General features: G+C 37.8%; 2 protein-coding genes across 5 annotated transcripts in view; both read left to right on the top strand.

Moving 5' to 3' along the window:
• pald1a (phosphatase domain containing paladin 1a) overlaps positions 1-22493 on the top strand; it is a 129623-nt gene extending 107130 nt beyond the window's left edge. For 2 of the 4 annotated variants that reach the window (XM_051673591.1, XM_051673590.1), the window contains exons 19-20: positions 7233-7388; positions 21475-22492. In XM_051673591.1, coding sequence (XP_051529551.1) covers positions 7233-7388; positions 21475-21624 — 306 coding nt within the window. In that variant the 3' untranslated portion in view covers positions 21625-22492. Of the gene's footprint in view, positions 1-7232; positions 7389-21474 lie in introns of all 4 variants that reach the window. The other 2 variants (XM_051673592.1, XM_051673594.1) reach the window with 1 other exon arrangement.
• Positions 22494-38610: 16117 nt separating this feature from the next.
• On the top strand, positions 38611-121693 carry LOC127426644 (A disintegrin and metalloproteinase with thrombospondin motifs 14). Its single transcript, XM_051673582.1, has 22 exons — positions 38611-38698; positions 39151-39527; positions 53499-53655; positions 58614-58810; positions 73684-73767; positions 79840-79996; positions 93138-93243; positions 100220-100363; positions 102496-102628; positions 102718-102831; positions 106998-107146; positions 107289-107461; positions 110736-110869; positions 112805-112928; positions 113240-113320; positions 113786-113949; positions 114039-114204; positions 116271-116403; positions 116517-116724; positions 119046-119175; positions 119557-119652; positions 120614-121693. The coding sequence occupies exons 1-22, from the start codon at positions 38620-38622 to the stop codon at positions 121162-121164; spliced, it is 3657 nt and encodes a 1218-aa protein (XP_051529542.1). The 5' UTR covers positions 38611-38619; the 3' UTR covers positions 121165-121693.
• The last annotated feature ends 15211 nt before the right edge of the window (positions 121694-136904 follow it).

The following is a 136904-nucleotide window of genomic DNA, read 5'->3' on the forward strand; positions in this document are numbered from 1 at the left end:
GTTTATTTTAGGAGACTATCGGTTAGGTTTAGCTGTTGGTTTAGTGCCAGGATGTCTGTTTTGTTCACCTCTCAGTTTATTTTAGCACACTATCGGTTAGGTTTAGCTGTTGGTTTAGGGTCAGGATGTCTGTTTTGTTCACCTCTCAGTTTATTTTTGGACACAGTTGGTTAGGTTTAGCTTTTGGTTTAGGGTCAGGATGTCTGTTTTGTTCACCTCTCAGTTTATTTTAGGAGACTATTGGTTAGGTTTAGCTGTTGGTTTAGGGTAAGGATGTCTGTTTTGTTCACCTTTCAGTTTATTTTAGGAGACTATCGGTTAGGTTTAGCTGTTGGTTTAGGGCCAGGATGTCTGTTTTGTTCACCTCTCAGTTTATTTTAGGACACTGTCGTTAGGTTTAGCTGTTGGTTTAGGGTCAGGATGTCTGTTTTGTTCCTCTCAGTTTATTTTAGGAGACTATCGGTTAGGTTTAGCTGTTGGTTTAGGGTCAGGATGTCTGTTTTGTTCACCTTTCAGTTTATTTTAGGAGACTATCGGTTAGGTTTAGCTGTTGGTTTAGGGTAAGGATGTCTGTTTTGTTCACCTTTCAGTTTATTTTAGGACACTATCGGTTAGGTTTAGCTGTTGGTTTAGGGTCAGGATGTCTGTTTTGTTCACCTTTCAGTTTATTTTAGGAGACTATCGGTTAGGTTTAGCTGTTGGTTTAGGGTAAGGATGTCTGTTTTGTTCACTTTTCAGTTTATTTTAGGAGACTATCGGTTAGGTTTAGCTGTTGGTTTAGGGCCAGGATGTCTGTTTTGTTCACCTCTCAGTTTATTTTAGGACACTGTCGTTAGGTTTAGCTGTTGGTTTAGGGTCAGGATGTCTGTTTTGTTTTTCACAGTTTATTTTAGGACACATCGGTTAGGTTTAGCTGTTGGTTTAGCATCAGGATGTCTGTTTTGTTCCTCTCAGTTTATTTTTGGACACAATTGGTTAGGTTTAGGTGTTGGTTTAGGGTCAGGATGTCTGTTTTGTTCCTCTCAGTTTATTTTAGGACACTGTCGTTAGGTTTAGCTGTTGGTTTAGGGTCAGGATGTCTGTTTTGTTTTTCTCAGTTTATTTTAGGACACATCGGTTAGGTTTAGCTGTTGGTTTAGCATCAGGATGTCTGTTTTGTTCCTCTCAGTTTATTTTTGGACACAATTGGTTAGGTTTAGGTGTTGGTTTAGGGTCAGGATGTCTGTTTTGTTCCTCTCAGTTTATTTTAGGAGACTATCGGTTAGGTTTAGCTGTTGGTTTAGGGCCAGGATGTCTGTTTTGTTCACCTCTCAGTTTATTTTTGGACACTATCGGTTAGGTTTAGCTGTTGGTTTAGGGTCAGGATGTCTGTTTTGTTCACCTCTCAGTTTTTTTTTAGGACACTATCGGTTAGGTTTAGCTGTTGGTTTAGGGTCAGGATGTCTGTTTTGTTCACCTTTCAGTTTATTTTAGGACACTATCGGTTAGGTTTAGCTGTTGGTTTAGGGTCAGGATGTCTGTTTTGTTCACCTTTCAGTTCATTTTAGGACACTATCGGTTAGGTTTAGCTGTTGGTTTAGGGTCAGGATGTCTGTTTTGTTCCTCTCAGTTTATTTTAGAAAACTATCGGTTAGGTTTAGCTGTTGGTTTAGGGTCAGGATGTCTGTTTTGTTCCTCTCAGTTTATTTTAGAACACTATCGGTTAGGTTTAGGTGTTGGTTTAGCATCAGGATATCTGTTTTGTTCCTCTCAGTTTATTTTAGGACACAGTTGGTTAGGTTTAGGTGTTGGTTTAGGGTCAGGATGTCTGTTTTGTTCCTCTCAGTTTATTTTAGGACACTATCGGTTAGGTTTAGCTGTTGGTTTATGGTCAGGATGTCTGTTTTGTTCCTCTCAGTTTATTTTAGGACACTATCGGTTAGGTTTAGCTGTTGGTTTAGGGCCAGGATGTCTGTTTTGTTCACCTCTCAGTTTATTTTTGGACACTATCGGTTAGGTTTAGCTGTTGGTTTAGGGTCAGGATGTCTGTTTTGTTCCTCTCAGTTTATTTTAGAACACTATCGGTTAGGTTTAGGTGTTGGTTTAGCATCAGGATGTCTGTTTTGTTCCTCTCAGTTTATTTTAGGACACAGTTGGTTAGGTTTAGGTGTTGGTTTAGTGCCAGGATGTCTGTTTTGTTCCTCTGTTTATTTTAGGACACTATCGGTTAGGTTTAGCTGTTGGTTTATGGTCAGGATGTCTGTTTTGTTCCTCTCAGTTTATTTTAGGACACTATCGGTTAGGTTTAGCTGTTGGTTTAGGGCCAGGATGTCTGTTTTGTTCACCTCTCAGTTTATTTTTGGACACTATCGGTTAGGTTTAGCTGTTGTTTTAGGGTCAGGATGTCTGTTTTGTTCACCTCTCAGTTTATTTTAGGACACTATCGGTTAGGTTTAGCTGTTGGTTTAGGGCCAGGATGTCTGTTTTGTTCACCTCTCAGTTTATTTTAGGACACTATCGGTTAGGTTTAGCTGTTGGTTTAGGGCCAGGATGTCTGTTTTGTTAACCTCTCAGTTTATTTTTGGACACTATCGGTTAGGTTTAGCTGTTGGTTTAGGGTCAGGATGTCTGTTTTGTTCACCTTTCAGTTTATTTTAGGACACTATCGGTTAGGTTTAGCTGTTGGTTTAGGGTCAGGATGTCTGTTTTGTTCACATCTCAGTTTATTTTAAGACACTATCGGTTAGGTTTAGCTGTTGGTTTAGGGTTAGGATGTCTGTTTTGTTCCTCTCAGTTTATTTTAGGACACTATCGGTTAGGTTTAGCTGTTGGTTTATGTTCAAGATGTCTGTTTTGTTCCTCTCAGTTTATTTTAGGAGACTATCGGTTAGGTTTAGCTGTTGGTTTAGGGCCAGGATGTCTGTTTTGTTCACCTCTCAGTTTATTTTTGGACACTATCGGTTAGGTTTAGCTGTTGGTTTAGGGTCAGGGTGTCTGTTTTGTTCCTCTCAGTTTATTTTAGATCACTCTCGGTTAGGTTTAGGTTAAAGTTTTAGGTTAAGGAGGTAGGTTTTACTCATTAAAACCTTTAATAATGTAATATTCACTTTAAAAACCTTGTCTGATTATGACAGCATTTCACTCCCTTTTGGCGGCTCCCGCTGGACATTTTACTAGGAAACTGCAGCTAAACGTGTAATAAGGCACCCAGTTTTATTTTGCAAAAATATTGCCACGGTCATGTAATGTTCATGGGATCAGGCTGAATATTTCATTATGCCATATTCATTCAGTTTAACTTAATTTTACTCTGACAAAAAGGTATTTAACTTTATTCAATGAAAATAACATATTTTAGTTGACGATAATGTGCAAAACTGAAAACTCCTGAAATAATAGCAGAAAATGAATATACTGAAGTCTGAGCTACTTTTAGAAGTGACTCTGTTGTGAATTCCTCATTTAGACAGTTTATTGCGTTAAGTGTAGCACTCTTAAAGAAACAGCGAATTCACAATGCAACTTACGAGATTTTGACTAGCGCATCACTTCAAGCTCAAGTTCATCTGTTCATTGGCTTCATTGTTTGTGCAGATGTAAATTGTAATATGAAGTTTATGTTGTGGAAATAGTGAGTAATGTCACATATATACGATGCATTTGAATAAGGCGATTAACTCGAAGTCTGCGTGAAGCATCATTTATTACACAGTTCCATTTGGTTCTGCAAGTAGTTCAGAAATGACACACTTCATCTTTAATTTACTCTCATATTGATGAAGAATACGTTGACAGGAAAGGTCAAACCTGACTCTGAACTGTCAATGTTCAACACTCTGTCAGGCCGCGGTTCTACAGAATCTAAATGAGTCCACGCAAGCTGTAGTGTGAATAATTCACAGAAGAACAGTGGTATTTACTGTATCCTGAGCTTCACAGATTAGATGGAACAGACCTTCAAGTTAAAAATCATCTATTTCAGAAAATTACATCAGTAGCACCGTTGCAGGGATTAAACTGCAGGGTGGATTTTCCCATCATAAAACCACTAGACAAACGTCTGTCTTTGATTAGTTTGATCTTTTGAGAAAATTCCCAAATCAGTTTGATGGTAGGAGACCACTCTGGTTTGGCCTGACTGATATTTTTCCACTGCCAGAACTTTTACCATGTTGAAAATTACAAAGCATTCAGTGTTTCTGTCTTGAGTTTAGTTATCGATTTTAGGGAAGCTTGTTTGATGCCATATTAAACATATGAAACCACGTACAGAAGTACGTGAACGCTAGCGCTCTTTGCAAATGTTTCAAACTGCAATTTATAATGCAACACAAGTGCATGTTTCATTATAAGCGTTGTTTCTGGGGTGTTATAGTGGACATTACCATAAACGGCCGGCTTTTATCGCAAGCCCTATCAGCATTTAGCCCCATGCAGGAGGTTAATTATAGGTATTAACAATTTAATTTTCACTAGTAAAGATGCAAATTCTTTATCAGAAATGGAATTACTAATAGCGAAAGTGCTATTTTTTTTATATCAGTAAATAAATTTGCACTAGTAAAGACGTTACTTGTTGATATCGAATGACGTTATTACTCTCAGAAATACACGTTCAAGATAAAAAAAACTGAATTTGTACTAGTAAAGACGTTACTTGTTGATATCGAATGACGTTATTACTCTCAGAAATACACGTTCAAGATAAAAAAATTGAATTTGTACTAGTAAAGACGTTACTTGTTGATATCGAATGACGTTATTACTCTCAGAAATACACGTTCAAGATAAAAAAATTGAATTTGTACTAGTAAAGACGTTACTTGTTGATATCGAATGACGTTATTACTCTCAGAAACACACGTTGAAGATAAATTGAATTTGTACTAGTAAAGACGTTACTTGTTGATATCGAATGACGTTATTACTCAGAAATACACGTTCAAGATAAAAAAATTGAATTTGTACTAGTTTTTTTTGTGTGTGTTTTCTATTTTCACTGTTTCACAATGATCTTTCATTCACACCTGTTCAAAACACGATTACATATATTGATAATTACTTTCTAGTTGAAATTCCAATTTTACATATGAGCAATATAAATGACTAATTACTAGTAAAAAATATTTTTGATATCAGTAATTCGGTTTTCATACTCCAAAAAATATTTTTGCCTATTTTTAAAATGAATGCATTTCAATTTCATAACAAAATTCCATTGACTTGAATTTTGTAATGTTTAACAAAATGTAAATAATAAAACGTAAAATGTTTATTTTTTTTATTTTAATTTATTAAATATTATTAAATTCAATTTGATGGAATTTTGTTATGAAATTTAAATACTTCCATTTTTAAAAAAAATTTGTGCGCACAAAAATATTTTTGCATTTTTCTTAAGAATTACGCATTTAAATTTCATAATAAAATTTCATAAAATAGAACTGTATAATGTTTAACTAAATTAAATGAATAAAACTAATGATTTAGTTTATTATTTTATTAAAGATTACTCAATTCAATTTGATAGAATTTTGTTATGAAATTGGAATGTGTAAAACTTAAAGTATTTTTTGAGTGTATAATTGATATCAAAATTATAATTTTTATTAGGAAGAACAACATAACTGATATATGAAATTGACAATTTATTATATATATATATATATATATATATATATATATATATATATATATATAATTGCCTTTAAAACATGAGTGAACGACAGATCATTGTGAAATTCCAGATATCAATAATTGTTTGTTTACTAGTTGAAATTACATTTTTGATATCAAGAACGTGTTTCTGCGAGTAATGACATAATTCTTTATATCAAGAATTAACGTTTTTACTAGTGCAATTACGGAAATCAAAAATTAGCATTTTAAGTGAATTGTAGATATCTATAATTCATATCCTGCACATGAATAAATGTCAAAAGGACTTAAGACAGCCTTCTACAATCAGTTTTCTCTTTCAGGTCAGCTACTGTCATGGCACAGCAACAGTCTGAGGAAAATTAAAGTTAAAGTGTTCACATGTTTATAGCTAGCTACAGTATGTAACTAATAACACATCTGCTTTAATGGTACAGAAGGTAACTCTAGCACCCCCTTGAGTACTGAGGTTTGTCACGCCACAGTAACGAGAAGTTCTACGTGACTGTATGTTCGCTATACTGTACGTTGACCGAGCTTTCACGTCTGTATTTGCAAACAGTATGCTTCTGCTGTAAAGATCAGACCACTTTTCTAACTGAGAGCGTGAATAACGTTGAAAGCTAAATTACCATAAAACACTCTTAATCATTTTCCTTCTACCAGGAATTAGAGAACAAGGTTTATAAGGCACAGAAAGTCTCAAGAGCTACCAAAATTGAATTAATTAACAGCTACTTGTTTTGTCTCTGACTGTGCATGTAATTGGCTTGTTTTATGCTCTGCGGTTTCTTTTGTTAGAACAAAATAGCTGAATTTTAGTCACATAAATTACTCACCTGATATCATTTTTAAAAAATGCAGAATTAGTAACTCTGTAATTAATTTTTGTTTTTTTTAAACGGCTTAAATTGCTGCCCTTTTTTGGCTGTAGCAGTTTTGTAGTTTAAACATAATTTAAAAGCATTATATGAGGCAGATCAGCGTAACTTTCTAAGGTACACGGTTTAAGAGGTTTGTTTTCCAACCGTAATTTATAAAGTGTGAATAAAGTCCATAAACACCCCTGGATTTGAGAATGAACACTGTATCTCAGATCTTTAATGTACCTGGAGGACTGTCAGTTCCAAACAGCCTACATGCCGCTTAAATGCGTAACGATAACTTTCATGCAGCGTACCAGATGTCAATTAGGGGATTTAAATACTGCAAACTTCTGGTGTACCTTCAGCTCTGTTTGCAGATCATCTGCGGGCTTCTGCATTCAGAAGAGGAATAATATTATCCGTCCTTCTTTTAGATTATTTCACAGTGACTGGACAGACAGAGTGTCTGAACGCAGTCATTATTGACGTGTAAATGTGGCGTCCGTGCATTTAAATGTGTGACATCAAAGAGATGTAGAGCGTAATGTCTCTTAGTTTCAAAACATGATTTTTTTCGGACTGGAGAGGAAGTTTTGAGTTCTGAAACATGCAGTTTGTTTTTATTGTAAATGACCTCATATGTCAAAATATCAAGGGCAATTTGATTCCTTTGATTGGTGTTGACATGAGTGTTGCTCATTAATCGTATGTGTCTGATTTGTTTAACAGATTAAAAGCTGTAAGTGTGATGTGGAGACTAAGGCTTTGAGACTGAAGAGTTTGCTGTATCTGGAGCGTTACATCTACCTAATCCTCTTCAACACTTACCTGCACCTGGAGAAGAGAGACTCGTGGCAGCGCTCGTTCACTGACTGGATGCTACAGGTAAGATGACGACACGTGTCCCTTACATTCAAAAACACTTCCTGCTTCGGCCACTGGGGGCAGTGATTCGAATTTCGGTTCGCACAGACCGAGTTCAGCTCCAGAAAAGTCAACCAACTCTTTTAGAATTCACAGTGAGAGTAATCTGCATCCTGATTTGTGAAGTGAACCATCCAAATCTCTTGAATTGTGAAACCAAAGGCATTAGTCTAACGTGTGAATTTACAAAGGTAAGAATTGGTTTGACCTGTTCTCTTCTGCCGCATGAATTTGTGCTCATTGAAGCATAGCCGTCGCTTCATTTGGATGCATCCCCTGGAATTTACACGCTTATACAGGCATTACTGCGACTGCTGCTTCAGACGTTTGGTTTCATGAGGCCTGAGTGCTGTGCATTGCTGTTGAGGCCAGCTGTGGCTGACGATAAATGTTGGAATTTACTGGCATACCAAACAAAAGAGTGTCGCCCCCCTGCACTGAATACTGTGGTCACCGTTCTCTTGCTGTCCTGCAGTTCAACATGCAATGCAACACTTACTGCACACTGCTGTAATCAAGAGTTGTGCGCCATTCAGAAGTGTATTGAGAATCCTGAATTTGTATAAACACATATGGGATATTTCCAGAAACTTTGAATGAGATTAATAATCAGTGTTTGGGGCGGGACTATCTGTTAGTGTTTGCAAAAGCTGTCAGAAGTAACAGATAAACACGTTCGTTTGAACTAGAATGAACTGAACTAGACTCTATCTCTGAATTGATCTTCTCTTGACATTGTTTTGTCATGTGACGACCAAACATCTGGCCTCATTTTTACTCATGTGTAATCAATATTTGCAACGTGTTATGGGTTTCTGGCCTCAATCGCTGACCATATCATTGATGTAGCTATGACTGAAAAACCCAGCAAGCATTAAAGAAATAATCCAGGTTAAATGAAACTTAACCCCCCTATACTGTTCGGTCAAAATCAATTTTTCCGATGTAATAAAATGGGTTCTTTTATCTGAGCAGTAAAAGACTTTGTGACTTTTCCTACATTTGCCGTCTGAACACACAAACATTGTTTTGACTTGATTCGATAAGTCTAATTTGTCCTTTAACGTTCGCGGGCAAAATTGACCGACCATAGGAAATTAATGCAAAATGTAAATAAACAGCATTTTTTATTTATTTGTCAAATACAGTATATAAATCAGCCTCAAGGCGGAATAAACAGAAATGTCGGAGTGAGACTATAAAACATGAAGAGTGCAAACCCCCCAAACACACAAACACACAAACACAAACTTACACACACAAATATATATATGAACTGGTGACACTATAACACAGATTTGTTTTTCTTTTTTTTTTTATAAAATCTAAAAATTGGGCACAACGCAGCACACACACATAAATAAGGGGGTAAGACCATAATACACCCACAATGCAACACACACGCATACGCATACACACAAACACACACTCGCACAGAATTAAATGGGTGAGTCTTACACAGCCAGATGACAGAACACAACACAACACACACACACACACACACACACACACACACACAAACAAAGTCTGAGTCTTCTGTTTTATACACAACAGCATAGAACACTGCAGTCATCTACTGGCTATTATTGTCATAACATGATTTTCAAATCAGGTTTTGTTTTTTGTTTTTTCACCAGATGGTAGCAATCTGCCCCCTATACATGACAATATTTTTTTCATGTTTCAACTTACAGAAGTGTAGGCTTTTATTGTTGAGTTACATAAATTTGCTTATTTGTATATGCAAATTTGAATAAGATCTAAAAAAACATAAAATCCAAAAAGAAGTGGGAAACAGAAATGTTTCTAATATCTTAGAAACAAAAGTTACAACTGTACAGTTTCTGGTCAAAAATGACCGAGATCAGTAAAGTGAGCAGCCATTCTTTAATAGAATAGGAGGGTTAAGCTCATTGGCAGCATCTGTGACCATTTTGATTAATATAGAAAATAATTTCGACTCGTCCCTCAGTTTATACCCAGATTGCGCGCGTACATCAAGATGCCTGGTTTAAGAGCATTTTATCTTATTCTAATTAGCATCTGATAAACATCTTAGGATACGTTTATCCCTCTTATCCACACTGGAATGGCATATTTCTTCACCAAATACGCAGACTTTTGAAAAAGATCTTCATACTTTGGAAAACAGTGGCATTAGGAAACTGAACATTTTTAAGCTTAAATGGATTAGCATGGACATGGTCTTAAAAAGAGCATATTTACATGCATTCTAAATCATAAATGTCTCAAAGACATCTGCTGACATGTCTTTTTGACATCTGAGAGTAAATATTCACCAAATTAAGCTTTTTGTAGCCAATATGTTGACCAGATGATGGATTTTGGCCACCGAGGAACATGGAAGATTAAAAAATAAATTAATAAATCTGCTTTTTTTTTTTGGCCGATAACCGATAGTTTTCAAAAGCGACAATCGGCTTCCGATTAATCGGTTAAACCAATATATCTGTTGACCTCTTGTCAAAAGCAAGTGGGACATTATCATTGTAGAGAGCATTTGACTGAACAAAAATGTATAGTATAAAATGTACCCATCAATATTTTTTTTACCCAGAAGATATGATTTTAAATGCATATATCTGCTTATAAAGTTACATTTGTCTACTTTTAATTGTACACTAGCATCATGATTAACAAACATGGACTTAAAGCCACAAAACATAATTTTCCCTGATTAAAAGACTAGGTAAAACCAACCTAGTATGCTAGAATTGACATAAATAGACATAGTATGTTGTGGATTTCTCAGCTGAACAGCTGTTCAGTGAACTTTACTAACAGGTTAATTACCTCACTCAAACCCATCATATATATGTGACAATAATCACTATATCCACAACATAAACGTCATATTACAACTCCCATCTGCACTAGAGGTCGACAGATAACTAAGGTAGTGGAAAAGGCAGATAACTAATCCCAATAGTTTTTAAAATTGACGTAATGTAAAATAAAAGCAATTCTTAGTCTTTCTTTACTCTGATGGGCACAGATATGGAGGCTACAAGAGTCCAAAATGAATGAAATTCCAGATGTAGTTAATTGTGCAACAAAAAAAGAACATTTGGAGCATAACACAGGGCTATGAACAAGCCCGAAATACACTTATTTATTCCGGGAATATTACGTTTCTATATAGTCACGAGGAATAAAAAACGAAACAAAAAAAGCAACAATTGGCACCGATTAATCGGTAAAACCGATATATCGGTTTACCACTTACCTGCACAGACAATGAAGCCAATGAACAGGTGAACTTGAACGAAGGTACGTGCTAGTCAGAATGCGTAACTTGTGTTGTGAATGCGCAGTAACCTTCAAAACGCGCTACGCATAACGCAATATCCTAAACTACAGTATGTAAACGTGAGCCACTTCTGAAAGTAGCTCATATTTCATTATATTCATTATATGCTATTATTTCAGGAGCTCAGCTTTTCTGGACAGTTTACTTATTAATCTTTACTATGTTTGATACATAATACATCTTTCAGAATATTTCATGAAGTTTGGTCTGTTACAGTTTGATGCATGTTTTTGCCATTTTGCACTAACATTTGCCATTTCGGTCTCTCAGCCTGACCAGCTGGCTAGTGCCCAAAACCCCTCTAAAACCATCAAACCAGACCAGCCTGAACCATCTTCAGAGTTGGCTGAGACTAGCAAACCACCTTGAGCTTTTTTCACCCAGGTTTGATTTCATTGGGGTCTTTACAATCTAATATTTACCAAGACAGATAAACCATAAGAATATCATAAATTTCATTCAGAAAGAGACTCATTCAGAAGAGTTGAGAAGCTGCTCAACCTCTCTCTCAGTTCTTCAGATAAGAGGCAATGTGCTCTGGCACGATAAGGACTAATAAAGTGTCGTGTGGCGGATCAGTGCTCTGCTTTCCTGTATGAGTGCTGCTTGGACCTCTGAACCAGAAACAGATAACACACACTTCTAACATGCACATTTCCAGCTGGAGCCACAATTCAGACTCAAGTGGGTCACGATGATTTCCTCGAAGACATCAGAGCGTGTAGATACTTCTAATGTTTCTCTCTCATTATGATGAATCACTGGTGTTGTATGGTTGATCATTTGTATGTTTCTTTGGATAAAAGTGTCCTCTAAATATATAAACCTACAGTAAATGAAGTGAAATTAAGCAGTTAAGAAGTTTAAGGCCAAAATCATACTCTGCACAAGTGCACAAATGCGGAAGTGAATGCTTGACACATTGCAAGCGCGCGCTCACGTTGGACATACGTAACGTGCGCTGTTGCGTTATTGTTGCGGTAGCCAGCCTCAGTACTCAAGGGGGCGCTAGAGTTACCTTCAAATGTCTCTGCTGTTAAACGAGATGTGTTATTATTTAGATGGCTCGCTATAAACATGTCAACAGTTTAACTAACTTTAACTTACTTGCTCGGCATGAATCTCTTCAGAATCAGCTTTATTGCCAAGTATGCTTACACATACAAGGAATTTGTCTTGGAGACAGGAGTTTCCAGTGTACAAACAATACAAAAACAGCAGCAAGACATAGATAATAATAATAAAAAATAAAAAATACAACTAATTATACACATACGTACAGACACACACATACATACATACACATAAACACATGGGTAATGCAAATCTAATACAATCTGTTATGTATAGTGCAATTTTTTTAGAGGAATGAAATGGCAGAAGAGGTTGGATGTGTTGGATAAATATAAGAAGGACTACTCTGTGTATTGCACATAGTTATTGCTCAATGGGGCAATTTAACTGTTCATGAGATGGATAGCCTGAGGGGAAAAAACTGTTCCTGTGCCTGACGGTTCTGGTGCTCAGAGCTCTGAAGCGTCGGCCAGAAGGCAACAGTTCAAAAAGTTAGTGGGCAGGGTGAGTGGGGTCCAGAGTGATTTTTCCAGCCCTTTTCCTCACTCTGGAAATGTATAGTTCTTGAAGGGAGGGCAGGGAGCAACCAATAATCCTCTCAGCAGTCCGAACTGTCCTTTGTAGTCTTCCGATGTCTGATTTCGTAGCTGAACCAAACCAGACAGTTATAGAAGTGCAGAGGACAGACTCAATGACTGCTGAGTAGAACTGTATCAGCAGCGCCTGTGGCAGGTTGAACTTCCTCAGCTGGCGAAGGAAGTACAACCTCTGTTGCGCCTTTTTCACAATGGAGTCAATGTGGGTCTCCCACTTCAGGTCCTGTGAGATGGTAGTTCCAGGAACCTGAATGACTCCACTGCTGCCACAGTGCTGTTTAGAATGGTGAGGGGGTCAGTGTTGGGGTGTTCCTCCTAAAGTCCACAATCATCTCCACCGTTTTGAGCATGTTCAGCTCAAGGTTGTTTTGACTGCACCAGACAGCCAGCTGTTTAACCTCCCTTCTGTATGCAGACTCATCGTCATCTCAGATGAGGCCGATGACAGTGGTGTCATCTGCAAACTTCAGGAGCTTGACAGAGGGGTCCTTGGCGATGCAGTCATTGGTGTAGAGGGAGAAGAGTAGTGGGGAGAGCACACATCCCTGGGGGGCACCAGTGCTGATTGTACAGGTGCTAGAAGTGAGTTTCCCCTGTCTCACAAGCTGCTGCCTGTCTATCAGGAAACTGGAAATCCACTGACAGATAGACAAGGGAACAGAGAGTTGGTGTAATTTATTCTGGAGTATAGCTGGGATGATGGTTTTGAAAGCCGAACTGAAGTCCACAAAAAGGATCCTTGCATATGTCCCTGGTCTGTCCAGATGTTGCAGGATATGATGCAATGCCATGTTGACTGCATCATCCACAGACCTGTTTGCTAGATAAGCAAATTGAAGGGGATCTAGAAAGGGTCCAGTGATGTCCTTCAGGTGGGCCAACACCAGTCTCTCAAATGACTTCATGACCACAGACATGCGACAGGTCTGTAGTCATTAAGTCCTGTGATTTTGGGTTTCTTTGGGACAGGAATAATGATTGAGGGTTTGAAGCAGCATGGGACTTCACACTGCTCCAGTGATCTATTGAAGATCTGTGTGAAGATGGGGGCCAGCTGGTTAGCACAGGATTTAAGACATGCAGGTGAAACGCCATCTGGGCCCTGTGCTTTCCTTATCCTTTGTTGTTGAAAGACGTGGCTCACATCATCTTCACAGATCTTAAGTGCAGGTTGAGTAGCAGGAGGGGGGAGCAGGGGGGTTACAGGAGGTGTTGGTGTTTGTGTGAAGTGTATGTCAGAGTGGGTGTGGGGTGTGAGATTGGGCCTTTCAAATCTACAGTAGAACACATTCAGGTCGTCAGCCAGTTGTTGGTTCCCTACAGGGTTGGGGGGTAGGAGTCCTGTAATTTGTGAGTTGTTTCATGCCACTCCACACTGATGCAGGGTCGTTAGCTGAAAACTTGTTTCTCAGCTTCTCAGAGTATCTTCTTTTAGCAACTCTGATTTCCCTGTGTAGTGTGTTCCTGGCCTGATTGTACAAGACTTTATCCCCACCCCTGTAAACATCCTCTTTGGCCTGACGAAGCTGCCTGAGCTCTGCTGTAAACCACAGTTTGTATAAGTCCTATTAGGAATGCACATATCCTCACAGAAACTGATATATGATGTCACAGTATCTGTGAGCTTGTCCAGGTCTGTGGCTGCAGCCTCAAAAACACTCCAGTCCGTGCAATCGAAACAGGCTTGTAGTTCCCGCTATGCTTCACTGGTCCATCTCTTTACAGTCCTTACTACTGGCTTGGTTGATTTTAATTTCTGCCTCTAGGTTGGAAGATGATGAACCAGACAGTGATCAGAGAGTCCCAAAGCTGTTCTAGGGACAGAGCGATATGCATCCTTTATTGTTGTGTAACAATGATCCAGTATGTTCCTGTCTCTGGTGGGGCATGTGATGTGCTGTTTGTATTTGGGCAGTTCACATGTGAGATTTGCCTTGTTAAAATCCCCAAGAATTCTTGAAACTATTGCACCATCAGGAAAGAGAAAACTCACCGTAGAAGAAAGCAGTTTACACTAATGCAGGCTATAGCGCCCCTTGTTTATACTGAGAATGCAATATGTACTCGCGTTGCTTTATGAAGTGTGTTCTGACATGTTTCAAAACGCAGCAACATGCTAAATGGAACATGTCGCTAAAAGTTAACAGTCGTACATTTGCATTGTTTAACCCGATAAAGGAACAGCGATTAAAGGAATATTCCGGGTTCAATGCAAGTTAAGCTCAATTGACAGCATTCGTGGCATAATGTTGATTACCACAAAAATTAATTTAGACGCGTCCCTCCATATCTGTGTTCCAGTGAGACACTTACAATGGAAGTCAATGGGGCCAATTTTTGAAGGGTTTAAAGGCAGAAATGTGAAGCTTATAATTTTATAAAAGCACTTGCATTAATTCTTCTGTTAAAACTTGTGTATTATTTGAGCTGTAAAGTTGTTTAAATCGTCATCTTGATGGTCGTTTTAGAGTTTACAGCATTATGTCGTACAAACAAAGTTGTAACTTCACACAGGATTTAACACACAGGATTTAACTTCACACAGATGTGGTTAGTAAGTGATTTTATCACAGTAAAATCATGTTAACACACATGTTGTTTACATCTTGTTGCTGTACTTTTGAAACAGTGAGTATTTTAACGTTTACAGATTGACCCCATTGACTTCCATTGTAAGTGACTCACTGGAACCGTGTTTTTGCTTTTTTATAAGAAAAGGATGGACAACCGGAAAATTCCTTTTAGGCATTTATATGACCACGCATGTTTTCAACTTAAAGGGATAGTGCACCCAAAAATGAAAATTCTTTCATCATTTACTCACCCTCATGATATCCCAGATGTGTTTGACTTACTTTCTTCTGCTGAACACAAATGAACATTTTTAGAAGAATATTTCAGCTCTGTAGGTCCATACAATGCAAGTGAATGGGTGCCAACATTTTGAAGCTCCAAAATCAACATAAGGGAAACATAAAAGTACTCCAGACGACTCTGGTGGTTTAATCCATGTCTTCAGAAGCAATATGATAGGTGTGGGTGAGAAACTGATCAATATATCTTCTTTTTTTCTTTCTTTTTTTTTTTTTTTACTATAAATTTTGCTCCCTGCTCAGTAAATATCCACTTCAGTTTCACTTTCACATTCTTCTTCTGTTTTTGGTAATTCACAGTTTTAATGCATATAGCCCCCTACTGGGCAGAGAGAAGAATTTATGAAAAAAATGACTTAAATATTGTTATGTTTTTCACCCACACCTATCATATGACTTCTGAACACATGGATTTAATCACTGTAGTTGTATGGATTACTTCTATGCTCCCTTTATGTGGATTTTGGAGCTTACAAATGTTGGCACCCATTCACTTGCATTATATAAACCTACAGAGCTGAAATATTCTTCTAAAAATCTTCATTTGTGTTCTGCAGATGAAAGAATGTCATACACATCTGGGATGGTATGAGGGTGAGTAAATGATGAGAGAATTTTCAATTTTGGGTGAACTGTCACTTTAAGCATTATCGTTGAAAAATTGTGCATCTACGTGCGCTCATTGACATTTGATAAGATGATTTTTAGCTAAAGTCTCAGTGAAAATTGAATGGTGTTTCAAAAAAGCTTTCCTCCAGTAAGAATAATACTGCTGTCATGAGTGCTTTCACTCAGTTCATTCTGCTGTGGATCTTTTGAGGTGGAATAAATGGCATTGAAGACATTCCTGAATTACAACAAAACAAAAGCACTGGAACAATCCCTGTGAAAACACTGCGCCTCAGGAAAACGCCTCTGTGAGTTTAGCGTGCACTCTGGCCAGAGGAATCTGGGCATAGTGGATTAAAGGGATCATTTGGCAGGTGAGCAGATAGCAAATGCATTGAGTAAATTTGATCTAATTAATCAATTAGAAGCTTGTTTCATGGACATGATGGAAATTCTGAAATGCTCACATTAAACAAACTATTGCATTTGCAGTTTCTAATAGGAGCATTTTGGTTTATTGGGTCATTTGTACATTTGTCATTTAATTATTTACCAAGGATGCATTCAACTGATCAAGAATTACAGCCAGCCAAGACTCATGTTAAAAACAACTATTTCTATTGAAATAAAACATTCCTCCGCTTGCAGCAGTGACTCCTCAGGCATTCTAGCAGTCAGTTTATTGTAGATTTTCAGGTAAAGTTTCGTCCGATGCTTTCTGCAGCACTTCCCAAAGATGTCAATAGTTTGCACTTCTCATTGATTTTCCAACCATGCTTTTCTAACAACAGCTCATCCATCCATAAAACTCATTCCTAATCATTTACTACTCAATCTGTGAAGTTCTTTTGTACATTGTACCCTTTTTCTTCTTATGTGCTTTTTTCTATTCAGTCTGCCTAAAATGCCAACATCCCAGAGTTTTCTCTTCACGGGTCCAGATGAAACTGGTGTTTGGCATGTACGGGTCATTGTTAGGACCCGTGAGGAGTCAGTTTCTCAAACTTGAGACTCTGATGTTCTTGTCTTCTTGTTGCCATCCACTTTCCTCAGTTTGATTTCTTCTGTCAAGACAGTAGTGCATGGAATATTCTTCATCTCTCAAAAGAACAAAAGCCTGATGAATTTCTAGAGAGATTTTATTTATTTTATATTTGGAATGCCCAATTCCCGATGTGCTTTTAAGTCCTCGTGGTCATGTAGATATTCGAATCTCAGTTGCCTCCGCATCTGAGACGTCAATCCGTGCATCTTATCACGTGGCTTGTTGAGCGCGTTACCACGGAGACCTAGCACGTGTGGAGGCTTCACGCTATTCTCTGCGGCATCCACGCACAACTCACCACGCACCCCACCGTGAATGAACCACATTATAGTGACCACGAGGAGGTTACCCCATGTGACTCTACCCTCCCTAGCAACCGGGCCAATTTGGTTGCTTAGGAAGTCTGGCTGGAGTCACTTAGCACGCTCTGGGATTCGAACTAGCGAACTAGCGAACTCCAGGGGTGGTAGCCAGCGTCTTTTACCACTGAGCTACCCAGGCCTCCAATCTCTTTTCCCATTTTTATAAGCAAAATTTGACATGCAAGGAAAAAGTGATGCGTAAGAAACACTTCAATACTTTAGCAACTGGAAAAAGATGTCCATACTACATTTACTAGCGCAACCGTTTTCAGCTGTTTTGATTACAAGAAATGTTTCTTGAGTACCAAATGAACATTAGAATAATTTCTTAAGGATTACGTGGCACATTATTTTCAAGGACGAGGAAAAAAATTGAATCTTTACATGAATAAAAATGTTAAACACTTTTTTAAAACAGTAATGATAACTTGCAGCATAACTAATAATTAAGATGGTGTTTTTGATCAATTTAATGCATCCGAGATGAAGAGAACAACAAGTGTTTTCATACCTTAAATGGTAGTGTATATCGAGTCCTCTCTATTAATTATACAACATTACATTATACAACTGTTTGAGGACTCAGAACTCAGTGTACCATTGTACAGATCCATCAGCATCGGGGTTAAACGTATCAGTACTCAACGCTGGATCTGACGACCCTATACGACACCTTTCACATCCAGTATATTTACTGTGCAGAGGAAATTGCAATCAGACTTTTTGTCTCCCACTGAAATTAAAATAAATGTTTTTGAGACGGTCCAAGGCACTGGTGATATATTTACTGCCAAACTCCTTAAAGAACAAAAATTGTCATATGACACGCTTTAAATGCCATCTTTTTTTTTTTCTCCCCTTTTCTCCCCAATTTGGAATGCCCAATTCCCAATGCGCTCTGAGTCCTCGTGGTGGCGTAGTGACTCACCTCAGTCTGGGTGGCGGAGGACGAATCTCAGTTGCCTCCGCGTCTGAGACCGTCAATCTGCGCATCTTATCACGTGGCTTGTTGAGCGCGTTTCCGTGGAGTCTTCACGCTATTCTCCGCGGCATCCACGCGCAACTCACCACGTGCCCCACCGAGGGTGAGAACCACATTATAGTGACCACGAGGAGCAGCCCGTCTGGCCTCAACAATCATGCCACGGTCCAAATCACTGAGATCACATTTTTTTACCTCATTCTGATGGTTGATGTGAACATTAACTGAAGCTCCTGACCTGTATCTGCATGATTTTATGCACTCCACTGCTGCCACACAATTGGCCGTTTAGATAATCGCATGGATGATTGTTGGTGCCAGACGGGCTGGTTTGAGTATTTCTGGGATTTTCACACACAACAGTCTCTAGAATTTACTCCGGATGGTGCCAAAAACAAAAAACATCCAGTGAGCGGCAGTTCTGCGGACGGAAACACTTGTTGATGGGAGAGGTCAACAGAGAATGGCCAGACGGGTTTGAACTGACAAAGTCTACGGTAACTCAGATAACCACTCTGTACAATTGTGGTGAGACGAATATAATATCTGAATGCTATTCTGAGATGCGGGTTGGCACTGTTTTGGCAGCACGAGGGGGACCCACACAATATTAGGCAGGTGTATGAGATGTATGAGACCATGAGTGAAGTTTGAGTGGTACGGCCAAGGGCAAGGCTTTTAGTGAACTATAACGTAAATTTTAGTCTCACACAAAGCTATCATTTGACTTGAGAAGACTTTAATATAGCGCACGAGGTGCTTAGTGCATAACAGCGACTAGAACAGTTTTTAAAATACCATTTGTATTCAACAAAAGAAAGGAAATAAGATAGGTTTGAACAACATGAGTGGGAGTAAATGACAGAATTTTTATTTTTGGGGAAACTATTTCTTAAAGTCATGTGATCAAGCTTTTGATGAGATATTCAAAGTCGGCGCTGGATCACAGACTGACTCTCGCTCTCTCTCTCTCTCTCTCTCTCTCTCTCTCTCTCACTGCAGACAGTGTGTTTGTCAGTAGATTTACGGCAGCTAATATCGTCTGTTTGTCAGGATTTCTCTTCCTAAGGCGGAGCAGAGAATGATAAATGGTTTTCTGCTCACTGCTCACACAACATCTGTGTTCTCTTTCTGCCACTGTGTTTGTCCGCTCTCTTTCCTCATTGTGTTCAGTGTTTGTTATTTTTATAGTCATGCTGAGAGCGTGTGATTCAGATCTCATTGACACCCGACTCCGGGAATCGTGTCTTTCTCCAGTCAGAGCGGTGTTGAGTGTTTCACACGTCAATCCAGAGGCAGTTTGCAACATAAACACCACTCACTTATTGTTAATTCTAGGGCTGGGTAAAAATAAAGGTATTTTCTTCAGTAATCAGCATTATACCACAAAGGAAGACAAGTCCTCTGTCTGGGACGTGAACTCTGGAACGGCGGTACATGGTGTCCTTAAATTTTGTGGCCTTGACTTTTTTCAGCTGGTTTAACAAGCTCAGGGTCTGTTGACCCACCGGAGCAGCGAAACCAAAGTAAACCTGTCCGGCTGTGCCGCCGCTTTTATATTGTGTGTTTTTGCATGTGCCGCTGGCTCTTTTACCCCGTCATGACCAGATGTCACCAGTTCTCCAGCGAATTGTCCTGAACGTGCTCTCATGTTCCAAGATTTGAGCTCAATTCTGAATTTAAGAATCTGCTTTCAATTCGTAAGTGTGAAGGTTTTTTTGTTTTTTGTTTTTTAGGATTTATGCATTTCAGTTTCATTACAAAATTAAATCAAATTGAACTGAATAATCTTGAATAAAATAATTTAAAAAAAATGTAATCATTTAATTTTTTTAAACATTACACAATTCAATTTGATGGAGTTTTGTTATTAAATTAAAATGAGTAAATCTTAAAAATAGGCTAAATATCTTGAATTTACTGCTTTGCAATTCAGAAGAAACTCAACGGAGGAATTTTATTATGTCTGGCACAAGTTTTATCACAGCACATAATTTTAACATTAATTTTAACTAAAAATACCAATTTATTCCTTGAGATATAATGCATTGTTTTTCCCTCAACTCATTAAATCAGCCAATTAAATCATCAGATTTCTTTTATTTTATTACTTTTAATAGTTTGGTCAATTAGAGCATCCTACAAAAATACGTGTTTTTCCAGTGTTGTTATTTATTTATTTTTATTTTTTTAAATATAATGAAATGTACTGTATATAAATTAAACGCATTTCTATAGGTGACATTTTATTACATATTATATGATCTTATGTTTCTAGAGTTAGCCCATATGAGAACATGTTTGGATAATTCATAAAAATGTTTTTTGAAAAAAAATACTCAAAGCATTTATGTATTATTTGTTTTTTGTTTTGTTATTTGTTGATTTTTATCCCCAATTTGGAATGCCCAATTCCCAATGCGCTCTAAGTCCTCGTGGTGGCGTAGTGACTCGCCTCAATCCGGGTGGCGGAGGACGAATCTCAGTTGCCTCCGCGTCTGAGACCGTCAATCCGCGCATCTTATCACGTGGCTTGTTGAGCGCGTTACCGCGGAGACGTAGTGCGTGTGGAGGCTTCACGCTATTCTCCGCGGCATCCACGCACAACTCACCACACGCCCCACCGAGAGCGAGAACCACATTATAGCGACCACGAGGAGGTTACCCCATGTGACTCTACCCTCCCTAGCAACCGGGCCAATTTGGTTGCTTAGGAGACCTGGCTGGAGTCATTCAGCACACCCTGGATTCGAACTTAAAACCTAAAGCATTTATGTGAATTTCTTTGAATTTTGTTCCGTTTAAATTCTGCTTCCTTTTACTCAAATTCTTACTCAATTTCTGAAGCCCAACTCAGGAATTCAGTTGCAAGTTCGATTTTGAAAGGTGGACAACCCATCTAATGCCGCACTAATCCATTTTCAATTGAAGTCTCTGCCTAACATTGTCCTTTTCCAAAGTATGCGGAAATGGGACCGTTTTCAGAACGCTCCATTTTCAGTGGATGAGAACGGCATTGTAATTTCGATGAGATGTAAATGTTGTGAAATTGATGAATTAGTGTGGACGTGGCCTATGAATCAAAGTTCTTGACAGTCTTAAAAATGTTAAATTGTAGATCATTTGAAGTATATATATATATATATATAAATGTGTTGTGTTGTGTTGTGTTTAGGTGGCAGCTCCAGCTGGAGTTTATAACCTGTTGAATCATCTCGGCTTCTCCGAGTTTGAGGACCTTAGAGACTCAACTCTCTCTCGTCTGCGTCACCGCTGGATCCAGCAGAACCATCACGGGCTTCCATTCCGAGGAGAATTCATTTGAGAAAAACACCAGTGCCCGAAATGTTTATATACCCCTTTCCATTGCTGACGGAAAGTGTTTTTAACGTTTGCGTTCACAGGATATCTCCGTCTGGTTTGACTTTCATCATTTCAAAAGTCTTTGATGTATTTTAAACAGAATGAAGCACCACTGTGAGGACCTTTATATAGGCTATATATATATATAAAAAATGAAATTAGATGTTTTGAATGAATATTCAAGATTATGGCATCACATCTGTGGACTGCGGTTATGCAACTTTGTTTATCACATTGTTGTTTATTAATTTGTAGTTACGATTTTATCCCCTGTTTTTCTTTCCATGCAGATATCTTCACATCTGTCTTTTTCAACCTATTTTTAATTAGCTTCAAATGTAGCTTAGTTGATTGTTTTATGTGCGTGTGCTTGTATAGTTTGTTTGGCATGATTTTTATGATTCATTCTGTTCAGTTTTTAACATTTGAAGTGAGGTTGCAGAAACCGGTGTTTGTTTTATACATGCAAAAAAAAAAATTATGATGACGACTTCGACGGTCTCCATTAAAAACAACTTTCGTAACAGAAATGTGCGCAGTTGTTATTGCTGAAACATCACGAGGATTAAAAACTATTATTTTATTTTATTTTTTTAACACACAGGATTTAGATCGGAGTATAATACGCGATTCATTTATATAAAAGCATAAAAAAAGCATTACCCAGCACCATTGTGACCATTATTTTGATGGTTAAAAGTGACAGAAGTTGCATTTACATTCATTTACAGACACAGTAAACCAGTGGCGTTTGGAATTATTTACACCAAACCTTGCACGACTTGGAATTTTTATGTGAATGCAACTCGAGATCTGAGAAAAATAAAGGGAAACTATTGTTATTTGTATCACTTTGTGAAAGAAAGTGCTTTTTGAAGTTGTCTCCAAGCAGCATGAAGTTGCTTTTCTAGTATATAGCATCTATATGGACCCATATGGCTCTCTTTGCATGTAAACAGTCATAACGTATTCTTAGAAACGCTTTAATAGCGTGAGGCATCTGGAGTCGCCGAGCAGCATCCTGCTGTATTCTGAGGGGATTTGGAGTAGAAAACACTGCATCATGGGTAGGATTAGATGCTCATTAGAGGCACTTCAAGAGGTTTGTGGTATTTAATTGTCTGTGGAAACGCTGGAGATACTTCCCAAACACTCACTAACTTGAAAGGGGGCATTTTCTGTGATGTCATCGCGTGGTTGTGCTTGAATTATGCACAGAGGCAAAACACTCGACAGAACACGTTCACATGCATGGAGACTAGAATATCCACAAGAAATGAAGCAACACAAATGACCAAAATACACATCAGATCAGCCAAACCGATCAATCACAAAGCAATATATATGACCATATGGATCAGTGCTGTAGTTAGTGTTATTTACTAAATCAAGACTATTGCTCATATTTTTGTTATTGATTTAAACAAACCACTAACCATAAATATTACATTCCGACACATAATTTAATTCGTTATTGACCAATAATCTTAACCTGTGCCGAAGCTTCAGGTTCAAAAGTGGTGCATTGATGCCAAATCGGCATTAATTTGGTGTGTAGTAACTAGGGCTGTCAATTTAAGATGTAAATTCAATGGGATTAATAATATAAGTTCAAAAAATGAGCGCTATTAATCATGTCCCGGACCATAATAAGGAATATTCCTACCACCATAGCAATTCAAGTTTGAAGTACCACTTGTTTTCAGCAGGGGGCAGTAAGCGAAACTCCAGGATATATTATAAATTATATATATCTGTTATATTTATGATAATTTAAATATGACTATAATTATTTAATCATACATGTGATTTTTGTTATTTGAGGGGATTACTTATTAACTGCAATTAGATTAATTAATCGGCATATCATGTAATTAATTCAAATAAACATTTTTATCAATTGACTGACAGCCCTAGTAGTAACCAAAAAGGCACAATTTTTAAATTTCTGGATGCTAGATGACAGCATTTGACAGTGAAGATAAGCGGTGAACAATAAATAAAATTTTGGTCTGTTCCTCACATAAAGCTAACAAGAAGACTCTGAATATAGCGCACAGTTCATATGGACTACTTTATTTTCTTTGACAGCCGTTGTCACTATGAATAGTTATTGCATGGAAAAGAAAACTCTTTTCTAAACATTGCATTTTCAGTGGAGGAAAACGTGGTTCGTGTGGATGAGAGGTGTAAACGTAGCAAATAATTAGATTAAAAAAAAAACTTACAAGTGGGTGTGGCCTAGCAGCGTTCGGGTTTGGAACAGCGTGAAGGTGAGTACAAAATTACCGAATTTTCATTTTTGTGTGAACTATTTGTTTAATTCGAGGATGTCAGTCCGTTGCAAACACCCCTCATAATTCGCACCCTACATTTAAACATAGTTCAAAATAGTTTAGATGAGTGTGAGCTGATTCGGCCATGGGTGGAAAAAAAACGTCTGCATGACCTTTCCACCGTAAAGTGTTAATGGATAAGAAGATCAAAGTGTGTGCGGGTGCCGATTCCTTCGTATAGCCTCCTGTTGGGAACGGCGGATTAATACCACGCACACGCTCCCTTTGAAACGCTGATACTCCAAATCTCTGCTCTCTCTCATTACGTGTAGCCAGGGCCGTAGCTGGGTTTTCTGGGGCCCCTGACTGTATATTGCTTTGGGCCCCTTTCCTATTAAAAAAATACAGTTTAGAATTTGTTATGGGGCCTCCTTGGACCTGTGGGCCCCTAAAATCATTACCACCTTTCACCCCTCTAGCTACGGCCCTGCGTGCAGCACAGGTTTATCTGCATGTACGGAAGTTGTTAGGGGTTTTATCAGGCTTTGAGCTCTTAGATTAATGAAAGTGAAACCAGATCACTGCAGATTAGAGATGTTCAGTGCCAGAGACTGAGTAGAATGGGACAAGAGAGCAGAATTTAGCTTGGATAGATTCAAAGCTCTTGATCTGTTAGGTTGCCAAGTTGAATTCCCTCTTCCCCTAGAATTAGGATTGCAAACATCTTAGACAAATTTTGTGCCACTGTTAAAGGAAAATCCTGTTATTGTTTACCCTCATTTCATTCCTATGGAATACGGATCCTGCCACGCAATAAAAAATGAGGTCATTCTGTCTTCAGTTGTGGCTTTTATCGAAATTGCGGCATATAAACTCAGAATTGCGAGATATAAAGTCTATAAAAGCTTGCATTTTGCGACTTCATATTATGCAATTTCAACTTTATTTATCAGCGTGACAAACTAAATTGTGAGTTAATATCTGGTAATTACAGTTGAAGTCAGAAGTTTACATGCACTTAGGTTGAAGTCATTAAAACTCATTTTTTTTAACCACTCCACAGATTTAATATGAGCAAACTATAGTTTTGGCAAGTTGTTTAGGACATCTACTTTGTGCATGACACGAGTAATTTTTCCAACAATTGTTTACAGACAGATTGTTTCACTTTTAATTGACTATATCACAATTCCAGTGGGTCAGAAGTTTACATACACTAAGTTAACTGTACCTTTAAGCAGCTTGGAAAATTCCAGAAAATGATGTCAAGCCTTTAGACAATTAGCCAATTAGCTTCTGATAGGAGGTGTACTGAATTGGAGGTGTACTTGTGGATGTGTTTTAAGGCCTACCTTCAAACTCAGTGCCTCTTTGTTTGACATCATGGGAAAATCTAAAGAAATCAGCCAAGACCTCAGAAAAACAATTATGGACCTCCACAAGTCTGGTTCATCCTTGGGAGCAATTTCCAAATGAAGGTACCACGTTCATCTGTACAAACAATAGTAAGCAAGTATAAACATCATGGGACCATGCAGCCATCATACCGCTCAGGAAGGAGACGCATTCTGTCTCCTAGAGATGAACGTAGTTTGGTGTGAAAAGTGCAAATCAATCCCAGAACAACAGCAAAAGACCTTGTGAAGATGCTGGAGGAAACTGGTAGGCAAGTATCTATATCCACAGTAAAATGAGTCCTATATTGACATAACCTGAAAGGCTGCTCAGCAAGGAAGAAGCCACTGTTCCAAAACCACCATAAAAAAGCCAGACTACAGTTTGCAAGTGCACATGGGGACAAAGATCTTACTTTTTGGAGAAATGTCCTCTGGTCTGATGAAACGTAAATCGAACTGTTTCGCCATAATGACCATCGTTATGTTTGGAGGAAAAAGGGTGAGGCTTGCAAGCCGAAGAACACCATCCCAACCGTGAAGCATGGGGGTGGCAGCATCATGTTGTGGGGGTGCTTTGCTGCAGGAGGGACTGATGCACTTCACAAAATAGATGACATCATGAGGAAGGAAAATTATGTGGATATATTGAAGCAACATCTCAAGACATCAGCCAGGAAGTTAAAGCTCGGTCACAAATGGGTCTTCCAAATGGACAGTGACTCCAAGCATACCTCCAAAGCTGTGGCAAAATGGCTTAAGGACAACAAAGTCAAGGGATTTGAGTGGCCATCACAATGTCTTGACCACAATCCGATAGAAAATTTGTGGGCAGAACTAAAAAAAAGCGTGTCGTTCTCTGCGATATTAACTTTGTTAGTACTTGGCATCGGATCAAAAAGAAAAGAAGTGGCATCACCAATCCCTGCCCAAAGGGAGACCATATTTTCCATAAAATGGTTCTGTTAAGCTCCCTTAAAGTACCATAAAAGTAGTCCATATGACTTGCCAAGTCTTCTCAGGCCACATAGCTTTGTGTGAGGAACAGACCGAAATGTCGAAAGTAGTTATACACTGAAAATCTTGCCTTCCGTTGCTGCCTTATCGATCTAATTTGGGTAAAGACAACAATCATCAATCAACAACACTCAAGACTGTTATGATACACTGATGGTGTTTTTGACATGCATTTATCTGCATTACAGATAGATGGTGTTGTTTCTTATACGTACGGCATGTGTGAGAGGATCAGACATGATGCAAAAATCTTGTCTTTTATACCTAATGTGTCTTTTTAACGTATTCCATGAAGTAGTACATATGTTTGTGGTGCTCTAAAGTTGTGGCATTTCAGACAGCATCTGTAGATAAACCTCTTCAGAGAGCACAGTGCTGTGTACAGTACTGCAGTCGGCGCTTTTTGAAATGCTTTCCAGATCCTCCGAGATCATCTGAGCTGAAACTCCAGATGGCAAGAATAAGCAAAACAAAGGAACGCATTGAGGTGAGCGGCACGATGAACTCCATGATTCCTCTTGCAAACGAGAAAGCAAGTGACTCTACCATGGTAAACTGCCTCTGTCTCTCTCCACACAGTTTTCTGTGCTAATTAATGCATTAGCTGTCACACTGAGATGTAATCATCATTCAAAAAACATACAGTACAGTATTCATCTATTACTGTTGTGTGGCTGGACAAATCATCTCTACCTTTAAGGGAGTCAAAGAAAAATCTGAAAGTAGTTTTACGCTACCATGGAAATACTACTGTACTTGTTGCCAAATTATCATGACTTCTCTAGAAAAAAACAGCAAATTGTTTTGTAGCAAACCTTCAAGTAAAGTTACATACAAATCAATATATCATGGAAAACACACTGAAGATTAGCACCCAGGCAGTCAGTTAGTTAAATGATGAACTGTTTCCTTAAAATGATTCAAAAATAATAACAAACATTTTTCATTGATTCCTTTAGGATGAATTTCAGTTGAAATGCATTTAAGTACTGATTCGATAATGCTTTCTTTGTACTTCATTAAGTTCAATTTGACATTATAGAGTAGCCTACGCAATGTTTGTGAGTTGGAAAAATATTTAGTTAAATGCATCAAAATTATATACAGTACTAAATCTATATTTGCAATGCTTCAAAGTCAAGTCATTTTTATTTGTATAGCGCTTTTCACAACACATTATTTCAAAGCAGCTTTACAGAAAATCATGCATTAACAGATACGGTAATAGCTATAAAGTCTTAGTCATCATTGTGTAGTTTGATTAAATATGATTGTAAATTGTGTATAAAAATAAATTATTAAATAATAATTGTATTTATAACCCCATATACTTATATGAAGTATCCCATGTCTTATGGTTGGAGTTTGCATCAGTTCATCATCCCCTGAAGTCCATCGTAAAAGACTGAAATGATGTCTGGCTAGCACCGGCTGCGTTTAGTCGTCATCACTCAGAGACATGTAGCAGTGGAATCCAACACCAAGCAGGAACGGAGCTGGATCTGGCCGGCTCTGGTAACCTCGGTATATGAATCCCGAGGTTGAGACAGGGAAACAAATAGAATAATATTAGCGTAGATGCCTTTCAATTTATTGTAGATTTATAGATCATGAGAAACGTTTCTGGTTCCGGCAGACCTAACTAAAGCAGCCTAATTGTGAGTTGGTGGATAAATTAGGTGTATATCTGGATAAATAGATGAGTCTTTAGTCTAGACTTAAACTCAGTGAGTGTGTCTGCTTCCCGAACAGTGTTAGGGAGACTATTCCATAGTTTAGGAGCCAAATATGAAAAGGATCTACCTCCTTTTGTGGATTTTGATATTCTAGGAACTATTAACAAGCCAGACTTTTGCAATCGTTATGAACATGATGGAATATATAATGGTAGAATGTCACTTAAGTACTGCGGAGCTAGACCATTCAAAGCTTGTATGTAGTTAACAGAATTTTAAAATGAATATGAAATTTAACAGGTAGCCAATGTAATGACAATAAAATGGGGGTAATATGATCATATTTCTTAGGTCTAGTCAGCACTCTGGCAGCTGCATTTTGAACCAATTGAAGTTTATTTTTTGAACTTGCAGGACATCCTCCCAGTAATGCATTACAATAATCTAGTCTTGAGGTCATGCACGCATGAATTTGTTTTTCGTCATCACCAACAGAGAGCATGTGTCGTAACTTAGCAATATTTCTGAGGTGGAAGAATGCTGTTCTACAAACACTGAACATTTGACTTTCAATGGACAGATTGGTATCAAATATAACACCTAAGTTCTTCGCTGTTGTAGACGATGTAACAGTACATCCATCGAGAGTCAAATTATAATTTAGCGGCTTATTTTTTTTATGATTTTTTTTTTTTTTTTTTAAGAGGTTTTTGGTCCAATCATTAGTACCTCTGTTTTGTCAGAATTGAGAAGGAAATTTCTGGCCATCCAATCTTTTATTTCACTGATACACTCTACTAATTTGGAGAATTGTGAAATTTCATCGGGTTTTGAAGAAATATAAAGTTGGGTATCATTGGCATAACAGTGGTAACTTATTCCACGATTCCTGATAATATCTCCCAGGGGAAGCATATATAAGAAGAAAACCAGAGGTCCTAATACTGATCCCTGTGGCACTCCATACTTTTTTTTGGGGGGGGGGGGGGATTTTTTCCCCTTTTTCTCCCAATTTGGAATGCCCAATTCCCAATGTGCTCTAAGTCCTCGTGGTCGCATAGTGATTCGCCTCAGTCCGGGTGGCGGAGGACGAATCCCAGTTGCCTCCGCATCTGAGACAGTCAACCCGTGCATCTTATCACGTGGCTTGTTGAGCGCGTTGCCACGGAGACATAGCGCGTGTGGAGGCTTCACGCCATCCACCGCGGCAACCATGCTCAATTCACCATGCGCCCCACCGAGAACGTACCACATTATAGCGACCACAAGGAGGTTACCCCATGTGACTCTACCCTCCCGAGCAACCGGGCCAATTTGATTGCTTAGGAGACCTGGCTGGAGTCACTCAGCACACCCTGGGATTCGAACTAGCAAACTCCAGGGGTGGTAGCCAGCGTATTTTACCACTGAGCTACCCAGGCCCCCATGGCACTCCATACTTAACTTTTGTTTGATTTGACAATTCCTCGTTTACATAGACAAAGTGGTAGCGGTCTGCTAAATAGGACCTAAACCATGCTAATGCAACTCCACTAATGCCAACATAATTCTCAAGCCTATTCAAGAGAATGTCATGATCTATCGTGTCGAATGCGGCACTAAGATCTAAAAGCACTAGAAGAGAAATGCAGCCGCGATCAGATGATAAGAGTAATTTGTAACTCTGATACAGTAAGTGCAGTCTCTGTACTGTGATGAGGCCTAAATCCTGACTGAAATTGTTCATATATACTATTTCTATTTGAAATCGGCCTATAATTAGCCAGTTCTCCAGGATCAAGCTGTGGCTTCTTAATAAGCGGTTTAATAACTGCCATTTTAAAGTTTCTTGGGACATGTCCTAAGGATAGCAAGGAGTTAATAATATTAAGAAGAGGTTCTGAGATTACAGGGTATACCTCTTTTAAGAGCTTAGTTGGTGTTGGATCTAACATACATGTTGTTGCTTTTGATGTTTCGATAAGTTTTGTTAGCTCTCCATGACCTATGACAGCGAAGGATTGAATTTGCTTGTAAAGAAAATTGATATACTGTTTTCTGTGGTACTGTGACAGTTGATTGCATAATTCAAATTTTATTTCTGATAATTTCAATTTTATCAGTAAAGAAATTCATGAAGTCACTACTATTGTGCTGTGACAGAATATCTGGTTTAGTCAAGGCTTTATTCCTTACCCATTTAGCCACAGTACTAAATAAAAACATAGGATTGTTGTGGTTATTTTTTATGAGTTTGCTAAAATATGCTGACCTGGCAGCTTTTAGTGCCTGTCTGTAGCTACAGACACTATCCTTCCATGCACCGTGAAATACCTCTAATTTTGTATTCTTCCACTTGCGCTCCATTTTCCGAGCTGCTCTCTTGAGAGCATGAGTGTGATCATTGTACCATGGTGCGGGGCTTTTTTCTTTAATCGAAGGGGGGCAACACTATCAAGAGTGCTAGAGAAGACTGTATTTATATTTAATGTTATTACATCATTTTTCTAGACTTTTTGGCTTACTATGTCAGACAATTCTGGAAGATTATTAGTGAAGCTATCTTTAGTGGTTGAAAGAATAGTTCTACCTGAACAATAGCATGGTGTAGATTGAGTAACATTAGCAGATTACAGCATACAAGAGATGAGGTAATGATCTAAGATGTCATCGCTCTGCGGCAGAATTTCTATAGTATCAATATCAACTCCATATGACAGAATTAATCTAGCGTATGATTATGGTGATGAGTTGGTCCCGTCACATTTTGTCTGACTCCAAGCGAGTTGAGAATATCGATAAATGCTAATCCCAATGTGTCATTTTCATTATCTGTGTGAATGTTAAAGTCGCCAACAATTAAAGCTCTATCAACAGTAACTACTAGATCTGATAGAAAATTAGCAAATTCACCAAGGAAATTAGAATATGGCCCAGGTGATCTACAGTGCATCCGGAAAGTATTCACAGCGCTTCACTTTTTCCACATTTTGTTATGTTACAAGCTTATTCCAAAATGAAATAAATTCATTTTCCTCAAAATTCTACAAACAATACCCCATAATGACAACGTGAAAGAAGTTTGTTTGAAATCTTTGCAAATTTATTAAAAATAAAAAATGAAAAAAATCACATGTACATAAGTATTCACAGCCTTTGCTCAATACTTTGTTGAAGCACCTTTGGCACCAATTACAGCCTCAAGTCTTTTTGAGTATGATGCTACAAGCTTGGCACACCTATTTTTGGGCAGTTTCTCCCATTCTTCTTTGCAGGACCTCTCAAGCTCCATCAGGTTGGATGGGGAGCGTCGGTGCACAGCCATTTTCAGATCTCTCCAGAGATGTTCAATCGGGTTCAAGTCTGGGCTCTGGCTGGGCCACTCAAGGACATTCACAGAGTTGTCCTGGAGCCACACCTTTGTTATCTTGGCTGTGTGCTTAGGGTCGTTGTCCTGTTGGAAGATGAACCTTCGACCCAGTCTGAGGTCCAGAGCGCTCTGGAGCAGGTTTTCATCAAGGATGTCTCTGTACATTGCTGCATTCATCTTTCCCTCGATCCTGACTAGTCTCCCAGTTCCTGCCGCTGAAAAACATCCCCACAGCATGATGCTGCCACCACCATGCTTCACTGTTGGGATGGTATTGGCCAGTGATGAGCGGTGCCTGGTTTCCTCCAGACATGACGCTTGCCATTCAGGACAAATAGTTCAATCTTTGTTTCTCATGGTCTGAGAGTCCTTCAGGTGCCTTTTGGCAAACTCCAGGCGGGCTGTCATGTGCCTTTTACTGAGGAGTGGCTTCCGTCTGGCCACTCTACCATACAGGCCTGATTGGTGGAGTGCTGCAGAGATGGTTGTTCTTCTGGAAGGTTCTCCTCTCTCCACAGAGGAATGCTGGAGCTCTGTCAGAGTGACCATCGGGTTCTTGGTCACCTCCCTGACTAAGGGCCTTCTCCCCCGATCGCTCAGTTTGGCCAGGCGGCCAGCTCTAGAAAGAGTCCTGGTGGTTCCAAACTTCTTCCATTTACGGATGATGGAGGCCACTGTGCTCATGGGGACCTTCAATGCTGCAGAAATGTTTCTGTACCCTTCCCCAGATCTGTGCCTTGATACAATCCTGTCTCGGAGGTCTACAGACAATTCCTTGGACTTCATGGCTTGGTTTATGCTCTGACATGCACTGTTAACTGTGGGACCTTATTTAGACAGGTGTGTGCCTTTCCAAATCATGTCCAATCAACTGAATTTACCACAGGTGGACTCCAATCAAGTTGTAGAAACATCTCAAGGATGATCAGTGGAAACAGGAGCTCAATTTTGAGTGTCATGGCAAAGGCTGTGAATACTTATGTACATGTGATTTTCTTTTGTTTTTTATTTTTAATAAATTTGCAAAGATTTCAAACAAACTTCTTTCACATTGTCATTATGGGGTATTGTTTGTAGAATTTTGAGGAAAATAATGAATTTAATCCATTTTGGAATAAGGCTGTAACATAACAAAATGTAGAAAAAGTGAAGCGCTGTGAATACTTTCCGGATGCACTGTAAATACTGTAGCAAGGGCAAAAGATGACAGAGATTTTTTATTTATATGTCACATTAAGCATTATTAGTTAAAAAGACTTAAACTTATATCCTGTCCTCTGAGTAACACCAAATACTTCACTGTAAATTGCAGCAACACCTCCTCCTCAACCCTTCAGACGAGGCTCATGTTTATAACAATAACCTGGGGGAGTAGATTCATTTACACGAATATATTCATCTGGTTTAAGCCAGGTTTAAGTCGAACAGAGCGCATCCAAAATATGATCTGTAATAACTTTCATTTACAGTTAGTGCTTTGGTTGAATTAGTAGCCCTACCTTTATATGATGTTTATCTATCAATTTTTTTTTCTTTTTTAGGGAGGGGTTTGTGTTTGGTAGTTCAGGGAACAGATACAGACTCTATGTGATATCTAGGTTATACAGTCTCTATGTGTTGTATTTTGTGTGACCTGTGTGACGTATCAAGGCAGCTAACAAATGTTCGGATTAACCAGTTTGTCTGCTTCCTGACCTGGGCCCCAGTTAGTCAAATACTATCACTATTAAGACTATGAGCGTGGCACCTTCCCTGGAGGGATGGAGTCTGTCTCTATTTAGCAGGTCAGGTCTACTCCAAAACTCTTCCAATTCTTTATATACTTTGACATGCTGGTGTCAGGAGCACAACCTCTCCCTCAACGTCAGTAAGACCAAGGAGCTTGTGGTGGACTTCAGGAGAAAAGACAGAGAACACAGCCCCATCACCATCAATGGAGCACCAGTGGAGAGAATCAGCAGCTTCAAGTTCCTTGGTGTCCACAAAGGGGAGGGGAGGGGAGGGAGGGGACAGTGTATTTTTATTGTATACAGTCTTCTTATTTTGTGTATACTGTATATTGTATATTATTAGGTGTGTATATTGTGTTGTGTAACAGATGTGTAAACTGTGTTATGTGTAAATCAGATGTTTATTGTAATTGTCATATTGCTATGTTGCTTGGAACCGCACCCAAGACTTTCACCCACTGTTGCACTTGTGTATACGGTTGAGTGACAATAAAGGGATTTGATTTGATTTGATAAATCCTATGCTATTCTCCAGACATCCAGCCACTCAGTGACACTAATCTACTATAAACCTCGTCCCCACGATGAGCAGGGAGGGGGCCAGAGCATATTACAGTGTCTGACATCATTTTTGCAAGTTCACACACCTCTTTAATATTATCTTTAGTGATCTCCAACTGGCAAAACCGGCCATCGTTAGTGCCGACATGAATAACAATTTTAGAAAATTTATGTACGTGCAAATTCTCATTAGCTTATTGCATCCAGATTACTATTGATTACAGATTATTTATTATATTTTTTAAATGTTTTACCCCCTTTTCTCCCAATTTGGAATGCCCAATTCCCACTGCTTAGTAGGTCCTCGCGGTGGTGCGGTAACTCACCTCAATCCGGGTGGAGGAGGACTAGACTCAGTTGCCTCCGCTTCTGAGACGTCAATCCGCGCATCTTATCACGTGGCTCGTTGTGCACGACACCGCGGAGACTCACAGCATGTGGAGGCTCATGCTACTCTCCACGATCCACGCACAACTTACCACACGCCCCATTGAGAGCGAGAACCACTAATCACGACCACGAGGAGGTTACCCCATGTGACTCTACCCTCCCTAGCAACCGGGCCAATTTGTTTGCTTAGGAGACCTGACTGGAGTCACTCAGCACACCCTGGATTCGAACTCATGACTCGTCAATACTCGCTGAGCTACCCAGGCCCCCCACTTTTGAGGGTTTTTATCTAATTCTCACTTTTCTCAGTTGTGATTCTCATTAGATCCTCATTACTGGAGTACAGTACTTTTAAGTGCTCTCATTAAAACACACACAGCAGACACATGTGAGACAATGAGTGTGGAGGTGGATGATGATTACAGAGAGGAAAATACCATCGCTGTTAGAACGCAAGCCAATGTCTACATGTGGAGTGTAAAACATCTCGGGAGACTCTTTAATTAAAAACCCTGTGTGGAGTGGAATGTGCTTCTGGCACAGAAAGTGCTCTAAAACTCTTCATGCATTCAAGTATGGAAGGGGAAAACAGAATGAAAAGATCTCATGGAGAACTCTGATTCACTCACACACACAATAACCTCAGACAATACAATAACAATGACGCACTCACTGTAATATAGACACAAACTGACAGAGTGATACAGAGAAAGATTGTAAAAATAATTAGAAAAGGAAAGTTCATCAAGACAAACTTTGGTGTTCACTTGACAAAGATTTGTCTGAATGTTTCGTAAAGTTTAAAACCTTATAAATAGAAAGTTGCACTCTGGGAAGGGCATCGTAAGAAATATAATTATTTTTGAATCAATTAAAAAATATATTATTTTATTAAAACGCTTAAACTTGATGAGTCTTTGATTTGACAAATTGTCTGATAATATGATCATACAAATATTTTATAGTACGCTTATAAACAGTGCAAGAACAAAGGTATTTCATATGCCTCCCCATAGAAAAATCTGATATATGGCCATAAATATATGCTGCTTATAAACGGTAGTTCATACAGTATGTGTTGACCACATTTTTAAATTCCACTATTATTTGGGATTTTTGTTTTGTTTTAGCATATGCAAATTTCTGCATATATGAAAACAGTCTTTTTTGTAGTATTTTGAAATATATATTGTTGCATATACAGTACTGTATGTGCAAGTGTGACTCATTTCAGTGAAAGCCATGCATGAACATATATGTTTTAGGCCTATGCGTTTTATATAAATCAGATTTGTGCACAGGTTTAAAGGAATATTATGCATTCAATACAAGTTGAGTTCAATCGACAGCATTTTTGGCATAATGTTTATTACCACAAAAATGTATTTTGTCTCGTCCCTTTTTATATATATATATATATATACTTTTGAAACAGTGAGTATTTTAAAGTTTATGGATTGACCCCATTGACTTCTGTTGTAAGTGCCTCACTGGAACACAGATTTTTCTTTTTTTAAAGAAAAGGAGGGACAACTCAAAATCAGTTTTGTGGTAATTATGCCACAGAGGCTGTCGCAGTGGCAGATTTAGGCATGGGCGACATGGGCAGTTGCCCAGGGTGACATCTTGCGGGGGGGCTTTATGAGGCACCCACATAGACCCACACCCCGGGTCTAGCGGGTTTTGCCCAGGGTGCCATATAAGCTAGAACTGCTACTGGGCTGTCGATTGAGCTTAACTTGTATTGAACCTGGAATTTCCTTTAACCTGAAAACTATCTTAATGTCAAATGGGACTGAAATATGAATTTACTGTACACTGGACTATATAAAACAAACAAGCCTCGAGATGGCACTCTGCCTCGTCATTTCAAAAGTCACGGGTTTCAGTTCAAGTGGTCCGTCTCTGGCTAAATTGTCTCTGACTCAGTATAGCCAAATGACGCTTGAAACAAGACGAACTTGACTTCCTGCTGTGGTTTCCAAGAGCAGTTTACCTCTGAGTCACACCTGAATCAGACCTCCACAAAACACTCTCAAAACCTCATGATTCACTTCCTGTGTTAAAAAAAGATTTGTGAATATTCCAAAGAGCATCTTGGAAGGAAAAATGACCATGTGTGTAAACGAGTTAACATGATCACTGTCACAAATGTGTTTACATTGATTAGTGACCTAGAAATAGTGTGAAATCTTAAATATGTATTGTTTACGTCAAAAGTTGTTGTTGTTTTTTTTTTAAATCATAAAACTTTGATTTTTTTCCAGGTTTAAACTAGATTTGTATATTGCTTTTATTCCATTGCAGCATACAGTATGAATGCTCTTTGTGAGAACAACAGTAATTTATGCACAAATATAAAAATCTCCAAAAGCACATAAAGGCAGCATAAAAGTAATCCATACGACTCCAGTGGTTTAATCCATGTCTTCTGAAGCGATATGATAGGTGTGGGTGAGAAACAGATCATTATTTAAGTCCTTTTTTTACTATAAATCTACAATTTCACTTTTACATTCATATTATTTTGTTCTTGGCGATTCGCATTCTTCATGCATATTGCCACCTACTGGGCAGGGAGGAGAATACATAGTACAAAAGGACTTAAAAGGTGAAGTATGTAACTTTTTATGTCAAAATCTGTTCTAATATCCAAGTTTATTGTTCATTGACAACACTGAGCTACACTCTGGTACTGCCACACAAATTAGCTCATTACTGTCGAGCTTCAGATAAATTTGTAAGATACTCGGAATATGTATCATTATGCTTACAAGTTACCAGAAGAACCATCCCACCTCATGTGCTGGATCCCCCGCACACCCAGCTGTCATTCAGTCCGGCGATGTTATCGGATGAGCCGATTCTTCTGCAACGCTTTCTGTCCACTGTGTTTATGCTACAGTGGTCTTATTTATTATGACGTTAAATGTTTATCACCTTTTATTTAGTATGGCCTATTTGTTCATAGGGAATCAGAAAGTGCAAAAGGGCGTGATGAGACTAAGGGGTTTTGCTTGAAAACATTTTTGTGATCCATTTGGTGCCACTAGTAGTGCAGAAACTACACACTTCATGTTTAAATATTGATCTGTTTCTCACCCACACCCATCATATCGCTTCTGAAGACTGAGTCTTTTATTCTGCCTTTATGTGCTTTTTGGAGCTTCAAAGTTCTGGCCACCATGCGCTTGCATTGTGAGGATGAAACAAAACATAACAACTACAGAGCTGAAATATTCTTCTAAAAATGTTCATTTGTGTTCAGCAGAAGAAAGAAAGTCATACACATCTGGGATATCATGAGGGTGAGTAAATGATGTGAGAATTTTCATTTTTGGGTGAACTGTCCCTTTAAGACCTCTATTAGTTGTAAAGTGCAGCACTATCCATCCAGTAGGTGGAGCTGCACTTCAAACTATCTCATATGATTTTAAAATATTTCTGTCTGGTCCCACATACACAACAATAATTTAACTACATAATAATGCAAAATAGCCCATTGTTATAACTAAATATATATATATATATATGAGTATTTCATTTGAGCAAACTGAATGACAGTAAAGAAAAAAAGGAAAGTTTTTAAGATATATATATATATATATATATATATATATATATATATATATATTCTTAAAAAACTTTCCTTTTTTTTTCTTTTTCTGGCTTGTGCATTCAGTTTCAATTGTTTGCTCAAAAATGAAAATACCGCCATCACATCCTCACCCTCATGTTGCTCCAGAAATAACAAAATGTGCATCACACATACTGTGCGCGAGAAGTACCGAAGTGTACTCTGGCCATTTGGAGGGAAGATTATGATTCAAGCAAGCATTTTATTGGAAGAAAAACGTGATATGCCCTTGAGTGCAGGATGAGTCATCAATGTTTTTGGCCTGTTTTCCCTGAAGATAAAGACTGCTAAAACTTATTTTTGTCAGCTTTAAGGAGTGCACTTACATATTGTATAGGTAAGATGCATCACAGCTTACAGACATGAACTAAAAGCCACAAAACTCCATGAATTTTTTTTGTCTTTTTCCTGGAACTATTTAAATGCGCTTTTCGAATTCCGCCTTTTTTTCTTTCTTTCTTTCTTTTTTTTTCTTCTTTTACAGTATGAATGCAAAAGTGTTTTAAAAGAAGCGCCACAGACACTTTCCTATCTTTAACTGTTTCATTCCCATGATTAAAAACACTGTAACTCTTTAAGCAAATATATAACGATTAAATACTACGGTTATTTTTCCACGCATGTTGCAGCAGCACCGTGCGCGGCGGTGTAAGGGACATCAAACTTTCTCTTTTTTCCCTCTGGTGGTTGAGCTGTCGTCATCAGCTCTCTCTAGTGATGGGGCTGTCCCATCAGAGTCCCAGTCCAGCTCAGTGCATCAGAACTGTGGAAAAACTCTCTCTAGCCGTCATTCTGGAGTTTGGAGTGATTTTCACAATGCTTTGCAGTTCCGCGCGACTTTCTCCAACACATTGTTCCTCATGAGGAAAGTTTGCTGTGTTCTTTCAGAAGATAACTTTCGGTGCATTGGCTCTCAACACCACAACTATGGATTATATTTATCTTTTTATGTACTGTACGATAGGCCTCTTATTTCTGGACTGTAGACATGCTGCAAAATCTCATGGTGAGTCAAGTTGATTACATGATTTTCAAGATAAAGAGTAGTTAATGGACACACCATCATAACCACCTTTTGTTGAGCAGATACAAAAAAACAAACAAAATACCTCTACGATAAAAGAAACAGAATAACTCGCCAAAATATTTTTAAAATGCCAGATTTGTTGTTTAAAATGTGCAGATTGCACCGATGGAGGGATTTGCGCATGCATATCCACCCTTATATTTATTTATATAACTTTATAATGCAAGTTATGCTATTTACGTTTTTGTTATATATATATATATATATTAATAGCAAAACAATTTGTAAGTCAATTGTGCATGCATTGACAAACTTATAACAAAAATCTTTCCATGCAACCCGCTAATGTGTTACTTGTGTACATCTAATTTTTTAATGCATTTTGCTTCTTTTAAAATTAATATTCGAAATGCATTGTTGTCTTTTAACAGGGAATCTGTCCGGTAAGTTGAGTGAATTCGGTCTGATTGTGCCGTTCAGCACGGACGCGCGCGGCCGGTTCGTCTCTCACGTGCTGTCCGCGAGAGCGTCACCGACCGGCAGGAAACGGGTCCCGCGCGACGCCCCCGTTACATCTCACGCGGCCCCTAACGGGCAGCAGCTGTTCTTCAACGTCACAGTGTTTGGAAAGGAGCTGCACTTGCGCCTGAGGGCCAACAGGAGACTCGTGGCCCCTGGAGCTGCAGTTCACTGGCAGGAGGATTTTCACGAACAGGCCACAGAGCGCATGCACGGAGACTGCGTGTTTACCGGCGATGTCACGGACATGCCGAAGGCCTCCGTGGCCATCAGTAACTGTGACGGATTGGTAAGTAACCGGACACTGTGGTTGTGTCTTAAAACCTAGTGACATGCCTATCTAGACACATTTTTGGGCATCATAGGTATATATAAGACAGCATTTTTGGGCATCATGGGTGCATGCAGCTTTTTTAGGAATCATAAGCAAGTTCCATACTTAGACAGCATTTTTGGGCATCATAGGCAAGTTCCAAACTTAGACAGCATTTTTGGGCATTATACTGTTGGCAAGTTCCATACTTAAATGGCATTATTGGGCATCATAGTAGCATATCTTTTTTGGGCATCATAAGCAAGTTCCATACTTAGACAGCATTTTTGGGCATCATAAGCAAGTTACAAACTTAAACAGCATTATTGGGCATCATAGTAGCATATATCTTTTTTGGGCATCACGAGCAAGTTCCAAACTTAGACAGCATTTTTGGGCATTATAGTGTTGGCAAGTTCCATACTTAAATGGCGTTATTGGGCATCATAGTAGCATATAGCATTTTTGGGCATCATAAGCAAGTTCCATACTTAGACAGCATTGTTGGGCATCACGAGCAAGTTCCAAACTTAGACAGCATTTTTGGGTATTATAGTGTTGGCAAGTTCCATACTTAAATGGCATTATTGGGCATCATAGTAGCATATAGCATTTTTGGGCATCATAAGCAAGTTCAATACTTAGACAGCATTTTTGGGCATCACGAGCAAGTTCCAAACTTAGACAGCATTTTTGGGCATTATAGTGTTGGCAAGTTCCATACTTAAATGGCATTATTGGGCATCATAGTAGCATATAGCATTTTTGGGCATCTTAGGCAAGTTCCATACTTAGACAGCATTTTTGGGCATTATACTGTTGGCAAGTTACATACTTAGGCAGTGTTTTTTGGCATTATAGGTGCATACAGCATTTTTGGGCATTATAGGCAGGTGGCATACTAAGCATTTTTGGGTATCATAGGAATGTTCCATACTTAGACAGCATTTTGGGTATTATAGGTGCATACAGAATTTTTGGGCATTATTAGCAAGTTCCATACATCTTTGGGGCATCATAGGCAGGCTGCAGCATTTTTGGGCATTGTATGGCCATACAGTATTTTGGGTCATTATAAGTGCATACCTAATATAAACTTTTAGGGCATTATAGGCATAACTTTTACCCATCATGTTTGCATCCAGCATATTTTGGCCTTCATACTGTAGGTGTAAGCATAATTTTTGGATGTCATAGTTTCCAAACAACATTTTTGGCCCATCATAAACGTGCAGCATTTCTGGTCATAATATGGACAGTCCAAACATTGACAGCATTTTTTGGCCTTCATTGGTTCATCTGCCATTCAGGGCATCATTGCACATGCTAAACTTAGACAGCGTTTTTTGGCCATCATAGGAATGTTATGAATGATGCCCCAAATGTAGTCTAAGTGTGCACCACACTATGTTTTAGGACACAGTCAGTGTTGCATCCACCAGCACTAGAATTTTTGTTGTTCTGCACTGGGCAAACAGTTGTGTAAATGTGAGTTTACTGATTATCCATCGCCCTCAGGACATGTCCAACTGTCACTAATGGTAGTTTCCAATTTTCCAATTCTTACATAAGATTCTCAAGGCAACCAGCACTGATTATACTTGTCAAACTATCAACTTCCCCCACCACTGCTTGTATGCCTCAAATCCTTATCCGAGGCTCACAGTACACAAATTTATTCCTAATATGACAGAATTCATTAAAATGGCAGCTAGATAATCAGTGCTGCCCTGTAGACACAAAAACTTCTTGCTGGTTTCTAGTTAAACTTCGCTGGGAAACTTGTGATTGTTATGAGGATCTGTTGACTGAACCGTTCTTAATCTCTCTAGATGCCTCATGCATAGATTTGGTATTATGGTGACCCTTGACCTCTGACCCATTTAACCCCCCCCCCCCCCCCCCCCGAATTAGTGCACCCTTGATATTGTTCATTACTCAGTGCACATGCCCCAAAAACCAACCGCAAGAAACCAGCTGCGAGCGCACACAACCTCTGCGTTCAGCACAAACACATGCTAATGCAACACTCTTATCAGTTTGTGCATGTGTTTAGGTTTTGTTTGTGGCGTCACACATGGCTTAACACACTCCTGATGCTTTTGCAACAATACATCTGTGTTTAGAAGCTTTAGGAAGCTGCGAAAGTCTTTGCTTTTTTAAGGCAATTCAATACCTCCATCGGCTATTGTGATTTCCGCGCGAGGCATCACAGATCGCCTCTGTTCCGTGAGCACGTTTGCACGCACAATGAGATCATTCATTGCGGCCACACTGATTACTCTCTTAGGTAATCACTGTCAGCGGCGTGAGGACAATGACACGCTGTCTCCTGTGCTGCCAGCCCGGACAGAACTGATGCTGCGGCCGCTCTACTGCGATTCTGCAGTACAACAGCGATTCTGTGCCGGCTGCAGCTGCTCAGAAAAATATTGTTTAGAGAGAGAATGAAAGTGACAGACTCAAACGACTTTCTTACCTTCAACAGAAGTGTTTATTTCTGCTGCATTAACGGCTCTGCAAACTGAACTAGTGCATTAATTAAGCAAATGCATTAATCATTTATGTAGCCTGTGAAGTGCATACTTGATATTTTCAGCTACTCTACAAAGTCGTTATTGGTGGTGAAAATGTGATTTTCAAGTAACTTTAGTGTTATGAATATGAGCTGGTGATTTAGAGGAGATGCGATGAAAAGAATCTCAAACAATGCAGGAGTCGTATGATTCATGTGATAATTGAATAATTGAAAAACATATTTCAAATATGTAGTTTGATCTGAAGGAATCTGTTTTAACAGGTCTACACCGCACACAAGTGTTGCATCACGTCAAAAGTAATAAAACCCCATTATAACCAATGACGCTGTCTACACTGGAAGCGACAGATGCACCGACAATAAACGGCGTCCCGTTCCATTTTGCGCTGCACAATCATTTTTGTGATTCACATGAAACCTGTCAAGAAAATGTCCTGGTTCTATTTTACTCCAAAATCAAAATAAACAAATGAGAAATTATATTTTGCATGTAGAAAAAAAAATAAAAATAAATAATTCAGATTCTAAGCAGAGAAAACTGACTGTAGAAGAAGACTGTTTATGCTAATGCATGCTTGAGCACCCCTTGTGGCAACGCTGAGAATGCAATGCATGCTTAGTTGGTGTTCACACCAAATTGAGCTAAAAAAGTGATCTAGATGCAGCACCACAAATAGAGTTTACATTTGAACTTGACACGCCATCTAAACGCAGCACTCTTGCACAAAACTCTGGAAAAACAGCAAAACATGGCACCACGGTCAAAGACATCTGTCTAGCGTATGATTACATAGGAAAACAATTGAAAAATAATAAGGCCGTGTCCGCATTAATAGGTTTTAATTTGAAAATGCATAAATTGTGCCATGTTTGAGCCTCTCATCCACACCAGAAGTGTGTATTCCTCCATTGAAAATGCTCTCCATTACTGCATACTTTGAAACACAATCATGAAATAATAACAGTAGTTGGCCTGAGAGAGAAAACTGTCTGTAGAATAAGCTGTTTATGCTAATGCATGCTAGTGCACCCCTTGTGGCAATGCTAAGAATGCAATGCATACTTGCATACTTCATACCAAATGTGTCCTTATGCTAAAAAAGCTAGATGCAGTAATTGAACAGTTGAAGTTCTTTTTAACTTGATATGGCATCTTGGCATTCTATCAGTTGAAATCACAATTGTGCAAAATGCCTCTGCATGGTTAGGGAATGCTTGTTTCAATCAGAGGTTGCTGTACTAATAGCCATTATATATGAATCATTAGTTAATATTTTGCATTTCTCTTACCATCTTGGATGAGAGCACTTTCTTTATACCTTTCATGATTTACTTTTAAATAACTTTTATAATTTTTCAATCCCATTCCATTAAAACATGTGCATCGTGATGTCACACTTTCTATGAAGCCCATATTTATAATGCATTATACATGCATTATACTGCATTCATAATGCCTCCTAATACACTCATAAATAATTATAACTACAGTTATAATGCATTATAAGACTTCCCCTATTCATAGTTATACTTAAAAGTAAAATGCATTATAACACAAGCAACATCCAATTTTATCGCAGCAGAATCTAATAGTTTATCTTATAAGTGCTGTATAGTGTAAACAGTCTTTATGACATGATCATATTATAATTGCTCTTTGCCTGCTTTAAGTAAAATTACAAAAGCAATATCTTATAAACAGCCATAATGTAAACTTGTAACATACAATACAATACAATACAAGTCAAACATATACAATGGAAGTTACAGTATTTATAAAATAATACGATTAATCCAAATAATAATAAAAAATAATAAGTCTCCAAATAAGATATCACTAATGCATTATAATGACTTTACAATGCATTATAAAAATGAGCTGCTTATATCTGCTTATATGTTTTGCTTATATCTCCTTGATAAAACAACTGAAAAGTAACACGGGCGGATGCAAAAGTGCGTTCGTGTGAAGGCCTCTAAGTCTGACACATTTCTGAATGCAACAATGCACAAAATCGAATTGACGTCTAAGATTAAAAATGATGCTACCACTATAGATAGATGCAATAAGTTGTGTATGCAATGTGCACTCTTCTTTTCTTTGCCCATATTTCAGAGGTTTTCTGGATGTTTCTGACATTAAATGAATAGATAACCTCTACTGTTCTGTGTCACACCTTTCATAACCGATATCGACTGTAATCAGTCTGTCAAACTCAACCTCATTCTAGCCACTGCAGATAGAGATTTTGATGCAGCGTATTGATGCTGAACAACTCTACTGCATAGACACAACCAGGCCTACAGTGGATGCAACTCTTGTGCAATGCACAGGAAGTTATTTGAAGGCTTGTTCCTCTTTATCTGCCTCCATCCAGTGAGGTATCAGGCGCACAGTCGCTGATGGAGGTGCATGTGTTTTCTAAGACAGCGGGTGCAGATAAGAGACGTGCATTACTGCAGTAATGCGGCACATTTTGAAAGCACATCCTCAAGGTTTTATTAATAGCAGGGTGTCCCCTTCTAGACTATGAGCTCATCACTATTGCACGCTGCCTGTCACGGTAAAGATAGATAAGCTGCCATTCATGTGATTCAGAGCGCGCCAACATCAACACAAGCACGTCTTGGCTTGCAGGAGCTGCGTGTCAAAAGACCGTCCCCCCCACCCCCCAGAGATACAGTAAAGTGAGCTGAATGAACAAATTTAGAGCTGCGAATGCATGCCAAAATGCACCGGAGGACACGCTGAGTGTGCAGTTTAGCCTGTATTTGTTGTGAGCGCCTGACAGCCGCCTTAAAAAAAACAAATCTGACAGCTGTCACTGAATCTGAGAAATGTTTGAGACTTGTCTCTAAGGTAAACCCGCAGTTTAAAATACACAGTGCTGTGAAGGCATATTTGCTCCATTTCTGTGTCCAAAATCTTGCCATTATTTGTCAGACCTCCCTGAGTTCTCAGAAATCTGGATGTGTCATCGCAAGCGTGTAGTTCTGTTAACATAGTCCTCACGGTTCCACAGAGGCGAGATGTCTTGTTTTTAAGATTAGGCGCTGACAAGGAGCTGGCCTTCGCTATCTCGATTCTAACGCTATATTGTATATTCGCTAAATATCTCAGTTTAATATGCAAGTTATCCATTGTTAGTCTGATTTCCGAAGAGTAGACACTGTGACTCTGTGGCACTTTAAACTAGTTTTAACTGGGGCTGGGTACATTTTTTTTATTTTTTTCGATTATTCGCAATCTTCATTTGAACAATAACAAAGATTGTTTCGGTTTTGGTGGTGTTCATTATTATATCTGTTAAATAATGATGTAATCCAATTGGTCAGCCTCGTTATTTTAACTGTAACTCCTTTTCGGAAGCTTGGAGTTACATTTTAATGGTACAGCACTCAAATATTTAGTTAACTTACTGATTACTGTGCACCTTTCAAAGAAAAACTCTTGGGAATGAAGAGGCAGCTGCGTTCTATAGATGGCACTTATGCATTCTTTAGGAATATCTTATTCTAGATCAGGGGTTTATGAGCGTGTGGATACAGTGGTGATGACATGTGATCTAATTGCATATGTGTGTGTGTGCTGAACACAGGAATTTTGACAGAATGCAGTGAGGGCAGAACGGCTATTTGTGTTTCCATCAGTTTAAAAGAGTCAAGGCTACCCGGCAACTGGACTGCAAACCCAGCACTGCACCAACGTTTCCATTGTGTTTGTAAGAAAACGATGACATGAATAAAACTGATGCACAGAAACTGGTTTTGTTCCAGGGTTGCACGCCATTGAGAATTAAGAATGCCTTTTATATTCCAACTCAGTTCCTGAATTTGCATGCAGAATTGTAATTCACATTTGAAATTGTAGAAATTCTAAATATTACTACTGTTAAGTGTACATGTAGTTTTTAATAATACATATAATTGCCCATAAACAGTGTCTCAAACACACAACCTAAGTGTTTTTTCCAGAAATGTTAGATTATATTTTAATTATCAATGTTTGAAATGTCACCTAGAGATGTCTGATTTAGCCCTACATATACAATATTTTCTTTTCTTTAATAAAATAACTTTTAATTAAAATGGTGCTGCACAGCTAAATTTAAATGTGTTTTGAAGGCTTTGTAATGGTTTTGATTTTAATTAACTTATTTTAAAAAACTGTGTCTAATCAGAGAAAAATGTGTTTCACATATCAGGAAATAAACTACAAAATCCCTTCAAAGACAAGTAGCAAACTTGTTTTCTGATAAGTTTTGCATTCCCTCACAAAAAGTTTTGCGTTCCATCACAATAAGTTTTGCGTTCCCTCACAAAAAGTTTTGCGTTCCATCACAATAAGTTTTGCGTTCCTTTGCAATAAGTTTTTGTTTTGCGTTCCCTTACTATAAGTTTTGCGTTCCCTCATAAAAAGTTTTGCATTCCATCACAATAAGTTTTGCGTTCCCTCGCAATATGTTTTGCGTTCCATCACAATACGTTTTGCGTTCCCTCGCAATAAGTTTTGGGTTCCCTCGCAATGTGTTTTAAGTTCCTTCGCAATAAGTTTTATGTTCCATCACAATAAGTTTTGCATTCCCTCAAAATATGTTTTACGTTCCTTCACAATAAGTTTTGCGTTCCCTCATAAAAAGTTTTGTTCCCTCGCAATAAGTTTTGCGTTCCCTCGCAATAAGTTTTGCGCTCCCTCGCAATACGTTTTGCATTCCCTCGCAATAAGTTTTGCGTTCCCTCTCAATATGTTTTACGTTCCTTCACAATAAGTTTTACATTCCTTCACAATAAGTTTTACGTTCCTTCACAATCAATTTTGTGTTCCTTTGCAATACGTTTTTGTTTTGCGTTCCCTCACAATAAGTTTTGCGTTCCCCCATAAAAAGTTTTGTGTTCCATCACAATAAGTTTTGCGTTCCATCACAATAAGTTTTGCGTTCCCTCACAAATAAGTTTTGTGTTCCCTCATATACATTTTTGCATTCCCTCACAATACGTTTTATGTTCCTTCACAATAAGTTTTGCGTTCCTTTGCAATACGTTTTTGTTTTGCGTTCCCTCACAATAAGTTTTGCGTTCCCCCATAAAAAGTTTTGCGTTCCATCACAATAAGTTTTGCGTTCCCTCACAATAAGTTTTGCGTTTCCTCACAATACGTTTTATGTTCCTTCACAATAAGTTTTGCGTTCCTTTGCAATACGTTTTTGTTTTGCGTTCCCTCACAATAAGTTTTGCGTTCCCTCATAAAAAGTTTTGTTCCATCACAATAAGTTTTGCGTTCCATCACAATAAGTTTTGCATTCCCTCACAATACTTTTTACGTTCCTTCACAATAAGTTTTGCATTCCTTCGCGATACGTTTTTGTTTTGCATTCCCTCGCAATAAGTTTTGTGTTCCCTCATATACATTTTTGCGTTCCATCACAATAAGTTTTGCATTCTTTCACAATAAGTTTTGCGTTCCTTCGCAATACGTTTTTGTTTTGCATTCCCTCGCAATAAGTTTTGCGTTCCCTCATAAAAAGTTTTGCGTTCCATCACAATAAGTTTTACGTTCCTTCGCAATAAATTTTGCGTTCCCTCCCAATAAGTTTCGCATTCCCTCACAATAACTCATTTATTTTGAGACCTAAGGGTTTGAGAGCTCTGGTGAGATGTGTAGTTACTGTTGTCACATTGACGGATCGGAACACAGTAGATGAAGTCGTGCTGTGAGAAAATCATGGCGGTGTCTGTCAGCGGCTGCTCAGAGAGAGTTCTAGTGCATGCAGTCATTAGTGTGAATAGCCCAGCGTGATATCACACACCTCTCTCATGTTCAATGTTTGAGATAACAGCTGATGCTGTACTGTACTAATCCAGAGCTCAGCATCACGTCTCCACTTCCAGAATATTTTATTAGAAATGTGTCACGTGTGAAACTTCTCATGCGTGTTGCAGAGCAGATGTACTCATCCATCAGGAGAGGTCTACGCTGATATTAAAAAAACCATGCTTAATGACGTGACTAAAGTTGATATGAAATTAGCTAACGCATTGACCTACCCAAGTATGATGAAACGTGTAGCTAATGCATCCTTATGTGCAACATTAGAACAAGGTTTTTACATTTTCTAATGAAAATATGAGTGGTGCATGTCCATGCAAGTCTTGCTACCCTGATGCTAGAGTATGGCTGTGCGTCTTATGTTTTATGTGAGGTTTTACACTGTTGATCTGTTAAAAGAGTGATTTTTGAGTTTATTCAGTGGCTGATGCTTGATGCATGACTTTTATCTTAAAAAAATCTTCCTTGCATGTGACTCACATACAGTTTGTGATCGTAGACACAAGTGTTGTATATTAAAAAATGATCCACTAAATTTTTGTCCATTGGAATTGTTTACTTGAAACAGAAGCACAAGCTTCGACGACAAATTATAGGTTGACAAACAATCTTCCTCAAATTGCATGTTTTGCTGTGGTGTCACAATAAAGAAAGATTTTAGGTTTTTCTCTCAACACACAACGGCACGCTGGCCTTTTCTTTGTCTTCTATTTGTTTGCAGAGCTGTTTTTGGAAAAGTCAAAACCGTTTTACAATATCACACCTTTTCCCATCCATCGCCGCTCTGAGAAAAAAGATTCTTTTGGAAGAGCTTATATCATAGTTGTGTTTTGCCTATATTTTTACAATGTTTGCAAAGCATTACTGTATTGATTTCCCCCAAACATTCTGCTTAGGATTTGTTTTAAAACTCTAACCCAAAGGAACAAACTTCTGTAATTAATTAAGCTCGAACCACATACAGACGTATCTACAAACTTTGTAGACAAGATGGAAAGTTCAGTATTCAAAATGTGAAATGTGACAGCGATGATGTCTCAGAAAATCTTTTTTTTCCCGCTAAAGTTTTGCTCATATAATTCTCTTGACTTGCATGTGTGAAAAGCCCACGAGTGTATGCGGCTGGTCAGAGCGTCTCACTACACTATAAATATCCACCTTCAAAGACACTGGAGTTGGTATGTGGAATTTAGTGTATATTTGCACTTTAAGAGGCGTCATTGTGTTGTCATTTTCTCAAGGACTCGTTCACGGCTCTGTAGAAAGAGAGAATGAAAAATGAAGGACAGTCTGTGACCCCACCAGCTGAACTTGAACTGTGAGCTTCTGTGTTTAGACAGTTTTAAGGTGCTACTGTAGGTGGTTGTTAGGATGTTCTGAAAGGTTGCTAGGTGGTTACTTACTGACCCAAGTCAAAGGAGTCCACCATAAGCCTGTTTTTTTATAGGGACCATGAAATATTTATTTATTTTTTTGCTTTTGACGAACTAAAAAAAATACCATATTTTTAGGACGTGCCATGGTAATACCATGTTTTTTGTATGTTTTATGAAAATACCATGTTTTTTTACGTACCATGGTAAAGCCATGTTTTTCAGTTGTATTATGAAAATACCATAGTACAATATATATATATATTTTTTTTTTTTTTGACGAACTATAAAAATACCATATTTTTTTGGACGTGCCATGGTAATACCATGTTTTTTGTTTGTTTTATGAAAATACCATGTTTTTTTTTTTTACAAACTATAAAAATACCACATTTTTTTACATACCATGGTAAAACCATAATTTTTGTACAGTATGTATTATGAAAATACCATATTTATTTTTGGGATTTTTCCCCTTTTTCACCCAATTTGGAATGCCCAATTCCCAATGCGCTTTTTAAGTCCTCGTGGTTGCGTAGTGATTTGCGTCAATCTGGGTGGCGGAGGACGAATCTCAGTTGCCTCCGTGTCTGAGACCGTTAGTCCGCGCTTCTTATCACGTGCGTTGCCACAGAGACGTAGCACGTGTGGAGGCTTCACGCCATCCACCGCGGCAGCCACGCTCAACTCACCACGTGCCCCACCGAGAATGAACCACATTATAGCGACCACGAGGATGTTACCCTCCCTGGCAACCCGGCCAATTTGGTTGCTTAGGAGACCTGGCTGGAGTCACTCAACACACCCTGGGATTCCAATTAGCGAACTAGCGAACTCCAGGGGTGGTAGCCAGCGTCTTTACCACTGAGCTACCCAGGCCCTCGAAAATACCATATTTTTAACATACCATGGTAAAAACATGTATTTTGGATGTATTATGAAAATACAATTGTTTTTTTGTTTGTTTTTTTGGCAAACTATAAAAATACCATATTTTTTGGACTTTCTATGGTAAAACCATGTTTATTGGACATACCATGAAAACAGCATTTTGTTTTATTTATTTTTTTGCCGAACTATAAAAATACCATATTTTTTGACATACCATGGTAAAACCATGTTTTATGGATGTATAATGAAAATACTATGTTTTTTTGTTTTTTTTGACAAACTATAAAAATACTATATTTTTTGGACGTTCTATGGTAAAACCATGTTTATTGGACATACCATGAAAATACAATTTTTTTTTTTTTTTTTTTGACAAAATAGGGTAATACCATGTTTTTTGGACGTACCATTAAAATCATATGTCTAACATAAACCTTCAATTTTTATGAGAATTTCTGACAATAAGTGAAGCAAATTCTACATCCTTAAACTTTAACAAAACCTAAATACATCCTGTTCAAAGCCATGCCAAATGGAAATACTGCAGAAGTCCACAATATCGCTGAAACAGCAGCCGTAACTGCAGCAAAGATTACAATAATCAAAAATAATTATGGGTTTTGGCTTTGAGTTTCCTGGCCTACATTATGACCCACATAACGCTCTTTGTAGTGCAGATGAAAGTGTTGCCTTCTGCCTTTGTTCAGGTAAGAACTCAAGTTCTCTCTCTGTTGATGTTTACCCAAACACTCAAGAGTTCAATTTCCAAAGCAAAAAAAAAATGGTCACCATTTCTTTTAAGTTTTTCACCATTTTTTAATCACCCTTTTTGGCTTTGCAAGATCATTTTAAATGTCCTACAGGGTGACAAATGAATTTTTAAAGTGCAAAAACATTGTAAGCCATTTCTCAGTTGAATTCCCAGTCACCATATAAAATTGAGCTCAACTGTTTCGTCATGTGTAAGCTAAACACAGTCTTTAATGGTGTGAATCAATTACAATTGTCTTACAAGTGTGCTTACACTTTGTGCCTGAGCTCTGACTGAAGTCAACAAAAGTTCCTGTATACTAAGTGAAGAATTCCCGCTTCGTCAAGAGACTCCAAGTGATGGAGGACAGATTGAAGGTTACATTTTTTTGTCCTGATCCGATTAATAAATGAGTTAAGATGCTGCTGCTTTCTAATCTGAATTGCTCCATGTCAAATAAGACTAAGTCAAAGCATAATGTTCATGATTCATTTCCAGGAGTTCAAAGTCTTCCTGAAGAGAGACTAATTTCATATTTAAAAATAAAAGAATTGATAATAGACAGACAGACAGACAGGTAGATAGACAGAACGACAGATACACTAGATCAGGGCTCTTCCACCACTTTCTTGCAAACAGCTTGTGTATAAAAATGACTTTGTCTAAATTTGTCCTGGAAGTATTGTGAATTTGCACACAATAGCCAGTGCAGGAGCCAGATTTTTGTGCATATAATCACTGGCAAAAGAAGAACAAACTGAGCTGATGCTGTTCGTGATTGAGAGGACTGACTCAGCTGTATTGAACCAAATATATTCAGGATATTTGCAGACTCAGTTTCACATTGTCACTTTGATGAACAGATGAGATAAACCCATTTGACACTTCAAGAATAGTGAATAAAAGCAAACTTCTCAGCGCATTTTCTTTGAATGTTGAATGTCTCACTTAAACAGTGCGATCCATGTTTTGCAAAGCAGTGTAACTAAACTATCGCCAGAAAAGCTTAAATGTGCGCTCCGGTCTGCACAACTGATGACGGCTGAATGCTGTTGCATGTGCCAGTGAGTGTTGTTAAACTCACCGCTGATTGCTGAGGCTTGCGGCTATGAACGCTGAGTTTTGCGCAAAGAGCGCTCTGGTATTTCAGATGGCTAGACAATTTGATCACAAATCAGTCGGAGGGCCAGACAAAGATGACTGATTTGTCATCGGGCCGACAGTTGACTAGTCTTGCAGTAGATAGACAGGTAGACTGACAGTCAGACAGACTGATACAGACAGAAAGGTAGATAGACAGACAAACAGACACATTTACATTACATTTACGCATTTGGCAGACGCTTTTATCCAAAGCAACTTACAGTGCACTTATTACAGGGACAATCCCCCCTGGAGCTAAGTCAAGGACACAATGGTGATGGCTGTGGGGATCGAACCAGCAACCTTCTGATTACCAGATATGTGCTTTAGCCCACTACACCACCACCACTCCAGACACACAGGTAGATAGACAGACAGACAGGTAGATATACAGACGGGTGGACAGACATGCAGATAGATAGACAGATAGGTAGGTAGATAGACAGACAGATAGAAAGAGGCAGACATACAGATAGATGGACAGACAGACAGGTAGATAGACAGACAGACAGATACAGACTGAAAGATACACAGACAGACAGACAGATACAGTTGATAGATAAGTAGACAGACAGACAGAAAGATACATAGACAGAGAGAGAGACAGACAGTTAGATAGATAGACAAATACAGTAGATAGATAGGTAGACAAACAGAAAGACAGATAGATAGATAGACAGACAGACAGACATGTAGATAAACAGACCGATAGATAGACAGATAGATAGAATGAGGCAGACGTATAGATAGATGGACAGACAGACAGACAGACAGATACAGACTGAAAGATACATAGGCAGACAGACAGACAGACAGATACAGTAGATAGATAAGTAGACAGACAGACAGAAAGATACATAGACAGAGAGACAGACAGGTAGATAGATAGACAGACATGTAGATAGACAGACAAATACAGTAGATAGATAGGTAGACAAACAGAAAGACAGACAGACAGACAGACACACACACAGTTAGATGGACAGACAGATAGATAGGTAGATAGACAGCCAGACAGGTAGACAGATACATACAGACAGGTCAATAGATAGATAGACAGACAGACAGAAAGATAGATATCAGACAGATAGACAGACAGATAGTTAAATAGACAGGTAGATAAATACAGACAGATAAATAGATAGACAGACAGACAGACAGACAGATAGGCAGACAAATAGGTAGATAGATAGACATACAGGTAGATAAATAGATAGGCAGACATATAGATAAATATTTGACAGATGGACAGACAGGCAGAAATACAGGTAGATAGATAGATATATAGATAGACAGACAGACAGATAGATAGACAGACAGACAGGTAGATAGACAGACAGACAGGTAGATGAATAGACAGACTGACAGACCGAACGATCAATTGATAAAATGATGATTGATTGATTGATCTGTGTGCTTTCAGGCAGGTTTGATTCGCACTGATGATGAAGAGTTTTTTATTGAGCCGCTTGAGAGAGGCCAGCAAGAAGTGGAGGTCAAAGGTCGTGTCCATGTAGTCTACAGAAGTTCGGCCATCAAAAGAGACAGGGGTCAAACAAAAGATGACCTCCAGAATGAAGGTAAGCAGAGATATTTTATTTCACCATATAAAGTGCTGCATTCACCAATCACAGGACGAAGTCAAGACATCTTTCACTATTAAACAGCATCACTGGTGCTTAAAAAAGCCTTAAAAAAAACTTGCACTCTGTCATAATTTTAACAAGTTTACCATTTAAATGAGGAGAAACTGTTATTAAGCACTTCCGCTATTTATAAATGACCTAAACTGGCATTTTGTCTGGTGTATGTTTCCTGTGAAATCTTTACTGAACTCTTATTTTGACACTGAAACCTTCTCAGCTGAGAATATAGCCATGACAGAGTATCTCATGGACAGTAATTTAATGGTTTATATAATGTAAGTGTTAGAAATAGAGACAAAGACTGACACTGAGTTGGAAACCGCTGAATTGCATCATTTTGTAAGTTCACTGACCAGCTAATGACCCCTCTAGAGACTCATAAAGGACAAAATATCCACATTTGGTCACTACTTTTGTCCACAGTGTGGTCCCCATGACTTTAGGTGTATACAAAGTGCACTTTTAAATATCTGGTTTCTGATTTAACTTTCTTCTCACGTGTCCAGGTCACATTTCATCAAAATCAAAAGTTTTATTTTGCATGACGAAAATGAAGCATGTTTTCTAGGACCATTAAGAGTTTTTGCATTGTGACATAATTTTCATGAAAGCCAGTTTTACAGCTGTATGGCACTTTAATACTTTACATCTGTATCACAGGAGTCCAAAACCGGCCTGTCGTTCACTCAGCAGTGACATATACGGAATTATGGGAGAATGCCAATGTAAATACCATATGGATAGACATTTCATAGTATTGATATTTACCTCTGCGTGTCATTCTTTTGCTTGAACAGAATTAGACTTGACCTACAGCTGTCTGAGATATCTGACCTTCAGTTACGCATTTAGAGTGATGTTATAATGATATTTATCATTTTCATTCAGTGGGTTTCATTTAATAACGGTGTGCACATTTAACATTCCAAACAGAACTGAAAATTCTTCTGCTGTATGAATGTATCCCACCTAGCCTTGTGATAACATGTAAAATTCTAAACGTTTTGCATTTGTAAGAAATATTTAGTGTCGCCTTTCTGTATTAATTAAACTGCATTATGAAGAATGATCCCTGTCATCTGGAATGCTTGCTTTTCTTTTTGTCTCTCTCTGTGGTGAGACACCAGGTGGGTTGTCAAATGCAGTTGATGGAATTACAGCAAAATTCATTGCTTTGTTTTATAATTGATGAATGTTAATTGTTTCCTAGCACTTCAAAGAAGGCTGCTTGCTTGTGTCAGCGTAACAGCAGAGCTGAAATTATTCCTCAAGCTGCTTTAGTTGTGACTAAATGGCGTCATATTTGAGGGCACATGGGGCTGTCGATGTGTCTGGTGCTGTTTGCTTTTATTTTGCAGATGTGTTCATGTGCTTGTACAGACGCTATCTAACTATCAACTTGTTAGCTCATTTAGGACCATTTTTGCATAGTGTACTATAGCTAAAATAGATTAGCATTTGCTGAAGGAAATATCAGTGTTTGTAATAGAAGTCGCCTGATATATCGGGGGGGGGGTGGGGGGGTTTGTGTGTCGGTTAATCTGCACTGATATATCGGATATCAGCAAAAAATCATGCAATAGTTTGCTTATAGTTTTTTTCACCGTGGGTGGTGTTGGAGAGCTTTGGAGGATAGCGGTCGACTAATAGTGGATTTTGCGGATACCGATAACTAAGGTGGAGGAAAAGGCAGATAACCGATTAATCACTGATAGTTTTTAAAATAGGTTTATAGAATGTAAAAAAAATGTCTTAGTCTTTCTTTACTATGATGGGCATAACACAGAGATGCTACAAGAGTCCAAAATGAATAAAATCCCAGATGTAGTTTGTTGTTCAACTTAAATCCCAGAAATAATAAAAAAAGATTTTGTGCAAAACGTGGGACTTTTAACCAAAAGCATGTCTGAAACACGTTGAGGACTCTTATTTTGAAATGGAGACTTGGCTCCGTTACAATGCTCTACATTGAAGAATTAACCAAATTAAACTTTTTATAGCCTATATATTCACCAGATGAGGTTTAATGAGGAATAAGGTTTGAGATATGAAGTTGGAGATACGATTAATGTGCTGACGTGGGACGTTTCCATATAGTTCCCTTGCTTGAAATTAAAACACAAACAAAATATGCATTGAAGTGAGGATAAAAACATGGATGGATATTGTAAATGTGGAAAGATTTAGATGCAGCAAATCCCCATAAGGTGTCAGTGATTGTTTTTATTTTATTTTATTGTTATACTGTAGGATCTTCCAGCGGCGGTCACAGAGGAACACGGAGAAATAATAAAATAAATATTGGAAAATATTTTTGCCGATAACAGACTATAGGCACGATTTATCGGTTGCCCTCGCTTCAATTTATAACACTTGATTATCTTGTCAAAATGACTAAATTTTCATTTAAATACTGCATTCATCTGGTGAATAACAAACAAAACGGCATCTGGTGAAATATACGAATCTCTTCATCTGGTGAATATATATATATATATATATATATATATAGGCTATAAAAAGCTTTAATTTGGTGAATGCTTTCATGTAACGTGGCTCCATCATTGTTTATGGATTAATGCATTAATACAGGATGTTATGAAAAACTCATTATTGATTGTTCATGTTGATTTTGGAACATTTGTTCATTTATTTAGTGATTTAATGAACAATTTAAGGACTTTACAGTTTTTTTTAACTATTTAATTATGTACTAAATTTAATGATTTATTTAAATATTTATTTAATAATTTAATTTTCAGCCCTCCATACTCTTACATCCCTGAGATGTCAGTTTAAGAGCGTTTCATCTGGAAAGCATTGCATATTTTTTATTGACATCTGATAAACATCTTAAAAAGAGAAGATTTGCATACGACCCCAATTCCGAAATTGTTGGGACAATATGTAAAATGCTAATAAAAACAAAAAGGAGTGATTTGTAAATTATATTCACCCTTTGCTATATTGAAAGCACCACAACTACACATAATATGATGTTTTACCTTGTGAATTTCATAGTTTTATTTTTGAAAATGTACAGTAATTTCAAATCAGATGATTGTAACACACTCCAAAAAGGTTGAGACAGGGGCAATTTAAGACTAATAGCAATTTGACGAGTTGAAATAACAAGGCGATGTGAAACAGGAGATGTTAAACAAGCGAGGCAATCGTGTTATAGTATATAAGGAGCCTCCAAAAACAGCCTAGTCCTTCAAGATCAAGGATCATTCGAGACTTGTCAATTTGCCAACAGATGCATCAGCAAATAATCCAGCACTTTGAGAACAATGTTCCCCAAAGACAAATTGGAAGGATTTTGGGCATTTCACCCTCTACAGTGCACAATATAGTTAAAAGATTCAAGGAATCTGGTCAAATCTCAGTGCGTAAAGGGCAAAACGAAAACCATTTCTGAATGTGCATGATCTCTGATCCCTCAGACAACACTGTCTTAAAAAACATCATTCATCTGTAATGGATATCATGAACATGGGCTTGGGATTACTTTAGTAAGCCTTTGTTAGTCAACACCACTCGCCGCTGCATCCACAGATGCAAGTTAGGACTTTACTATGTAAAGGAGAAGCCATACATCAACACTGTCCAGAAGTGCTGCTGACTTCTCTGGGCTCGGTCTCATCTTAGAGGGAAAGTAGAACAGTGGAACTGTGTTCTTTGGTCTGAAGACTCCACATTTCAAAAAGTTTTTGAAGAACACAGCCATTGTGTTCTCCGGGCAAAAGAGGAAAAGGATCATCCAAGCTGTTATCAGCGTCAGGTCCAAAGCCAGTGTCTGTATGGGCCAGGAGTGTATCAGTGACCATGGCATGGGTAACTCGCACATCTGTGAGATCACCATTAATGCAGACAGATATGTAAAATTTTGGAGCAACATACACTGCCATCCAGCACTGTCTTTTCAAGGGACGTCCCTGCATTTTCCAGCAGGACAACTTGAAGCCACATACTGCCCAGATTACAAGTGCATGACTGTGTAAGCAGAGAGTACGGGTGCTAGATTGGCCTGCCTGCAGTCCTGACCATCTCCAGTTGAGAATGTGTGGCGCATTATGAAGCACAACATCCAGCAACGAAGACCCCTGACAGCTGTGCAGCTGAAGACCTACATTATGGAGGAATGGGAGAAAATTCCACTTTCTAAACTTAGCAGACTTGTGTCTTCAGTGCCCAAATGCTTAATAAGTGTTATTAGAAGAAATGGTGATGTTTCATGAGTTATTATTGGGATTTTGTTTGCACAATAATCTGCATCTGGAATTTCATTCCTTTTGACCTCTTGTAGCCTCGGGGCGGCCCAGACATATTTCAACATATTCAATGCATTGATTTTAAAAACTATCAGCCGATTAATCATTATGTGCTTTCTTCCAATATCCTAGTTAGCGTTATCGGCAAAATCCAACATCAGTCGCAATTTTGGATGCAAATAGATGCAAGAAAGAAGACCAGTTGGAATTCACTGCGAAAATATAAAGCCATTGTTGTCTCATTTTATATTCTGAATGCTGAACAATCAATCAAAGGTCTTTTTTTAAAAGCCAGGAATTGGTAGCACACCAGTTGACAAAGCAAAGTTTGAATGGATTTACTTAGTGTAGGGTTTTAGAACAAATCCTAACCAGAATATTTGAGGAATATCAGTACAGTACAAACATTGTACATATCAGCCGATTGAACTATAAACACATGATTGCAGAACTACTTTATAAATTTCATGGATTGGAGCAACACATGTTGTCTAGACTTTCAGTCTGTTTTTATGGCAGCATTTTACATATCTTGAAGACATTCCTAAAGGAAAATATCCATCATTAAACCTGCTGATGGTCTGTTGTTGATCTAAACTGCTTTTGTTGTGTTTTCAGTGGCAGACTTCGGTATCGCTGAGCTGCCAAACGCTCTCGACATTGTGGAGGAGAAATTATCAGAAACAGAACGCAAGCGGAGACATGCAAAGAAAGACAACTACAACATTGAGGTGCTGCTGGCTGTGGACGACTCTGTCGTGCGTTTCCACGGCAAAGAACACGTGCAGAACTACGTCTTAACGCTCATGAATATAGTAAGTGACTAACGTTGTGATTGCACACACACACATGCTCTGTAAACGGTAATATTTGAGGTCGAGGCGATATTTTCCGCCAGATTCGGTTAATTCTAAAAAAACAAAACTAATAAGCCTCTGAAAGTATTATTTATTTGAAGGTGAAGTGTAGTGACAGACTGATATATAGGCTAGGCCGATTAATCTGTCGATATTTAGACATTTTGGGATTATCGGCATTGGTCAGTAACCATTCTAGATTAACCGTTTAACAAAAGTGCCAGTTCCCTCGTTGTTTCAGTTCCAAAATCTATCGACTTGTCTCTTTAGTCAATGCATACATTATTTTTCTTATCAAAGTGTAAGTTCTGCAACACAAGAAAGTATTTTAACATCCAAAAAATGACACCTTTAAAGCAGAACATTTATGGCAAGCTCTTTTGACATTCACGTGCAGAATTTGAATTATAGATCTGCACTTGAATTTTTACTAGTCAAAATGCTAATTCTTGATATCAGCAATGGAATTACTACTAGTAAACATTTTTATTCTTGATATAAAAAATGACCTCATTGCTCATGGAAATACCCATTATTGATATAAAAAAAAGGAATGTAATCTATTAAAATACATATAGTAATTATTGATATCAGTAAATGCATTTTCTGTAGTAGAATTTCAAAATGATCTGTCATCCACTCCTGTTCAAAATGCATTTACAAATATCTATAATTAATTTCTTAATAGTTGAAATTCCTAACGCACATATCAGCAATGTACTACTTACTAGGAGTAGTTGACTGATATGGGTTTTCAGTGGCAGATGCCAATGTCTAGAGAGCAGAATTGCCGTTATAAATGCCGAAATACATAATACAATTTTACAACAGCAAATCAGATGTAACCATTATTTATAAAGTAAAACAAGCACTTATTTTATGCAATTTTTACCAAAAAATGTGCATAAACTTGAAAAGAAAAATCCTTGAAAACAGAAATTGTTGACCATCCATTGACAAATCTATTGGCAGGTTTTGGAACCGACACAAGGGAAAGTTAACACTTTTATTAATCGGCCAAACGATTATCGATAATTGATTTGCCGATAATCGCAAAATGGCCAAATATCGGTCAATTTATCGGCCTGGCCTTACTAGTGAAAAAACAAAAACATTTTATATCAATAATTGTGTTGTGAATATACCCATTCCTGATATCAACAATTGAATTGCAACAAGTAGTTTCAACTAATTTTACTAGTTGCAATACATTGTTACAATACATTTTCTGATATCAATGATTGAATTACAATTTATCTTGTAAAAATGATCATTTTTGATTGTATGGAATTTGGTTTTCACCAGTGGCAATGCTAATTTCACATATCTGGAAATGGATTTCAGATATTAATAAACTGAAGAGTAATTAAAGACATCTTGCAGGGGGGCCTGGGTATCTCAGCGAGTATTGACGCTGACTATCACCCCTAGCAACAGGCCCAATTTTGGTTGCTTAGGAGACCTGGCTGGAGTCACTCAGGACACCCTGAATTCGAACTCGCGACTCCAGCCAGGTCTCCTAATTAACCAAAATTGGGCCTGTTACTAGGGAGGGTAGAGTCACATGGGGTAACCTCCTCGTGGTCATGATTAGTGGTTCTCGCTCTCAATGGGGCGTGTGGTAAGTTGTGTGTGAATCGTGGAGAGTAGCATGAGCCTCCACATGCTGTGAGTCTCCGCGGTGTCATGCACAACGAGTCACATGATAAGATGCACGGATTGACGGTCTCAGAAGCGGAGGCAACTGAGACTTGTCCTCCACCACCCGGATTGAGGTGAGTAACCGCACCACCACGAGGACCTACTGAAGTAGTGGGAATTGGGCATTCCAATTTGAGGAGAAAAGGGGATTAAAAAAAACAAAGACATCTTGCAAAAGCTTTCTTACTAGTTACAAACGCTCTGAAATTAATATTGCCACTAGTGAACCAAAGTGCAATTGTACTGGTTAAAGAGTAATTCAGTTGTTGATATTGGAAATGGACTACGTAACAATGTATTGTAACTAGTCAAATTTGTTGATATCTATAAATCATATTCTGCTCATGATTAAATGTGGAAAGAGCTTGCGATTTCTCTGTTGACTCAAGCAGGGACGTCACTAGAGATTCATGGATGGGGGGCTAAACCTCTTTTGGGGGGGTCTGTGCAAGGATTTGTTTTTAAAGCCCCCAAAACATCTTTTCATCATGTATTTTTAGAGTAACAATGGGTGTAAAATCTATCGAAATAAGGTTATTTTTAGTTAAGGTTGGCTAAAAGTATACCTGTCTCATAGTTTGTGTTAGACACTGATCTAATATGATTTACTTTTAATAAAGAAATTAAAGTCCACTCTGTCCCCATCCATCCAACACCAACAAAAGGCACAAAAATGGCTGTACTATGTAGCCAAAATGCTTGTGGGATTTTATTTAGAAAGAGAGAGAGAGAGAGAGAGAGAGAGAGAGAGAGAGAGAGAGAGAGAAATGAGAATACAGAAGCAGGTAATATTATACCATTAGTAAAAAATCTTTATTTAAGTTTCACCCTTTTGTTAATTGTTGCTCAAAATTAACCCAATAACAGTATCATCCACAATGGGGCAAAACTAAATTCAACTAATGAGCTAAATAAAATAAAATCTGATAAAAAAGTAAGATCCCAAACAAATATTACAACCTCTCTTTCTTTTTTACACATACAGACTGATTCTATGCAGTCAATCCGTTTTGCTGTTCTTTAAGCCCTTTCTTTGCTTGCATATCGCTGATTGCAGGTTTGCAATGTTTTTGGCCATGTTTAGGCACATAAACATTGCCAAAAGAGTAAGTTATGAATTACACTCATGCAAAGCATTAAAGTATTGCTTATATTTGTTTCTTACGTTTGCAACTTGATTTACACCTTTACAAAACGTTTTGTGTGCATGCAATTTATTTTTATGCTTGCAATTTGACTTATGCTTTCACAAATCTTTTCTATCACTTTTGTAACTTCATTTATGCTTTTACAAATCTTACTCTGCACATGCAAACCATTTAGGCACTATTTAAAGTTATAAAATGGTTATCATTAAAATAGGCCTAGTGACGTCCCTGGACTCAACCTCGTCAGGCGTCCTGCACTTACTGTAGCGTGTCTGTGGTGGGATTACCAGAGAGCAAAAGAGAGAAAAAAACCTTTTAAATACACGTTCCACCAGGTCCTGCCTCCTTAATCTACTTACCAGCAGAAAATCCTTCAGTTAGATTTTCACAGCGAGCTGGTTTCACTCCGTAACAGTTACCCTAAGACCACCGCAGTGGTCCGATCAGCCCCGCTAGACAAATGACTGACCTGACGGAGTCCAGAGTTCATGAGTCCAACACACCCAACCTGAAAACACATGCAAGGAATAGTTCACCCCAAAATGTAATTCTGTGGTCATTTACTCACCCTGATTCCAAAACTGAATGTTGTTATTTGTCAAATCTCTAAATAGCTCAAAGTGACCAACGAAAAGTCATCAAAAAAAATTATTTACCAATAATCCTGCCATCCCCTGAAGCTTGCGTCAAGCTCGCATTCATGCCCAAAATTCAAAAATGCCACATTCAGTTGAACTAATGCTGATGCAGAAAGTCATGAGTGAGCTTTGAGTTGAATCTTGTTTGTAAACAAGGTGGAAATCCACAAAGTTAATTTGTGAAAGAACGCGCTGCTACATTATTCTCGAGGACTATTATGTTGTTAATATTAATCAAATAATAATATTGAAAAACCAGAGAAAGCCCCTAACTGCTCTTAATGTATTTATTTGTTTTTATTAGCCTACTATGTTCTTTGTTTACTTTATAATTACATTAGTTCTGTTTTAATTTTTATGACTATACCTGAATAATTACAAAAAATATGAAGCAATGTTTACTTAACTGAGAAACAGTAGGGAAACCAGGGACTAAAAATGATAATGTTTTTTTATTTTAATAGCATGCATTTTATTTTATAAAATGACAGTACTCTGTACTAAGGGTGGATGATATACCAGTTGCAGTGATACCAGATATATAGTATATACTGTTATTAGGAGAATTCATATTTGTATATATATACCTGAGCAGAATACTGAATATATAGAGGGAACACTGGTTGCTAACTACTTTTATAATGCTTTTGTGTTGCATTTTTTTTTTTTTTATCCGCTTTTCTCCCAATTTTGGAATGCCCAATTCCCACTACTTAATAGGTCCTTGTGGTGGCGCGGTTACTCACCTCAATCCGGGTGGCGGAGGACAAGTCTCAGTTGCCTCCGCTTCTGAGACCGTCAATCCGTGCATCTTATCACGTGACTCGTTGTGCATGACACAGCGGAGACTCACAGCATGTGGAGGCTCATGCTACTCTCCACGATCCACACACAACTCACCACACGCCCCATTGAGAGCGAGAACCACTAATCACGACCACGAGGAGGTTACCCAATGTGACTCTACCCTCCCTAGCAACCGGGCCAATTTAGTTGCTTAGGAGACCTGGCTGGAGTCACTCAGCACACCCTGGATTCGAACTCGCGACTCCAGGTGTGGTAGTCAGTGTCAGTACTCACTGAGATACCCAGACCCCTTGTGTTGCCTTTTTGAAGTTTGACAGACATGGTCACTGTGAATTGTGTATTTTTTTGTTGTATGGAAAAGAGCAGTTTAACCCTTAAATGCATGGGAATTTTCCCAAACACTCTTACATATTCGGGTCTTTAGAGACCCAGCACTTACAGGTGCATCTCAATAAATTAGAATGTCGTGGAAAAGTTAATTTATTTCAGTAATTCAACTCAAATTGTGAAACTCGTGTATTAAATAAATTCAATGCACACAGACTGAAGTAGTTTAAGTCTTTGGTTCTTTTAATTGTGATGATTTTGGCTCACATTTAACAAAAACCCACCAATTCACCATCTCAAAAAATTAGAATACATCATAAGACCAATAAAAAAAACATTTTTAGTGAATTGTTGGCCTTCTGGAAAGTATGTTCATTTACTGTATATGTACTCAATACTTGGTAGGGGCTCCTTTTGCTTTAATTACTGCCTCAATTCGGCGTGGCATGGAGGTGATCAGTTTGTGGCACTGCTGAGGTGGTATGGAAGCCCAGGTTTCTTTGACAGTGGCCTTCAGCTCATCTGCATTTTTTGGTCTCTTGTTTCTCATTTTCCTCTTGACAATACCCCATAGATTCTCTATGGGGTTCAGGTCTGGTGAGTTTGCTGGCCAGTCAAGCACACCAACACCATGGTCATTTAACCAACTTTTGGTGCTTTTGGCAGTGTGGGCAGGTGCCAAATCCTGCTGGAAAATGAAATCAGCATCTTTAAAAAGCTGGTCAGCAGAAGGAAGCATGAAGTGCTCCAAAATTTCTTGGTAAACGGGTGCAGTGACTTTGGTTTTCAAAAAACACAATGGACCAACACCAGCAGATGACATTGCACCCCAAATCATCACAGACTGTGGAAACTTAACACTGGACTTCAAGCAACTTGGGCTATGAGCTTCTCCACCCTTCCTCCAGACTCTAGGACCTTGGTTTCCAAATGAAATACAAAACTTGCTCTCATCTGAAAAGAGGACTTTGGACCACTGGGCAACAGTCCAGTTCTTCTTCTCCTTAGCCCAGGTAAGACGCCTCTGACGTTGTCTGTGGTTCAGGAGTGGCTTAACAAGAGGAATACGACAACTGTAGCCAAATTCCTTGACACGTCTGTGTGTGGTGGCTCTTGATGCCTTGACCCCAGCCTCAGTCCATTCCTTGTGAAGTTCACCCAAATTCTTGAATCGATTTTGCTTGACAATCCTCATAAGGCTACGGTTCTCTCGGTTGGTTGTGCATCTTTTTCTTCCACACTTTTTCCTTCCACTCAACTTTCTGTTAACATGCTTGGATACAGCACTCTGTGAACAGCCAGCTTCTTTGGCAATGAATGTTTGTGGCTTACCCTCCTTGTGAAGGGTGTCAATAATTGTCTTCTGGACAACTGTCAGATCAGCAGTCTTCCCCATGATTGTGTAGCCTAGTGAACCAAACTGAGAGACCATTTTGAAGGCTCAGGAAACCTTTGCAGGTGTTTTGAGTTGATTAGCTGATTGGCATGTCACCATATTCTAATTATTTGAGATAGTGAATTGGTGGGTTTTTGTTAAATGTGAGCCAAAATCATCACAATTAAAAGAACCAAAGACTTAAACTACTTCAGTCTGTGTGCACTGAATTTATTTAATACACAAGTTTCACAATTTGAGTTGAATTACTGAAATAAATGAACTTTTCCACGACATTCTAATTTATTGAGATGCACCTGTATATCTATCACAAATAGATCTATAAAATAACCAGATAATGTAACGTTTTCAAAATATTTTCAAGACAAATAAAATAAAATATATTTTGATTATTTTGACATTTTATTTTTCATAAATTAAAGAGGTAATGCAACAAGTCAAATCTAGAACAGGATTCATAATTTTAACATTGAAATTTCTGGCAGACAAACACATATTGAGCTACACATACGTTACACATACTGTATGTATTTTCTCAGGCAATTATTGAGTCTAAATAAATGCACAATTTACATAATTTCATTGGGATACACAAATGACAATAGTCAAATCACTCTGTTCATGTGTTAAACTTCCTATAGTTTACTTCCATGTTGTTTCGTCATCAAATAGCAATGTCAAATATAAATCTAGTCAATCACTAAAACAACAGCGCCACCTTGAGTAAGACATAGCATGCATATATGTATGTGCACATTTGTATGGAATACTGATCATTCGCCATTGTTGATAATTCATTGTTGCACAGAAAATCAATGTGATAGTATTTATAGTGAAGTGTTTATTTGTATGAATATAATACTAATTTCTCTTTCAATAAAGAAAGTAATAGATACCCTGTGATAGGACATCTGTATAGATATGAAATAATCATAAAAAAATAATTTATGGAAATGCAAAAAAATGGTGTCTGTTTGGGTGCCTCGTGTCACACTTGTTACATGTTACTGTGCAATACAATAGAGCATCACTGTCTGTTTTCATTCATTATTGGTGCTGTGTGTGTATAGCATACATAAATGAGTCAAATCACTTTTGGCTCTGTCGTTAAGCTTCTCTGCTCGGCATTGTGGGTGTCGTACCACCTGGAGACTGAGTTTTGGACAAGCATTCTGCACAAAGCCAGTGAGCCACCTCTGCACAATGCTGGTGTTGTTGACGGTGTGTTAAATGGGCCAGGTTTTGTCCTGCATTGATGTGATGCTGTACGCTAGAAATATTCAACACATTAAACAGTTGCTTTTCACATAGTGGTAAGAATTGTACACCCAGTCCATCTGTGAAATGAAAGAAAATTGGCATGCATGTGGAGCTTTCAGGGTCACTTTTAAACTTCAAATGTATTTCCATGTGATTTATCATTGTTGTACTAGATGGTTAGCCTCAGTGCAGCAGTTTGATACAAACATTATACACGCTACAAGTAGATTTTTACATTTTATGAAGAAAATGTGAGTTCTGTTTGTCCATGCATCAGTTGCAGCCACAATGATAGAGTGTTGTGAGCGGTTGGCAAGGTGTTGTTTTGAGTGTTTTGAGAAGGAATGGGCAAGATATTGAATATTCACTATATTATCGCGATGATTTTGCTGCCAATGCAAAATTAAGCACTATCGTGATCATGATTATAATGAGCTTTTTATTTGACCACAACGTTTTCTAAAAAGTGCGTCATTAGACTAATTTCACGATCCTTCAGGGCTGCACAATTAATCAGAATAACATTAAAATCGCAATATGGTCATATGCAATAACTGAACTGTAAAAGGCTGTGAATTAAATGAACACATGGTCTGTGTGTGCTTCAAAGTGAATGGGTGACGCGCTGTTCTATGTGCATGCGCGGGGCTCGTGATACGCTGTTTTCAGAGCTTTCAGAGTGGTTCTCGTGCATTGTGAAAGCAAAGAGCTGCAGGTTTAACATTTATTTTAATTTGCTTACTATGACGGGCACAGACAAAGAGTCCTAAATAAATAAAATCCCAGATGCAGTTTACTGTTCAACCAAAAGCCCAAAAATAACCAGAAAAAAATTCAGATTTGGTGCGTAACGCTGGACTTTTAAGTATAAGCAAGCCTGAAAAACACCAGGGACTCTTATTTTGAAATGTCAAATTTACTATATATATATATATATATATATATATATATACTATTGTATAAAACAAGTTTAATACTCAAAATGTCTAACTTGACTGTGTCTCACAATAATGAATCAGTAGGCTATTATAATAATATAAAAATGTGTTCCAAAAATATATGTAGGTAAATAAATATTTTTATTACTGTGTTGTTGTATATTGGGGCATGTAAATAAAAATGATTAAATATCATTATTGTGTTCATTTAGCGTAAAGCATGTCTTAATTATTTTTTACTAGATTTTTAATTGCATGCATGAAACTTTTTGAATCTACAGTATGCAGCATAAATGAGTGTATCCCCTATGAAACCTAACAAATTCAGCTCTTTCTCTTTACAAATAAGACATAGTTGGTGTTCATGTATAATGTAATGTTTAAGCAACTCTGGTTTATCAGATACTAATGAAACATGTCAATGCTAAACAAGAAAAAATGACTTTATCAAAATGATTAAAGGCCATGTTGCAAAAAAAAAAAGCAAAAAAAAAAAAAAAAAAAAGCACACCCTCCTGTTACAATATAAGTTAAGTATAAAAAAGTTACAATATAAAACTTAATTAAATGTTTTCTGGTGCTAGTTAAGGGACGTTGATGAGCAGATTATTCTTTTGAACCATCACACTCAAATAGACGTAATTGGTTAAAGTGTAAGAGTGTTACTTAACCCATTGAATCACTCTCAGACTCAATGCTGACAACAGATGGACCACATGGGAGAGAATTGTCAAGTAAATGAAGAAAATGATTTAATTGCACAAAAGGGGACACTGGCACAAGAGTATTAGCAAATCACTGTTATTGAGTCAAAACACAGTACAGCAATTCAAAAAGGATAGACTTGCTTCCTGAAATGTTCAGAACGTCGCTGTAAGCTTTCACCTCATTTGCTAAGAATCACCAAGCACGTGCCACAGAGCTGGCAAAAGCTGTGGGAGGCCAAACTGGAGTGACCGTTTCATCTTACACAGTAAGACGCACTCTGCAAAGAAGTGGAATGCATGGTGTCATCCACGCATGAAGGCACTGCAGAACCCAAAGCATAAAAAAGCTTGTTTGAGAATCTATAAGCTGGTCTCATGAGTCCAAAATATATGCATGCATGGCGTCACACGGGGAGGAGTATAGTGGGACGTGCATGGTACCCACAGTGATGTACAGTGGTCATAAAGTTCTTATATGGGGATTTGCTGAAGGTGTGGGGGAATTGCACTTCATCAGTGGCATCATGAATTCACAGATGTTCAGCAAAATCATAAAAGAGAAGATGCCACCCTCTCTCCAACCCTGGGCTGTCGGGCACATTTTTACCATGACAATGACCCTAAACATTATTCCAAAGCCACTGCTGCATTCCTATGGATAAACAAGATAGTATATCACCCAACCTCAACCTTATTTGAGCACCTGTGGGGTGCAATTAAACATCAGAGTACTCACGGAGGTCATCCTCCAGGAGTGGAACAGGATAGATGTGACAATATGTCATGAACTTGTACACTTGATGTCAAGAAGGGTCAGAGCAGTATTTAAAAGTTATGGAGTACTAAGATATTACACACTATTCAAGGGTGTACTCATTTTTGCCACCCTTTACTTAAGCAAAGCTGCCTATTTTCATTATTTTACAGATTTAAAAAAAGGTTGAAATACACTATATTGCCAAAAGTATTCGCTCATCTGCCTTTAGACGCATATGAACTTAAGTGACATCCCATTCTTAATCCATAGGGTTTAATATGACGTCGGCCCACCCTTTGCAGCTATAACAGCTTCAACTCTTCTGGGAAGGCTTTCCACAAGGTTTAGGAGTGTGTTTATGGGAATTTTTGACCATTCTTCCAGAAGCGCATTTGTGAGGTCAGACACTGATGTTGGATGAGAAGGCCTGGCTCGCAGTCTTCGCTCTAATTCATCCCAAAGGTGCTCTATCGGGTTGAGGTCAGGACTCTGTGTAGGCCAGTCAAGTTCTTCCACACCAAACTCGCTCATCCATGTCTTTATGGACCTTGATTTGTGCACTGGTGCGCAGTCATGTTGGAACAGGAAGGGGCCATCCCCAAACTGTTCCCACAAAGTTGGGAGCATGGAATTGTCCAAAATCTCTTGGTATGCTGAAGCATTCAGAGTTCCTTTCACTGGAACTAAGGGGCCAAGCCCAGCTCCTGAAAAACAACCCCACACCATAATCCCCCCCTCCACCAAACTTCACAGTTGGCACAATGCAGTCAGACAAGTACCGTTCTCCTGGCAACTGCCAAACCCAGACTCATCCATCAGATTGCCAGATGGAGAAGCGTGATTCGTCACTCCAGAGAACGTGTCTCCACTACTCTAGAGTCCAGTGGCGGCGTGCTTTACACCACTGCATCCGACGCTTTGCATTGCACTTGGTGATGTATGGCTTGGATGCAGCTGCTCGGCCATGGAAACCCATTCCATGAAGCTCTCTACGCACTGTTCTTGAACTAATCTGAAGGCCACATGAACTTTGGAGGTCTGTAGCGATTGACTGCAGAAAGTTGGCGACCTCTGCGCACTATGCGCCTCAGCATCCGCTGACCCCGCTCTGTCATTTTACGTGGCCTACCACTTCGTGGCTGAGTTGCTGTCATTCCCAATCGCTTCCACTTTGTTATAATACCACTGACAGTTGACTGTGGAATATTTAGTAGCGAGGAAATTTCACGACTGGACTTGTTGCACAGGTGGCATCCTATCACAGTACCACTCTGGAATTCACTGAGCTCCTGAGAGCGGCCCATTCTTTCACAAATGTTTGTAGAAGCAGTCTGCATGCCTAGGTGCTTCATTTTATACACCTGTGGCCATGGAAGTGATTGGAACACCTGAATTCAATTATTTGGATGGGTGAGCGAATACTTTTGGCAATATAGTGTAGATCCCAAGGAGACTGGGCCTACTTAAAAACATTCTCATTGTTCAACAAGCACTTTGTTGAAGGTCCAAATCAAGCCCAGTTCAGTGGTTAACATGAAACACTTCAGACCTGGTTTGAGGTCAGTGGAGTTTTTTACTCAATTTTACTCATGCAGGCTTGTAGTATTAGCCATCAGCGGCCTTATTACTGGATGGATATTCTGTTCACCTCCTGTCAGAGAAAGAAAAATGTGTTTTTATATCCCGGTGGCTGTCAAACATTCACTTTAGCCCGTGACGGATGGCGTGACGTGTGTTTATATGTGTTCTGCAGGTGAGCTCACTGGGGTCTTTTGCAGACAAGGTCACACCTCATAAATTTAGAAACGTGTTTACAAATATGGGAAGTGCATGTTTTCATCACAGAGGAGGGAAAATATTGCAGCCACTTCGACACTGCTGAGGAAGCTTTGAGTTCTGAAAGTTACAATGTTTTCATAGGATCTCAAAAGATCTGAAGATTGATTCTTCATGATATGAGCCTTTCAATTGAATTAAATTATCCTGAAGAGATGGTTTACTGACTCACTGGGACACTTTAAACGGCATCATCTCTTGCACTCCTGATCCGATTGCTTCATTGCAGGGGTTTTGGCGTGGCAGGAGGTGAATACGTCATTGCAGACTCTCTATGTGCTGTAAACCTGGGCGTAATTATAGTCTGCGTACCTTGTCCAGAGGGAGAACTACTTATGTTTTTTTGCTTGTTCTGAAGTTCAACCTGTTTTTTTACATCCTACTTTGTCAGACAAAACAAAAACAATCTGCTTCAAAATTCCACATAAAATATTTATTATTATTTTTAATTTTTTTCAAAAGAAAACAATGCTCCATATGGGTATGTAATGTCTACTTCTCACAATCCAGTACATTTGTGATGGATAAAATGAAGTCCCGTCCTACATTTTATTCTCGTTGAATTACCTGTTCACTCTGAAAACAGTATGTCACTTTATTAAAGCCAAACGGGTTGTGAAAAGGCCTGCACATTTATTTGAAATAAAATCGAAATTGCTATATGACCTTGTGCGATTAATTAAACCGCAAAGGGCTGCTTTAATTAATTAAATCAATAGGCAAGAATTTATTACGGCAATATATTGCTATTGTATAATAATAATAATAATTTTTATTATTATTGTTTTCATAAAATTGTAAACTCTCTCTGTAATAATTCCTTAATAATAATAATAATAATAATAATAATAAATAATGAACAGGTACACAGTGGACAGGAGCAATGTGAGAATAAAGAAAGTGTTTTTTCCCGTTTTATTTATTTATTTGTTTGTTTGTTCTTGACTGAAGTGAAAGAAGTCAGAGTTTTGTTCTTTTAAGAGGACACCCTTAATGTGTAACTCTTTCTATTGCCAGTAGAGAATGGGCAAAACTATACTTCATTTTGGTCTAAAGGAATCACTTACTAGTTGATTTAAATGCATATTATATCGCAGTTTAAACCGCAAATGCAATATAATTTTCTGTCCATATCGTGGACTAGTTGTACAGCCGTTTCATCTTGACCTTTAAACTTTTAAAGGGATAGTTCACCCAAAAATGAAAATTCTCTCATCATTTACTCACCCTCATGATATCCCAGATGTGTATGACTTTCTTTCTTCAGCAGAATACAAATGAAGATTTTTAAAAGAATATCTCAGCTCTGTAGGTCCATACAATGCAAGTGAATGGTGACCAGAACTTTGAATCTCCATAAAGCACATAAAGGCAGCATAAAAGTAATCCATAAAACTCCAGTGGTTTAATCCATGTCTTCAGAAGGAATATGATTGGTGTGGGTGAGAGACAGATCAATATTAAAGTCCTTTTTTACTATAAATCTCCACTTTCACTTTCACATTCTTCTTTTTTTTGTTTTTGTCAATTTGCATTCTTTGTGCATATCGCCACCTACTGGGCAGTAAAAAAATTACTTAAATATTGATCTGTTTCTCACCCACACCTATCATGTCACTTCTGAAAACATGGATTAAACCACTGGAGTCATATGGATTACTTTTATGCTGCCTTTATGTGCTTTTTGGAGCTTCAAAGTTCTGGCAACCAAAGTTTGCTGGTCTTAACAGCTCTTCCAGTCTAGTCAGGCTGTTCTGGTTTGCTGGCTTTAGAGAGGTTTTGGTCGGGTTTGCAGACCAATGAAGTATTTTTACTTCTAGATTTGCCACAAACTACAACAATCTCAAATAAAGCAGAACAGAAATGTTTTTGAAAGTCTGAAAAATACTTTTTTTTGATTACACCAATTAGTATTTTTCAGTGTGTAATGGACTGAAGCTCATTAAGTCAGACGTGGTTGAAGCGGTCAGAGCATGAGTTTAAAGTGATGATGCCTTTGAAGATGTTTGGAAGATCCGACAGATGAGTGCTAAGAAGATTATGTTGTGATTGTTATAATTAGTCATTATGTGCAAAGGGCAGAAGTTAAGAGACGGAGAGAGGAACATGTTTGCAAAGATGCTCATTCGCCGTCGTCGTTACAATGTATTGCATGTAATTCTTCTAAACATTTTATACAGTTTTATACATTAAAATCACTTCTCAGACATTCGAGATTAAGTGCTGTATCTGACTTTGTCTTGTCTGATCTTAGTATCTTAGATATGATTGGACCGTTTTCTCAGAAGAAGAAAAACATTTTCATTTTGTCATTTGTTGGAGTACATCAGCATATAGTTGGAGTCAAAGAGAGAGTCAAAAAACCAGCACAAAAACAGCTGAGAAGAAATAAGTGCATTTTGATGTCCAGTCTATTTAATGTATGAACAAATATCTTTGCTCGAGTTGTGCCGACATGTTTTAGCGACTGAATTGAACATGTTCACAATGACCACAAGAAACAAATGGGTTAAGAGACTGAGTTCATTGAGGTCAAAAGATTTCCGGCCTTTCATGTATTTTTTGCATGTCCTCACAGCACAGAAGGAATCCTCAGCCTCACATTAAATTAATGATTCACCCAAAAATGAATTACTCACCCTCATGTTGTTCCAAACATCACATTTACCTGGCAACCACTCACATCACCCTTGCATCGTGGCGACTTTTGCACAGAATTGAAAATCTAATGATGTAGTGTTGTTTCTGTTTTTGTATCACTACATTAAGTCTAAATATATACAATAATACTGGATGATTACTGTATTCATTTAACTTGTTAGTACACGCCCATCAATGCTGCATTTACACTTTTTATTGCTTGCAGCTTGTTTGCATTAGCGTTGCCATTGTTAGTGTCTCGTTCTTTTAGTGATTGTTGACAGCTGTCTTCATAAGCCCAGCGTTTCACAAAATATGAGCTGTTGGCAGTATGATGTTTGTAACAATGCCAAAAGTGGCTTAAAGGCTTCAGCCTCCAAAATATTCTTTGAGTTTCTGGGGAGCATCAGAAAATTTTCATTATCAACATGAAATCAGAATAGACGCTATTTTACATTCTTTTTACTTTTTTTGCAGTGCACTTTCTTTGAAATGTAATAGCTTGCTCCTGTTAATCAATAGTTCTTCAGAAAATGTTTTAGACATGTATGCTTGGTTGAGTTGTGAATGATGTTTCTGTGTGACTTCAAACATTTTTAGGTGTGTATATAGTTCCCAGTTTTTCAGCTGTTCAGATTTCAGGATTGTCTGACAGTTTTCTCTGTGTGTCACACAGGTTGATGAAATCTACCATGATGAATCTCTGGGAACAAACATCAACATCGTGCTGGTGCGAATGATTTTGGTGGGATATCGTCAGGTGAGTGTAGAACTTTTTGCATACTTCAGCTGGGTTTATTATTATGTGTTTATCAAGTTTAACAGACTGTACTGTTCACGCTTTTTTTTTTATGCCAGAGAGTATTATACAAAAAATCAAAAATGCAAATCGACGCCAATAAGCCTTACATCATGCTTTCAATAAGTGCGATACAGCAGGTTTCCAGTTACAAGTAATTAAAACCGAAGCCGCAAATGCTGCGTGGTGCAACAAAATCTCCAGTTATGTGGAGTGGTATTTTTGCACCAATTTACATGATGCACTTATAATCAAATAATGATTAAATTCTAAAGAATACAGTTTATAATGTAAAATTATATTTAACAAGACAGTACATGTAATTTTACAGTGAAATAAAATAAATATGGGTTTTAGTAATAAATTGTATTATGTTTAACAAGACAATATATGTAATTTTATAGTAAAATATTGTAAAAAAAAATGTAAAAAATAAATAAAAGAATTTAAGTAAAAATTATGATTTACCTTATAGTTAACAGTGAAAAAGTATATGATGTTTAACAAGACAATATATGTAATTTTATAGTAAAATATTGTAAAAAAAAAAACAAAAATACAAAAATGTAAAAAGTAAAAAGTATGATTTACCTTAGTTTACACAATGTATATTATGTTTAACAAGAAAATACATGTAATTTTATTGTAAAATTTTTTTTTAAGAAATAAAAATAGGACTTACCTTATAGTTAACAGTGAAAAATTATATATATTATATATACTATGTTTAACGAGACAATACATGTAATTTTATTGTAAAGTATTGAAAATATATATATATATATATATATATATATATATATATATATATATATATATATATATATATATTTATTTTTTTTTTTTTTTTAAAGTAAAACATATGATTTACCTTATAGTTTACACAATTTATATTATGTTTAACAAGATAATACATGTAATTGCATGTTAAAATATTGTGGAAAAAAGGCTTACTAAGCAACCAATTGGCCCGGTTGCTAGGGAGGGTAGAGTCACATGGGGTAACCTCCTCGTGGTCACTATAATGTGGTTCTCGCTCTCCATGGGGCGCGTGGTGAGTTGTGCGTGGACGCCGCGGAGAATAGCGTGAAGCCTCCACACGCGCTAGGTCTCCACGGTAACGCACTCAATAAGCCACGCGATAAGATGCGCGGATTGACGGTCTCAGACACGGAGGCAACTGAGTTTCGTCCTCCGCTACCCGGATTGAGGCGAGTCACTACGCCACCATGAGGACTTTGTGCGCATTTTTGGGCACTCAAGATTAGGGAGAAAATGATGTAAATGATGTTTGATTTTCCTTATACTTTACGTTGAAAATTAAAATGGTTTCACAAGACAGTTCATGTACTTTTACAGCAAACAATTGTTAAAATTATGGTGGAAAACAATAATTGGACATTCCCAGATGTCCATGTATAACCCATCACATTTGATTATATTGTATTGAAAAAAAATTTTTTTTTAATAATTTATGTTTTATGTTACATTTTATGTAGTTTATTTAATGCTTATTGCATTATTTAATGACACATTTGGTAGTGAACTATAAAACATAGGACACCAAAATGACATCCTGCATATGTATTTTTTATGGTGAATTTATGACAACAACAGCTGCCATTTTTTACCACAAATTTAACAGGATTTTTACAGTGAATATTCCTTGTGCATGTAAACACAGTCACTGAGAGAGATTTACATCCAGTAATGAGTAACTCTTGAGTTTGTTGTGAATCCAGAAGAGCTTTTAAACTGTGTGTGTGCTTACATACAAGTATCCGTGTGTGTGTGTCGCCCTGCTTCCCAGCAGGCATTAAAGTATTCCACTTGACTCTCTGTCATGCACGCTGAAAGATTAATGCTGACACCTTATGCCAGCGTGAATGCAGCAACACGCCAATCCAGTGCACATATGGCCTCATTGCACACAAGATGCTGCATTCATTCCTTACAGCAGATTGATTTTTCTGTACGTGTCACTTCAGAGATGTAATTTTATGAATGCTTGTGTTTATACTTTGATGTAAAATGTAATTTGAATTTCCACTGCATTATTCCAGCACATGGCATTTTACCTTCATGTGTAAACTTGGGCACATGTTCTTTGTCAGCACACGTCCATCAGGCCTTTTCAGAAAACCTTTCCCATTGGCTGAATAAATAGCTTGAGAGCTGGCAAAACACAACAGTGTTTTAAGAAAATGCAGAGAAGTTAGTCTGGCAGTACCAGGTCAACCAAAGTACCGGGTTGATACAGTGAGCACTAATTAGGCAGAAATAGTTGCCTAGGTGGTAACACTTTACATTAACGTTGCATTTGTTAACATTAGTTAATGCATTAGTTAATGTGAACTAACAAGGGACAGTGCCTCATTAATGTTAATTCATACGAAGGCCTATAATAATATATAGTGTATATACAACTAACACATTTCTCAACTTTAAAAGGTGTATATGATAACATTCATTGTGGAGGAGAAAAGTCACACCTATATTCCTGGGTGATATTTTACTTAATTACTTAGTGAAAACCCTTTGATTATCATCAATTAACGCATTACTAATGTTTGACGCTTAATTAATGATAAATAATGATAATTAAGTATTTATAATGCATATTTATGAACCTTATTGTAAAGTGGAAACCACCTGAACATTAATTAATCCTTTACTAATGATTGTTGACTCTTAGTTAATGATAAATAATGATAATAAAATATTTATAATGCATATTTATGAACCTTATTGTAAAGTGGAAACCATCTGAACATTAATTAATCCTTTACTAATGATTGTTGACTCTTAGTTAATGATAAATAATGATAATTAAGTATTTATAATGCATATTTATGAACCATATTGTAAAGTGGAAACCATCTGAACATTAATTAATCCTTTACTAATGATTGTTGACTCTTAGTTAATGATAAATAATGATAATTAAGTATATATAATGCATATTTTGAACCATATTGTAAAATGGAAACCATCTGAACATTAATTAATCCTTTACTAATGATTGTTGACTCTTAGTTAATGATAAATAATGATAATTAAGTATTTATAATGCATATTTATGAACCTTACTGTAAAGTGGAAACCATCTGAACATTAATTAATCCTTTACTAATGATTGTTGACTCTTAGTTAATGATAAATTATGATAATTAAGTATTTATAATGCATATTTATTAACCTTATTGTAAAGTGCAAACCATCTGAACATTAATTAATCCTTTACTAATGATTGTTGACTCTTAATTAATGATAAATAATGATAATAAAGTATTTATAATGCATATTTATGAACCTTACTGTAAAGTGGAAACCATCTGAACATTAATTAATCCTTTACTAATGATTGTTGACGCTTAATTAATGATAAATAATGATAATTAAGTATTTATAATGCATATTTATGAACCTTATTGTAAAGTGGAAACCATCTGAACATTAATTAATCCTTTACTAATGATTGTTGACTCTTAGTTAATGATAAATTATGATAATTAAGTATTTATAATGCATATTTATTAACCTTATTGTAAAGTGCAAACCATCTGAACATTAATTAATCCTTTACTAATGATTGTTGACTCTTAATTAATGATAAATAATGATAATAAAGTATTTATAATGCATATTTATGAACCTTACTGTAAAGTGGAAACCATCTGAACATTAATTAATCCTTTACTAATGATTGTTGACTCTTAGTTAATGATAAATAATGATAATTAAGTATTTATAATGCATATTTATGAACCTTACTGTAAAATGGAAACCATCTGAACATTAATTAATCCTTTACTAATGATTGTTGACTCTTAGTTAATGATAAATAATGATAATTAAGTATTTATAATGCATATTTATTAACCTTATTGTAAAATGGAAACCATCTGAACATTAATTAATCCTTTACTAATGATTGTTGACTCTTAGTTAATGATAATGATAATTAAGTATTTATAATGCATATTTATGAACCTTATTGTAAAGTGGAAACCATTTGAACATCAATTAATACTTTACTAATGTTTATTGACTCTTAGTTAATGATAAATAATGATAATTAAGTATTTATAATGCATATTTATGAACCTTATTGTAAAGTGGAAACCACCTGAACATTAATTAATCCTTTACTAATGATTGTTGACTCTTAGTTAATGATAAATAATGATAATAAAATATTTATAATGCATATTTATGAACCTTATTGTAAAGTGGAAACCATCTGAACATTAATTAATCCTTTACTAATGATTGTTGACTCTTAGTTAATGATAAATAATGATAATTAAGTATTTATAATGCATATTTATGAACCATATTGTAAAGTGGAAACCATCTGAACATTAATTAATCCTTTACTAATGATTGTTGACTCTTAGTTAATGATAATGATAATTAAGTATTTATAATGCATATTTATGAACCTTACTGTAAAGTGGAAACCATCTGAACATTAATTAATCCTTTACTAATGATTGTTGACTCTTAGTTAATGATAAATAATGATAATTAAGTATTTATAATGCATATTTATGAACCTTACTGTAAAATGGAAACCATCTGAACATTAATTAATCCTTTACTAATGATTGTTGACTCTTAGTTAATGATAAATAATGATAATAAAATATTTATAATGCATATTTATGAACCTTATTGTAAAGTGGAAACCATCTGAACATTAATTAATCCTTTACTAATGATTGTTGACTCTTAGTTAATGATAAATAATGATAATTAAGTATTTATAATGCATATTTATGAACCATATTGTAAAGTGGAAACCATCTGAACATTAATTAATCCTTTACTAATGATTGTTGACTCTTAGTTAATGATAATGATAATTAAGTATTTATAATGCATATTTATGAACCTTACTGTAAAGTGGAAACCATCTGAACATTAATTAATCCTTTACTAATGATTGTTGACTCTTAGTTAATGATAAATAATGATAATTAAGTATTTATAATGCATATTTATGAACCTTACTGTAAAATGGAAACCATCTGAACATTAATTAATCCTTTACTAATGATTGTTGACTCTTAGTTAATGATAATGATAATTAAGTATTTATAATGCATATTTATGAACCTTATTGTAAAGTGGAAATCATTTGAACATCAATTAATACTTTACTAATGATTGCTGACTCTTAATTAATGATAAATAATAGTAATAATAATAATCATGAGGTATAACTGTCAAGTAAACGTTATTAAAATACATTCCTTACACCTTGAGGTCATGAGTATAAACATCTTAATTATTAATTTCAATAAAGTTTTCAAACAATTTCCCAAGGTAAAAATATTTTTGACTAATCTCATTAATTAATCAAAATAATCTAATTAATAATCTAATTAAAGACTCAAGAATATCAAGATGTTTTCTTAGGGTTACACCAAATGACCTGAACAAAAGGTGCCTTTTCATTAAAATATCAAAATATTGGTATTTAATTATATGACAAAATAATTTTATGTTTTTTGTCACATGACAACAAAATGGATAAATAACTACAGCACATGTTGGTTACACCACCTGACTTCAAATATTTTTTTATTTTTTTATTTATTTCTATTCTCCAGAAAGCACTACTCAGGACAGCATTTCTTTTGTCAAGAATTTTAGCTTTTACCGAGACCTTTTGTTTATCTCCAGACGGTTACACCACTTGACATGTTTTACTTTAAGCTTCAGAAAAAATATCAAAATGATTTTGAACTCAGTAACTGAAAACATGTTCGTCATAGAAGAGGTCTAATAAAGTCATTTTTTTTTTATTTAATTTTTTATGTATTTTTGAATAATTTAATAGATTGGGACAAAAAAATGAGTGTCACGTCATTGACCAAGTTGCCTTTTAATTATTTACATTAAGCATTGTTTTTTCCCTCTTGACCTCATCAGAGCAGACCTGCCACACACCACTGGAGAAGCACTGATCTAGACTAAACAAGTGTCGTGTCTTGTAGTCTTAATTTGTTTGTTTTCTCTGTTTAGTCTGTCAGTCTGATTGAACGCGGGAATCCGTCACGAAGTCTGGAGCAGGTGTGTCGCTGGGCAAACACCCAGCAGAGACTCGACCCCGATCACGCCGAGCATCACGACCACGCCATCTTCCTCACCAGGCAAGATTTTGGTCCCGCAGGTATGCAAGGTACTGTGTTTCCCTCGATCGAGGCTGTGCAGAGTAAGTGCTTATTTCTGCTAATGTTCTCTCATGGTTGGCATCAACGTTCCAGTAACGCTGGTCTGGAACAACAGCATCAAACAGACTGCATTCCAGACCAAGTACACTGAGCATTTGATGCCAACCTGTAACAACCAAAAAAAACTCTTTAAGCGAAGGAGAGTTTTTGGCATGTAGAGAAAAACGGAAATGCTAATCGTGTTTGTCAGTAGTTGTGCACGGTCAACATTCGTTAATACTAATGCCATTATATTTTTTTCATTCGTTTTTTCATTAGCCATTAAATTAACCATTTTAAATTACACTTATGTTGTAATAATTTTGCATGCATGCTATTACAACCAAGTGGATTAAAGGATTAAACAGTTAATTCTAGTGACTGAGTTACTGTGTACTTTAGTCAGGGTAGATGTCATATTTAATCAGATGCAATTTAATTTGACATACAGTTCGTTCAGTGTGTTATATTGTTGTGTTGATTTTTAAGTCGATAAAACACTGAAAATCCAGTGGGTCATCACTGCACGGTAAACACACCACTAGCCCAACACAACGGCATTGAATCAGTTGGGGCGGGACTGTTTTTTTGACCAATGAAAGACAAGGGGAGTGGTCAGGAAAACACACTTCAGCTTTAAGACAGTATAACATATTAACCCTTAAATGCATGGTGATTTTCCCAAACACTCTTACATATTCGTGTCTTTAGAGACCAGGCACGTATATCTATAAAAAAAAATGGGTCTACAAAATGCATAGATAGTGTAACATTTTCAAAATATTTTCAAGACAATTCTGAAAATAATACAATAAAATATATTTTGATGTTTTATTTTTCATAAATCAAAGAGATAATGCAACAAATCAGGACAAATCTAGAACAGGATTCATGACGTTCACACTGAAAATTCATGAGATGCAACTGGCGGTCAAACACATATTGAGCTACACATAAGTTGCACATACTATGTATCGTCTCAGCCACTTATTGAGTCTAAATGGATGCACAACTCACTGTAATTTCATTGGTACACACAAATGACAGTCAAATCATACTGTTCATGTGTTAAACTTGCTATAGTTTACTTTCATGTTGTTTCTTCATCAAATAGCAATGTCAAATGTAAATCTAGTCAATCACTGAAACAACAGCGCCTTCTAATAGATATGAAATAATAAAAAAATATATTATTTATGGAAGTGCACAAAAAATATATATATATATTTAAAAAAAAATTCTTATTTTTTTTTTAATTATTTTTTAAATTATTTTTTATTTATTTTTTACTCTATTTATAAGAGACAGACTGAGGAATACTAAACAGGTGTGGGCACAACTCCAAAAAATGGATGAGGTACAGGGGTTGGAATGAGGTCCCGGGTCTCTAAAGACCCGAGGTGTGCGTTAAAGAGTTAATCTGTCTTATTTTTAATTCCGTCGAATTAAATACGGCATCTACCCTGACTAAGGTCCATTGAAGTTGAAATAACATTTAAAAGCTGTTTCACTAAAATGTATTAACTTATGATAATCATTCAAACTATTAAGTTGTTTTTTCCTTTGCATTAAAAAAAAAAAAATCAAATGAGTAAAAACAAAAAACTTTAAAATAAAAAAATGTATCAGCTTGTCCCCGCCTATGTTATTAATTTGTCCGTTTTTAATTTCATATTTTGTGCAAAAAAAGGTGAAAATCCACATTTAATAAGAGATCATTCAAATGGAGTGTATTATTTGTATTAGACTGCTGTAGTTAGTAAAATTAGAATGATATTTACTTTTTCCATGTGAGCTTCTGGAAAAATAAATAAAGATATCTCTAGTGAAAAGTAAAACTAGATGTCAGATATTAAAGCACAGCTTCATACAGTGTAATTGGACACTTAACCCACATAAAATGTGTGTGAATGTTATTGCATCAGAAAATAAAATACTAAAGCAAAGAAATGAAAAAATGAGCTTCACTTTTCTAATCATTTTTGCTCAATGACTTTTAATCAATTGGTGTTCTGGTGATTTTAGTGGATGTACAAAGTCATTTCCCCTTAAGTTCACACATGGCTAACTCAACATGTCTTCATATATCAATTTTTTTCTTCTACTTGTCAAATGTTTTGCTTGAACATTGAGTTTGTGCCATTTTTATTTTAAAATAAATGACACTTTCATAATTGGTTATCTAATGCATTGACATTCAGGCATTTTAAAGTGCACTGTAAATAAAGATAAATGAATAATTCATGTATTAATACTCTGATCGTACACTGGTCTTCAAGCAAACCCATCATGATTGCCCTCAACTTGACTCTCAAACTGAAATGTGCTCTTGTCAAGGTCTGTATTTTGACTCTTTCTGACGGATGTGTTTTTAGGTTTCATGATACTTGTGTGATGTTTAAAAGACAATCATTTATACCTGTTTTCATTTTCGCACATCCACTGTTGCTATGGTTCTGGCTTGTGTTGTGCCCATAACAGTACAGCGGGCGCTTCCTACAGCATTCAAACGGCAACCTTTTACCCCCGAGGGCAAACATCTCACTCTAGTCCTAAGATTTAACCCTGATTCAAAGGCCAAACAAAGACAGACGGTTATATTAACGTACTTGCCCTGAATGCATTTGAACCACCTGAAATAAGTGTGGCTCTCCAATTGAAATCATATTTCAAATCAGTAAGTCAAATAAAATATTTTATGAGCCGTTTTTATTTTCTATTTGCAATTTTCTATCCTGTTACCAAAATTTGGGACTGAAAACAGTTTACATTGATATATATTATAAGATTTGTGCATTTGCATTTCATAAAATTCCACCAAATTAAATTGACAAAATAAAATAACACTATTAGTAAATTACACTTTTAAATAGAATTTTGCTATGAAATTGAAATGCATAAATCTTAAAAATAGGCTAAAATATTTTTTGATTGTGTGGTTGTGTTATTTTCTAGCAATAATAACTAACAAATTTAAACATTACATAAAAATATACAATATTTAATAAAAATGCTAAAATGTGTAACTAACAGGGTTGAAGATTTAGCTTGTAATCTCTCAGTATAGCCGAGCAAGTTTGGCATTACATGTTAGTTTAATTATTGATGAGCTTATAGTGTCCAGAATTCTAACAAATAATATTTGTTTTCATAAATTGTATTTTAAATAACTTTGGTAACGGTGTTGAATTGCACAGCTTGATGAATGCCGTCAAAACGACATGCAGTTTAAGTAAAATAAGTACTTTTGTTGGTGTGTAAGTTTCAGAAAATGTTATTTGTCTACCTCAGAAATGTTTGCTAAATATTATTTCTATTTGCTTTTATTTCTATTTTTCTATTTATTTATTTTTCAGCCCTGTTATCAAAATGTGGGGCTGAATAAAATAAGTCAATTTGTGTTGGTGTGTAAGTTTAAAAACAATGAGAAAATTTTGTTTGTCCACCTCAGGAAGTCAAACAAAATATTATATGTTCTGTTTATTTTCACTTTGTGAGGTTTATTTATTTATTTTTTTCAACCCCGTTGCCAACATTTAGGACTGCATAGTTTAAAACCTTGATTTGTTTGGTTGTGTTCTTTTTAAACACATCGTTATAATTATTATTATTTTATTGTTATAATATTAATTATATTCCTTGATTTGTTTGGTTGCGTTCTTTTTAAACACATCGTTATAATTATTATTATTTTATTGTTATAATATTAATTATATATCTTGATTTGTTTGGTTGCGTTCTTTTTAAACACATCGTTATAATTATTATTATTTTATTGTTATAATATTAATTATATATCTTGATTTGTTTGGTTGCGTTCTTTTTAAACACATTATTATAATTATTATTTATAATTATTATTATTTTATTGTTATAATATTAATTATATATCTTGATTTGTTTGGTTGCGTTCTTTTTAAACACATCGTTATAATTATTATTATTTTATTGTTATAATATTAATTATATATCTTGATTTGTTTGGCTGCGTTCTTTTTAAACACATCGTTATAATTATTATTATTTTATTGTTATAATATTAATTACATATCTTGATTTGTTTGGCTGCATTCTTTTTAAACACATCGTTATAATTATTATTATTTTATTGTTATAATATTAATTATATATCTTGATTTGTTTGGTTGCGTTCTTTTTAAACACATCGTTATAATTATTATTATTTTATTGTTATAATATTAATCACATATCTTGATTTGTTTGGTTGCGTTCTTTTTAAACACATCGTTATAATTATTATTATTTTATTGTTATAATATTAATTACATATCTTGATTTGTTTGGTTGTGTTGTTTTAAACACATTATTATAATTATTATTATTTTATTGTTATAATATTAATTATATATCTTGATTTGTTTGGTTGCGTTCTTTTTAAACACATCGTTATAATTATTATTATTTTATTGTTATAATATTAATTATATATCTTGATTTGTTTGGTTGCGTTCTTTTTAAACACATTATTATAATTATTATTTATAATTATTATTATTTTATTGTTATAATATTAATTATGTATCTTGATTTGTTTGGTTGCGTTCTTTTTAAACACATCGTTATAATTATTATTATTTTATTGTTATAATATTAATTATATTCCTTGATTTGTTTGGTTGTGTTGTTTTAAAAACATCATTATAATTATTATTATTTTATTGTTATAATATTAATTATATATCTTGATTTCTTTGGTTGTGTTGTTTTAAACACATTATTATAATTATTATTATTTTATTGTTATAATATTAATTATATATCTTGATTTGTTTGGTTGCGTTCTTTTTAAACACATCGTTATAATTATTATTATTTTATTGTTATAATATTAATTATATATCTTGATTTGTTTGGTTGCGTTCTTTTTAAACACATTATTATAATTATTATTTATAATTATTATTATTTTATTGTTATAATATTAATTATGTATCTTGATTTGTTTGGTTGCGTTCTTTTTAAACACATCGTTATAATTATTATTATTTTATTGTTATAATATTAATTATATATCTTGATTTGTTTGGCTGCGTTCTTTTTAAACACATCGTTATAATTATTATTATTTTATTGTTATAATATTAATTATATATCTTGATTTGTTTGGCTGCGTTCTTTTTAAACACATCGTTATAATTATTATTATTTTATTGTTATAATATTAATTATATATCTTGATTTGTTTGGTTGCGTTCTTTTTAAACACATCGTTATAATTATTATTATTTTATTGTTATAATATTCATTATATATCTTGATTTGTTTGGTTGCGTTCTTTTTAAACACATCGTTATAATTATTATTATTTTATTGTTATAATATTAATTATATTCCTTGATTTGTTTGGCTGCATTCTTTTTAAACACATCGTTATAATTATTATTATTTTATTGTTATAATATTAATTATATATCTTGATTTGTTTGGTTGCGTTCTTTTTAAACACATCGTTATAATTATTATTATTTTATTGTTATAATATTAATTATATATCTTGATTTGTTTGGTTGCGTTCTTTTTAAACACATTATTATAATTATTATTTATAATTATTATTATTTTATTGTTATAATATTAATTATATATCTTGATTTGTTTGGTTGCGTTCTTTTTAAACACATCGTTATAATTATTATTATTTTATTGTTATAATATTAATTATATATCTTGATTTGTTTGGCTGCGTTCTTTTTAAACACATCGTTATAATTATTATTATTTTATTGTTATAATATTAATTATATATCTTGATTTGTTTGGCTGCGTTCTTTTTAAACACATCGTCATAATTATTATTATTTTATTGTTATAATATTAATTACATATCTTGATTTGTTTGGCTGCGTTCTTTTTAAACACATCGTTATAATTATTATTATTTTATTGTTATAATATTAATTATATATCTTGATTTGTTTGGTTGCGTTCTTTTTAAACACATCGTTATAATTATTATTATTTTATTGTTATAATATTAATTATATTCCTTGATTTGTTTGGTTGCGTTCTTTTTAAACACATTATTATAATTATTATTTATAATTATTATTATTTTATTGTTATAATATTAATTATATATCTTGATTTGTTTGGTTGCGTTCTTTTTAAACACATCGTTATAATTATTATTATTTTATTGTTATAATATTAATCACATATCTTGATTTGTTTGGTTGCGTTCTTTTTAAACACATCGTTATAATTATTATTATTTTATTGTTATAATATTAATTATATTCCTTGATTTGTTTGGTTGTGTTGTTTTAAAAACATCATTATAATTATTATTATTTTATTGTTATAATATTAATTATATATCTTGATTTGTTTGGCTGCGTTCTTTTTAAACACATCGTTATAATTATTATTATTTTATTGTTATAATATTAATTACATATCTTGATTTGTTTGGTTGCGTTCTTTTTAAACACATCCTTATAATTATTATTATTTTATTGTTATAATATTAATTATATATCTTGATTTGTTTGGTTGCGTTCTTTTTAAACACATCGTTATAATTATTATTATTTTATTGTTATAATATTAATTATATTCCTTGATTTGTTTGGTTGTGTTGTTTTAAAAACATCATTATAATTATTATTATTTTATTGTTATAATATTAATTATATATCTTTATTTCTTTGGTTGTGTTGTTTTAAACACATTATTATAATTATTATTTATAATTATTATTATAATATTAATTATATATCTTGATTTGTTTGGCTGCGTTCTTTTTAAACACATCGTTATAATTATTATTATTTTATTGTTATAATATTAATTATATATCTTGATTTGTTTGGTTGCGTTCTTTTTAAACACATTATTATAATTATTATTTATAATTATTATTATTTTATTGTTATAATATTAATTATGTATCTTGATTTGTTTGGTTGCGTTCTTTTTAAACACATCGTTATAATTATTATTATTTTATTGTTATAATATTAATTATATATCTTGATTTGTTTGGCTGCGTTCTTTTTAAACACATCGTTATAATTATTATTATTTTATTGTTATAATATTAATTATATATCTTGATTTGTTTGGTTGCGTTCTTTTTAAACACATCGTTATAATTATTATTATTTTATTGTTATAATATTCATTATATATCTTGATTTGTTTGGTTGCGTTCTTTTTAAACACATCGTTATAATTATTATTATTTTATTGTTATAATATTAATTATATTCCTTGATTTGTTTGGCTGCATTCTTTTTAAACACATCGTTATAATTATTATTATTTTATTGTTATAATATTAATTATATATCTTGATTTGTTTGGTTGCGTTCTTTTTAAACACATCGTTATAATTATTATTATTTTATTGTTATAATATTAATTATATATCTTGATTTGTTTGGTTGCGTTCTTTTTAAACACATTATTATAATTATTATTTATAATTATTATTATTTTATTGTTATAATATTAATTATATATCTTGATTTGTTTGGTTGCGTTTTTTTTAAACACATCGTTATAATTATTATTATTTTATTGTTATAATATTAATTATATATCTTGATTTGTTTGGCTGCGTTCTTTTTAAACACATCGTTATAATTATTATTATTTTATTGTTATAATATTAATTATATATCTTGATTTGTTTGGCTGCGTTCTTTTTAAACACATCGTCATAATTATTATTATTTTATTGTTATAATATTAATTACATATCTTGATTTGTTTGGCTGCGTTCTTTTTAAACACATCGTTATAATTATTATTATTTTATTGTTATAATATTAATTACATATCTTGATTTGTTTGGTTGCGTTCTTTTTAAACACATCGTTATAATTATTATTATTTTATTGTTATAATATTAATTATATATCTTGATTTGTTTGGTTGCGTTCTTTTTAAACACATTATTATAATTATTATTTATAATTATTATTATTTTATTGTTATAATATTAATTATATATCTTGATTTGTTTGGTTGCGTTCTTTTTAAACACATCGTTATAATTATTATTATTTTATTGTTATAATATTAATTATATATCTTGATTTGTTTGGCTGCGTTCTTTTTAAACACATCGTTATAATTATTATTATTTTATTGTTATAATATTAATTACATATCTTGATTTGTTTGGCTGCATTCTTTTTAAACACATCGTTATAATTATTATTATTTTATTGTTATAATATTAATTATATATCTTGATTCGTTTGGTTGCGTTCTTTTTAAACACATCGTTATAATTATTATTATTTTATTGTTATAATATTAATTATATATCTTGATTTGTTTGGTTGCGTTCTTTTTAAACACATTATTATAATTATTATTTATAATTATTATTATTTTATTGTTATAATATTAATTATATATCTTGATTTGTTTGGTTGCGTTCTTTTTAAACACATCGTTATAATTATTATTATTTTATTGTTATAATATTAATTATATATCTTGATTTGTTTGGCTGCGTTCTTTTTAAACACATCGTTATAATTATTATTATTTTATTGTTATAATATTAATTACATATCTTGATTTGTTTGGCTGCATTCTTTTTAAACACATCGTTATAATTATTATTATTTTATTGTTATAATATTAATTATATATCTTGATTTGTTTGGTTGCGTTCTTTTTAAACACATCGTTATAATTATTATTATTTTATTGTTATAATATTAATCACATATCTTGATTTGTTTGGTTGCGTTCTTTTTAAACACATCGTTATAATTATTATTATTTTATTGTTATAATATTAATTACATATCTTGATTTGTTTGGTTGCGTTCTTTTTAAACACATCCTTATAATTATTATTATTTTATTGTTATAATATTAATTATATATCTTGATTTGTTTGGTTGCGTTCTTTTTAAACACATCGTTATAATTATTATTATTTTATTGTTATAATATTAATTATATATCTTGATTTGTTTGGCTGCGTTCTTTTTAAACACATCGTTATAATTATTATTATTTTATTGTTATAATATTAATTATATATCTTGATTTCTTTGGTTGTGTTGTTTTAAACACATTATTATAATTATTATTATTTTATTGTTATAATATTAATTAATGATTAAGCAGATAATAATACATAAAAATATTTATTTTTTAATATTTAAAAAAAAATGCGGAAATAGATAACAGGACTGCAAGTAACAGGGTCGCAGATTTACAGTGGCCTAACATTTCTCCGTAGAAGCTAGCAGGTTTTGAATCAAATGTTAGTTAATTATTGGTAAGCTTATGTTTTCCATTATTTAAAAGAACAATATTTGTTTTAATGATTTTTATTTCACTAACTTTGGTAACAGGGATGAATTGCAGAACTTGATGAATGCCGTCAACACTTGTTGAAATACTGGTGCACGTGCAATTTTATAGTGAGAAATGGAATGAGATTGTTTATATGTCTTCTCGCCATGCTGTTGAAAAAGTCCAGACTTATGAAATATTCCACTTTTACAGGCAGAAAATCATGTGTTAACAGGGTGGAGTGTAAAATGTGGAACAGCTACTGTAAACACTATATATTTGATCAATGCATTGAAAATTTAGCATAATGTTGATTACCAAAACATTTATTTTTTTTTGTTGTCCCGTATTTATTTAAGAGCAACAACAAAAAAGGCAGTTACAGTGAGACACTTACAGTGGAAGTCAATGGGGCCAGTCCATAAACATTAAATACACAAAAGTTTCAAAAGTATAGCCACAAAATGTAAACAGTATACATGTTAACATGATTTTAGTGTGATTAAATCACTTATAGAGTTTACCTGCGTTGCATTGTCATGCAACAAAATTGTAATATTAGATATAACTTTACACAGATGTGGTTAGTAAGTGATTTTATCATGCTAAAAATCATGTTAACACACATATCGTTTACGTCTTGTGGCTATACTTTTGAAACAGTGAGTATTTTTTACGGATTGGCCCCATTGACTTCCATTGTAAGTGCCGCACTTTAACCCAGATTTTAGATTTTAGATTTTAATAAAGGAGGAGTGAGTCGAAATATTTTTTTACGGTATAATCAACAGTATGCCACAAATGCTGTTAACTGTGCTTAACTTGTATTGAACCTGGAAGGCCTTCCTTTAAGACCTCTGAGGTGGGACAGGCAAAAACCGGCATGAATCGGCTTTAAAATAGTAAGGGGCACCAATTTGTACCCTATTAGTGAAAAGTACAGAATGTTATTGGTTGTTTATGGAGGGCAACATGTTGGAAAAACAGTATTATGTTGTGCTATCCATCTTAATGAGAAAGTATTGTAATAATTTTTCCAATAAAAGATCCAGTAATGCCCTGTGAATACAGCTCTATTTTCGTATGTTGTTGCTTGACAACACAAAGCTCATAATGGCTTTATTGTTGAGAGCTGCACTCTCCTGGACGGCATTTATCTGGGGACAGAATAGCAACAGCGCTTTCTTTCTTATGCAACCCTGCGCCTGGTTAAATAAGTGTTTGACTTTTTGTCTGGTTATGTAAGCAATCCAATAACCCTCATCATCCTGCATGGCTGTCGGGCGATGGGACTATGCACTAATGTTAAACATGTGATCAAAGGATGCTGGACCGGTGTTATTATTGACGCTTCAACAAAAGGGGACTAAAACACCACAGGCTAGCTAAGCGCTTCATAACACGGCTGAGAAGATCAGTTTAAACCAGCCTGAGATAGTTCCCTGTACAGGTGGTTAGCTGGTGTCACAGCCAGGAGCGTATCTATGTTCCCAGGGTCCTATGTTCCCAGGGTTCTATGTTCCTAGGGTTCTATGTTCCCAGGATTCTATGTTCCTAGGGTTCTATGTTCCCAGGGTTCTATGTTCCCAGGGTTCTATGTTCCCAGGGTTCTATGATCCCAGGGTCCTATGTTCCCCAGATTTATATGGTACATACTGAACACATGAAAAAGGGTCCAACACAGACCCGTATTGATGCATAACTCGGCCGAACGAGATCGGATCGGCCCCAGACTCGGGTCAGTGGTAGTCCTGGTGGTCCCTGAGTGAATGATGGTGGTACATCCGACCGGGCAGCTGCGGACCTGCCCCCCTGCGGCCGAATGTCCAACACAGACCCGTATAGATGCATAACTCGACCAAGCGAGGTCGGATCGTTCTCAAACTCGGGTCGATGGTAGTCCTGGTGGTACCTGAGCGGATGATGGCAGTACATCCCCTCCTCCCATATAAATCTGGGGAACATATGACCCTTTTTCGTGTGTTTATTATGTGCCATATAAATCTGGGGAACATAGGACCCTGGGAACATAGGAATGACCCCGTCACAGCCTGGCCAAGCTGGTTAAGCTGGTCTGGTTTAATGGTTTTAGAGAGGTCTTGGGCACTAGTCAGCAACTAGACCAGCTTAAGACCAGCTTTGCCAGGCTAGGAGACCAGCTAGACAAGCTTACACCAAATTGGCCAGGCTGTTAGACCAGCTAAACCATTTTTAAACCATTTAAGACCAGCTAAACCACTTTAAGCTGGTTTGAGCTACGTTTTCAGCAGGGGAGCTTCTCATATTCTGCATCTTCTGCTTTGACCTGCATGCCAAAGACTGTCCAGCGATGCAATTAACATGAATATCTTATTATACAGAACCTGGACTGGCTGTTAACCTCTGAACCAGCCTGGCTAAGCTAAGCTAAACTAAGCTCTAGCGCTGCACATCTCTTGATCGAGTGTAGTTTTCTGTCTGTGTTGTGTTGTTGTGTTGTGCTTTTGTGGTGTTTGTTTGTCTGAGAAAACACTATGTCTTGTGTCTCATGCTTGTGAGGCGTCGATTGGTTAAGTTATATGGTTAGCGCCCGTTTTTGCACTAAAGAAGCTAAATACTATTAAAGTGTAAGCTGCACACACAGGCGTCTGGCTTCTATTGATGTTTGTTTCAGTGAATGCACCAATATTAACCTTAAAAATGCATCTTTAGCTTCGTACACCTTTGTAAAAAAATCTCCATCTCTATTATGAAGAATACTACAATGTTTGGGGAATTTTTAAGCTCTGTTCCAAAAACTACCGAGCTGCCTCACTTCCTATTGCAGGGTTTTTCAACTTCACCAACAAGTGAGCCAAATGGAGAAATTCTTTGCGGCATGTGGGTCTAGCCAGAATACTGTATGTTCAGATGAAGTTTATATGTACAGATGATAACAGTTCTACGATCTTATAAAATATTAATTTATTAAATATATAAAACATATGTGTTTTGAACGTGCAAATGAACGTGTGTTCGGTGTGAACGGCCCCTGAAAACCTCACGTGGACCACTGAAAATTTTAAACAGACCGCCCGTTGAATAGGCCTTTCCTAATGCATACTTATGTTTTCTAAGGCAGCTTATCAGGGGCCGTTCACACGAAAGCGTTTATGAATCAATCTGCGTTGTTTTGTCACCTTATGTAAAGTATGTTTCTGGCTTTAGAATTTGCCCAAAATAAGGTATCCTAGGCCAGAAACCCACTAAACGCAAGTATACATACGTAGATGCAAGCGCTTGCCCAACACTTTGCCAGCGCACGGTCCTGTTGAACATGCTTAACGTGCGTTCTTGCGTCACTGTGGCGGTAGCGAACGTCAGTACTCAAGGGGGCGATAGAGATACCTTTAGCTTCATATTGCTGCCTACCTTTTACAACAGCTCTGCTTAGGGAGCACATCTATGATGACTTAAAATGCTGTCTAGGTAGACAGCTGACTGTGTTTTGGAACAGATCTGTAGTCATGTTTCTTGCCCAATACAACAAGAAAAACAGAGAACGAGTTCATTTTTGAAACATCTTGTTTAAAGTTCAGTCTTGTTCTTAAACGCAGGCAGAAGAGTGAAGTGCTTGTGTCAAAACGTCTGAGAAAGATTGTGTGTTTCTTGAATTGGGGGTTCATGTCTGCTTTGATCAGAGAAACTTCATCTGTTTGAATTGATGGTGACCCACCGGCTCTTAGTGCAGGAAGTAAGCTTAGACTTCCCTTCCAAATGAAGGCTTCACCTGGCTCTGATCTAATGTCTAGAATGTCCAGTATTCCTGTTCATCCTTGTTTCCCTTTGATCTCTGTCACCCAGGTTATGCCCCGGTAACAGGCATGTGTCACCCGCTGCGCAGCTGCACGCTCAACCATGAAGACGGCTTCTCCTCTGCATTTGTGGTGGCGCACGAGACCGGACATGTGTAGGTTTATGCTACTTTTTTTAACGATTTTTCAAGTCAGCATATTTCAAGCATTGTAAGATTGTTTTTATTGACAACTGTGATGGTGCTTACTGCTATGAAGATTTTAATATTAAGATGTAATTGATAGATTATAGATTTTTTAAAATGCAACACTTTAGCATGCTTTGCATAGCATTAATGTATAATACTTAGATTTGTAATCTAACATGCATTACCTGTATTGACTGCTGAATGTACTGTGTTCAGAATCGAGTACTAGCTGAAAACTGTGCTGTGGACACTGCATACTGCATACAATTATTTTAAGCGTGTGATAACTGTACGCAGAATGCAACGATAAACGCTTCAAACAGTAGTATGGTATTGTCACATGACCTCATTATGTTGCATGTTTAATAAAGTGAATGGCATCCAGTTATCTTGGGAAAAAAATATTATTTTGCATTTGGGTCATTCTGCAAAAACTGTGCGTTTTGTGTCTTTTATTTAAAGGAATATTCTGTGTTCAGTACAAGTTTAGCTCAATCGACAGCATTTGTGGCAAAATGTTGATTCATTTCGACTCGTCTCTCCTTTTCTTTAAAAAAAAGCCAAAATTGATGTTCCAGTGAGGCACTTTTAATGGAAGTCAATGGGGCCCATTTTTAGAGGGTTTAAAGGCAGATATGTGAAGATTATTGTGACGAGGAGGAGGGCGTGGCTGGGCCGTGAGGACGCACGCCCGGCGCCGAATTGTCCTAATCAGCCGAGAGGGGGATAAAGACGAGCCGGAGGTGCCAGTTCGAGAGAGAGAAGGAGACACACGTGGCCGCTGTGTGTGTCTGTGTGTTTATGTTTCTCATTTATGTCATTAAAGTTATGTTGACTGTTTTGCTGGTTCCCGCCTCCTCCTTGCCCATCGTGAACCCCGTTACATTGGTGCCGAAACCTGGGAAGGAGGAGGGATGCGCTGTTGTGGAGTCTTCGCTGTTGCCGTCTGCTGGGAAGTGGAGGAACCGCTGCTGTCTGCCAGGAAAGGGAGGAGCCATTACCATCCGCCAGGGGTTGGAGGACTCACTGCTGTCTGCCAGGGGAGGAGCGGCTGTTGTCCGCCAGAGGGCGGAGGAGTAGCTGAGGACCAGGCGACAGCATGTCCGGGGAGCGGCGAGCGAGTTTTTCTCTCTCTCTCTGTCTCTCCCCCTCGCTCTTTCCCTCTCCCCTCTCCCAGGGCTCCAGAGAGGCGGGGAAGACCTGCCGGCAGCAGGATGGCTGGAAGGGCAACACCTCCCCTCCAGGAAGGGAGGGGAGTACGTCACGGCGAAGGTTCCCCCGGCCTGAATCGGGCGGTGGAGGAATGTGACGAGGAGGAGGGCGTGACTGGGCCATGAGGACACACGCCCGGCGCTGAATTGTCCTAATCAGCCGGGAGGGGGATAAAGACGAGCCGGAGGTGCCAGTTCGAGAGAGAGAGAGAGAGACACACGTGGCCGCTGTGTGTGTCTGTGTGTTTATGTTTCTTTAAGTTCATTTATGTCATTAAAGTTATGTTGACTGTTCTGCTGGTTCCCGCCTCCTCCTTGCCCATCGTGAACCCCGTTACATTGGTGCCGAAACCTGGGAAGGAGGAGGGATGCGCTGTTGTGGAGTCTTCGCTGTTGCCGTCCGCTGGGAAGCGGAGGAACCGCTGCCGTCTGCCAGGAAAGGGAGGAGCCATTACCGTCCGCCAGGGGTCGGAGGACTCACTGCTGTCCGCCAGGGGAGGAGCGGCTGTTGTCCGCCAGAGGGCGGAGGAGTAGCTGAGGACCAGGCGACAGCATGTCCGGGGAGCGGCGAGCGAGTTTTTCTCTCTCTCTCTGTCTCTCCCCCTCGCTCTTTCCCTCTCCCCTCTCCCAGGGCTCCAGAGAGGCGGGGAAGACCTGCCGGCAGCAGGATGGCTGGAAGGCCAACACCTCCCCTCCAGGAAGGGAGGGGAGTACGTCATGGCGAAGGTTCCCCCGGCCTGAATCGGGCGGTGGAGGAATGTGACGAGGAGGAGGGCGTGACCAGGCCATGAGGACGTACGCCCGGCGCTGAATTGTCCTAATCAGCCGGGAGGGGGATAAAGACGAGCCAGAGGTCCAGTTCGAGAGAGTGAGAGAGAGAGACACACATGGCCGCTGTGTGTGTCTGCGTGTTTATGTTTCTTTAAGTTAATTTATGTCATTAAAGTTATGTTGACTGTTCTGACGGTTCCCGCCTCCTCCTTGCCCATCGTGAACCCCGTTACAATTATAATTTTACAAAAGCAATTATATTAATTCTTCTGTTAAAACTTGTGTATTATTTGAGCTGTAAATTTGTCTAAATCATAATTTGTTTGGCCATTTTTACGTTTTTAGAGTTCATGGCATTACGTCGTCATGGCAACGATGTTATAAAATTGCGTGTAACAACACAGAAAAGGTTAGTATGTGATTTTATCACACTAAAATCATGTTAACACACATATTGTTTATGTCTTGTGTCTATACTTTTGAAACAGTGAGTATTTTAATGTTTACAGATTGACCCCATTGACTTCCATTGTAAGTGTCTCACTGGAACACACATTTGTGTTTTGTTTTTTGTTAATCAACATTATGCCACAGATGCTGTCAAGCTTAACTTGTATTGAACCTGGAATATTCCTTTAACGTATGTGTAAACAACGACTTTAACAGTGAATAACTAATGCCAACCTTTGCGGCAAAAACACATCAGCAAAAATCCAGTATTTTATTTTTTTTCATCCCTGTGTTTCAAAATAAGCACATTTTGATTGAGAAAAAAAACATGGAAATATAAGCTAGCATTAAGGATTTTTTTCTCTCTCTATATACATTTTTTATATTTTAGTGGTCAACCCAGTTACCATCATAACTCATCCTTTTTTAAATAAAGTCATAATGACATCAGCACTTAACACTTAAAGACATTATATGTCTGATAACATTTTTAAAATCTTACTGAAATTTACTTTAAAATGCATTTATAATCCCATTTTGTGTAAAATTGTGTTAACTCTTAACAGTCTGGTCAAACAGTGAGTCAAGTCGATATTAAAAATGAGGCTATAATTACCTCCGGTTCATTTATCACTCTGAAATAGGAGTGCATATGCATACTGTTTACTGCTGAAAACAAGTATGTTAGGATGGGCTGCTCAGCAGCTGTCTTTAGAGAGGAGAACTCAGCCATTGTTACTTTACAAAAGATGTTTCATATTTTCCGCTCGCTTGAGCATTAAGATTCCTGTCGGGGTCACAGGTTCATAGTCTTCCTCTCGTACTATAAGTAACTGTTTTCCGCTCAGCAGGTTTGGAGAATACACATGAATCATCGTTCTTTACTGTGGTCTGTCCTCATAATGTTCTGAATCATCTGTGTTTATGGAGACAGACAGCAAATATTAAAGCTGCAGTCATCAGTGGCAACACTTACATTAGCTGTGAGCAGGAAGCTCATGTTTCTCAGTGTGATTCAACATGCCAGTGCAACTAAATCCTAAAGCAACAGTCTGTCTGTCTTTCTGGTCACGTTCATGAATCTACAGTACATGTATAAATGTTCTGCTCATAGTGGGAAGTTCTGGTCAAGCTAAAAGCTTCTCACAATGTAAAGTAGTTCAAGACAATGTGAAACTCCATTCGTGTATAGGTTTTTTACATTATTTACTAATGACTATGAAGATTAAGGCGCAAACTGTAATAAAGAATTTATATGTAAATCACAAGTCAGGGAGCAGGGCGGGGCAGAGCGGCGTCTGGGCAGAGCGAGGCCGGGAAGATAAGTGGTGAATGAGTTCCACCTGTGTGGCGCACCAGTCTCGTGTTCCAGTGAGGGGTGGCGGGAGTATTTAAGGAGAGGAGACAATGGCAGACGAGGAGACACCGTCGACTGGCCCTCAGCTCACTGTACCGCTTCCATCCGCGACGCCAGGCGATGGCACTGGACCCCTCAGCCGTCCCTTTCGGTTGCCGGTTGACGCAGTGCTCCAGCGCCACCGGATCGAGCACTCCCTTGGCGTCACGATCCTCAGTCAGCAGCGAGGACTCCTTGACGGCGCATCCTTCCTCCTTCCCAGGTTTCGGCACCAATGTAACAATTCATGGATGGCAAAGGAAGAAGGTGGCACCGGCTTCACACAACACTTTTCAGTGTCACACAATAAGGCTTTTCAAACGAAAAATTCACTGCATGTGCTGCTTTTCAGCAGACACGTTCAAGACAAAGTCACACACAAACACATCGCTGCTGCTGTCTCCTCTCCTTAAATATATTCCCCTCGCCCCTCACTGGAACGCGAGACCGGTGTGGCACACAGGTGGAACTCATTCACCACTTATCTTCCCGGCCGCTCTGCCCCGCCCTGCTCGCCACAACAATGTTTTAATGTATATGTATACTAATTTACATAAATATACACAAACATAACCATAATAGTTCATATCAAATTCTGTCCTAAACAGTTAAACAGTGGTAGCCACTAGTTCACTGGAATTTTCTAACCAAAGTAAAAATGGTAAATGCATCGAGTCCAGCATTTAAGACTTCATGATAATATCAAAACAGAACTATAACCCTTTTCTCCCCAATTTGGAATGTCCAATTCCCAATGCACTCTAAATCCTCGTGGTGGCGTAGTGACTCTCCTCAATCCGGGTGGCGGAGGACGAATCTCAGTTGCCTCTGCGTCTGAGACCGTCAATCCACACAACTTATCACGTGGCTTGTTGAGCGCGTTACCGCAGAGACGTAGCACGTGTTGAGGCTTCGCTATTCTCCGCGGCATCCACACACAACTCACCACGCGCCCCACCGAGAGTGAGAACCACATTATAGTGACCACGAGGAGGTTACCCCATGTGACTCTACCCTCCCTAGCAACCGGGCCAATTTGGTTGCTTAGGAGACCTAGCTGGAGTCACTCAGCACACCCTGGATTCGAACTTGCGACTCCAGGTGTGGTAGTCAGCGTTAATACTTGCTGAGATACCCAGGCCCCAAAATAGAACTATTACTAATGTTTTTAAATACTTACTGACACAGGCCACTATTTTTACCATGAGCAACGTAAAATTAACAGTGAGTTAATATTACGTAACATAAAAAGTAATTTTTTCCTGTAAACACGGCATTTCCTGCTGAGCTCGCAGTAGTGTAATGCCGTCTTAGGCGATTATATCGGAAGAATTCAAGACGGAATGACATGTCTGCTTTTATTTTCTCGCATTTTCTGCATTGATATTCAGGTGAAAATCTGCAGAGTTTTCTGAGAAGTTCTGTGCGTGCAGATTTCTTCTGGACGTGGCAATCTGGCGCTATTATTTACACACCCACTAGATGGCGCCATTTATAGATTCAATATTTTTTTTAAAAATCGATAAAGCAGGAAAGTGTAAATATTGGGTAAAACCAATCATCAGTCGATGTCTAGATAAGCAATAAGTTGTGAGGATAATGTTTAGTTTATAGCATCACACAGCAGCGCATTTCTACGTTAATTTATAGCATGTAAACAACACTTTGACATGCATTTTCATGCATTGTTGCTGCCTTTAAATCATGTTGAAAAGATCATAAGTGATCGTAATTACCTGTGCGAAAGTGGGATTTTATTTAAGCCACGACTTTCTGAGCTACTTTGAAACTATAGTTTAAAGCTGCACTACGTACGATTTTTTTGGTTACAATTAACAAAAGTTAATTATTGAGTGAGTACGAAAAAAATCTAACGTTCAAAACCCTGACCCCGATTCACTTCGGTAAGCCTACAATAATGATTTTTATTTCGAGCTGTCGGGTCGGATTTGCCGCTAAATTGCAGGCATGCGTCATTCATCCTTGCATGTTTACATCATGTCCGTAAACTCAGAAAGAAGTTCCGGCGTGTCGTGTGAGTGTTGGGGAAATGGGAAGCGAACAAGGTAGATCTAGAGATTATTTAGCAGAGATGGGCCACTTTTCTATTCAAATGAATGGGAGAAATTGGAACACCCAACCAAGAAGCTCTAGCACCCGACGGTCAACAGATGTAGAAAGGAAGTCTCACCTTACAGTTAAAAGAGCCAATCACCTTTTAGATACAGACATCGCCTGTCAATCATCTCTAGAATGCACATGCGCATCAGCTATACAAGATGGGAAAATTGCGTGTTTTACCATAATATGAGGTAAAGAAGCACAGTTTTAGATTCCAGTGTTGTCAAATTGTATTGCTGATTTGAAATATGTTCTATGATCGTAATCTTGACCAACCGTTTTTGAGATTTCGGTCTTTCCCAATTCAAGTAGATAGGAGCTGCACTGGCATGACTGGAAATAGCCTCCCGAGAGCGTTCCAAAGATGCCCGACAGTGGACTGACTTGCTAGAAAGACTTTGGTAGTTCCCAAGAATGTATGCTCATCTCAAGTTGTTTGTAATGTACAGATTTCACAGATCAGTAATATTAATTTGTTTATCGTGTAACTATCTCTCTATTATAACTTTACTTCCAAAGAAGCGATTAAAGAAAGAGTTTATTATTGTAATTGTTTATTGCATATTTCTGCATATATATTCATGTTTAATAAAGTATGTTTCATCCCCATCATTACTGAATCCTCGTTTTGCTATGTCTTATTGTTTGCGGTGCATATACCTACTATTGTAGTGTTACGATTTACTTGCATTGTCCACTGAGGCTGTACAATATAATACAAAATAAATAAAGTCTTCAATTGAACTCATATCAGCCAGATCATGAATTTCACCTCTTAAATTGAGATGTGAAGTACAATGCAAACATTCATGTGTATTTTGTGGATATTTTGTGCCAAAACGCTTTTCACAACTTAAAGTAGTTAACGTGCGGAGCACCACTCGCAAACCATTGTCTGATGTTTTTCAGAGTTACATTTTTAATGAGAAATAATGTCTGACTGGATGGTGAAAGGTTGACGTTAAACGTGTGTTGAACGTGTTGAATGTTTCAGGTTGGGTATGGAACATGACGGTCAGGGGAACAGATGTTCAGATGAAACCAGTATGGGCAGTATAATGGCTCCACTGGTGCAGGCCGCTTTTCACCGGTATCACTGGTCCCGATGCAGCAAACAGGAACTCAACCGATACATCCAGTAAGTGTGTATATCTGCTGAAACTCTCACTTCATCACAAAAGAGGATTGGAGAGTTTAAAGCAAACTGAAAACATTTAAAATGAGTAACATGATTGCTATAGACAAAGTAATGAATACGTCACACAAATTTTTGAATTTTGTCATCGTTTATTCACCCTTAGGGCTCTATTTTGGTGTGTGCACAAAGCACAGTGCTACACGCTACGACCGTGCGCAATGTCGTATGTAATTTTCGTAAGTGTGCTAATTGTAAGTGGAATTTTCATTCCTGTGCAAAGCGCAAGTGGGTGTGTGTGGGAGTATTTGCGCTATCTATGGGTGTATGCACGCAAACTGTGGTTGTATCTTATGTTAATGAAGTGGCGCAAAGTGCAATTTGCTATTTTCCTGAGAAATAGGTCGTTGCACTTAGATGTTTCACATGCATGTCTATTTCAGCACAAAGTCCAAATTTAGTTCCTGCATTTGCAGTTTGGAGATTCCACCAACAGGTGGTGATACATTTCATGTCCAAACTCTGGAAACATAGTGGAACATTAAATTATGATTGATATCCCTGACGATCACTGTTGTAGCTGTTATAATAGGATGCAGACAGTGCAATAACCAGAGAAGAACCTCAGAATTAAATTGCTCTTGATACAGCCCATTTGCGTGTTGCGTGCGCGATTTCGCCAAACCCACTTACGCCTAGACTTAGCGCATGATTACATGAAAATACCAAAACTACATGGGCATGCCCACTGACTTTGTGCTCATGACTTATGGCATAGTGCTGTGCTTAATGCTCTCAAAATTGGCCCTTAATGTCATTCCAAACCTTTATAAATGTCTTTCATCTGTAGAACACAAAATCAGTGTCCAGACTGACCTTTTTTATAATGTAGACTGCTGCTCTAAAACTTAAAAATACAACAATAAAACAACACCATAAAAGTATCGTAAAAATGGTCCATACAACTAGTTTTCCAAGTCTGCTGAAGTCATACAATAGTTTTATGTGAGAAACGACAATTTAAGTCTTTATTCTCTGAAAATCTTCCTCTCTACTATAATTCTCAAATTTTATTCGCTTTTGCATTCAATTCAAATATGGCACATCAAGACGTGTCTTAAGGTGTCATTTGAATTGAATACGATTTGAGAGCTACTATGAATTGTTTTGTTTTTTTGTACCTTTTCTGTGATTTTGATGACACAGTTTTCATTTTTTGGTGAACTCTTCCTTTGAAGTGTTAGAGCATAATTGCAAAAGTGTTTGTACAATACATTTATTATTTCAGAGCCCCTTAGAGGACAGGACAGGATTTTTTTCTGAAATAGTTTTGCATGCCCTCGCAAAAAGTTTACCATGGTTTTACTACAGTAGCCATATTTTAACCATGATATTCATAGTGAAACCATAGTAAATAATACAGGAAAACAAGAACAATAGTAATAAAACTCATAATTTTGTAGCTACTTTGGTTTTACTACAATACTGTCTTAAAACCATGGTTTCTGCCCCCCCAAAAAACAGAAAACATGGTTAGCCAACTACAGTCATGGTTACTACAATATTACTGTAGTAAAAAGATTTCCACCAAAACGTGGTTACTACATGGATACTAGTTAATAGTTTTGTGTTCCCTCTGAATAAATTTACCATGGTTTTACTATAGTAACCGTGATCGTAATAACCATGTTTTTTTGTGAAACCAAGGTTTAAATTCAATTGAATTCAATTCTATTCAATTCAATTCAAAAATGTTATCGTATATCCCCAAATTTTCACCTATAGAACATTTCTTCAATGAAAGGCTAAAAAACAAACATATACATTAACAATACATACATTGACGGTACAATAAAAACAGTACAAGAGCGAAGACCCAGAAGTTCAGCCAAAAAAATCATAGTAATATTGTAGCAACTATGAAAAGTAACGTGTTTTGTTTTTTGGGTTTTTTTTGGCAGAAACCACAAAATTACTATTTTTATTACCATTATTTTTGTTTTCCTGTATTATTACTATGGATTCACTACAAATATCATGGTTAAAATATGGTGACTATTGTAAAACCTTGGTAAATTTAATGCAAGGGATAGAAAAACGATTAAACCTTCTCAAATCGCTAAATTTCTTTTCAGCTCGTACGACTGTCTTATGGATGATCCGTTCGAGCTGAAATGGCCCAAACTCACCGAGCTTCCTGGAATCAACTACTCCATGGACGAGCAGTGCCGCTTTGATTTCGGTGTGGGCTATAAGATGTGCACAGCTGTAAGTTCTGAAATTATTTGATCTACTGAAAGGAGAGAAATGCGTGTGTTGTCTCAGTATTTTCTCAGACTTTCATTCTCTCTGTCCAGTTCCGCACATACGACCCGTGTAAGCAGTTATGGTGCAGTCATCCAGATAATCAATACTTCTGTAAGACCAAGAAGGGTCCTCCGGTCGATGGGACAGAGTGCGCTCCAGGCAAGGTGAGGAACGCCCCTCACTGATGACAGTGTCACATAGGAGATTACAAAGGCATGTTGGATCACAATGTTCAATCCAGCATCTGAAAGCTGTCTCCATCGAACATCATGTCAATAACCCAAAACACTTGAAAGATCAGAGCAAGGAATGGTTGTAAACAAACCACTGGCCGTTCTGAAGTGGCAAGCAGTGAGTCCAGATCAAAATACTATTGAATACCAACGGAGAGGTCTGAAAACAGCAGTTTGGCCTCTAAATTATTTGAGAAGTTTGTGTGGTAAATGTGGGCCAGACAGTACATGGGTAGTTGTACCTTTTGGAAAGTTGACCTGCCAAATTATTGGGTGTTTCTTCAAATTCTGGCCACTTACTGTGAACTTTTAATCAAAGTCTCAATAGAACATTTTTCACACTCTTACTATTTATTACATTTGTCTATTAACAATGGGCATCAGTGTGTGTACATTAGGGCTGGGCAATGTGATGATGTAATCAGATATCAACGACGTCTTACAAAGATCCCCATGCCTATTGCGAACAGATGATGTTCGACAATAGTGGGAAATGGCAAAACCATGGATCTGGGAAGTCGCACAATATATATATATATATATATATATATATATATATATATATTTATATATATAGCAAGACGTCTCGGAGTGACACAAGACAAGAAATGCTGTTAGTCACAAAGACACGCGCTTGAAGAAACACGCTTTATTATATTTTTAAGAATAGACAAAAGAAAAGCAGTCAATGCTCGTGTCTGATTTGCTGTTTGTTCAGAAGCGTGCAGCACGAGCATGTAAAGAGTTTTCACTCTTTTTTTTCTCTGTTGCATTCATCTGAAAACTGTTTGCAAGAATAATATTGTCTATAAGAATGCTGCAAATTATCTCCAATCATCTCAGGAGGTGCTGTGAGTTTAGTTCACTTTATTTCCACATGGGTAACGTATTGCGAACGCAACTTTTTTTTTTTTTTTGCCCTAAAAGTGCCTGGGCATCACAGACCGTAAGTCATGGAGACACCAAACTTGGCAGGATGATCCCAGATCCCCCTCACCACTCAGGCACACAAACCCATCTGACCCTAGGTGGCACTATAATAATCACTTTTATGTTTTGGCTCATATCTCTGCAACCGTAAGGGCTAGAATCGAAATTCTTTCCTCTGATTCTTTGAGTCAAGAATTTAGAGTTCCTTTAGAATTCTTTGAAAATCCTACTTTTTCGAACTCCTCCTAGAACGTTAGTCCGATCGGCATGCAATTTGGTATACATCATCTACAGACCCTCCTGACAAAGAGTTATCAAAAGAATTTCGATACGTCAAATCGTTCTGAAGATATTTACGATAAAATTCCTTCGGTTTAACGCGATTTGAGTAATTGATCAATATCTACTCATCACAAACTCCAAATGTAACCAAACTCAGTGCACTTAGTCAACAGGACATTTAGAAGATGTCAACAATGTTTCGTACAGTTCCGTCCCTAGGGGGGTGCTACAACTAAAAAACTGTCATAACTTTGCAGCCGTTTGAGCGACAAAGTTCAAATTAAATGTGCATCTTCTCTGGTTCAAATGCTGACAAATTTTAAAAAATGGCCACCGCTGGCCAATCAAATTTCAGCACCTTATAACTCGTATTGGGAATGGCCGAGGGTTATTGAAATTACTATACACAAGCAGGGTGTCAACTCGAAGCCGCATACCAAATTTTGTGACAATCAGCCAGACAGTGGCGGTATAATAAGCTAATTTGCATTTTTGCTCATAACTCTGGAACCGGATAGGCTACAATACAAATTTGTAGCTTCTCTCGTCCTAGGCCGTTTGCCCGATTTTGACGAAACGTGGTATATATCATCTACAGACCCTCCTGACAAAAAGTTATCAAAAGAATTTTGATGCGTTGAATCGTTCTAAAGATATAAGCAAATATGTTTTGGACATGGCCTATAATGACTAATTAGCCTGGATCTTGTGAGTGCAATTTTCAATATTAACAAAATTTGTACACATGGACAAGAGAACACTCTGAGGTAACATAACGAGTTTCGTTTATTTTTGATGCTACGGGGCGCTATAACTTAAGACAATCCTATTTTTGCAACTGTGCTCAAAGCAGGTGAAATGTCATACCAAAATAGCTGTCCACAGCATCCACAGGATCCTTTCTGTCAAATTTGTTTGTTTTGGTCATCTCGCCATATGTGCTTGGCCCCCCGACAATAGTCGCTTGCGGCTATATTTTTGATTATCATTGTCATTACATTTATAATTGTCTTTAGTTCTTAATTTGTAGGCTATTAGTAATTTTCCATCTGTTGTGTTGATGGATGCTTGCGTGATGGCAAATGGAGTCGTTGGAGACGGTAAATGTTTGGATTTGGGGAGGTGGTTAAATAAGATTTTTTGATCACTTTGTTATTTTATTGCTTTTTTCGTTTAGTTTAAAGTGCCATTTGAATTTAGAAATATCTTTTGTTTATGTTTTTCATGTTCCAATAAATGAATTGAATCAAATCAATAAAGCAAAAAAATTCACCGACCCTCGGCAGGGGGGTTGACGATGGAATCGTATATCGCGATATTTTTTAAAGCAATTATCGCAAAAATATTTTTTACATATCGCCCAGCCCTAGTGTACATGCATCGCAGGAGATTTATGTCATTTTTGTTCTGAAAGTCATGAATATTCCCAGCATTCCGTATTGTGTTTAATAGAATTCTGTGCTGGAAATGACGCTGATGGAAATGACATTTTAATGATGTTTTTCAAATAATATGACAGACTCCTTTGTCTCGCTAAGGCTAACTTTATACCTAACATTTTATGTATCCTAAATAAATTAACTAATGATATATTAAATTATTATTGAATAAATAATTAAGTAAACAATATTTTATTTTGCATCTTAAATGTTAAATATGCAATAATATTGTTATTTATTAAGTATTAATATATTCATATATTATATAATATTAATTAATATGATATATTATTATATTAATATAATTTAATATATTATTATTTAATATACCACAACTGTGTGACAGTCGTAATTTTTTATAAATTTATAGAAAAAAAATTACACAATACATTTTTTAATTATTTCTGTTTGTTTCACTCTTTGTTTAAAACTTCAGAGTTTTAAACATGTAATATTTTTTTTTTGTTTATGATGGATATTGAAAGTCTGGGTCTGAAGGCCAAAACAGTCAAATCTAAACAAAAAAAGCATTTGAAAAGTTCCAAAAATAAATGATGAAAGCCTGGTAAAAAGTCCAATTTGATCTGGCCTTCATATAACAAAGAGAGAAAAGTTGAAAACATTTAATAACAACAGAAGCTGAACCAAAGTGCTGTACAACAGAAACAAGTAAGCATATATTTCTAAACTATTTAGTTTAGTTTACAAATTAATAGAAAACCAAGGATAAAGCAATACACAGAGAAGCAGGACAATTATTAAAATATGCAAGATAAAATGAAGAAAAACAACAGCACAATAAAAGGCACGAGTTTGTCAAAAATTGCCAGTTCAAAGGTGCCAGTATTTCTGGTCACAACTGAACTTCTGGAGTGCTTTCTGATTTCAACTCAATTTGGATGTCTGTGTTTAGCGAGCAAAAGCAGTTTTGAGTTTGAATTAAATGGATTATGAAAGTGTCAACGACACAAAGTCCAAGGCTTAAAAACTCCAAACTGCAAATCAAATGCAGACAAACTCACTGTCCCGTTGGCTTAGACTGCTGTGGTTCTGTACAAAATAATGTTTTAGTGCTTCGAAAATGTCAAAGTTTATACTTGCATAGCAGTTTTTAATTATGGGGTGGCTTGGGGGGGTATTGCCCTCCATATTTTCCTGCTGTACATCATTACACATAATTAGACGCAGCCAAAGTACCTAAGAGAGAAAACGTCTTATATCACAGTAAGAGTAAACTGTATTTCACAACAAAGTACATTTTACTGGCATTTTTCTTTTATTAACAATGTGGTAATGGCTACAGTAGTTTTGGGTTATGCATTGAATTAAATACTTTACAAATGAAAAATGATTTATGGATTAATGCAGCTAATGAGCTTGTATGTGTGTGTCTCTTGTTATGATGTTCCTTTAGCAAAGTATGGTTTTTACCTGTGTGTGTTGCAGTGGTGTTTTAAAGGTCATTGTATCTGGAGATCGTCTCATCAGCCGTACGGTCATGATGGAGGTTGGAGCTCTTGGGGAAAGTTCGGCTCCTGCTCACGCACCTGCGGAGGAGGCGTTCGGTCCCGCAACCGTCAGTGCAATAACCCTGTGTGAGTTCACACACACACACACACACACACACACGTTAAATAACGTGGACCGAGTGAATTCATGCCAGTCCTGCCTCTGAGCGTTCTTAAATAGTTGATGAATTGCAGATTGAGTTTCCCCTTATTCTTTCGGTCTCTGTAGTCCAGCGTATGGCGGTCGTGACTGTCCCGGTTCAGCGATTGATTATCAGTTGTGCAACACTGAAGATTGTGCTGGTCCGTATGAAGATTTCAGAGCGCAACAGTGTGTGCAGCGCAGCAACAAATACCACAACAACATCAAACACACGTGGCTGCCGTACGAACACCCTGACGGTGAGACCTAACACCATCAGAAATTAACTTTATACATATATATATGTATATATATATATATATATATATATATATATATATATATATATACACACAGTACATTTTTGACCTAATATTGACCTTAAGACATGCCAGTCTATTGCATACTGTGGCAACTCAAAAACAAACACAAAGACAATGTTAAGCTTAATTTAATGAACCAAATATCTTTCAGCTGTGTTTGATATAATGGCAAGTGATTTTCTAATATCAAATGATCAATTTATCATGATTACTCAAGGATAAGGTGTTGGAGTGATGGCTGCTGTCTAGATTTGATCAAAAATGACTTTTTTCAAATAGTGATGGTGCTGTTTTTTACATCAGTAATGTTCTGACTATACTTTGTGATCAGCTGAATGCCACTTTAGTGAATTAAAGTACCAATTTCCTTCTGAAACAGCAAAATCTGTACATTATTCCAAACTTTTGGCCGCCAGTGTATATTCTATAAACAAATGAGTCTTCATTATGATTGGATCAGTCAAAGAGAGCCCACTTTGAACATTCTTCATAATGAATCTATTCCCCCAACTGTGTTTTATGGGGGCCGTTAGCCCCTGCAATAGGGGCATTTTTTTTTTTTACCCCAAATTCAATCCTTTCACTTATTGGACAGCTGTTAAAAATGTTTTGATATAATCACCTTGAAGTGAACTCAAAATGACAAATAAGTGTTTTGTCTCAAAATAAATGTGATAATTTCATGGAAACACAAATTTGCAACATTAAAAAAATTATGAAAAATTAGATCAAATTGCCTCAAGATCAACCTATAGACATTGCACGCAATGATCTCGTGGATCAGGAACATTTTGCAGTGTTTATGAAAGCTTTGTTGCTGTTTAGTGTTTTGGGAGAAAACAAAATCAAAAGTGGGCCTTTAGCCCTGTTGTGCCTTCCCAATGAAATCAAATATTCATCAAATACAAACTGTAACTATGGAAGACATCTGGACTCTTAAAACGGCTGATTTCTCTACAGCCATAAGAAAGTGAGTGGGACAAAGGGTTTAACCCATTAAGGTTGTTTCAGTCCTCTTTAAAAGAACCAAAATGAAGCCACCTTTTCACTGTCTCTGACATTCACTGACAACTGTTGCATTTCACTTCCTGGTGGCAGTCGTAATTGCATCTGTTGCAAGGGAGAAGGCAGTCAGTTGTGTCACATCTGGTCGTGCGGTTGCATCCAGTTTTGTCATAAAAATTATATATATTTTTATACTGATATTATGCACTCACCGAGCACTTCATTAGGTACACCTGTACACCTGCTTATTGATGCGATTATCTAATCAGCCAAACCTGTCAGCAGTGCAGTGCATAAAATCATGCAGATACAGGTCAGGAGCTTCAGTTAATGTTCACATCAACCATCAGAATGGGGAAAACATTTTATCTCAGCGATTTGGTCCGTGGCGTGATTGTTGGTGCCAGACGGGCTGGTTTGAGTATTTCTTTAACTGCTGATCCCCTGGGATTTTCACATACAACAGTCTCTAGAATTTACTCCGAATGGTGCCAAAAACAAAAAACATCTAGTGAACGGCAGTTCTGCAGACAGAAACGTCTTGTTGATGAGAGAGGTCAACGGAAAATGGCCAGACTGGTTCGAGCTGGTAGAAAGGCTACGGTGACTCAGATAACCCCTCTGTACAATTGTAATCTCAGAATGCACAACACATACAGCCGTAGTCAGCTAGTCGTTTCCACAAAATAAACCCCGACAGGGTGATCAGGAGCCCGACATGAAGCTGAGGACTCTTGTATCATTTTTTACTTTATTTTGCGATACCAACTGGCTGACTGTACTGCCAGGCGATTAAATTATTTAATTGTGATTAATCGCATGATTTTTACATAGTTAATTGTGATTAATCGCACGATTTTTCATAGTTAATCGCGATTAATCGCACGATTTTTCCATAGTTAATCGCGATTAATCGCAGATTTTGGAAGTGCTGAAATTTTACTCCGTCTATTTTTTATTTCCTGTTAAAATGCATTTGGTTCCTTCTTAGATAAGAAATCAAAACAATCAATGTAACAGTAATGTTTTTCCAAACAAAGCGTTGCACAGTGTAAAGACAGAAATGTGCTGAAATAGCACCAATTCAAGTAACATTAAACGTTTCCTAAATTCAAAGTGGGAGGTTGACTAAATGAAAGAACTAGTCCCCATAGGTCTTTGCTACAGCAATCGTGAAGCTGCATTTACATAAAAAATTAACACGTTAAACATTTTAAATTAATCGCATGTGTAAAAGCAATAATTCCGACAGTTCTTTTGTACTGTATACAGTAACTTGTGCAACTAGATCGTCCACGACTATCTGACCGAATGAGATGTATTCCATTGAAAACTAATGTATGAGTGCGAAGTGAGAAATATAAATGTTTGTTTGTCCTAAACTTTATTCAAAACGTCGGCTACTCTGGTTTGTGTCGGAGTTCAGATGGTGTTTAGTGACTGACATGGCAGACATGACTGTTTGACTGACTGCTCATTATCCAGCTTATTACACGACTGCTTGCCAAATAAGTAACAAAATGGACATGAAACATTGATTTTAGTTCAAATTATTTTTGTTGCTTACTTGTAGAGATCGCAGAGTGGTATGAGATGACTCGCAATACCCGGATGACCGGTCTGATATCACTTAATTGTTCAGAAGTTGATTGAGCAATCAGAATCGAGTATTTCAGAGAGCTTAGTAATAAATATTAATATTTCAACGCATCCAAAGCTTAAATTGCATCCGAAAATTCCGCATCCGCAGATGGTACTCCATGAAGCCCCTCTGTGACTCTCCAGTGATTTCCGGTCAGTCGTCCACCGTTGGTTTGATGCAGAGAAAAGGCAACTTCAGATCAAAACGTGACCTGGGTGAAAAGGGACCCAATTCTCTTTGCGTTCACACTGTCCCTGGTTTTAAAAGTGAACTCCGATCTCTTTTTGCTCCATTTCTGTGTTGATCTGGTCTTAGTTGCATTCAGTTGTTTTTTGGAAATTGAGATCTATAATATTAACTACAATGTTCATCGCTTATTTATAATTAGAAAATAGTAAAGTATTCCATACATATTTTATTTTTCACTTTGATGCACTGAAAGGCAGTCGGTTTAAACCCTCAAGCCTTTGGTTTCCTGAGATGTTCTCTGTAGTGCCTTGCTTAAAGGCATGATGTTAATGGTTCATGTCTGTGTGTGTGTGTGTGTGTGTGTGTGTATTTCAGAGGCACATAAGTGTGAGTTGAGTTGTCGCTCTAAGGAAACGGGTGAGATGGTGTTCATGAATCAAGTCATGCATGACGGGACGCGCTGTAGTTACTCCGATCCATTCAGTGTCTGTGCTCGAGGAGAGTGTCTGGTGAGAATCTTATCACACACACACACACACACACACACACAATTGTAATGTCCTATTCACAGTCGACTCATCATAGCACAGCATTTGTACATCATTAAAATATAAAGGTGAATTTGTTTGTGAGTTAAGGTGTATTCAAACCAATCCAAAATGAATTTGCGAAACAAACTGTCCACAAAAGCTCTATTCACACCAGGGATTAGCAAAAGAGCACTGTTACAGGAATACTCCATTTGTTATATTGTCCTGGTTTGAAAAATAGCAGTGAGGTTTGGCAATTCATTTAGCTACACCTGTAGTAAAATATGGCATGTCTTTTTATGCAACATTTTGCTTCGAGCTAAGTCCAGACGAACTGCCGAACCTTTGATGAGTAAAAATGCACATGAATACACTCCAGTGTTTTTATATTCATGCACAGTTGTGATACATGCACATGTAATAAAAGCAAACTTTCAAAAACTGACCGCGTTTATGTTTGTAGTGCAAGGGGTACATGAACTGCAACTATTTAGTTTTAAAGGAATACTCCGGGATTAATACAAGTTAAGCTTAATCGACAGTATTTGAGACATAATGTTGATTACCACAAAAAAGAACTTAGACTTTTTTTATCCCCTTTTCTCCCAATTTGGAATGCACAATTCCCACTGCTCAGTAGGTCCTCATGGTGGGGCGGTTGCTCACCTCAATCCGGGTGGCGGAGGAGAAGTCTCAGTTGCCTCCGCCTCTGAGACGTCAATCCGCGCATCTTATTACATGGCTCGTTGTGCATGACACCGCGAAGACTCACTGCATGTGGAGGCTCATGCTACTCTCCACAATCCACGCATAACTTACCACACGCCCCATTGAGAGCGAGAACCACTAATCACGACCACGAGGAGGTTACCCCATGTGACTCTACCCTCCCTAGCAACCGGGCCAATTTGGTTGCTTAGGAAACCTGGCTGGAGTCACTCAGTACACCCTGGATTCGAACTTGCGATTCCAGGGGTGATAGTCGGCATCAATGCTCGCTGAGCTACCAAGGTCCCCTGTCCCTCCTTTTCTTTAAAAAAAAAAAAACACAAATGTGTGTTCCAGTAAGACACTTACAATGGAAGTCAATGGGGTCAAGCCGTAAACGTTAAAATACTCACTGTTTCAAAAGTATAGACACAAGACATAAACAATATGTGTGTTAACATGATTTTACTGTGATAAAATCACTTACTAACTGCATCTGTGTAAAGTTATAGCCAATTTTACAACTTTGTTGCCATGACGACGTAATGCCATTAACCCTAATACCCAGAGACAACTATTTACAGCTCAAATAATACATTAGTTTTAACAGAAGAATTAATGTAAGTGCTTTTATAAAAATTATAAGCTTCACATTTCTGCCTTTAATTCCTCCAAAAATTGACCCCATTGACTTCCATTGTAAGTGTCTCACTGGAACCTCCATTTTTGCTTTTTCTAAAGAAAAGGTCGCACGAGTCGAAATTCATTTTTGTGGTAATCAATATTAAACCACAAATGCTGTTGATTGAGCTTAACTTGTATTGAACCTGGAATATTCCTTAAAGTATGCATACATTTCGACGTTGTGAAAGCGTATCTGCACGTCCAATGCCGGTGTTTTCCGGTTGATTAGCGGCACCAACGTGCTGGAATGTGCAATGGAGCAGTGACACTGGAAAAGTGACAAAAAGCTTGTAAAAAAAAAATTGTCAGTGGATTGTCGGTGGTGGATTTGTCAGACCCGGTGTGACTAGCAACGTAGGAATCCATTGTTCCTATTCAAAAGCTCTTTCACTTGTCTGCAAGTTGAAAATCTCTCACTTACCCTAACCATGACTTCTCAATATATGAAGGCAAATGAGATTTGAGAGTTTTCAGCGATTTTGTAGAAAGTCAGTGTATCTGATATGTTCCTCTCTCTCTCAGCATGTAGGATGTGATAAGGAGGTGGGGTCATATAAACAGGAGGATAAGTGCGGTGTTTGTGAAGGTGACAACTCGCACTGTCGCACCGTCAAACTCACTCTCACCAAAACACCGAAGAAGACAGGTACAAAAGTGATTATTTCAGCTACACTATTGGCACAAAAATGACACATTTAAAGTAACGAGAACAAGATGTTTTTGCATCACAGTAATGAGAATTCGGGTGGCAAATGTGCATAATTGTCATGAAAATAAAGTAACAATGCTTGTTGGTTTCATTGGTCTAATTTTCTTGATGCAAAATGTCATTTCTTATTTCGTTCCTTTTATTTTGAGGTGAAATATTCACCCATCTGATTGTGTCTTGAAAAACATACAATAATTTCTATTTAAATGCAATCACTTAAACTCTTGTTGTCTCGCTCTGTTTGTTAGGCTTGCTGAAAATGTTTGATATTCCTGCGGGCGCTCGACACATCGTGATTGAAGAGAACGAAACATCGCCGCATGTAATTTGTGAGTTTGTACTCATGGAATCAATTATTTTCTCTAGCGCCATAAAACCCAGGGCAGTCTGGCATTTTGAGACCAATTACTGTCTTCCGTGTGTGTGTGTGTGTGTGTGTGTGTGTGTACCATTGTAGCTCTTATTGTTTTGTTTTGTTGTGTTTTGTTTCTTTTTCAAAATCACATTAACATTGAGCTCCATTCAGCTCATGCTGCAAGCTTGATTTACTAATAAGAGAAAACAGTGTTTTGATGTAAGTTAAGATGAGTAAACAAGAAAAACTTATGGTCAACATGAAACGCTCTTCAAAAGTAATTTGTTGGGCAGTACTTGATTTTGTCCATGAGGAATCGATTGAATCGTAAAATAAATTGCCGTTAATACCAGAATGAATGAAGGTGGTTAGAGGGTTTAAGGATTTTTGACGTCGTTTTCTCCCTAATGTCCCATCTGTCTGTGCTTGTGTTCTTCAGCCATTAAAAATCAAGTCACAGGCAGTTTCATCTTGAACGCTAAAGATGAAGAAGCCAAATCCAAGAGCTTTATTGAGAACGGTTTGGAGTGGGAATATTCACTGGCAAATGGCAAAGAATCACTGAAGTCCATCGGGCCGCTCCATGAAGGCATCGTGGTGCTGGTAAGAAAGCCGTAGCGAGTCTAGCGTTTGAACAACAGGCTTTGTGTTCATAAATCTGGTGTTGATGTTGAGTTTGCCGCTGTGAGCAGGTCGTCCCACAGGCCGAGGACACCAAGATTAGTCTCAGTTACAAGTACATCATTCATGAAGATCTTCTGCCGGTCATCACCAACAACAACGTGCTTCTTGCCGAATTGGACACGTATGAGTGGGCGCTGAAGAGCTGGTCCCAGTGCTCCAAACCCTGCGGTGGAGGTGTGCATGATGTTATAACATATCAGTCATTAGAACAACAATTCTCTCTATGTTAGACTAATAAAATTGATGAAATAACCAGAAAAGTAACAGGGTTGACAATATTATAATTCATGTACTGTGGCCAATACAAGCCTTGTGATCTAGGCCATGATACGAAAAAAGTGCTTATTAGTACAAGAATTTAATGCTGGTGTTTTCTTAGAATATCCTCTTTTTAATAATCAATTAGTTTCCCTTCAAAATCATGGTAACAGGGTTGACTTTCGTGATAACAGGGTTGACATTTAAACCTCATCCAGTCCTTTCCATGCCAGATTCATTCAGATTTATAAGGAAATCGTTTTCTGTAGGATGCAGGGGGATATAGCTACATAAACGTAACAGGGTTGACAGTTTTAGTTCATGTAGCCATTTCTAGCCTTGTGCTTATCACACACCACAAAGTGATTATTAGAACAAGAATTGGATTTATATTTTTATATAAGACCCAATTTTCAACAATCAACTGTTTACCATGCAAATCCATGGTAACAGGGTTGACATTTTAAACTTTATTATTCTCGAGCCAGATTAATTTAAATTATAATGGAACTGTTTCTGCTGGGGTGCGGGAGGTTATAGCTACACAACGGGGTTGACAGTTTTACAGCTCATACAGCCATTACTAGCCTTGCGCTCATGTTCATGACACCGTAAAGTGCTTATTAGGGCATGAATTTAATTGTGATATTTCTAAAAATGTTCCCTAATAGAAAATCACGGTAACAGGGTTGACATTTTTCACTTATTTCCGAGCCAGATTCATTTTTATTCAAATAGAATGGATTTGTGTAGGGTGCAGGACGGTATAGCTACACAACGGGGTTTATAGTTTTACAGTTCATTTTGCCATTACTAGCTTTGCACTCAACATTACGTTGTTCATGACAACGTAATGTGCTTATTAGGGTATGGATTGAATGCTAATATTTCTACAAATATCCCCTTTTCAATAAAAACATTATTTGCGGTATAAAACCATGGTAACAGGGTTGACATTTTAACCTCATCCAATTCTTTCCGTGCCGAATTATTTTAAATGATAAAGGAATTGTTTTCTGTAAGGTGCAGGAGGGTATTGCTACATAAACGTCATGGGGTTGACCGTTTTAGAGTACATGTAGTCATTACTAGTCATGACACCATAAAGTGCTTGTTAGAGCAATAATTTAATGCCGATATTTCTTCAAATATGTTCTTATCCATAACAATTGTTTACCATATTTAAAACTTGTCCAATTCTTCCGTGCCCGATTAGTTTCGATGATAATGGAATATGTTTTTTTATTTTTGTATGTGGTAGTATACCTTCATAAAGGTAACAGGATTGACAGTTTTAGAGTTTAAGTATAGTTGCCGTTACTAGTTTAGCGCTCAATTACATCACACCACAAAGTGCTCATTAGAGCAAAAATTGGATTTGATATTTCTACAAAGACCCTGTTTTCAACAATCAACTGTTTACCATGCATATCCATGGTAACAGGGTTGACTATACAGAATCATGGTAACAGGGTTGACGTTTTAAACTTGTCCAATTCTTTCCAAGCTAGATTAATTTAATTTATATTGGAATTGTTTTCTGTAAGATGCAGAAGGGTATAGCTACATAAATGTAACAGGGTTGACAGTTTTAGAGTTCATGTATCCATTACTAGCCTTGTGCTCAAGTTCATGACACCATAAAGTGCTTATTAGGGCATGTCTTTAATGCTGATATTTCTACAAATATCCCCTTTTCAAAAATAAATTGTTTACACTAGAAAATCATGGTAACAGTGTTGACATTTTAACCTCATCCAATTCTTTCTGTGCCAAAGTATTTTAAATTATAAAGGAATGGTTTTCTGTAGGGTGCAGGGATGACATTATAAACTTGTCCAATTCTTCCGTGCTTAATGTTTTCCAATAATCTTTGTAATTATCAGTTGTTAACTATACAGAATCATGGTAACAGGGTTGACAATTCTTTCAATGCCAGATGAATTGAAATGATAATGGAATGGGTTTTTGTGTGCTCTCAGGTGTGCAGTATACTAAATATGGCTGTCGGATAAAAAGCGATGGTCGTTTGGTTCACAGGAATTTATGTGAGATCAGTAAAAAGCCCAAACCTATCCGTAAACGCTGTAATACAAACAACTGCAGCCAACCCACGTGAGTCCAACACAACTCATCTACTGCTGTGATAGTGACCCTCACTGCATCTGACTGTTTATTTGTACCTCAAACAAGAAATATTACAGTGTCAGCAATACTCTTGTGTGTAGGTGGGTTGTAGAGGAGTGGGGTCCATGCAGTAAGTCGTGTGGTAAACTGGGCTATCAGTCTCGGGTGGTTCAGTGTATGCAGCCGCTGGTGAACGGCACTAATAGACCCATGCATGCTAAATACTGCAGCGAGGAGCGTCCCGAGACCCAACGAGCCTGCAACACCAGTGCTTGTCCGTCACAGTGGAGGACTGGAGCCTGGTCACAGGTGTGTGTGTGTTTATTAGTATACATTTTTGAGTATTGTTTCTTTCACAGTTATGCAAAATGCTGCCGTATGGCTGGGAATGTGCTCTCCAATCAGAGGTTGCACTACCAATAATGATTAAATAACACCTTTGTTAACCACATATTTATATCTCTTATATAATCGCCAAAAAGGTTTACAGTATCCAAATGAAGGCCAAACACGTGATGGAGGCATTTGTTTCAGAATCAAAGCAAATATTTAATGTTCCTCTAAAAGGATTGAAGCCTAATTTTCTGCTTGGAATGAAAAACTTTCAAATATTATTTTTAATAATTGGATATTTGTGGATAAAGTTGTTTTATTGCAATGAACATGACAGGTCTGCCATTACTTTGGTTTTAAATCAAAAATGAACATTCATAATTTTTTCAGAAGTTTTTGAATCACTTTCCGTAGAAATGTGTATATCATGATACATATTTTTATCGACCAAATATTTAAAAAATATCACGGTTTGAATGTTTGCTTATGTCGCCCAACCTTAATTGCCATGTATCAGATTTCTGTATGGGAAAGCACAAAAATTGATTGCTTTTTCACTTCACTGTTGGCTAAACCTTCGTCAGTGATTTCTCGTCGTTCGGGTGAATGCTGTGAAAGAATCAAGGATGAGCCGCGTGTGTGTGTGTGTGTGTGTGAGCTGCTTTAAAGTGAACTGTATGTCACCGATTTGAAGACAGAATTTTGGAAAGAACAATGAAACCTTTCAGAAATGTCAAGCACATTTATAAACAACAGAAGTTGACCCAAAGTGCTTTACAGATCAAACAAATAAATAAATAATGACAGAGTGATATAAAAACAGACTGATATAAAGTTAAATATAAAACATAATAAAATAAATTAAAACTTTTAAATACAGCACCATGTATTAATCCATTTCAAACTAATCAATGATCTATTCAAAAGCTACAGAATAAAAATTCGTTTTCAAAGAAGATTTAAAAATGGCTAATGATGAAGTCGACTTCCCATGGTAAGGGAGACTATTCCATAGATTAGGACCTATCACAGAAAAGAAACGGTCACTTTTAGATCTATAGCGGCAACGAGGAACCCTCAATAGAAGTTGATCAGAAGACCTGAGCGCTCTGGTGGGGGAGTAAGGGTGTAGGTCACTGATATATTGGGGCACGAGACCAGATAGTACCTTGTAGACATAAATCCGAATTTTAAAATCGACCCTGAATTTCACGGGAAGCCAGTGTAGAGATGCTAAAACCGTCACACATCACTTCAATGCATATTTTGTTATTAGATAATCATGTGTTCCAATTTGAAGCAAGGGCATGCAAAGACAAATTTGACTATATGGAAACACGCCCCGTCAGCAGATACATCGTGTCACAGACGTCATATCTGTGTGTTAATGTTGAAAGTTATTCAAAATAACTAACATGTTTTTTTCAACTTTTGAGGGAATAAGGTCCCAGTTTCCACATATGTGGACATCATGTTTATCAGCGCGCTGACGTGCAAAAAATGAATGGATTTTTTAAAGCGGCATATCAAACGAAGCTAGAGACTCTACTCTTTACAACCAAACAGATTTCAATGAAAAAACGTAAAGAGGTTTCTTAGCAGAGGCACTTTTGTTGGCGCTGCGCCCGTAGATGTGCTTCACGTAAATCGACGTCATGCTGTTGTGTCACGTGATGTGGTGCGCCAGTTGTTTAACCCTTAAATGACAGTGTAGAGTCTTGCGAACAATATTCAGTCGGATTAAATCCATTTAAATTATGCGTTCCATATAGCCAAAATGCAACGTCCACACATGTGGACACGGGGTCGCACAAGGTTCATCAGCTGATAGTTATCAGTATCGGCAAAATCCACTATCAGTCGACCTCTAGTGTGAAGTGTATAATATCAGTAACATGAGCACATCGGTGATATGTTGCACTTTTCTTGTGATGTTGTCAGAGGAAGTGACATCACTGAGAGGGCGTGAAGAGTTCATCAGTCAAATCAAACGTCTGAATGATGACACTGACACACACACATGCTCTAGGGGCTTAAACGATATACATTTTTATATCATTTTTTATAGTTTATATTCACATACAACTTTGAGAATAAGGAACATGACTTAAGTGTGAAGATCAAACAGAAATGTGATTTAAGTAGACGTAAAAATAACGTAAATGTAACTCCGATCCAGAGAAACAAATAAAACCTGAAATACATTTGTGATTGAAGCTCTCAGTGGAATGATGTGTGAATACACAGTAATAACTGAAAGTGAAAGATGACTGTGTGTGTCGTGTTGTTTGTTGTAGTGTTCGGTGAGTTGTGGTGAAGGTATTCGACAGCGTCAGGTGATCTGTAGAGCGACTGACAACAGCGTGGGTCAGTGTGACTCTGACAAACCAGAATCTGTGTCCATCTGCAAACTTCCACCTTGCACAGGTAACACACATTGAACATTTAAATGGAAGAAGAGATGGGGAAGTAGTTTTCTCAGAATTTAAAATGGAATGTATTCATTAGAATATAAACAAGCACTTATAAAGTCGATTCCAGAGTCTAGAGCTGCCTTCCTAGACAGCATTTTAAGGCATCATGTTATGCAGCATAACTTTGCCTTCGGAGACGCCTTATCTTGGCCAAGTTCTGAGGTAGCATCACATGGATCAGACAATCTCAAAATGCATTGTGACAGTCTCAGTGAATTAAATCGGATGAGTGGAGAGAAATGTTGATTATACATATACGTAAATCTAACGTTGACTGAACTGCACTATGACTTACTTTCTAAATGAAATTGTGCTGTTTCTGTTGTTTTTTTAGTGGAGTCATCTTTGGCCAATCCCGCTGAAGATCTACTGGAGAATTTCACCACTGAGGGCGAGAAACCTCCAGAACAAACGCTAGATAAAATCTCTAGTAAGTGACTCGTCAATACACTCACTGGATTATGTTTAACACTCGATTAGCACTGATGCATCACTGATTTCAGGCTAACGACCCCTTTAAAATTTCCATCATTCTGTCTCAACTCACCAATGAATGAATGATAATGAAAGCCAAAGATTTTAATATTTACTGAGTAATCCATTATTTTGTAGAGGGGGGCCAAAATTACAATTTTCACCTGTGATTTTGGAGCAAAACTACAGGTCAAAAAATAACCTTAGAAAGGTGTCAGCACTGTGATTTTATTTTTACACAGAGATAGTTAGGTCCACTACTAAAATCAGTTGACTTCAGAAGCTCTTGTTGCATTATACGTCAATAGCACGAGTCCAAAAATGGGAAAAAACACTTTTTTGTGTCATTTTTCCAAAGTTGGAGTGCCTATAACTCCAGAAGTATTAAAGATATCCGAATATCCTTTTAGATGCTGGTTCAGAACAAACTTTTCTTTTTGTATCCTCATTTTTAGTTCCATATATGGTTAAGTCCCAGAGATATGGGGCTCTTAATGTGGCTCTGCGCGTACATTTTACCTGTTTTGAATGGGCGAAAACCAACCGTGGGACTCATGGTATGACGCTAATTTTTCTTGTCCAACAAAACAAAGGTCTGAAGTACAAATAATGTTGAAACTAGAAATGTACCTTTATTTATGCGCATTAAAAGAATGCCATAATCTCGGTTTTTGATTCCAACAATACACTATAAATAATACCTCTGTAAAGCTATAGTATGCATCACTAGGGGTCTAAACACCATTATTCTTTTTTATGCCTTAAAAGTGTCTGAACGTAAATCGTAGAGACCCCAAACATGGTGGGATGGTCCCAAATCTTATTGTATTTCAAACAATACCATGGTACTACCATAGTTCCTGTCCAAAAGCATCTTAATGCCATCTTTGCTGATTCATCTCCATGTCTCCCTCCAGATGAGCCATGTCTTGGTGATAAATCGATATTCTGTCAGATGGAGGTTTTGGCTCGGTACTGCTCGATCCCGGGCTATCATAAACTCTGCTGCGAGTCCTGTAACAGGAAGTTGGGTTTCAGTACAGTATCTCCAGACGCACACCCTCCGTTCTCATGGCTCCCGGATTTCACTTTCCCACCGTTACCTCAAACGAGCCCCGATCCGACACTACAGACTACATCAACCGCTCTGATCCAGACCACTAAAGCCAGCGGCAGGAGACTGTGGCCTACGCTATCTGACCTCACCGCTGCTGCCATCAGCCCTAAACCAGAGGTGGCACCCTCTCTCACTGCTCCCGTGAGCACCGGTGTCCCGTCTAAGGACATTAGAGAGTCCGTCACCTCTCCTCTACCTCTAGGGCTGAGTGTCAAAACCACCAGCCCGCCACAAGATGGACTACAGCAACAAAACACCACTTTAGACTCACTTTCTTCAACCAGGAGAAAAAGGGACAGATCCACAGGGGCCGAGAGGGGCCTTAAGAACAGGAACTCAACAGTCACATGATCATCGGCACGGATTGACAGCATGGCTGCATTGTAAAATAATAATTTTCTTAAAGGAATATTCCAGGTTCAATACCAATTAAGCTCAATTAAACCAGCATTTGTGACATATTATTGATTACCACAAAAATTCATTTTGACTCGTCCCTCATTTTCTTTAAAAAAAAGCAAATATCGATGTTCCAGTGAGACACTTACAATGGAAGTCAATGGGGTCAATCTGTAAACATTAAAATACTCACTGTTTCAAAAGTATAGACACAAGACATAAACAATATGTGTGTTAACATGATTTTACTGTCATAAAATCACGTGCCAATCTTTTCTGTCTAAAGTTATAGCCAATTTTTTACTTCGTTGCCATGACAACGTAAACATGAAAAAATACATGTTGAAAACATTTCCCCAGTAAAATTATTTTAACATCCTAAAAGCCCGATAAATATAAGAAATAGTTTATGCTTAAATATTTCAAAATTTATTTTTGTGTTGTTGGCAGAAAACTCACAAATAAATAAATAAATGTAACTTCTCAAATTAAATAAAAAAAATATTAATATAAATAATATTAAATTAATTACTTTTACATTTTAAATGTATAAACCAGATACATTTAACTGAGAATAAAAATTGCTTTAATATTAATATTTAATGTTTATATATTTTTTCTTTGTAGGTAGAATTTTTCATGTATTTCTCAAATTAAAATTAAATATTAAATTAAATTATATTACATTTAAACCCTAAAACAGCCGTAAGAATAAAGATTTAAACAACTTTACCACTCAAATAATACACAAGTTTTAAAAAAGTGCTTTTATAAAATTATAAGTGTCACATTTCTGTCTTTAAACCCTCCAAAAATTGACCCCATTGACTTCCATTGTAAGTGTCTCATTGGAACACTCCATTTTTGCTTTTATTAAAGAAAAGGAGGGACGAGTCGAAATTCATTTTTATAATAATCAACATTATGCCACAAATGCTGCCGACTGAGCTTAACTTGTATTGAACCCGGAATATTCCTTTAAGGCCAACCAAGTCTTATAGAATTATGTTACTGTACCTATATTTTTTCTAAATAATGTTTACGTGGTTAGTTGTACGTATCGCAGCAGTTTCCTGGTGAAATGAACACTAGAGGCGCTACAACAACAACAACTAATTTTATTCACTTTCACACGAATCACAAGGAAAGCGGCAGATTATCAGTTCATAAATACTTACTTTTCACCCAGTTCCTCACACAATGCTATCTTATCTAAACACTTTTACTGTAGTGCATGACTCACTTTAATGTTTGCATTACATAAACAACTACATTTACATGCTTAAGTGTGATCAACTTGCACAGTAGCTCAACTGATAGAGCGTTGCACTTGTGATGTAAAGGATTGGGAGCCACGTGTGAACCCAAAGTGTCATAGAAGCGCCACAAAATAACGTGCTTGTGTTTTTCATCTCACATTTGCTTTTTCTGACACTATCGGTTAGGTTTAAGGTTTAGGGTAGGGAGGTCGGTTTTGTTGATTTCAACTCGAGCATTAACCTTAAAAACTTCTTCTGTTTGGGAGAACATTGAAATCACTTACAGCGCCACACAGTGGACATTTCACATCGAAACTGCAGCAACACGTGTAACGTGAAGTCATTTGGCAAAAATGTCGCCACAGTCACATAGTTTTCGTGAGATCAGGCTGGAAATGAAAGTAAGAAAACGATGAAATAAGACGTTTTAAAGGTGCTGTAATTTAAACGTCTCGTGTTAAAATGCAGTGACTACATCGTGATCATTCCGCTTTGTTTTCCGTGTTGTTTTGTGTTCTTCTGTACTGCTACAATCTGCTGTCATTCGGGCTCACTCGACGACAGACGCAACGATCACCTCTCCGTTCTCATCAGGATAAACACTGTACTGTGTAATATTTACTGGTGTACTGTATATGGCTGTACTGCATCATGTATATGGCCATGTCATCTCTAGCAGTGTTATTTTGAATCTTGCTACGTAGGTTTGCTCTGTAACTCTTGCGTAGTTTTGTGTTTGGTTGTTTCTTCATACTCCAACTGATACTTTAAAGTCAACATGACATTACATTTGAATCAATGTATCAGTCAATAAGCCTTCTCAGAAGTGGGTGTCGACAGATTACATGGGTTGTGAATGCTGTTTCATGTTGACTTTAACATTATTATAGCTCAGAAATTTGTATGTAACTGAACAGAACTTCACAAAACTATTTAAGCGTTACAAATCAGTGTACTTGTAGTTCTAGATGTTTCCCTGGTGCTCATGTAGTTGATTTTCTTCAAAACTCTCAAAGGAAACAGACCAATGTGACTTCTGCTCACCTGTGAAACACAAACCACCTCTAATGCATGTCCAGTGTTTGTTGTAGTTAGTTTGATGTACAGTATTTGTTGTGTTTGCATATGCTTTATGTTCTGATATTTTTCAGGTGGTATTGTATATATTGTAAATAGCTGCAGGTGTGAGGAAGTTTGCAGGGGTCACCAGAGGTCGTGATGAAGTCTGGCATCCCTCTCGTGTGGTTTAACCTAATTTCTGTATTGTATAGTACTTGTATATATATATATATGAATAAGAGCTTTATGTGTTGATATTTATTACATTTTTAAGTTGTAGGAAGATGAAATACATGAAAATATACACGTCGAAAACAAAGGTGGAGTTTCTACTTACTGTTCTGTATTTTTTTCCTTGTCTCTCTGCCTCTCCTAAATTCTTAGATTTTACCTGATGTATCTCTCTTTTTTTCCCCCAGTAAAATTATCGTAATATCCTAAAAACAAGATAGATTTAAAAAAAAAAAAAAAGATTGAATATTCTTTAACATTTAATTCTTTAATTTGTTTTTGTGTTGTTGGCAGAAAACTCAAAAAGAACAAAAAATAAAATACATTTATAAAATGATTTTTTGTATTATTATTTATATACATTTTATTACATTTATTACATATAAATTTTAAATTTAAAAACGAGATAAATTTAACTGAGAAGCAAAATTGCCTGAATATTCTTAAATATTTAAATATTTGTATATTTTGGCTTGTTGGCAAAAAATATTTTAATATATTAAATTGTGATTTAATTATATTTGTATAAATTAAATTATATGTATTAAATGTACATTTTATGCATTTGTATAAATTAAATTATATGTATTAAATGTACATTTTATGCATTTGTATAAATTAAATGATATGTATTAAATGTACATTTTATGCATTTGTATAAATTAAATTATATGTATTAAATGTACATTTTATGCATTTGTATAAAAACTTCAATTTAACTGAGATGCAAAATTGCTTGAATATTCTTTAAATGTTTGAATATTTGTATTTTAATAAATTTACCAGAGAAAGCAATATGTATTTTTTCAGACAAACTGCTTCTCCGGTAAATATATCTTGTTTTTAGATTATTATTTTTTTATGTTTTACAAGACAATAATACTTATTTTATGGAATGTAAACACAAACTCCTGGCTCATTGCTAATATTTGAGATTTATAGTTTTTTTCATGTCATTATATAGCAAATTATACGACAAAATGCAAATGTTAGCAATCTCTAAGCAAATGTTTCGATTTCCTCCAAAACAAGTCCATGGAAAAAGTTAAATATCTCAAAGTTGAGTGTTTATTTACGGGACATTACAGCATTTGTCTGTACATTTAAAGTGTATGAAAGTTGAGCTTCTGTTTAGATATTTATATTTGGCATTGCTATTTAAACTACTGTTTCTTAGTTTATCAGCTGCTTAACTTAATCAGTCTAGAGGTAAGTTGTGCATCACCACTTTCATCAGACATGTTGAATGTTTCATAAAAAAAGACTGTGTCATAATGAGAGCAGTCATATAGAAAAATGGGTACAGGTCGAAAGTCGTTGTTTAAAACACCTTGTCATGCATATAGATAAGGGGACAAATCAGTCTCCCATCCACACAGTAACTGAATTAATTTTATTGCTGTGGACATTATACCAGTAATGTAATGTAGAATATTGACTGTTTATTTAATTGATCAATTAAACTGCACCTGGAATATTGTGTCCAATAGCAGTGCTGCAGGGAGATTATGTTGAGCATTCATCAGATTTATCATTTATTATTTGCGGTTTATGATTTATAATCTATCCTTTACCAGTAGCGGGCATATCGATTATAACATTAGCTGACTTTGTTTCAAAATGTTTAGCAGCAGTGAACCTGAACAATTTTGTGAAAATATGTCTTTTAACATATTTTTACAAATATAATTACAACATCTTTACTGTTTTCTAGTTTAATTAGTCTGTTGCACACACACATTTATTCTTGTTTATCAAAGAAGGCCAAATGATCTATCAAAAGATGTGATTTAGTTAGTTTGAAGTACATAATATAAGTTGAAACATCATTATATTGTGTATGTGAGCCGTGCCTTAAGTCTTTTCACTGGGTAGTACAGAGTCATTGTCCACTACTGCTGGTCTGGAGTTTTTCTCTGTGACTTTAAGATAAAAGTTCTCCCATGAGAATGTTTCTATGTTTTATGAAATGCTTTTCACCTCTCCAACTTGTCATTTGTCCATTTTGAAGTGTGATATCCGCAGAGAACACACACATTGTCTGCAAAATTGTATTCCCTTAAAGTGATATTATCTCCCATCTGCACGCAGTCTTCATGACCCCAGATGTATGCATACTGCATGATAACACGCCTGTGACTACACAGTCTTGTGGATGTTTCCCAGGTGAGAAAGGAAGGACAATTCAAAAGTCATTATTTACTCTTCCTCACTGTTATTTTCACTCTGTCACTCTATTTCATACCGTTTGTCACTATGAACCGTTTGCGTATGTAAAAGAGCTGCATAATAACAGCTTGCAGTTTTGGAATGACATTAGGGTGAGCAAATTATGACAGGATTTTTATTTTTCCTTTAAGCAAAAAAAAAAAAAAATCACGGATATTTTTTATTGTCATTTCATATGGTCTAATCAATATCAAAAATATTTAATTGGCTACTTGAGCAACTTCAGTTGTATTCTCTTTATCTGCGGCTCATAACACAGCTGTAACCACAAGTATAAACAGTCACATTGAGGTGTATGTTGCATGGCTGTGTGTTCCTATATCATTCTCAACTGTCTGTGTTCAGTCTTTGAAGGATTGCCTGAGGCTCGTATGCTTGCATCATCACAGTTCAGACAGAAGCTTCAGCAGTGCTCTGGTTCTCAGGAAAGGACAGTTCCACTGGTGTCTGCATCAGAATCCTGCGGTGAGCTACGTGTCACTCATGTCCTGCTGTCCTCTGGGTTCTGTGCAGCTAGACGGCACCGCAGGTGTTTGGTGAAGTCCACCTGAGCTCGAGGAAGAGCTTTATTCATGAGTGACATGGGCAGCCAGCCCTGACAATACAGGAGCAAACTACATCAGTGCTGGTCAGACACACGTCACAGCAATATATGCAATTCAGTACTCACAAAATACAATGACAATTCACACAGCAATTCACAAAACTCTCACAGTACTTGTATAGTACTCGCGAAGTCCTGTAACAATACTCTGACAGTACTCTTTCAGTACTCACAAAGTACCATAACAATTCTCACACAGTACTCATAGAGTAGTCTCAAAGTACCGTAACAATACTCACACAATACCCAAATGGTACTCACGAAGTACAGTAACAATGCTTATAGTACTCCTGCAGTATTCACAAAGTACAGTAACAATACTCACACAGTACTCATATAGTACTCGCAAAGTACAGTTACAATACTCACACTGTGCTTGTACAGTAATCTCAAAGTACCGTAAGAAGTACAGTAACAATACTTATAGTACTCCTACAGTACTCACAAAGTACCGTAACAATACTCACACAGTACTCATATAGTACTCTTAAAGTACCGTAACAATACTCAAACAGTACTCATATAGTACTCTTAAAGTACCATAACAATACTCACACAGTACCCAAATGGTACTCACAAAGTACAGTAACAATACTTATAGTACTCCTACAGTACTCACAAAGTACCATAACAATACTCTCACAGTACTTGCAAAGTAAAAAATCTGGCTACGCAAGGTTACATTCATGTGGACACACTCCTCATCATGTAAAGAGGCTAAACTTCACATGAACCAACTCTTAAGTTCATATGTTCATATGAAAAACTGGGAATACTCCATTAAATGGTTAAACACATCAAACTTGTTCAAACAGTTACTCTTCAATCTCAAATCGAGGGATCTGCATGAGTCTTACTTTAATGCGTCCGATGCTGGGGTTCCATTGGTGCATCTCTCCCACTCTTATGAACAGGATGTCTTAAAGTTCCTCTGGCGACGCTTCTAGCTCTGCTTCCAGTCAGAAAACCTTCCGGTTACCTTTGAGAACTTTGCTATAGATCACGTCTCCATTCTTCTAAAGGAAATTTCAAAAATGTTCAAAGTCAATGTCATTTATTAGAATGAATGAGAGCACAAGCAAACTTTTCAAACAAGACATATGACAAACAGTTTGTTAGATTTGAAACAATAAACAATAGATATAATGTTGAAAAGAAAGACATGCAGTATTGTGACACTTTGTGGTTGTCAAAAGTTATCGTCATGGTTACTGGTGTAACCTCCGTTCCCTGATGGAGGGAACGAGACGTTGGTGTCGATGTAGTGACACTAGGGGTCACTCTTGGGAGCCCGAGACACCTCTGGTCTTTGATAAAAGGCCAATGAAAATTGGCGAGTGGTATTTGCATGCCACTCCCCCGAACATACGGGTATAAAAGGAGCTGGTATGCAACCACTCATTCAGGTTTTACGCTGAGGAGCCGATATAAGGTCCGGCCATTTCAGCGGGTAGTTCAGCGTTGTGGCAGGAGGGACCAACGTCTCGTTCCCTCCATCAGGGAACGGAGGTTACACCAGTAACCATGACGTTCCCTATCTGTCACTCACTCGACGTTGGTGTCGATGTAGTGACACTAGGGGTCCCTATACAAAACGCCACAAGGCTGAACTGTGTTACGTGAACTGGCGGTGTGTGGTGGGCAGACTTGCTGTGTGCCTCATAGCCAGCACACCAGGTCGACACGTAACCTCCCCCAACACAGTTATGAGTGTCGAACGGCCCTTTTTGGGGACAAGTCGACTACCCAGAGATAGAGACAGGCTTAACCCAGTCATGGCCTCTTTCCCCTTCTCTTTTTCCACTCCCTAAAAAAGAAGGGGGATTATCCGACTGGGCCGCCAGGTCTAGTCGGGGGGTGTCCCTCCCAAGGGGAGGACACCGCGGAGACCACACCTCGCCCCAAGAGAGGGGGGATATTTAAGTGGAAGAATACATCACATGGTCTTTCCAACCATGTGGAGAGCCTTCAAGGTAGATCCTACCCAATGGGGGAGGAGTTACTACAACATGGAGACTGAGGGGCTCTGCCCAAGGAAGACGCAGTTTGCCAGTAGGGAAACGAACTAGCAGAAGATATAGATCGCATGGGGTTAGCCTTACAGGGAACCGCCACATGCGGAGCACCTACCCCAGAACCGGGCTCTTAGTTAGCGCGTGTACTGGGCCGGCAGCGAGTCTCTCCGAAAACTCGACTGCCACAGGGCTCGGAGGAAGTCAACCAGGGAACAACCTTTGTGAACACTACTGGGAATTAACAGCGCACGTCTTCAGCTCAAAAGGAGGTGGAAGGCGCTATGTGCAAGCGATACACCCGGCCGGCTATCCCGGGCTTATCCGCTTGTGTTGCGTGCCACTACCTGGGACGAAACCGGTTCCACCCGGAGGTTGTAGAACCTTGCAAAGGTGTTGGGTGTTGCCCAGCCCGCTGCTCTGCAATGTCTGTTAGAGAGGCACCTCTGGCCAGGGCCCAAGAAACCGCTACACCACGAGTAGAATGGGCTCGTAGCCCTACCGGGGGCGGCATGTTTTGGGCGAGACATGCCATAGTTATGGCGTCAATGAGCCAGTGGGCGATCCTCTGCTTGGAGACAGCGCTTCCTTTCCGCTGTGCACCGAAGCAGACAAAGAGCTGCTCAGAGAGTCTAAAGCTCTGCGTGCGATCCAAATAGATGCGCAAAGCGCGCACCGGACACAGCAACGCCAGGGCTGGGTCTGCCTCCTCCTGGGGCAGCGCTTGCAGGTTCACCACCTGGTCTCTAAAAGGAGTGGTGGGAACCTTGGGCACATAGCCCGGTCGGGGGTCTCAGGATCACGTGAGAATAGCCCGGACCGAACTCCAGGCACGTTTCGCTGACAGAGAACGCTTGCAGGTCACCTACCCTCTTGATGGAAGTGAGCGCAGTCAGGAGGGCAGTCTTCAAGGAGAGTGCCTTAAGCCCGGCTGACTGCAAAACTCAAAGGGGGCTCTCTGTAGACCCTGAAAAACTACAGAGGTCCGATGAGGGAACAAGGCGTGGCCTGGAGGGATTCAGCCTCCTGGCGCCTCTTAGGAACCTGATGATCAGATCATGCTTCCCTAAGGACTCACCGTCGACTGCGTCATGGTGTGCTGCTATGGCAGCAACGTACACCTTCAAGGTGGAAGGGGACAGCCTCCCTTCCAACCTCTCTTGCAGGAAGGAAAGCACTGATCTGACTGCGCACCTCTGGGGGTCTTCCTGATGGGAAGAACACCACTTAGCGAACAGACACCACTTAAAGGCATACAGGCGCCTCGTAGAGGGAGCCCTAGCCTGAGTGAATGTGTCTACCAACGCAGGTGGGAGACAGCTTAGGTCTTCCGCGTCCCGTCCAGGGGCCAGACATGGAGATTCCAGAGGTCTGGGCGCGGGTGCCGGATGGTGCCCCTTCCCTGAGAAAGAAGGGCCTTTCTCAGGGGAATTTGCCCGGGGGGAGCTGTCACGAGGAGCGTGAGGTCCGAGCACCACGTCTGGGCGGGCCAGTAGGGTGCTTACCAGGACGACCTTCTCCTCGTCCTCCCTGACCTTGCACAGGGTCTGTGCGAGCAGGCTCACTGGGGAAAACGCATATTTGCGAATGCCAGGGGACCAGCTGTGTGCCAGCGCGTCTATGCCGAGGAAGGCCTCGGTGAGGGCGTACCAGAGCGGGCAGTGGGAGGATTCTTGGGAGGCGAACAGGTGCACCTGTGCCTGACTGAATCGACTCCAAATCAGCTGGACCACCTGAAGGTGGAGTCTCCACTCTCCCTTGAGGGTAACCTGTTGTTACGGCGCGTCCGCCGAAGTGTTGAGGTTGCCCGGGATGTGAGTGGCTTGCAGCGACTTGGTGCTGCTAACTCCGTTGGAGGAGACGGCGGGCGAGTTATGACATACAGCGGGAGCACAGACCGCCTTGGCGGTTGACATATGCTACCGCTGCCGTGCTGTCTGTCCGAACTAGCACGTGCTTGCCCTGGATCAATGGCCGGAACCTCCGCAGGGCGAGCAGAATTGCCAGTAACTCGAGGCAGTTGATGTGCCAACGCAGCTGCGGACCCGTCTAGAGGCCGGCAGCTGCGTGCCCGTTGCCAACAGCGCCCCAGCCCATTTTGGAGGCGTCTGTCGTGACCACGACGCGCCTGGAGACCAGTTCTAGCGGAACACCTGCTCGTGGAAACGAGAGGTTGGTCCAAGGGCTGAAAAGACGGTGACAGACCGACGTAATGGCCACGCGGTGTGTCCCGTGGCGCCATGCCCGTCTTGGGACTCGAGTCTGGAGCCAGTGCTGAAGCGGCCTCATATGCATCAACCCGAGCGGGGTGGCCACCGCCGAGGACGCCATATGCCCCAGGAGCCTCTGAAAATGTTTCAGTGGAACCGCTGTTTTCTGTTTGAACGCCTTCAAACAGGCCAGCACCGACTGGGCGCGCTCGTTCGTAAGGTGCGCCGTCAAGGAGACTGAGTCCAACTCCAAACCGAGAAAAGAGAGGCTCTGAACCGGGAGAAGCTTGCTCTTTTCCCAGCTGACCCGAAGCCCTAGTCGGCTGAGGTGTGAGAGCCCCAGGTCCCTGTGTGCGCATAACCCGTCTCGAGAGTGAGCTAGGATTAGCCAGTCGTGGAGATAGTTGAGAATGCGAATGCCCACCTCCCTTAACGGGGCAAGGGCAGCCTCTGTGATCTTCGTAAAGACGCGAGGAGACAGGGACAGGCCGAAAGGGAGGACTTGTACCGATACGCCTGACCCTCGAACGCAAACCGCAGGAAGGGTCTGTGTCGAGGAAGGATCGAGACGTGAAAGTACGCATCCTTCGGGTCTACCGCCGCGAACCAATCTTGATGCCGGACGCTCGCTAGAATGCGTCTTTGCGTCAGCATCTTGAACGGGAGTCTGTGTAAGGCCCGGTTCAGTACTCGCAGGTCCAAGATTGGCCGCAACCCACCGCCTTTTTTCCGGTACAATGAAGTAGGGGCTGTAAAACCCCCTCTTCATCTCGGCTGGAGGGACAGGTTCTATCGCGTTCTTCCGTAGGAGGGTAGCGATCTCCGCGCAAGGTAGCAGCGTTTCCATCTTTCACCAAGGTGAAGTGGACACCGCTGGACCTGGGCGGATGCCCAGCGAAGTGAATCGTGCAGCCGAGTCAGACGGTCCGGACCAGCCCTCGCGACGGACTGGAAAGCGCAAGCCATGCACCCGAGTTCCGCGCAAGGGGGACCAAAGGGACAACGTCATCGGATGTACCGGCGGGTGGGGCCTCGCGGCGGGGCGGAGCTTGAGGTGCCACACCACATCGTGGCCGTGCTGAGTCCGAGGACATCGAAGCACTTACCTGGCTCCTTGTGACCACCCCCGGAACAGCCTGGGGCGGGGGAGGAAGAGGCCTGTCCTCATGACCCGTGGAGACTGTCACATCGGGGGCGGATTTGTGCCACAGCTGGGCGCTCAGGGCGGGAGACCGCCGCTGGAGCGCCAACCTGCCAAATGGAGTGGTGGACGGTGGTCGTGATGCCAGCCGTACACACCGAATATGTGACCCAGGGAACAAGAAAACCACTCTTGCGGAGCTCTTGAGTACTGCAGCCACTTGGGCATGCAGCGCAATTAAATGCAAAAGGTAACAAAAAGAAGATCTGCTTACCAGCTCCAGAGCAGCGGGTTTCGTTGTCCCTGGGTCGCCCGTCTCAGGGGCGCTTCGAAGACCTCCGTGGGTTCTTCGGTGCCGGCTGTGAGACGGGTGGCGTCGGCTTCCTGCGGTGGGCTCCACGCCGGGGCCGGGCCGGAGGGGCGGGCTGCGGCGGAGCCGGTGCAGTCACCGCAGGGGGACGCCCTCGGCGATGAGTAGATGGGGGGATCTTGAGCCACGCCGGGGCAGGACAAGCCGGCTAACATCCATCTACTGCTCTACCATCGAGAACTGCTGGGCAAAGTCCTCGACAGTGTCGCCGAATAGGCCCGCCTGGAAAATGGGGGCAGCAAGGAATCGTGTCCTGTCGGCCTCACCCATCTCGACCAGGTTGAGCCAAAGGTGGCGCTCCTGGACCACTAGTGTGGCCATCGTCCGCCCGGGAGACCGCGCCGTGACCTCCGTCGCTCGGAGAGCGAGGTCGGTCGCCGAGCGCAGTTCCTGCATCAATCCCGGGGCGGAACTACCCTCGTGCAGTTCCTTTAGCGCCTTGGCGGACTTGCAGGAGAGCCATGGCATGCAGGGCGGAGGCGGCTTGTCCAGCAGCGCCGTAGGCTTTGACCGTCAGAGACGACGTAAACCTACAGGCCTTGGACGGGGGCTTTGGGCACCCACGCCAGGTGGCGGCACTCTGCGGGCATAGGTGCACCGCGAGCGCCTTTATCCACCGGGGGATTGCCGAATAACCCTTGGCCGCCCCACCATCGAGGGTAGTGAGAGCGGGGAAGCTGAAAAGATCGGGACCGGGCAGTAAAAGGTGCCTCCCGCGATCTTGTCAGCTCTTCATGCACTTCCGGGAAGAAAGGAACGGGGCGTGAACGTCAGCCTGTGACTGGGCGATCAACCCCGAAGGGAGGAGCCCAGCCGAGGCTTCCGACTGGACGAGCCCGCTCTCCGATGCAGCGCTCGAGAGCTCATCACTTTCGCGGGCTCCGAATAAGAGGTCGAACTCGCCGTGAGACGAGCCGGCGGACTCACCCGGAAGCCCGATCGGGGCAGACGAGCGTGCTGGGGAATGGGAGTTCCGCGGGGGGATACCCGGCGGAGGCGGTCCCATTGGGGTCCCCAAATCGCCCCCAGTGCTAGCCGCGCTGGCCTCAAACCCGTGGGTAAAAGGACCGAGGCGGGAGCCTCTGGGGTGGCTCGCTTCCTTACGAAGGCGAGCCGTGACTGCAACGTTGCCATGGACACATTCTCGCAATGAGAATGTGACCATCCACGAACGCTGTCTCCGCGTGAGCAGTGCCCAGACACGAAAGACAGTGATCGTGACCGTTAGAAGGCGAGAGATAACGAGCACAACCAGGAATAACACACAATCGGAAAAGCATCTTTAAAAAGACGCGTCTTTAAAAAGACGTTCTGTGTGTGCGCTCTTTTAGAGAAATATACTCTTTTAGAGGGGAAAAATGCTCTTTCAGAAAATATACTCTCTAGTTTTTCTGCCGAAGCGCCCAGGGGCATTCTCTGCAGTGCACCAGTGCAGAGGAGGGAGAAGCCGCTGAAATGCGCCGTCAGATCCAGCAGGTGAATGAACAGTAGTATTCAGCTCAATGAGCATGACCATTCGGCTCCGAAGAGAAAATCTGAATGAGTGGTTGCATACCAGCTCCTTTTATACCCGTATGTTCGGGGGAGTGGCATGCAAATACCACTCGCCAATTTTCATTGGCCTTTTATCAAAGACCAGAGGTGTCTCGGGCTCCCAAGAGTGACCCCTAGTGTCACTACATCGACACCAACGTCAAGTGAGTGACAGATAGGGAAAGAAACATGTCCCTGAGCAAAAATGACAAAAACAAAAACCTCTAACAGCACTTGAGCACAGATGTCATTTGCTTTCATATTTTGTTATTCAGACATTTTTAAGCATGGCTCAAATATCAAAGTATAATGAAATAAAATTATATATATACATGTGTAGTTCTGAGTATATATACACTATATTGCCAAAAGTATTCGCTCACCTGCCTTTAGACGCATATGAACTTAAGTGACATCCCATTCTTAATCCATAGGGTTTAATATGACGTCGGCCCACCCTTTGCAGCTATAACAGCTTCAACTATTCTGGGAAGGCTTTCCACAAGGTTTAGGAGTGTGTTTATGGGAATTTTTGACCATACTTCCAGAAGCGCATTTGTGAGGTCAGACACTGATGTTGGACGAGAAGGCCTGGCTCACAGTCTTCGCTCAAATTCATCCCAAAGGTGCTCTATTGGGTTGAGGTCAGGACTCTGTGCAGGCCAGTCAAGTTCTTCCACACCAAACTCGCTCACCCATGTCTTTATGGACCTTGCTTTGTGCACTGGTGTGCAGTCATGTTGGAACAGGAAGGGGCCATCCCCAAACTGTTCCCACAAAGTTGGGAGCATGGAATTGTCCAAAATCTCTTGGTATGCTGAAGCATTCAGAGTTCCTTTCACTGGAACTAAGGGGCCAAGCCCAGCTCCTGAAAAACAACCCCACACCATAATCCCTCCTCCACCAAACTTCACAGTTGGCACAATGCAGTCAGACAAGTACCGTTCTCCTGGCAACCGCCAAACCCAGACTCGTCCATCAGATTGCCAGATGGAGAAGCGTGATTCGTCACTCCAGAGAACGCATCTCCACTGCTCTAGAGTCCAGTGGCGGCGTGCTTTACACCACTGCATCCGACGCTTTGCATTGCACTTGGTGATGTATGGCTTGGATGCAGCTGCTCGGCCATGGAAACCCATTCCATGAAGCTCTCTACACACTGTTCTTGAGCTAATCTGAAGGCCACATGAACTTTGGAGGTCTGTAGCGATTGACTCTGCAGAAAGTTGGCGACCTCTGCGCACTATGCGCCTCAGCATCCGCTGACCCCACTCTGTCATTTTACGTGGCCTACCACTTCGTGGCTGAGTTGCTGTCATTCCCAATCGCTTCCACTTTGTTATAATACCACTGACAGTTGACTGTGGAATATTTAGTAGCGAGGAAATTTCACGACTGGACTTGTTGCACAGGTGGCATCCTATCACAGTACCACGCTGGAATTCACTGAGCTCCTGAGAGCGGCCCATTCTTTCACAAATGTTTGTAGAAGCAGTCTGCATGCCTAGGTGCTTCATTTTATACACCTGTGGCCATGGAAGTGATTGGAACACCTGAATTCAATTATTTGGATGGGTGAGCGAATACTTTTGGCAATATAGTGTATATATATATATATATATATATATATATATATATATATATATATATATATATATATATATATACTCAAAACTGAATAATAAAATATTTAAAATTATCATTTTTTTTCTATTTCCATTAAAACTTTTTAAAACAATGTAAATTTGTTTGAGAACCAAAACTGTGTAAGATAAGATTGTTTTTAGAGAATATACCTTGAATTAAGTTTATTTTTTTCTTAACCAATTGGCAAATAGTTTTTTCTTGTTTAAGGGATAAACCTCACACATATTTTTATAATAGTTAATAATATTGTTTGATATATAAATATAACATGATAAGGACATTTATACTGTATATACGTATACAGCTCTGGAAAAAATGATCAGTTTCTCTGGATTTACTATTTATAGGCATGTGTTTGAGTAAAATGAACATTTTTGTTTTATTCTATTAAGTACTCACAACATTTCTCCCAAATTCTACATAAAAATATTGTCATTTAGAGCATTTATTTGCAGAAAATGACAACTGGTCAAAATAACAAATAACAAGAAAACAAGTTCATATTCATTTTTAAACAACACAATACTAATGTTTTAACTTAGGAAGAGTTCAGAAATCAATATTTGGTGGAATAACCCTGACTTTCAATCACAGCTTTCATGCATCTTGGCCTGCTCTCACATTGCTGTTGTGTAATTTTATGCCACTCCTGGTGCAAAAATTCAAGCAGCTCGTCTTTGTTTGATGACAAAGCATGTGAGCCTCGGTGTGGAGCTCTCCAATTCTTTTGTTGTTTTTGTTTGTTTGTCCTGTGTTTAGTCATTTTTTTCCAATCAGTTTTACCAGGGACGAACTGCTGAACATTCGGCAGCACATACCAGACAATCTTTTCCCGGTTTTTGACTATTCGGACGTTTTGCTGGACATTTTAGTCGTAGTCGCAGCTGTGTTGTTCAAGCACGCTATGAGACGCAAGCAAGCCGTCACGCTGGTCAAGCTCCCACAGCGCAGCTTTCAAACAGCGCTGCCATGTATTCATCTAGTGAATCGGTCACAGTGCCGATTTTAACAAAATCAACATCACCCGTGAATTGCCAAATTACAGAGAGCACATTACATGCCCCACCAGAGACAGAAATATACTGGATCACTGCTACACAACATTAAAGGATGCATATCAGCTCTGGAAATCTCTGATAACTGTCTGGTTCATCTTCTTCCAACCTACTGGCAGAAACTAAAATCAGCTAAGCCTGTACACAGGCACAGATACTGTGACATAATATATCAGTTTCGGTGAGGATATGTGCGTTCCTACTAGGACTTATTTAACGTTCAACAATGACAAACCATGGTGTGAGGAAAAGGGCTGGGAAAATCACTCTGGACCCCACTCACTCAGCCCACTACCTCTTTGAACTGTTGCCTTCTGGCTGGCGCTTCAGAGCTCTGAGCGC

This window comes from Myxocyprinus asiaticus, chromosome 36, assembly GCF_019703515.2.
Source record: "Myxocyprinus asiaticus isolate MX2 ecotype Aquarium Trade chromosome 36, UBuf_Myxa_2, whole genome shotgun sequence".
Classification (NCBI taxonomy): domain Eukaryota; kingdom Metazoa; phylum Chordata; class Actinopteri; order Cypriniformes; family Catostomidae; genus Myxocyprinus; species Myxocyprinus asiaticus.

What these genes read in the sequence shown, in the direction of transcription:
- LOC127426644 (XM_051673582.1), top strand. Translation starts at nt 38,620, where the DNA reads ATGGATTATATTTATCTTTTTATGTACTGTACGATAGGCCTCTTATTT. An exon ending in GCCGTACGAACACCCTGACG is followed by an intron (nt 107,462 to 110,735) that starts GTGAGACCTAAC and finishes TGTGTATTTCAG; the next exon opens with AGGCACATAAGTGTGAGTTG. An exon ending in AACGCTAGATAAAATCTCTA is followed by an intron (nt 119,653 to 120,613) that starts GTAAGTGACTCG and finishes GTCTCCCTCCAG; the next exon opens with ATGAGCCATGTCTTGGTGAT.